General features: G+C 38.0%; 4 protein-coding genes across 10 annotated transcripts; 3 read left to right on the top strand and 1 right to left on the bottom strand.

Annotated features, from left to right (window-relative positions):
• The first annotated feature begins 29,723 nt into the window (after positions 1-29,723).
• Positions 29,724-42,920, top strand: LOC149832758 (E3 ubiquitin ligase BIG BROTHER-related-like). Its single transcript, XM_090014693.1, has 8 exons — positions 29,724-29,852; positions 29,976-30,202; positions 30,525-30,894; positions 31,014-31,054; positions 41,497-41,538; positions 41,617-41,738; positions 41,818-41,926; positions 42,696-42,920. Exons 2-8 carry the CDS (start codon positions 29,990-29,992, stop codon positions 42,750-42,752), a joined length of 954 nt encoding a protein of 317 aa, XP_089870819.1. The 5' UTR covers positions 29,724-29,852; positions 29,976-29,989; the 3' UTR covers positions 42,753-42,920.
• Positions 42,921-49,453: 6,533 nt separating this feature from the next.
• On the top strand, positions 49,454-92,231 carry LOC149832757 (protein XAP5 CIRCADIAN TIMEKEEPER-like). 2 transcript variants are annotated; one of them, XM_090014691.1, is made up of 12 exons: positions 49,454-49,696; positions 50,900-50,965; positions 51,072-51,136; positions 51,502-51,614; positions 62,514-62,592; positions 62,711-62,787; positions 62,876-62,937; positions 63,038-63,169; positions 63,263-63,316; positions 91,435-91,500; positions 91,575-91,649; positions 91,898-92,231. In XM_090014691.1, the coding sequence occupies exons 1-12, from the start codon at positions 49,526-49,528 to the stop codon at positions 91,946-91,948; spliced, it is 1,011 nt and encodes a 336-aa protein (XP_089870817.1). In that variant the 5' UTR covers positions 49,454-49,525; the 3' UTR covers positions 91,949-92,231. The 2 variants fall into 2 exon arrangements, with proteins under 2 accessions (XP_089870817.1, XP_089870818.1); XM_090014692.1 differs by having other exon boundaries at positions 49,456-49,696; positions 62,517-62,592.
• A 6,098-nt stretch (positions 92,232-98,329) lies between these two features.
• On the top strand, positions 98,330-109,603 carry LOC149832756 (translocon-associated protein subunit alpha-like). Of its 2 annotated transcripts, XR_016433366.1 has the most exons (9): positions 98,330-98,475; positions 99,236-99,397; positions 99,489-99,539; positions 99,678-99,766; positions 100,283-100,360; positions 100,499-100,702; positions 104,804-104,875; positions 106,019-106,134; positions 109,500-109,603. XR_016433366.1 is itself a non-coding variant. In XM_090014689.1 (8 exons), the coding sequence occupies exons 1-8, from the start codon at positions 98,400-98,402 to the stop codon at positions 106,064-106,066; spliced, it is 780 nt and encodes a 259-aa protein (XP_089870815.1). In that variant the 5' UTR covers positions 98,330-98,399; the 3' UTR covers positions 106,067-106,480. The 2 variants fall into 2 exon arrangements, 1 of the variants encoding a protein (XP_089870815.1); XM_090014689.1 differs by lacking the exon at positions 109,500-109,603 and having other exon boundaries at positions 106,019-106,480.
• A 538-nt stretch (positions 109,604-110,141) lies between these two features.
• Positions 110,142-143,037, bottom strand: LOC149832755 (protein Dr1 homolog). 5 transcript variants are annotated; one of them, XM_090012576.1, is made up of 8 exons: positions 142,797-143,037; positions 130,456-130,531; positions 129,715-129,847; positions 129,528-129,583; positions 113,633-113,722; positions 112,466-112,560; positions 110,409-110,477; positions 110,142-110,315 (listed from the first exon to the last, which is right to left on the bottom strand). In XM_090012576.1, exons 4-8 carry the CDS (start codon positions 129,580-129,582, stop codon positions 110,157-110,159), a joined length of 468 nt encoding a protein of 155 aa, XP_089868702.1. In that variant the 5' UTR covers position 129,583; positions 129,715-129,847; positions 130,456-130,531; positions 142,797-143,037; the 3' UTR covers positions 110,142-110,156. The 5 variants fall into 5 exon arrangements, with proteins under 5 accessions (XP_089868702.1, XP_089868701.1, XP_089868703.1 ...); XM_090012575.1 differs by lacking the exon at positions 130,456-130,531; XM_090012577.1 differs by lacking the exon at positions 130,456-130,531 and having other exon boundaries at positions 110,142-110,312.
• Between the last annotated feature and the right edge of the window lie 1,142 nt (positions 143,038-144,179).

Raw genomic sequence — 144,179 nt, 5'->3', positions numbered from 1 at the left:
CAAACATGACACTTTTTTTAATATAAATCGTCAAAATAAAATCCAAATGTGCATTCAGTAGCCATTCACATTTGTTTGATGGGATCCTTTTAAGTTTGAATCAGTATTTTATGTCAATTTTATGTTTGGATTTGGATCAGCTCTAATACATTTCCATTTTTTTTACATGTAGAATACTTGTTTTTAATCCTTTTCTGTTGAATCTGATATTACCATATATATGTCGAATTGGAATGCAACCCTATTTAGAACCAAATTATTAATTAATTAAGTTCTTGATAATGTGTTTCTTAAAAAAAAAACTCTTTGTTTCTTGGTGTCAACAAATGGGATGGTACCAACGGGGCTCCGCTTGTTTGGCAGGAGCAGTTAGTGCACGTCACCTTGTGTTGGGAGGTTGCAAGTTCGAACCCAATGGTATATGGTTGTATAACTGGTAGGGATCTGCCTAACCCCAGCTTTCTCTGTCGCTAAAAAAAAACAAATGGGATGGTACAAAGTTTGAAAATTTATTCCTTTTTCCTCTCTAATTGGTCATGGAGATCTATAATGTTTGCTCTTAAACCTTTCTTTTATGCAGTGATGATATTCTTTGTTTTGCTCTTCATCTTCAAATTCTTGTTTAATGATTTAGGATATAACCCGGGATTTTAAGACAAAGAATAATGGATTTTTTTTAATTTGTCTTCTTGACTTAAAATTTGATCTAGTATATGCATTTCATTTTTTTGCAATAAAAAATTTTGGGTAACTAATAGAGCTGCTGAATTAGCTAATTAATGATAATCCCGTCAACAGAATAGTTTTATGATATTTACACAGAGAAACCGCCCAAGGATCAGAGATCCAGCTACGCTGGCTCTGACTGACGTACTTACAATCATTGTGCTGGCAGCGTAGGGAGTCGCCACGCTTCGGACAGAATAGTCTTATGGAAAGTCGATCTATTAATACCTAGTCTTTTGTGAAAATCAAAAGATTTATCCAGTTAAAATCTTCTTCCAATTGAATCAATGGATCATTCAATTAAAAATGATATGATGTGGTATGTATCCAATTAGTTTGCACCCTTAATTAATTCTTACCAGGTAATTATTGGCTTTAGTATCACTAATTAGCGCCTTCTTTTGAATAATGTGTTTCTATTTCTCTATTGCTCTTAATATTACAAGCTAGCGTGTTATTTTTTATTAAAGTGTAATCGTTTTTTGTTGCTTGCCTTGAAAGTAGGGGTGGCAATCGGGTCGGGTCGATGGGTTGGCGGGTCAGCATACCTCAACATGAACCCGACCTATTTATTAAACGGGTCGGCAGTGGCAAACATGAACCTGACCCATTTATTAAACGGGTAACCCAACACGACACGACACGGTTAACCCGCTTAATAAACGGGTCGGGTCGGGTCGGGTCGGGTAAACGGGTTGGCGAGATGGCGGGTCAGGTAAACGGGTTGGCGGGTCAGGTTTGAGTAAACGGGTAAACGAGTTGGCGGGCGGGTCGGGGTCGGGGTCAGGTAAACAGGTTGGCGGGTCGGGTTCAGGTAAATGGGTTGACCCGCCCGCCTAACCCCTTTATTAAATGGGTCAGTCGGTTGGCATACTCCTAACACGAACCCGACCCGTTTAATAAACGAGTTAGGCGAGTCTACCCGTTTATGACAGGAACCCGTTTAAGCCAAACCCAAACCCACCTAAGAAGCAGGTAGGTGGGTCGTGTCATATTTTTCCACCCCTACTTGAAAGGGATACTAGAAGGGAAAGTGATTTCTCATGAGGGTGGTGCGAACCCATTTGTTTTTTTCTGCATTTATTATGTGGGGCCTACCACATTTTTTCATGAAGATGTTACTTTCACTCATCTTAAAAAAGAAGCCTTCTTTTTATAAGAAAGATGAGTTTCACAGGAAAGAGCATGAAACAAATGCCTCTGGTTTACCTGGACCAAACTCTATAGGGTCCGGGTATGGTGATAAATAAGAAGACCCGATTAAGACCAGGGTCCAGACCCGAAGGTCCGATTAATACATAGATCCGGTTATAGTTTGTAAAATTTTATACCAGACCCAGGCCCAACCCGAGTTCCAATTATGACCCACAAATTTTCAATGTAAAAATTACCGGGTCTGGTTCATATTGTCTTATCGGGACCAGGGTATAGTTTCTTTTATAGTGGACCCGATTAGACTCGGGTCCTGACCCAATATCATACTCGAAAATCCAGTCCAAGTCAGGTTCAACCTGAGTCCGAACCAAACCCGACCCGTTGACACCCCCCCTACTCCTAAGCGTACAGGAGAACTGATGGTGACAGATACTTCTTAATTGAATTACAGAGTTACATCCATTTCCCAACACCATTTTTTGCAGCAAAAGTTGTATCATGTGGGTTTTGAACTTGTGAAGTTTCACCAACTTGGTGATATTTATAAGTTGCCTCTATCAAATGAGCAGTAAATACCATGCTTGCTCTGGTTTTGTCGTTTTAAACTTATTAAGCAATATTTTGAAATATTATGGCAAAAAATGCAGTTCTGACATTATGATCATGATAAATTGGGTACAGTCCAACTAACATGTAAGCTTGTCTACAAGAGAAAAAATATCAGCTAATAACCAAATAAAGTGCAAGCACTATATGGTAAAAGGCTGCAATTTAGAGGTTAGAATAACAGTACATTGAATATTGGGGAATTATATATATAATAGATGTTTGGAAGAGAAAGAGAAGAAAAAAAAAACCTGCATATGTCTTATGTGACATCAATCTTTTCACTAGATTATTAGGAATGATGCTTTACACTTGATGATATATATTATCCAACTTATTATGCACATGATTCCCTTGCAACAAATCTCTCACTTTTCCTTTTAGTACTTTTTTTCTCAAAGGTTTATTCCCTCTCCTGCCATGAGCTACTCATAAAGGTTATACGCAAGCTGAGCATGTGCATGGAGTGCTCAGCTCAGCTCCATAGAGCCAGTGCGACCATGTCTCTGATCTTGGGGGTGATTTTTCTATGTAAATATCAGAAAAAAGACGGTTATGGTTGCTGGAGTCAATTCAACTAAGGGAGCATATTCTGCTTATGTGCCAGTATGTAACGCACCCTATCATTGTTAAATAGTGGTGGGCAAGGTGGTGGAGGTCGTCTGATTGCTATGTCACATGGACACGCATAAAAGCACACGGGACACGCCGTTTTTTGTATAGATTTTCATTAGAGTTTTCTATATAAGGGGATATGACATGGGCGTTATCTGAAGTATCCTTGTAACATAGCTCAATAGTACAAATTGTGGCTTCGTACCTGGTTTGGCACCTTTCACCAATCTCGGATGAGGGACGCGCAAATGATTTGAATATAGATTTTTTGGCTAGGACGGACACCCGTCAGCCGTACACATGAAAAAAAAAAGAGAGAGAAAGTTAAATGACTATATTTAAAATTAATTTCAATCTATGCATTCCATGAAATGAAATTATCTATGACAATGCATGGGCATATGCTTTACATAATTAAGAATGTTTATGACAATGCATATGCTTTCAAATGATGCATATAATGTTTATAAAAATACATATGTTTCAAATAAGTGCATGCAATCCATTATAAAACGTTTATGAAAATGCATATGCAAAAGTGATTTTTTTGTATATGCAAACCATGATATAATGTTTATAAAGATGCATATCATATGTATATTCTAATAAAATTAACATCTTTGGCAAATTAGCATATGTATTGGCAGTCAGGATTCACTATTTGTGATCACCTAGGGTGGTTCTTAAAGCTGATAAACTAGCTGAATGAATCGAACAGAGTGGATTCAAGCTTGGCTGGTTCTTGTGGCAAGCCGAGCCGATCGAGCTCCAGCTCATGGTAAGTCTATGTTAAATGAGCCGAGCTCAAGTTGGCTCCTTAAACCTATTGAGCCAAGCTCAAGCTGACTCGTTTACAAAATAAATATATTCTTTCAAAGGTGTAAGCAACAGAATTTGAAATTTAAACTTATGTGTTGCTTTCAAGCAAAGCATCTCAACCTTCTACACTCGATCCATGATATAAAATATATTTATTATTTGTTAAGAAGCCTATACCAGCTGAACCTTGTTGATCATGTTTGACTTGTCAAGCCCATTATCAGGAGTTTGGAAGAGCTCTTTACCAGCTGAACACTAGTACTTATCTTATTTCCCACCCCTAACAAGGGATCACTATATTGTGACAGCTTCAAAGGACTCACAATGCATATGATTATTGAACCTTGTAAAAGAGAACTTGTTCAGCCTCAAGGGGTTTGGTGCAGTGGGGTGGCGCGGCGCCTTCGCCGCTAGATGGGTGGTCAGGGTTTCATTCTCATAGGTAACATCCCCTTGCATATTGCCGCAGCAAGGCAACTCCCTGAGGACAAGGGGTGCACTCCAATTCAAGAAGCTGCCTTAGGCTGGCACGGTTGACCAGCGCGGCCAGGTCTCTTGCTCCGGTGATGGTTTTCTCTCATGGTTGCATTGTGTTAGCAACCATTCTGTTGTCCATGATTATAATAAACTTATGATTATGATTGTATCTTTTTTTTTATATTTTATTTTATTACTTTTTTTAACTTATTCTAATGAACCGGTAAGGATCTGCCTAAACCCAGTTTGCCTATAATAAAAAAAAAAATGTTTGAAACATCATAAACTACGGATTTATGTTGCTCATATTCACGTTGCATGTATGTTAAAATTCCATTGTCCGTAATCAAATGTGGAAACTAGTTCTTAGACTTGAATGCAATTAGCTTCTACTCCATGATCTAATTTATGAACAAATTCAGCTAATTGGTTTATAATCTTTATTGAAGTTGAAGGGCCCACAAAGGTTTCATTCATCTGGTTGCAACTACTTATGAACGTCATCAAGTTGACGGGACATCACAAGTTCAAAACCCAAAGGTGGTGTTGTGTGTACTCCCCAATGGCTAAGAACTAATAAGGGATTTTATCACTTAGAGGCCTGCCAATGCAGGCTTGATTTTTTATTTGGGGGGCTAACCCTAGCAAAAAAAAAGAAGCAAAACTTTATTAATATTTAAAATTATCAAGCATCTATTATATTCCAATTTAAAAACCCTATATGAAATATAATCATCACGGCTTATGAAGCATAACCATGGTGACAAACAATTTTTTTGGCAAAATCTCATTTTTCAAAAACTCGCTAGAAATTGAAAAATTTTCATAAATCTCGCATTTTTTTGGCAAAATCTCAACAATAAAAAATATTTTTTATAAGAAGATATTAATAAAAATACACAGTTTTTTCATGATAAATAGCCATTTAAAATGTAAATATCACATTTAAATTGTGGTATTTATGTTTTTTCATAAATCTCGAGAGATTTTCAAAATCTCGCAAGAAATTGCCCTTTAAAACTTTCAGGCAATTTCTCGCGAGATTTTCATAAATCTTGCGATGTGTCACTATGCGTATAACTAAATATATAAGATATTTTTAACTTCCATAGTCTTCAGTAAATGTCAATAGTGCGATTGTGCAAGGAGTAAATAATGTAAGGTAATCAAGCCTTCTTAGGGCAATTATCATCTTATTGTTGTTTTGTAAAAAAAAATCAAAACTAAAATTATTGTGTGAAGTACTAGTAGTCAAGTAGGCCAAGCCAACCTAGCCCACCTTGGACTGAGTTTGGGTTAGGGTTTTAAATCCAGAACCTTTAGGTAGTAGACTGAAATGCATCTCAATTTGATAATGGTCTGAGCCCAAGTCAGCCCATGGTCTACCGGGCCAACCCAGCAGGCCTTAAGCAGAATTGGCAGTGGCGCCTATGTGCTAGAGTGCTAGTGGTACAAATGGATCAGTTTATGTTAGATATGCGGCCCGGTATATACTGTTTTCAGAATTGGATCCTTTAAGTAAGATCTTAAAGTACATTCGGATTAGACTTAGTTTTTTTTTTACTATATTATTTTGGATTTGGATCAGTATTTTATCTTGGATCTAATTCAGGTTCGGACCAAAACCTGACCCAATTCATCTTTTAAGTGTAAGTAGCATATTTTGGATATGTTTTTGTTGCATCCAATATTACCACATGTAGTTCAGATTCGGATTCAATCTTAAAATAATAGGATCTTTTCCAGATTCGAAATTAAGATTAGAATTCAGAACAGGCATGATACAGTCTGCAACCAATCCATTTGCAGTCCTATTGTTTGCAATGCAATGTCATTTGCATACAAATGTTTGGACCGCCTTGCATGACTCATTCAATTTCACCCCAATAAACCAATGAATCGGGTCATAGGCTGCCATTGAAACCCAGGTCCATTAAGAACGGGGCTGAAACCCGGCGAGTTAATGAATGTGTAGGTTTCTTACAGGCCGGGTCGCTTGTAAAACCCACCGTTCCAAAGATGCCCAACCAAACCGTGAAGCGTTTTGGTCAGCCTAAGCATCATGTGTTTGTATTTGTGCACAAGAAAAGTACTCCCCGGGATTCTAATGCCATTTTCATCATTCATATCAGCCTAAGAAGTTTTCTAAGCTTTCTTTTCCACCAAACATACCATCCTTTTTCTTTTTATGATGAGGAATCTTCGCCGAAAGGAAACCCCGGGTGGGTCTCTACGACCACCTCTAAAAGCTATGGACACACCCGTGCGCATGCCATAAAAAATGTGATCAATTGATAGGAAAATAAACTCCTTGAATTTTTACCAACTCTGTTTGGAAACTGGTAGCTGGATGGGAGTTTAGTGCATTTATTAAAGCTTGGTAGAACCAATGCTGTTAAGATCGGTTCACTAGGTGAATCAGTTTCTTAAAAAAAAAAAAGTTAAGATTTGAATTGAACAACTTTTTACCATCAAATAACATGTGTTATTAAATATATAAAAATATTAAACAATTTTGTTAACCCCCTAAAAAGTAATAAGAAAAATAAATTGACATGACACATGAATCGGCTACTTTTGAATTGGCTAAGTGTGGATTCAACACCAGTTTTGGCAACATTGGGTCAAACTACCTCACGAGGTAGATGCAATGTTGTCAGTATCGGTATCAGCCCTGAATCATTGGGCCACCTATTCAGCTGTATCGGTCGATAATCATACTCAACTGAATCGTTCTGTATCGGCCTAAAAATTAATAAAAAATTATTATGTGTCAATCATAACGTGACATGTGTTAAAACTATTAAATAATATTGTTTTATCTTTTATGTTTATTGGAAAAAAATCATTTTAGTTTCTGGTCAGTGGCGCGCAGGATCAGGTGCAATTACATTGCACAAATGCATTGTGCCGCTGCAGCTGATCACCTGTATCAGGTGCAGTGGCACATTGCATCTATAAAATGTGGATGGCTTGATGACTATTTTTCCTTTTCTCATAGAAGTTTCAATTCCATAAGAAAAGGAAAATGTTGTGACGTTGGAGTATCAACTTTGTTGTATGCATTTGGATTTTCAAGGAGTGTTGAACCAGATGCAAATGCACCCAATATTGAGGCTGAAGGAGATACGGATGATCATGCCAATACAGAAGGAGATAAGGATGACAACGTGCAAATAGAAATCCCCTCAGCAAATGGGTTCTTAAAATTAAGTAATTAGTTTGTCTAACCTATTCTGTTTTGAATCCCTATGATGAAGGGATTGTTGAACCAAATTTCAGATCAAATCGTTTCACAATCCATATCATGATAGAATTCAGAATGGGAATAAACACGATAATCATGATTAGCAGTCGATCAAAACATAAACAAGGAGCAAACATGTCGATTTTCACATTATAACAAAATTCAAACAAATGCAAATGGCCAAACAAATGCATAGAACATAAGAAAAACAGCAGTAACAAGTTAGTATTATGTAACAGGCTAAGGCGTATGAAAGTACTTCCCTTAGAGAAGATTCGCCTTCACATACGGTGCAAATAAGGTCTGGCATCCTTCCCTCATGATACAATAGCCTCGACGATCCGGATCGGTGCAATTTGACGGTAAATCGTCCCTTAAAGACAACCTCTCTAAACTGTTGTTGCAGAAAACTCCCTTCTGAGAAACACAGGAGAGCGAGAGAGAGATAGCAGCAGTGAGAGAGAAAACGAAGTTCACAAGAGTCAGGTGACTTCATGTGTTTGTAATCCCAGCCCTAACCACGTTTTATAACCCACAAACAGTCACAAAACGTGAAAGAGCCCCATTAAAGAATACGAGAGGTCGTGACCTGATAACTGATCGATCCGTTATCCATTTCTCTTAACCCATTATTTAATTCAAATAAAAAAATAGTAATCCGAGACAAAAAGATCATTGAACTTAGAATGGATATGTCTCTAAAGGGCCAATTACCAGAGCTCGAGCCCGACACAGCGAGCGTGCACGTGTGTGATAGCCAGCTCACCCCCTTGTTCTTTGGAACAAGTGTAAGAATCTCCTTGTAGGTAATAAAGCCAACAACTATTTTAAAATCCTTCAATATGGGACTATTCACATCATCAAAGTCCAAAGAATGAAAACCAAAAGAAACCAAAATGCAAGATGGAGTAATCTACAGTAGGATATATCATGCTTTCAGTAATGGTACCTTCCGGTTTGAACCACTACCTTAGTTGACTAACTTTACTCCCATAGGAACAAAGTGAACTAAAGTCTTGAACTTGAACCTTTGGTGTAGAAGTGTCCATTAGCAACAACACGATAAAGGTTCTGGTTGTAATCTTTAGAGGCGGTGCGTTAATGGCCATGCGCCCGAATCCAATTTCATGAGTGACTTCAGGAATAACCCAATTCTTTAAACTGCGGCTACACAGTCACACTCACATAGGTGGGCTTCTCCAGAGATGCACTGCTAACATCTCGCCAAGAAGGCTTTGAATTCATTCAGAGTTTTATCTCTTCTTTAACTTGCAGTTACAGCACCTTTCCAGAGTAATCAAGGGAACAGACATAGATACATAGTATCACATTAAGAAGGTGCTATCCAGTTCACTCTACAATTTGTTATTACTACATTGAACCTACTTTGTGGAATCTCTACTCAGATAGGTTGGGTTGCCACTATAGATGAACTACTGATGGGTTTCAGTCTTATCCCCTCTCTGGATTTCAGGACTAATGACTTATCTAGTCCTTTCGTTAATGGATCAGTTGTATTCTTTTTAGATCCAACATAGTCCACAACAACCACTAACTGAGACATCGGTTCTCTTACAAATTTTATTCTGACTTAGATGTATCTCATCTGCTTTTAATTATATTCTATGCTTTTGATTTTTACAATTATGGTCATATTGTCACAATGCACAGATATTGCAAGAATTAGTTTGTTCATTAAAGAAAGTTCCTCAAGAAGTCCCTTTAACCACTCAATTTTCATTCCTATGATATCTAAAGCACAGAGCTCAACCTCAAAAGTAGATCGTGATAAGAAGGTTTGCTTTACTGATCTCCAGGCGACTACGCCTCCACCCAAGGTAAATACATACCCTGTTATGCCATAACTCCTAGAGTTCATGGCTATCCAGCTTGCATCACTATATCCCTCAAGAACGGCAGGGAATCTCTTGTAATGCAAACTCAAGGAAATGGTTCCTTTCAGGTATCTAAGTACCATGTTCAATGCCTTCCAATGAGTGTGATTTGGACAACTTGTGTATCTACTTAATTTTGTCACGGAGAACGAAATATCTGATCTCGTTCAATTTGTAAGATACATCAAACTTCCAATAATCTGAAAATATCTTAATTGAGATACAGGGACATCAGTTGTATTCTTATAGAGAGAAGTAGAAGGGTCATATAGAGTTGCTATAAATTTTCCTTGGTTATAGCCAAATTTCTCAAGTACTTTATCAACATAATGAGATTGGAAAATAGATATACCATCAGTTGAACGAGTCAGCTTTAAGCCTAAGATCACATTTGCAACACCTATATTCTTCATATCAAATTTACTACTAAGAAACGACTCTGTCGCATTCACAATTCTCATATTGGAACCAAACAATAGAATATCATCTACATACAAGCATAAAATAATACATGCATCACTTTTAACTTTGTAATAAACACATTTATCAGATTCATTGACAACAAAGTCAAATAATAAAATAACATTATCAAACTTCACATGTCATTGTTTAGGGGCTTGTTTTAATCCATATAATGACTTAACAAGTCTACAAACTTTATTTTCATTACCAAGATCTACATAACCCTCAGGTTGATCCATATAGATCTCTTCTTCAAGATCGTCATGTAAAAAGGTAGTCTTCATGTCCATTTGATGGACCGAGAGATCATAAATGGAAGTCAGTGCAATAAACACCCTAATTGTGGTCATTCGGGTAACCGAAGAATAGGTATCAAAATAATATATTCCCTCCTTTTATTTGAACTCATTGGCAACCAGTCTCATATTGTATTTATCAATAGATCCATCTGGTTTCACCTTCTTCTTAAAGATCCATTTGCACCCAATAGTGGAACTACCACAAGGTAGGTCAACCAGTTTCTAAGTGCCATTAGAGACAATGGAGTCAATTTCACTTTTTATAGCTTCTTTTCAATGCCTTGCTTCAGGTGAAGCCATAGCATCTCAAAGAGTATGGGGGATCATCCTCGATAAGGTAAGTGATATAATCACTTCTTAAATCCTTGGTAATCTGAGGTCTCTTGATCCTTCTTGGTTCAATCACTTCCTCATACTCAATTGGTCTAGGGTGGAAACAAAATGGCTCAACCCTCACATCTGTCATCATTTCCACATGTTCGGGAATGGAACCAGAAGTTGAAGGTATATCTAAAGAAAAAAGATCCTGAGGTACACCAACTTTTATAAGAAATACATCCTCAAAGAATGTGGCTTCTTGAAGCTCAACAATAGAGTTTACATTTATGCCAGATATCTCAGACTTAATTACAAAGAACTTGTAGGCATAGTTGTTCTCTACATAACCCAAAAAGACAACATTTATGATTTTAGGACTCAGCTTCTTCCTGTTGTGCTCTGAGACAAGTACCTTTGCAAGGCACCCCCACACTTTAAGGTATTTTAAGCTAGATTTTCTATTTCTTTAGAGTTTAAAAGAGCTATTATCCTTATGCTTTTGAGGAACTTTATTCAGAATATGGCAAGCCATATTCAGAGCATCCTCCCACATATAGGTAGGTAATCCAGAACTCCTAAGTAGAGCATTTATTATATCAATTAGGATTTTATTCTTCCTTTCTGCAATCTCATTAGATTAAGAAAAATATGGAGCGGTAAACTTATAAACTATGCAACAGATTTGCAATATTCATCAAGTTTGTTAGAGGTATATTCTCCCCCTCTATTAAACCTCAATCTTTTATGTTTTCTATCAATTTGTGTTTCTGCTTCATTCTTAAAAATAAGAAACTTATCAAAATCTTCATATTTTGATTTTAGCAGATACACATAACAGTATTTAGTGTCATCATCTATTAAAGTGATAAAGTACCTTTTATGATTTTTTGTTAACATTTCATTAAACTTATAGATATTTGTGTACACCAGATCCAATATTTCAGAATCTCTAACAATCGTATGTAATGGTTTCTTACATTGTTTTGCTTGCACACAAATTTCACATTTTTTAGTTTTATCTATGGAATGCTCAGGAATCATCTTCAAGTTCATCATGCATTTTACAGAATTAAAATTCATATGACTCAATCTATTATGCCACAAATCAGGTGATTCTATATTATAAACAATATTAGACAATGAATCAAAAGAAACATTATTCTCTAATTTATTACTGCAAACATGTTAAACTCGAAGTTTAAACAAATCATCATCTAAATACCCCTTGCCAATAAAGGTTTCAAAATGTAAAATAACAACTTTATTATATTTAAAATTAAATTCATAACATTCTCTAACTAGACATGAACCACTTAAAATGCTTCTTCTAACTACAGGCACATGGTGCACTCTGTCTAGAGATAGAACTCGTCCTTAAGGAAACTTCACAACCAATCATTCAATTCTTAACACCTTTGCAGCCGTTGAGTTGCTCATAGTCACGGATCTGCCTACAGCGGCCTGGTATGAGACAAAGACAGACTTATCAGCACAAAACATGCACATTAGCCCCAGTGTCAATCAGCCACTCAGTCGGCTCATAAACATGATAGATCTGCGAGTTAACAGAAACATACCCACTACTAGTCCCAACGACCTCAGTCACCATATTGACTTGAGGCATTCCATCTGTGGACCCATGAGCCTTGGCCTTCTTAGAAGGACATTCCTTAGCCTAGTGCCCAACCTATCCATAGTTCCAGCACGGTTTGTTTTTTGCTTTCTTCTGGATTTTGGCCTTAGGTTTAAATCGGTTTTTCATTATAGATTTCGATTTTTGTCCTTTGCCTTTAAAAGATCTGGTCATTATGTTCACTTTAGGTTGTTTAGTTGGCATCACAACTTGTTTTTTACTCCTATACTCTTTCTTGATGGCTATGGCTACCATAAGATCATCCAGGGAGATCTTTTATCTACGATGCTTGAGAGACATACCAAAATCTACCCAAGACTTAGAAAATTTTTCACAAATGTCATAACTTGAAACTTCTTTGAAAGTTTTATATCAGCCTCAGCCAAACTGTAAAGCAACAACAGAAACTCGTGTGCTTGTTCAGTGACCGACTTGCCCTCTTCCATCTGATATTTCAGAAACTTGGCAACTGAGTACTTCTCAAGACCTTGGTCTTTAGTATTGTACTGTTTGTCAAGTTGATCCCATAAGGCTTTAGCAGTGGTAGACGAAGAACAGTATACATCGAAAAAAGTGTTGAACAGAGCCAACAAAATGCAACCACAATGTATACCATCCTTCTCTTTCAACTTTACAGCCGCATTAATCGCAGCAGAATCAGGGTCAGCCTAAAACCGAAGGGCATTCGAGTTATAGAATAGATAACAGACTTATAGTCGTGAACCAAATTTTCATGCGTTGTTGCCAATGCTTGAAATTCTGACTGGTAAATTTTGTAGGCATACCGGACATGTCCACTTTTGGTACAAAACTAGATGAAGTCGACATGCTTAAAATCTTCTCTAAGACTGTTGAACCAAATTTCAGATCAAATCGTTTCACAATCAACATCATGATAGAATTCAGAATGGGTATAAATACGATAATCATGATTAACAGTCGATCGAAACATAAACAGGGAGCAAACATGTCGATTTCCACATTATATCAAAATCCAGACAAATGCAAATGACCAAATAGATGCATAGAACATAATAAAAACAACAGTAACATGTTAGTATTATGTAACAGTCTAAGGTGTATGAAAGTACTCCCCTTAGAGAAGATTTGCTTCCACAATAGGTGTAAATAGGGTCTGGTGTCCTTCCCCCAGGATACAATAGCCTCGACGATCCGAATTGGTGCACTTTGATGGTAGATCGTCCCTCGAAGACAACCTCTCTAAACCACTGTTGCAGAAAACCCCTTTCTGGGAAACGCAGGAGAGCGAGAGAGAGATATAGCAGCAGGGAGAGAGAAAACGAAGTTCACAAGAGTCAGGCAACTTTGTGTGTTTGTAACCCCAGCCCTAACCATGTTTTATAACCCACGAACGGTTACAAAATGTGAAAGGGCCCCGTTACAGAATACGAGGGGTCGTGATCTGATAACGGATCGATCCGTTATTTATTTCTCTTAACCCATTATTTAATTCAAATAAAAAATAGTAATTCGGGACAAAAAGATCATTGGACTTAGAATGGATATGGCCCTAAAGGGCCAATTACCCGAGCCCGAGCCCAGTTCGACTCGGCTTGACATGGCAGGACGCGGTGGGCACGCGGACGTGCATGTGTGTGTGGTAGCCATTCTACTCCCTTGTTCTTTGGAACAAGTATAAGAATCTCTTTGTAGGTAATAAAGCCCACAACTATTTCAAAATCCTTCAATATGGGACTATTCCACATCATCAAAGTTCAAACACACTCCATAAAGAAGTGGTTCTCATTGTTTTTCTTTATATGAATTCCCTCTTCTCCTCTTTCTACACCCAACAGGGATTTTGTATCCCTATATGTAAATTACATATAGTGTATTTTGTACCATGTAAAAGATAATGAGATCCTAATGAAATCAAGTGATTTTATGTGATTTTATGCTCAACACGGTATCAGAGCACTGAGCATTTTCACGAGTCACGTGTTCTCTATTCAATCTCGCCTGACTCATCCTTCTCTGTTGACGTTCAAGCTAAATTCAGATGCACACCATGGCCAGTCAACATGTTGATTCACTTCAAAACACTACTGGAAATAGAAAGTAGAGCAACTACCCTTTCTTCCTTCACCACTCGGATAATCCAGGTCAGATTTTAGTTTCAAGTCTTTTGACTGGTGATAATTACCCATCATAGAGTCGTGTTGTCACGGTTGCATTGTCAGCAAAGAATAAAATTGGTTTCATCGACGGGTTTGTGATCAAATCAGACACATCGTCTCTCAAATTTGTTGCATGGACCAGATGCAACAACATGGTTTTCTCCTAGTTACTAAACTCTTTATCAAAGGAGCTATCCGAGAGTATTATATTTGGTGAGACTGTTATTGATGTTTGAACGATTTAAAAGAGTGTTATTTCCAATCCAATGGGTCACAGATCTTTTAGATCAAACATGTTATTGTGATGTTACATCAAGAAATTTTTTTAATAGATGTCTACTACACAAAAATGAAGGTTCTTTGTGATGAACTCAACATCCACATAGTTTTTCCAAACTGCACGTGTGGAGAATCGAAAGCTCTTATGGAATTGTAACAACAAGAAAGATTGATACAATTTCTAATGAGATTGAATGAATCTTATGTCGTTGCAAGAAGTCAATTTTTTTATCGTGGATCTTCTTACCACTGTTAGCAAAACTTACAATTTATTACTTCAAGAGCAACGTCAAAAAGAACTTCAAGTCTCTCCGAACCTTGAGGTAAACGTGGTTGTAGCAGTTGATGGTCATGATCGGTCCACAAAAGAAATCAACATGGTGGCAGTGGCTAATGGATGACTATCTCGTTTCGTGTGAGGTGGTCAAGGAAAAGAAAAAAAATAGAGAGCGACCAAAATGTAAGCATTATGAAAAACTTGGCCACACGAAGGACAAATGCTATGAATTGCACGGTTATCCTCCTAAAGTCAATGCCTCACAAAGAGAAGGAAGTTCGACCAGCAATACGGTGTCTCAATTGACTATGGAGCAATATACACACCTCATCTCTCTTGTTTTGTTAAGTAAAACGTCTTCAAAGGCAAATATGTCTTGTAAATCTCTCTTAAGTTTTGTACTCTTCTTCTCAAATTTGGATTCTTGACACAAACTCAACCGACCACATGTGTTGTGATCCATCCATGTTTTCTTGTTTTGACTCTCATAAAATTCTAAAACCCATCAAACTTTCAAATGGATCATATAACCCGGTCACTAATATCAAAAAAAAATCATGTGACCTCAAAAATCAAACTTGATAGTGTTATTTGTGTACAATCATTCAAATTTTGATATTCCTTCGTAAACTCATTCAATCATTGAATTATGTGGTAACTTTCTTTCCTTCTTATTGTCATATTTAAGACTCTTACTCAATGGAGACTATTGGAGTAGGTAAAGTGCATGGAGCGCTATATTATCTTGATTTCGATGAAAATAAGGTGGCAACATTTTTCACCAATAGATCTAATGATAGATTTGATTTTTGGCATTGGCTTTTAGGTCATATTTCTTTTGAATGTTTAAAAATTTTATCTTGAAGGAATGATTCTATTTCTTTAATCAATGTTTATGTGAGATTTGCCCTTTAGCCAAGCACACCAAATTATTGTTTTCATCTAGTGATACCCGATCCAGTTATCCTTTTGAACTTGTTCATTTTGACATTTAGGGTGGATATTTTATACCATCTCATATAGGAGATCAATATTTTCTCAAGGTGGTTGACGAGTATAGTAGAGAAACATAGGTTTTCCTAATGAGATTCAAATCTCAAACTAAGAAAATGTTGAAATACTTTATTGTGATGGTGAAAAATTATTTCAATATGCAAGTGAAAAAGATAAGATCGGAAAATGGATTGGAATTTTTTCATTTGATGTTCAAATATTCTTGCAAAAGAATAGCATTTTCATCAACATAATTGTGTTTCCACATCCCAACAAAATGGAGTTGTAGAACGCAAGTACAAAAAATTACCTGAAATAGCAAGAACCTTGTTTTTTCAAGCAAAATTGCCTCACGATTTTTGGAGAGAATGCATCCTTACTTCTGCATATCTCATAAATCGGATTTCAACCACCCATTTGAAAAATAATTTAACACCTCATGAAGTATTGCACAAGGTCAAGCCAAAATATTCTTATTTGAAGGTTTTCGGTTGTCTATATTTTGCACACAATATACATCACAAGCACAAATTTGACCCTTGTGCTTGTAAATGTATTTTTGTTAGTTATCCATTAGGTAAAAAATGATACAAAGTTTATGACCTCAAAAACAAAGAAATCTTTGTTAGTAGAGATGTTTTTCATGAAAAAAAAATCTCTATAAATCTGAAATCCAATCTCACAAAGAAAATTTTGTTTTGCCAATGTCCTTACTGAATGATTCTTTTTAAATCTATCATAATCGAGAGGGGGGAGACTGATTGTGATCATACTCATGATATTGAAGTTTCATAGACCATATTTGATTCTCATGAATCAAATCTGGTTCACAAAAATGATGTGGTTTGTCCAAAACTCAATGATCATGAAGCATCACCCGAAAATGTTCAAATTCAAGTTCAATCTAGACGATCCAATAGGAATAGATCTCATCTAATATATTTGAACAGCTTTCAATGTGATATGGTAGCACTTCATGCCCACTCAATGACTTTATCAACGACATCATTTTCTTTCATTTTCACAATTTCCTCCGGAACAAAAAGCATTCCTTGTTTTTATTACCTCCTATCAAAAGCGAAGACTCTATATGACAACCTTGAAAATGAAAAGTGGTGAGTTACTATATCAGCTGAGATCCAAGCTCTTCAACAAAATGAAACTTAGAGTCTTGTTGACCTCCCTCCTGAGAAGAAACTCATTGGATCCAAATGGGTATTAAAAATCAAGTTCAAATCATATGGAACAATTGAATGATATAAGGCTTGTCTCATTGCAAAAGGGTATACTCAACAAGAGGGCCTTGATTACTATGATACCTTTGTCTCGGTTGCCAAACTTGTCACTATGTGATGCTTATTGTATGTGGCAACAACGTCAAATTGGCCATTACATCAACATACATTTCTTTACGGTGACCTGAATAAAGAAATTTACATGAAGTTTTTGCCCAGTTTTGCATGCAAGGTGGAGACTCGTGTGTGTCGCCTACATAAATCCATTTATGGATTAAAACAGAAATCACAACAATGGTTTGCAAAATTCTCAACTGCCCTGAAGAAAGCTAATTTTAAGCAGTCCTTAGCCGATTATTCCCTTTTCTCTCACATCTCAGGTGATAAACAGACGTTCGTTTTAGTTTATGTTGATGATGCCATGATACACAGTGTGAAGGTATTTCTGAATCAATGTTTTCATATTAAAGACCTTGAAAAGTTGAAATACTTCCTTGGAATAGAGGTGGCTTAGTCTAAAAAAGGAATTTTCTTGAATCAGAAAAAATATACTCTTGAATTATTACAAGATGTTGGACTTCTAGGATCCAAGCCTAACAAAACACCTATGGAGCCGAACCATAATCTGGATCATAGTAGTATACATATGTGGTTCACATCCTCAGTCAATTCATGCAAGAACCAAGACATTTACACTGGGAGGCTGCCATGAAACTCGTGAGATATTTAAAGAACACCCCCAAGCCAAGGGATTTTATTTGAGTCCTAGAACAACTTGAACTTATCGTGTAATGTGGATTTTGACTGGGCAAGCTCTCCGTTCACTAGAAGATCAACCACATGATAATGTACATTCCTTGGTGAGTCTTCTGTTTCTTGAAAATCCAAAAAATAAAGTACAATGCCACGCTCTTTCGCTGAAACAGAATACTGTGCATTAGCATCTGATAACTTGGCTGAAATATTTATTAGAAAATCTTAGATTTTCACAAAAGGAACCAACACAAATGTTTTGTGACAATCAATCAGCTCTACAAATTGCAACCTATCCTGTTTTTCAGGATAGAACAAAACATATAGAGTTGGATTGCCATTTTGTAAGAAAAAAGTTGCAGCAGGGAATCATTAGAACCAGTTTTATCCACAGTAAAAATCAAAGTGCAGACATTTTCACGAAGGCAGTGGGACGTGATCAATTCATCTGATTGATTGGCAACATGGGTATAATCAATTCTCTAAATCCATCTTGGGGGGGGGGGGGGGGGGGGAGGAAGTGTTGAACCAAATCTAAATGCACCTAATATTGAGGCTGGAAAGAGATAAGGATGATCACGCCAATGCAGAAGAAGATGACAACAAAATGCGTGCAAATGGAAATCCCCCTCAGCAAATAAGTTTCTAAAATTAAGTAATTAGTTTGATGGTTCTTAAATTGTTCTAACCTTCTCTGTTTTGAATCCCTATGATGAAGGGATTTCGTATCTCCATATGTAAACTACATATAATGTATTTTGTACAGTGTAAAAGGGGAATGAGATCTGAATGAAATCAAGTGATTTTATGCTCAACGAGGAATGTAATTATGCCTTACAAAGTTTAGTGAATTTATGAGTCCTGGACTGTGTTCGAGTTTGGAAGGATAAACCACCATATTGGAATATGGTTTGATTTAGAAAGGTAGGTTGTCATTGATTCATGTATTGGTCGGGTCTGCCTAACCCATGCTTTCCAGTAAAAAAAAAAAAAAAACTTATCTTGTAGTTGGTAGGAGCTGTCAGTGCACGTCTCCTTGGGGGTGGGATGTTGCAGGCAGAGGCGGAGCTGGGGGGGGGGGGGGCGCCACCCAGTCCTGCCTCCCGAAACAGTTAAATTTTTTTTTTTTAAAAGCCCAGTCCTAGCCCGGCCCTGATTCCCTATGAAATAGATTTTTATCCATTTTTTTAGCCCAGCCCTGACTGCAGCAAATAGTTTGATTTGTCAATATGAAATAGATTTTTATTAATAATTGCAGCCATTTTTTATTTTATCTCAAAAAAAAATTTCGGGGACGCTGCCCCCGAACCCCCTACTATCACACCAAATTTTTTTTTTCTACACCCCTGTTTGCCCCCCCCCCCCTTCACATGAATCCTAGCTACTCCACTGATTGCAGGTTCAAAACCCAGTGGTATGTTGAATAACTGGTGGGGTCTGCCTAGCCTTAGCTTGTCTTTCAAAAAACAAAAAAACTTTCCTTGTATAGATATATTACTATGCCATTTTAGTCACTTTATTTGACTAAAAAAATAAAGGCCAACTGAATGCTTTCAGGCCAAGTGTCTTTGTAACATATAATTTATAAAGAGGGGAGATTAAATGTAATTACTGAAAATGTGATCCTGTCTTTTGTAAATAGCTGTTAAGATAGGTGGCTGTCTGTAAATTGCTTTCATAAAATTTAAAAAATATAAGTCTGCCGTACCTTCCACTCACCAAAAGGTTAGCCTGAGTGCCAAATGAAATATGATCTCCTTGTCTTTAACAGCAATAGGAATTGTTTAGAGAATTTTCAAAACCATAAATTTTTTAATTACTGTGTGGCGATTAGTGGTGCAAATGGATCGGATTTCGCTCGAACCTCTTATTTAAATCTCTATATTGTTCTCGGATTTGGATGTTAAAATAAGATGTGAATTTTATATTCAGATCAGATTTGGAGTTGCATGAATTGACCCTTTCTTATTTAAATTTGAATTCAGATTGGTATTTTCTGTTGGATCTAAATTTAAATCAGGAGGATCTGGTTGTATCCTTAGCTATCGCTTTATAGAAGCTGTGTGACACGCAGAAAGATGGTAGTATTGGGATCAGCTCCACCATCTAAGATGGGTCCAGATCTGATGTTGCTACATTAAACCTAATTAGAATTTGGATCCATTTTGGACTTCTGTCCAATATTCAGATTTAGATTAGGGCCTACTTTGATCCAGCTCATTATGCCCAACTGTACCCGTAGAACACGTTTGCAACACTATGAATATTGAAAATTTTCAGCTTTCTACACTGGCAAATCACAAAGACAACAACACTTTCTCAAGTTTACGACAAACACTTTCTCGAGTTTAGTGAAACATGAGAATGTATAAGTTGTAATTGTGGCCAATGCGGGGCTCCGCATGGTTGGTAGGAGCTGTCAGTGCATGTCTCCTTGTAGGGGACGTTGCAGGTTCAAAACCCAATGTGGTATGTTGAATAATAACTGGTGGGAGTCAGCCTAGTCCCAGCTAATCTTTCAAAAAAAAAAAGTTTAAACGCTTTGGTCATGTTTGGAAGTGAGAAAGATGTAAGAAAAGTGATGCAAAAATGGAAAATTCGTATGGATTTTTTTGACCCTTTTAAAACAAGAAAGATTTTTTCGTTGAGAGAGTTTTTCTAAAAAGTATACTTTTTTATAGAAAACATTCTTCCACGGGGGTAGGAGTAATGTTTTCTACCAAAAGAAAATTTATTTTTACACTCTTCACCACACACCACCATCACTAATACTATCACCTTTCTCCTTCTCTCCTTCATTTTTTAACATTTTTTCACTATGTTTTTCTCATGCTAGAAAAAAAACTTTTTTTTTTTGAAAACTTCTCGTATCAAAAACTCTCATAAGCAAAACTTTCTTTTTCTATGAAAGTTTTTCGCTCTTCCAAAAGTGCCCTGTCTTTTGAATGAAAGTTGGTCACAAGACCGTGTGATTAATAATCACAAGAACGTGCCCTGTCTTTTGAATTCTATGAAAGTTGCTCATCCTACCTGTGATTAAAGCAAAATGCCCTAGGGGCAATTTTGTCAGCATCACTGGTATCTTGAAAATAATACAAGTTTTGCAAATATGCTGTTTTTTTTAAGGCAAGCTGGGGTTAGGCAGACACCACCAGTTATATAGTGTACCAAACAAGCGCACCCCATATTAACCTGACTTTTATAAGTTTTTTTTTTATTTTGTTCTATCTTATTCGTATATTTTATACTTGTCTACGTTTTCTTGAATTTTTTTTTTTTTAAACTCATAAATGGCGTTTGAATGCACGAATAAAGGTTCATACCAAAAGTGAAACAAATAACTCCTGGGATTATTTCTTCCTCCATTCAAACACCCTCTTGGATTTTCATTTAATGAGAAAACCCCAATATCAAGACCCTTTTTTTTATGACAAGTAACCCCCGCCACCACCCTGGTGGTATCCGATGTGGTAAGTGGGGTGTTGTGCCAAGCTGAAGGCCAAGGTTCGAATCCCTCTGCCATGCAACATTGGGCTTAAGAGATATCTGGTAGGGGTCTGTAACCCCAGCTTGCCTTTCAAGAAAACCTAGCTGAGGTGAGAAATTACCCAGGGTGGGCCCCACGACCTAACATGACCCACCTTCACACCTGTGTGCACTAGTGGAGAGCATGCCTCGTTTACCGGAACCAACCCTTGGTACGGTCTCGGTATGGTGATAAATAAGAATACCTGATTAAGACCCGGGTTCAGACTCGAAGGTCTGATTAATACATGGACCGGGGTATAGTTTGTGAAATTTTATACCAGGCTTGAACCCGACCCGAGTTCCGATTAAGACCCACAATTTTTCATTGTAAAAATGATAAAAAAATATGGTTTTACTGTGTATGGTTTGAGTCTGGTTCATGTAGTTCTTATCGGGTCTGGGTATGATTTTTCTTACAGCAGAGCTGATTAGACACAAGTTCAGACCCGATATCATACCTGAAAATCTGGTCAAAGTCCGGTTCCATTGGTCTGAACCAAACCCGGCCCGTTGACACCCCTACAACCACCCCTCGGCAGTGGTCAATACCAAGACTGACATTAGGGGTGGCAAAATCTGACCCGACCCGCCAACCCGCTTCTTAGCCGGGTTAGTGTTTGGCTTAAACGGGTTCGTGTCGTAAACGGGTCGACCCACCTAACCTGTTTATTAAACGGGTCATGTTCGTGTTAGGGGTATGCCAACCCGCCAACCCGTTTAATAAACGGGTTAGGCGGATGGGTCAACCCGTTTACACGAACCCGTCAACCCGCAACCCGTTTATATATATATATATATATATATATATATATATATATATATATATATATATATATATATATATATATATATATATATATATATATATATATATATAAGCTTATCTAACCCTAACTCTATATATATTAACTTATCTACCCGTCAACTGGCAATCGTGTCTATGTTATCGGGTTGACCCGTTTAATAAACGGGTCACCCAACCCGTTTATTAAACGAGTTAACCGTGTTGTGTCGGGCTACCCGTTTAATAAATGGGTCACGTTCGTGTTTGCCACATCCAACCCGTTTAATAAACAGGTCGTGTTCATGTTGAGGTATTCTGATCCGCCGCCGACCCGACCCGACCCGACCCAACCCTATTGTCACCCTTAACTGACATTGATGAAACGAGGGCAACTTGATAGTCTAACCAAGTAAAACATAAAAGAATGAAGTCCTTCAGAATTTCCAATAATGAGAAAAGACACGTACGTGGCTTTCATATCCAGGTTGGGAATGTCTTACATGGATCACGGTGCCAGATCCAATAAGTTTTTCCAGGCACAGAACCAGGTTGTCGTACTGTATACTTTGCTCACATCAATCCAAGCCGGAAGACCATAACCCGATTTAGCCAACCACACTGCACTAAACTCAGTTGGATCCAGATAAGCAAGCATCTTAATGGATCTAAAAATTACTAAAAGGAAGATAACCCGAATTGAAAAGCAATCCACTCCAAGCTCCAAAGTCCAAACCCAACTGCCTAAGTCCCATGGTTGCAAGCATTGGATACTTTCAAAAATGTGGCCTAAGAACAAATTAAATGTTCAAAATGGAAATAGAATCATGTTTTTATTTGAATTTTGTATTTTTTTTTTTATGTTCCTTTTTTTAATAGTCATTTTTATTATGTTCCTTTTGTATTGGTGAAACCTCAAATCTATTTATTTTCGCAACTGTCAACAGGTCGGACTGACCTGATTTTGACCCGAATCAGATCCAACAGAAACCGGGTTTGTGCTTAATGAAACAGGTCCAGTTTATCTATTCCGGTCGGGCCTAGTAAATTGAACCAGGTATGGTTTCTTAAATTTCATGCCAGACCCAGTCTTACCAAAGTCTTGGTTGGGTTTCCACTAATTTCAATTAAAAAAATGTATAGATAAAAAGTCACCGGTTCTCGTTTATATTATCTATATCTGGACTGGGTTCTGATTCTGCCCACGTTAGATCCAGTTGGACCAGTATATGGACCCGCTACCAGCACCTCTAACAGTCACCAACAGGGTTGAGTTAGGTGCCACACCCGTGAGAATCGAACCTTGATGTCCTCTCTAACAGCCTAGGCTCCCAACCTTGGGGCCACCAGTAGGGATGGCAGGCGACCGGGGGAAATGGGGCTCTGCCCCACCTTGTCCGGTTTGGACCGAGGATGGAGGTGGAGATGGACTTACCCTTTCTCCCGTCCTGTCTCCAACCCAATCCCTGTCTTGCCCCATCTCATTCCGTCTTCAATCCTTCTTTAGGAATAACAATGGACCGAAGGCCCCAATTAGACTAGAGATGGAGAATATAAAACGGGGATGGAGGTTCAAATCCAAACTCATACGGGAATGAAGATCAGGACAGATTTTGAAATGAGGCAGGAGTGGAGACCTTGTCCTCTGCCCGGATCCAGTGCCATCTCTAGCCACCTGGGTCTCAATCACTACACAAAATTTTGAAATCCTTAATTATTTGTATTAAATGCCAAATGATCCCTAATCTTACTTCCTAATCTCTCACTTTAATCAAGAGAGAGAGAGAGAGTATTTCCATGTTTTCACCTTTTTGTTTCTAATATATATACCTCTTTGACACTCTCGAGTGTCCCAAAAGGCCTTACAGCTTAAGAACCCCATGTATTGGGCCTCTCTCTCCCTTTTTATGTAATTTGCTTATAAGATGTTATAAAATAAGTTTTATTCATTCTTGCCTCCTTGCTCACTTTGTGTTTGTGCATGCGCATACTCTTGCTTTCGCTCATACGCATGTGTTGTGAGTTATTTATGCGCTTAAAAGGCCGGCTTTTGGTGTTTGTAATTACTTGAAGCTATGTCGCGGGAGTCTTTGCTTCTAAGCCTGTGATAAGCTGGTACCAGAGCATTGTCGACATTGGGATTGACAATGGTGTTGAAAAGAAATATCATGACTCCTTCAGATGGTTCCTCCTGAAGAAGACTTCATGATCGATGATCGTGTGTCAGTCATCTCGCATGATGTTGCCGAGCTGACTAAGATAGTGACCAATATGGAGAAGTTGGTCAATGAGACTTGTGTTGCTTTTACGAATCTCAACAGGGAGATCAAGACGATGGTAGAAGGGGCAGAAAAATTTATAGAAAGTCTTGCCTCTAGATTTAGAGATTCGGTGGATGACTTTGTCACCAAGTTAGATGATCTGCTTGGTCGGTTCAACATCATGGCTGTTGAATTAGATATTGTATGACGAAAGAATGATCAGTTGGAGCGACAATTGAGGATTGTCCCAGCTGAGAAAATTGTGGTGCATGTAGATAGGCCGTATTTCAGGCTACCTGAGCCCATAAAGTATAAGCGCACTCAAAACTCGATGGATCTTGAAAACTTTATTTACGAAATTGATCAGTTTCTTGAAGTTGCTAGAATAGAGGAATACACAGATAGATTATGCACCGCAATAATGTACTTTACAGATGAAGCGACTCATTGGTGGAGACGTCACTTAAGTGATGTTCGACATGGGTTGGTCGCCATAGTCTCTTGGGAGGACCTCAAGAGAGAATTATGCAACTACTTTTTGCCTAAAAAACAAGAAAAAAATGACCCACAAAAGGTTGTTGGCATTGAAGCAGATAGGGTCAGTTCATGACTATGTCAAGGCATTCTCTTTGATAATATTGGACGTCGAAAAAATGGATGATGAAGATCAGTTGTTCTATTTCAGTAACAGGTTGCAATAATGGGCAGCCACATAACTCATTCAGCATGATCCTCCAACGCTTGTTGAAACACTTGTTGTTGCGGAGAAGCTTGCCGAGCTTGATAAGAATAATGTGGCATTTCAAGGCAAACAGTATGAAAATGATCGTAACAATCGAAGGAATGATCATACGCAGAATGCTGGCCGTGAAAATCAGCAGAATCAGGGCCTACAGGATGGACAAAATAATAACCATCGGAACAAGAATAACTTACAAAGTGGAAATTATCATCACTGTGATTGTAGTATTTGCCACGATGATCACTGGGCCGATACATATCCCAATAGGAATGGAGATAACCACGCACATCGAGTTACGAATGTCATTCAGAGTGAGAAATTTCATCAACCTGCAAAAGCGCCAACTGTTGGGGCAATGCAGATGATGAATGCAGTGAATGTGACAGCTATTGTAGAACTGATTGTATACAAAGAACTGAGGTACTTGAAACTCCTATTCAATATAAGACTCACCAAGGCATTGGTAGACATAGGTGTCACGTATAATTTTATCTTACGTAAAGAGGCAGAATGGTTGGGATTGTAGTGGGAAAAGGACAGTCACATGAAAGTGGTTTACTCTGAAGTAAGGGTCATCTACAGTGTTATTCGTGATGTGCCAATGCAGATCCATAATTGGTCAAGAAGGATCACGTTATCAATCACACATATGGATGATTTTAAAGTCATCCTCGGGATGAAATTTTTGAGAAGCAATAAAGCAGTGTTGATGCCTCACCTTAATGTTGTCAGCTTTGAAAGTGAGAATCAATTATGCATGGTTACTGCAATACCAGTAAAGCCTTGTGAGTGCTTGGTGTATGCGCTTTAATTGAAGAGAGGCATGCAAAGTGGTGATGAGACTTTTCTTGTCATAATTCGTGCCACAGATGAAGCAAGAGAAGTCGTTGATGTCCCAAGGGCCTTTGTGCCTGTATTAAAGAAGTTGGTGATGTTATGTCTGCCAAACTGCTAAAGAAACTACCTCTGAGGCATGAGTTAAACCACCAGATTGAGTTAGTACCGGGTGTACGGCCACCCGCAATGGCTCCCTATCGTATGGCAATTTTTAAGCTGCAAGAATTACGCAAGTAATTGGATGACATGCTCAAAGCAGAAATTATCAAACCATCCAAAGCTCTCTTTAGAGCACCCATTTTGTTTCAGGCAAAGCACGATGGGTCGAAGCATTTGTGCATCGACTATAGGGCACTGAATAAATTGACTCTGAAGAATAAGTATATGCTTCCTTTGATCACAGACTTATTTAATCAGCTCGAAAAGGCAAAGGTTTTTTCTAAGTTGGACCTGAGATCAAGCTATTGGCAAGGCAGAGTTGTTAAAGGGGATGAACCAAAAACCACCTGTGTAACACGATATGGGGCATTCAAATTTCTTGTTATGCCATTCGATTTGACGAACACGACCACTACCTTCTCAACCCCGATGAACAAAATTTTCTACCTACACCTTGGTAAGTTTGTTGTTGTGTACTTTGACGATATAGTGGTGTACAACGATTCTATCGAGCAACATGTTCGATACCTTCGGATTGTGTTTCAAACTCTAAAGTACCATGAGTTGTATGTCAAGTAGGAGAAGTGTTTATTTGATCAAAAAAAAGTTCACTTCCTTGACCGTATTGCGGGAGAAGGCATAATGAAAATGGACCACAAGAAAATTAAGGTTATTTAAGCTTGGGAGCCGCCTACTAAAGTTCTTGAATTATATTTTTTCTTGAGACTTGCCAATTACTATCGACGATTCATCAAAGGATATTTGCAGATCGCTGCGATGCTCACAAATCTGCTAAAGAAAGACAGGCCACGGCTATGGTCTGATGCAAGCAAAAATGCTTTTGATGAGTTAAAGTGTGCCCTAACAGAAGAACCAGCGCTAAGGTTGTCTGACTGTCAGCAGCCGTTTGAAGTCTAGAGTGATATATTTGACTTCACAATCGTAGGGGTGTTGCTCCAAGAAGAACATCTCATTGCATTTAAGAGTCGAAAGTTAAACAATGTTGAGCATCGATACACTATGCATAAGCGTGAGATATTCACAGATCGCTGCGACGCTCACAAATCTGCTAAAGAAAGACATGCCGTGGCTATGGTCTGATGCATGCAAAAATGCTTTTGATGAGTTAAAGTGTGCCCTGACAGAAGAACCAGCACTAAGGTTGTCCGACTGTCAGCAAACATTTAAAGTGCAGAATGATGTATTTGACTTCGCAATCGTTGGGGTGTTGCTCCAAGAAGGACATCTCATTGCATTTAAGAGTCAAAAGTTAAACAATGTTGAGTGTTGATACATTGTGCATAAGCATGAGATATTGACGGTCGTGCATTGTCTTCGCACATTGAGACACTATCTTTTGTGGTCGTAATTCATTGTGCGCATTGACAATATTACGATAAGCAACTTTCAGACTCAGAAGAAGTTGAGTCCAAGACAAGCTCGTTGACAAGATTTTTTGGTGGAATTTGATATGGTCCTTTAGTACAAGCCTAGCAGGATAAATGTTGGTACCAATGCCTTGAGTTGGAAGGCAGAGCTTGCAACTTTGATCGCTTTAGACGACAATGTTAGCCAACTAATGAGTGATTTTCTTGAGCAGGTTCGAGAAGCTTTAAAGAGTGATCCAACGACCCAACAATTGATCATATTGGTAAAGGAAGGAAGAACACATAGATTTTAGTTGGAGGACGATTTTCTTCGTTCAATGGGCAATCATCTATATATCTCACGACAGGATACTCTACGAAAGCTCTTGATGCATGAGTGTCATGATACCACTTAGGCGAGTTACACAGGATAACAAAGAACATTGGCGTTGTTAGAATGCGCATTCTATTAGCCACAAATGTGTGACGATGTAGATGCTTATGTGCAAACTTGCTTGATCTGCCAGCAAGACAAGCCCATTAACCAAAGACCTGGTGGACCACTAGAGTCTCTACCAGTGCCAAGCCGTTTGTGGGAGTGCATAACCATGAACTTTATCGTGAGCTTACAGTTCTATTTATGTGGTTGTGGACAAGTTTTCAAAGTATGCTATCTTCGTGCCTGCTCTGCTAAGTTGTTCGTCCAGAATGTAATCAAATATTGGAGAATCTCTGAGAGCATCGTTAGTGATCATGATGCTCGCTTCACTAACAAATTTTGGTTAGAAGTATTTCGCTTGATTAGGACAAACTTACATTTCAACACAAGTTTTCACTCCCAAACTGATGGGCAAATAGAGAGAATCAATGACATGCTGGAGGAATATCTGTGATACTTTGTCAGTGCCAAACAAAGAAATTGGGTTCATTTACTTGATGATGCTCAATTATGCTACAACCTACAAAAGAGTGAGTCATCCAGTCATAGTTAATTCGAAGTTGCAATTGAACAACAACCGCATACTTCACACTCACTTGCCATGCGAACATATGGCAAAGCGCCTTAGCACCAGTTCGTTCGGAACTAGCAGGATCAGACAGAGTTAGCAAAGGCGTATTTGAACAAAGCAATCAAGCGCATGAAGAAGTTGGCAAATAAAAAACGTTGGCCAACAGAATTTCGTGTAGGAGACAAGGTATTGGCGAAGCACTTTTCTTATTACACAACTATCTTTCGGGGCCATTATGGAGATCTCATTCACAAGTATGACAACCCCTTCACCATCACCAAGCGTGTTAAAAACTTGGCATATCAGCTAGACTAAGTATCAAACTTTCAAGTGCATATGATCTTTCACGTATGCAACCCGAAGCCGTTTCACGAATATGAAGAAGACCCTCAACGCAGCATGTCTCAACATGCTCTCATTTCGCAGTGCAAACCATCAATGGTCAATATTCTATGCAGAGAATCAGAAGTCATCCTCAATCACTTTAACAATTATCTTGATAAAATAAAAAAGTACTTACTGCGATAGAAAGGTCTACCAAAATATGAAACCACCTTGAACAAAGCTACCCAAATATTTCAGAATTGTCAACTTGTGAAGGACTATCATGAATAATTGACATCGAGAACGATGTCAACTTAGGCGAAAGAACGTTCACCTTTTTATTTATGATGTATTTACTTGTTCAGTACTCTTAGACTGTCCCGAAAAGCTTTACTCCTCGGGAATATTGTGGATCGGGTCTTTTGTTTCTTATTTAATTTGCTTACAAATTGTTATAAAAAAAGTTTCGTGCATTCTTGGGCAGTTGCTTAATTTGTGCTTGCACATGCGTATTATGCGGTGAGTTGCTTGTGTTCTTAAAAGGCAGGATTTCAGTCATACTTAGCTTCTAAGCCCGTGACAGAGAGAGAAACAGCGCTCTCCCCTTCTTCCACAAAGCAGCGCTGCGTATACGTGTGTGGTTTCCCTGTGCAACTTATCTGTGATTAAAGCTTAAATCCTGTTTCTAATCCTTCAATAGTATCGTGAATAGGAAGGCATACAAGCCAAAGCGATCCTTTTCTCCTCTCCTCTGTGTTTATTCCTCTTTTTCTCTCTCTCTCGAAGTTAACATCATCGTCTTCTCTTTTCTCTGCTTCTTTCCTTCACCCACCAACTCGTTCATTCTTGACCGTCGATCCTGATATCGCCGCTCGCATCCGTCGTCGGTTCTCATCTCCTCTTCTCTTCTTCCACCGTGAGTTCTTTCGTTCCTCTTCTCTTTTTTTTCTTTTCTCTTTTCCTCCTTCGTTTCCTTTTTTTTTTGGTGAGAAAAAATTCTGATTTTTTGTCGGGATTCCGGGGCGTTGGGGATTATAAGGTTTTTGGCGGTGGATGGAGAATTCAAAGGCGAACAATGCGGCCGGTAAGGAGAACAAGGAAAACCCCGCCGTGGAGTCGCAGAACGGCATTGTCGACGCTGCTGATGGATCGGATTCGGTGGTGCCGGCATTGGCAGCGGCGCCGCCGCAGCCCGCCAGGAGGCCCTTCACCAGCCTCAGCCAGGTGGACTCCGACCTCGCCCTTGCTCGGACACTGCAGGAACAGGTTTCGATTGCAAGAAAAGATGTAGTTTTTTTTTTATTTCTTTTGGTTTCTTTATGTTTTCTGTGGCTAATTGGTTTGTCTTTTTTGGACTCTTTTTGTGAATTGCGCAAAGATTGAATTGTTTTGATTGCAAGAAAACTCCAGTTTTCTCTGTTTTTGTTTTTTGGGTTTCTTCTTGTTTTGTATTAAAAATTTTTGGGAGACTTTTTGTGAATTGTTCGAAAAGATTGAATTTTGATTCTAGGGTTTTGTTGCGATCTTTTTCGTTTCTGCCCCCCCCCCCCCCCCCCCGCGTTTTGGTATTCTGCTATGTGGGGAGTAGGAACGGGCGTATATGATGTTGAGGATGGCCGGAGATCCTGGCGAATATGCGAGTTCATTGAGCGAAAGCTATGGTTACGAGGATGAAGTGGATCATCTGCACGACAATGAAGATGTGGAAAGCCATGAAGGGGAAGAAGAAGGGCGTGAGAATGTGAATGGTGAGAATGGGGGTGTTGGTGATGAAGCAGATGAAGAAGAAGACGAAGAAGAAGATGATGATGATGACGATGATCTGTTTGATGTGCACACACGCGAGGAGATTGATCCAGCTGCATTTGAAAGCGATGAGGCTTATGCAAGAGCACTCCAAGAAGCTGAGGAGCGAGAATTGGCGGTTCAGATGATGGCTTTCGTGGGGATCAACGAGTGTGAGTGATCGCCCCCTCGGTTCCATTTGTTAAGCTTTCTGTTTCTTATGGAAATGAATATTCTTTATGATGGGTGTTAAGTAAAATCTGATAAAAATTGAATTTTGTTGCCTTTGCAGGGGAGTCGGACGAGGGTGATGACAATGGCAGCAATTCTCAGGTATCCTTTAGAAAGTCTTAATCTCTCATCCTTCATGTGTTTGCCTGTTTAGAGGACAAATATGTGATTAAGAGTAAAGGAATAATATTATTAAAATTATTAGCCGTGCTCTAGTCATATCCAGGTTAGTTATTTTTCTTATAACCTACATGTAGAATTCCATTCATTTCTTTCTGGTGTGTTCTTAGGATCTTGCATTTTGGCCTCCGTTGGCTTGTGTTTGCTTATCTATAAACCCATTTTTTATGTGATTGTTCCTGTTGTTCATTTACAAGTAACCCCTTATGGAGTAATATGTCTGTGGAAAGTCTAAAACTGGAATCTGATGCAAACTTCTTGCTTCAGACAATAAGCTTCTTGAGGAGTTCCTTTTTATTGTTGATCTTAGACAAATCTTTACCACGTAGCAGATCTTCACAGTTCAGTTGGCTGGTATTTCACTAGCAGCAACTTAGAGGCTGCGATGCAGATTTTGCTTGTTGATGTCACCTAATATACCAATTTTTCGATGGTTTGACTTGGTAAATATAAATGCAGAAAACCAAGGCGAAACAGCAGTTCTCAGGTTGGAGGATAGAAGAGAAGAGAATGATGAGATCAACATTCTTGTTTTCTGTATCAATTGGAAATCATCCACATGAGAAGCCCCTCTTAACCTTGGATCCTATTTCTGATTTCAGTTGACAGTTTCTAAGGATACATGCATATAAATGTATAAACATGAATTAAGACTATACAAAGAAATGGTACAACACTTTCAATAATATCATTATTTGGCTTATATGTGTTCACTTTCTGATAGTCCAGTTAAGAAACAGCTTTGTTATTGAAGGAGTGCTCATGTTGAAACTATTACATCTATCTAGTTTGAAGGTGTGCCCTTGATGTGCTTCTCCTTGAGTTTTGTGTATATTTTTTCTCATGAGCTGATTAATTGTGTTTCTTATCAGATATGTTGCTTGTCATTCTTTGCGTGTTAGGTGTTTGAAATTATCCATTCACAATGTCAATGTTTTCTGCAATTTGACTTAGTGTGGATACTTGAATAGTGATTCCTTAGAGAACTTGGGGTTTTGGGTCACTCATCTCAATTGAGCTTGAAGCAAATTGGTTGTCCAACTTTCATCTCATGGTTACAAATTGAGAAATCACTTATTTTCTTCATTTACATTTTTTCCTTTTCCCTCTGTGTTCCACTTTTTTGTCTCAACTTATTGTTTCTTACTAATTTCTGCAATCATGTACCCATCGCTTTCTTTGATCATTCTTCATAGATTCCGAGCATCATTATGTTCTCATCTGTCTTAATCTTACTTCATGTTGCTTCTATTTACCTGGACTTGTTTAAGTAGCTGGTAATTTTTGTTAAAACCTATAGCATGTGTTTTTTATTTATCAAACACCATAATAGTTCTGTCCCTGATTGATGATTCCTTTAGGAATTACATCCAAACTAAAGGAAGATACGAAGCTGTTTAACTCTTTTATATTGGCTGAATTTCTAGGATGATTTTTTATTTCTTCTTTTCTTATCTTTTCTTTAAAAGAATGAAATAGAGACATTACATGCAATCCCAGATTGAAGATTTTCTTGCATAATTTGTTATATTTTGGCAGTGTTTTGATGTTTTTTTTTTCTATGTAATTATTTATGTTATTTAAATAATTTTACAAGCATCTGGGTGTTCTTTTCTTTTTTTATGTTGTTGAAAGAAATGAAACAAAATACGGGGTCTTTTATATATTTATATTTTATGTTTTTATTTCTCTTGTCATGCTCCTCCCTCTGCTCTTCTCACGTTCTTCTTTTCCCAGTGGCCATTAAACCCACCATCAATCATGATTTGACTATCGATTAGTCGCTCCTCCTCCTCCCACCTACTCATTAAACCCAACCAGCATTAGGCTGTCCATGACCTAATTTGGTCTCTTTCTTCTCTCTTTTCCTTTTCCCACCCAGCACTAGGTCAACTATGACCTGATTGGACCATGTCCTCATCCTCTAGTTTTCTTCTCCAATCCACTGCTAATTCCAACCAACATCTGGTCAACCAGGACCTGATTCAACTTTTCTTCCTCCTCTCCCATGCCTATGTTTTTCCTAAACCTGAAAAGCCCTTAGCAGCAGCAAAAGAGAGGGCTGATCCCATGCCTTCTCTCTCTTTTTTACCCATCTGTTGTTGCTACATCTCTCCTTTGTTTTTTTCAAACTCACTCATGTTTAAAAGATATTTTAGCCAAATCTTCCAAACATTTTTTTATTTGATATTTTTATTTAACAATACTGTTTATGTTTATTGTTTATAGACAGTAAACATGAATGCATCCAAACAGGGAATCTATTTGAAGTTAGCCTCCTTAACTATTCACCTTCTTCAATTGGCATTGCCTACAATCCTTAAATCAACCTGTCAAGAATTGGTACTCTGCTTCCTTGTAAGTGCAGAGCTTGTTTGATCAATCCTGCACTTTCAGCAAATTTTTACCCAGTATTACTACCATTTTTTTGCATCTTGCAATATCAATCATGTTCGCATGTTATTTCCCTTTTTTTTGGTTCATAAGTATGTTAAATCATCTCAAAAGCATGTCGCAAGGGCGTCCTTAGGCTTCATGTATTGATCACCACATTGCGTGGTCTACATGGTACTCAATATGTAGCATAATATGGTCTGCATATGCTTATGTTGCCCATTCCAAGATGCACACTAGTTCCAACTTGCTCTCCTCTCTGGAAAAAGCAACTGGTGTGCTGATCTTGCTGAATCTTCGATCAAAGTGTAACAGTATTATGGAATAAAAGCTATTTTGAAATCTTGCCCTTAAGGAACCCTATGATCCATTGAGGATTGAAGAAGGCACACTTCCCTGCTTTTTTGCCAGTTGTTCACCCTAGTCAAAATATTATTGTCCCTTGCATGGTTATCTAGTAGGGGTGACTTGTGAATGGCACCAAGCTGAAGGGATGTCAGAGTTCAATACCCACGGGTGTGTATCCCTTGCTGCGAAAACAAAGAAGATGTACTCTTTGGTGGGCAAGGGAACCTGGGTTTTTTATAACAATGAACTCGTGAGGGAGGTGTTTTTTCCAGTTATCTAAAAAAAAGTGTTGTTATTGTTGTTAATTCCGAGAGCTTTCTAAGCTATTTAATAAGCTCTTAGCTAGGTTATCTTTATGCTTTGGAACTTGATCATGTATGTCCTTCTTGAAGCCCATCTCTCCTTGATTTTGAACATTTACACTAGAAAATTCTTTAGAAATTATGAAAATACTGAATTATTTGACCATCAGATACCATATGATGTGTTTTGTGAACCAAAGTAGGACTTTGATTGCTGTTAGTCCAATCTATGGTCACAAAGCATAAATGTCTAATACCTTGTAGCACGGTCCTCTTCCTCATCCCTTGGTATTCCAATCAAATGCATACTAAAATTGCCAACTGGATTACTCAAGATAATGCTATTGTAGAGTTCCAAGGTATTATAATCTATTTTGGCATTGTATTTAATATGAGGCTACTTCACCTATCCAAAAAGATTCTGGTAGCTGATCAGCATTTTGTTTGATTTTATCACTAACATTCTTTTTCCAATTTCAAATATATCATTTGCTCTTTCTTTGGTCATTCAATGCTAGTCACTTATGTGACACTTTTGACCATAGTGAAACATGACTTAAGCTGCTGAGTTAATAAACCCTACCTCCATCAATGTTGTAAGTAGCTAATGATACATATCGTTACTATGAGAAATAATCATACACTCGATACGAGTGTGCATCATATCTATATCATATATATCATTACAATACAACTCTGTATTGTACCATATCGTACAATACTCCATTGGCACACTTTAAAAATGGTTGAATCATAATTTTTTCTTTTTGGGTTTTAAAGACCTCTTGAGGGTCGACTCCCTCATTTGTATAAAGGCCATTTGAGGGTTATCCACACAGCCTAGGAGTAGTGAGAGCGATTTGTGGGTCAATTTGTGTGCAAGAAAGAAAACTTTTGCGGTTTGCTAAAGTAATAGTGCATTTCTACCATTTTGTCACTCAAGAAAGTGGATTAAGGTAAAAAAAACTTATTCTTTGCTTCTTATTGAGCTTTTTTTTACAGAAGATGGCATCAAATGATCCCACATGACAGTGAGACACTCAAGTAATGAGTGAAACCCGATTGAAAATCTAATGCAACTATTGTCATAATATATTTTTTGGGTGGTATCTTTCGGTTGAAGCATCGTTTAGTCGAGACACTTCTCAACGTTTTCCCCTATATGTGAAGGAATTTGTCAGATGTCGTAAAATGACAATACCAGCAATTACTCACTGGTCTAAGGAAAAAACAAGAAAAAAGATGAGTGACGCAGCCTAAGCAGGACAAAGATAAGCTCCCTACTTCTGATCCTACAACCCTTAGTAGAAGTAGGAAGTTCTGCAGCAGAAGGGAAAGATGTGGTTGGTGCTAGTAGTAACAGTGTCGCAGGCACAAAAAGAAGAGAAGGAGTTCTTCGAGAGAAGGTAGAGCTAAAGGCTCTATTAGGAGCTTTTTCTCTCTTAGGATTGCTCCTGGGGTGAAACCCAACATTCGTACTGCTACAACTTAACATTTAATTGAGCAAACAAATGTCGCAGTTGGGAGATGGTTCTATAAAGCCTGCATTCCTTTCAATACAAGATTTTTTTTTCATTTTCAGGAATTGGCAAATGTCATAACTAATATCAGACCTAGATATAAAATGTCTTCATATCATGCTTTGAGAGGAAAAATTTTAGATATTAATGTGAATGAAGTGAAGGCATATTATGATGAAATGAGGCGGTCATATAGAGAAATTGGGTGTAGCATCATGGCAGATGGGTGAAGAGACAAAAAGTTAAAGACCTTAATAAATTTTCTTGTCTATTGCCCCAAAGGAACTATGTTTTTGAAGTTGATTGTTTTGTCTGACACACCTAAAATAACAAATGTAGTGCTCAGGTATTTGATCAGGTCATGGAAGATGTTCAACCTCAAAATATTGTTCAATTCATTACAAATAATGCAATAAATTATAGAGCAATAGGTAAAGAATTGACAAAAAATTATGGGTCATTCTTTTGAACCCCGTGTGCTTTCCATTGCATAAACCTCATGCTTGAGGACATCAACAACATGGATGAGATAAAACATACACTTGAATGTTGCTTAGAAGTTACTAAATTTATTTATAATCATCCATGAATTTTGAACCTAAAGAGAAAGTACATTAGTGGTGGTGAGTTGATTCATAGTGCAATTACTAGAGTTGCTACGAATTTTTTAACAGTGCAAAGTCTAGTAAAGAATAGTACTGCACTAAAAAATGTTTTCGTATGCATATCCCCATGCATAAAAACAAAACCAGGAAAATTTATAGATATTATATTTAGAAGTGAATTCTGAGATTCATGTGTTAAATTGTTGAGAATAACTATACCTTTGGTGAATGTACTTCGATTGGTTGACAGTAAAGACAAGCCAATTATGGGTTATCTCTATGAGGCTATGGACAAGGCAAAAGAAGTCATTAGAGATAATTTAAATGGAAAGAAAAATTTGTAATGCCTATATGAAATATCATTTATCATAGGTGGACTGGGCAACTTCATCAACCTCTTCATGCTGCAACATACTATTTAAAACATGTATTTACATACTCCCCTACGTTTAAAATGGATAGCAAAGTTAACAAGGGACTTTTCGATTGCATGGAAAGGTTGAAGTCTGATTGAGTGATTGTTGTTCAAGATCAAATTCATAAAAAAATTAAAATTTATGATAATGCATTATATGATATGGGAAGACGAAACTGTGCCACGATTCGTTTAGGTAATTTATTTTGTCTATTTTAGTTTTAATTTCATATTGTTATTTAATTATGATATTTTGTATGATTGTATTTGTTATTGTCTTATTGATTTTTTATTTTTGATTTTTTTTCAGACATGTGTTGGTCCAGGTTTTGAAGTGATGTTTCATATTTGAGAGCTTTTGTCATTCGTATTCTTAGCCAAACGTGTAGTGTAAGTGGATGTGAAAGAAACTAGAGCATCTTTTAAGCAAATCCATACAAAAAGAAATAGATTACAAAAGGCTCAATGACCTTGCCTACATTCGCTACAACTTACGGCTAAGACAGAGGTATATAAAGTTATAAAGTTTATTTATCATTTTCTTTTTTTATCATACAATGCTCAACAAATTTTAATTTTTTCATGTCATCTTTTTAGGCAAATAAAAAAGTTATCATCAAGAAAGCACAAAGAGCAATTTGATCACATTAGGTTGAAAAATTTTTATGTATTGGATGCATGAATTCAAGAAGAAGCAGACATTTTGAATGAAGATGACATTCAATGGATCAATGTGGAATATAATGAAGAAGCCACGTATATTGGAGATGATGTGAATGTTGAAGAAAGAGGAGAAAAAGAAGAAGAAGATGATGATGATGATGATGATGATGATGATGATGATGATGATGATTGATGTTATATTTTTAAAACCCTTGGTTATTTCATAACACTTAAGTATTCATGAACTTGGTTATTTGTTTTTGTTTATGTAATTTGAAAGTATGAGTCTTCCTACATGTTCTTAATTGCAAGATATTTTAATATTTTGCATTGTTCTTGTAAGATAGTTGATGTTTGATGATGTCTTATGTAGTTCATAGAGACATAAATGTTTCACGTGTGATTTCATGATTGTATTTTGTGCAATTCATCATTTTTTGTATGTTATGATTTTTTTAGATTTTTTGTTATTTTTTCTGATTTTCATGTTTTTTTTTAGAATTTTTAAAAAAAATTTATTAAAAAATTATTAAGATACGATACTGATGCAACTTTTCGTGAAAGTATTTTAAAAGATATTTTTCGATAAAATTCGCTTGTGCAAACCGTGCATCAAATATCAAATTTTCGGTTCACACTAGTGGTGAAGTTCGAGTCGAACACATGGAACGTGTTTAAAAAGACTTTTGTACCCCACGCAAAACAATTTTTATTGTCTTAAATAAAAAATAAAATAAAATAAAATGTGCTACCCTACGCTGAGGGCTAAAAAAAAATAAAAGGGCCTTATTACAACCCAACTTAAAGTAAATGGCCCTCTGGCCCTAAAAAAAATAAAAATAAAGAAAACTAAAATCGGCAAGGGTCTTCTTTTCTTGTGATCTAGCCTCTTTTGTTTGTTTGGATGCTACAGTTGAAGGTCCCTTTCTCAAGGGGCTCTCTGGAGGGCTCTTCGCACAAGAAAACACAAAACAAAATCAGGGAACTACTTTTAAAAAGTAATGTTAGTTATATGAAAATAAAAAATAAAAATCAAAACTAACTAAATCTAACAAACTAATTAATTTGTTTTAACAACTAATTAAAATGTAACAACTTAACAAATTCGAACTAATTGCAATACAAACTAAAACAAATTCTAACTAACTAAATAACAACCAAATCAAATCAGTCTAGACTAACTAGCTATTAAATACTAATTTGACAACTAACTAATAAAAACGTTAAGGCAAATTAACTAACCACTACCGTGAGACAACCAAATAAAATAGAATGTGATCTAAACTAATTAATTTAAAACTAATCTTAACAATGAACTAATGCTGAATTAAATTAACTAATGAATAATCAAAATGTGAAATAAAACAACTAATTAATCATAAAACAAAAATGCTCTAACTATGAACAACCACTAACTCGATGCAACCTAACTAGTTAACATAAAATAAAATAAAACACGCTAACTAGATAACACAGAGAACATTGGAGCTATTATCGGCATGGGCGTCCAGAGACATTGCACGTTATGATAGATTCTGATTTTCAAGAAGTAAAAAAAATGTGCAGTCTGTGAAGATCAAAATCGCGGTGAATCATGTCGGACATGATCAGTGTGATCTGATCAAGTGATCGTTGTATCATGCGATTCACGTATTTGTGTGTAATTGTACAAAGGATGTTGCACACGATCAGACTATTGCACGTTATGAACTACTAATTTTTTCAAAAAATAAATTGAATGTGCTTTGCTTGAATCTGATTAAAACACAAAGAGCATGTTCACGCTAAGAATATGTGTGGTCTGATCAGATGTTCGATCTGCCAGTCACGCACATCAGTGTGAATATGCAGATGACAGTTTTCAAAAAAAAAATTATTTGACGCAAATCAAGATCAGCGTGAACTAGAAGTTGACGTTGTTCTTTTATCCGTATGCAAACCAAACCGGCCTGAAAATATAAATCTACCCTGTGTTTTCTAAACTAAAAAAAAGAGCGAAAAACAAAATAATTATAATCACGAAAATAAAATAGCAAGAAAAGCTACTCTTATGAATCACATATTCCTAATCTAATATGCAGAAAACGAAGATATGAAATCAGACTATCCTAGAAGAAACAATGATGCTGAAAATAAAATACGATGCATGCACTAAATCTAAACTAAATAAAGAGATGGGAGAGAAGAAGCAAACCTCACAGCAGCTTCCGATGGAGGGGTTGAGAAGAAGTGGTTGTTCTCGTAGGTGAACGCACGCTCTGACGACGGGGTAAGAAGCACTGATGATAGCAAAGATCAGAAGAACGATGATACCAAGATCGAAGAAGGGAAGAGACGGAGAAGAATCAGTGATCGAATGAAAAGAGAGAAAGATGAAACGAAGAAGAGAGGGAGATAAGAGGCTGTCGTTTTTCCCAATGGGAGGAAACTAGTCTCTTTCTGCAAAATACTATTTATAAAACACAATTAGGTTAAAAACTATATTTTCTAAAACTCGGTTTAAGTTTTCAAAAATTCTAAAAACTACCTTTTCAAAAACATGTTTTCCAAAGAAAGATTCCTAAAAGAAATAAAATACTAAACAAATCGTCCAGGTGAACTCTATTTGTGCGATTTTTCTTCTTTTTGAAATTAAAACTAACACCCTGAAAAATGTTGATAAGAATGGGTTTTTAATCCATTTTTACGATGGATGATGCATAAAAACGTGAATCTAATATGCATAAATTATGCCGGATCAGATACGATACAATGCATATCTTATTTTGAGCCCGAGTGACATGGGTAAGGAGATACTTACAACCTTGACCTGGATTGGAATTATATCTGATAATGCTGAAGATGACTTTCTAAAGGGTCATAGGTGTTCGTCTTTGACAAACCTTGCATTACCAAAAGTTTTGAAGCAACTGTAAACCATTGTCAGTAGTGGTTAAGATGTTGTGTGCTTATTTCAGCTCAAGAATGAAAGAGAAAAACAATTCATTTGGGATGTTTAGTTATTCTCTCCATCTCTGTTGGTGGGTTCCAACAACAGTTAAATTGGGATTCAACACTAGAATTTAGAAGTCACTAAGGTAATTGCTCTGGTCTGGCCACTCCAGCTCACACGTAATCTCAATTCGGTATCACAAATATTGACTTGGTTCCTCGATATATGCAATAATTTGCCTCTAGTGAGAACTTTTCTGCCCCTTATCACAATATTGACTCTGCTCAGTAGCTATACCGATACACCCTCATGATAAACATAGTCAGTATGCCTTGGTGTGCAAATGCTATTAGTGATTAATAACGTAGAAATAATACACCTTCACATTCCTTTGAAAAAAAACACCTTTTCTCACTGGCCAATGAAGATGCTGAATAAGAAGTAGATGTCTCACTCTTGACCTGGTACCAAGTGAAAGTGTGTTAGTTGCTGCATAAGAGGCATTTAACTTATTCAGCATTCACTTTTTCCTGTTCTTTTTGTGGTATTTTCTGGAGAATGGTAATCTCACTCACGATGGTTGCAACAGTCTCAGATGTTCCTACCAGTTCCCCTTGTGCTTTCTACTCCCTGTGCATATGCCAGGAATATCTCATTTGAATTTTTTTTTTTTAACAATCTTCTGTTTCAAGATCTTCATTTATCTCCACTAGGTAGCATTTAACTTATTCAGTGTTCTCTTTTTCCTGTTCTTTTTGTGGTATTTTCTGATGAATGGCAATCCCACCCACGATGGTTACAACAGAGGTACAGACATTCCTACCAGTTTCCCTTGTGCTTTCAAGGGACAGACGTTCCTACCAGTTTCCCTTGTGCTTTCTGCTCCCTGTGCATATGCCAGGCATGTCTTATTTGAAGTTATTTTCTTTCACTATTTTCTGTTTCAAGATCTTCTTTGCTCCTCTCCACTAGGCACTTTTGGATGCGAACAACTGAGGGCTGCAATAGGCCTTATTTTGTGTCTTGTAATATGTTTAAATGGTTGATAAGCTCATGTGTGATTGAGATCAAGAGAGGAACATACTCCGCCTGACTAGGGCATTTTGGATGGTTTCCTGCGAGAGAGCTATTCCATCTTGAAGTTGACATACAAAAAATTTATCGTGTGCATACTCTTTTCTGCAGGATATGTGGCAGGAGGTTGACCCAGATGAACTATCATACGAGGTATGCAAATTATTCGCTCTTGTAGATCTGATTTGGTGCATTTTCATGGCATTTATGGAGATCTTGTTTGATCAAAAGGAATTGCTTGCACTGGGTGAAGTGGTTGGAACTGAAAGCAGAGGACTGTCTGTAGATATGATTGCTTCATTGCCTTCCTCTAATTATAAAGCAACCGACTCACAAAATGGCACCTCTGAACAGTAAGCGCTACTTGCATTCATGGAATTTTTATAGATCAAATGATTGTTGTGATGACCAAATTTCTGCTGTGGCTAACAGATGTGTGATATGCCGTTTGGATTATGTGGAAGGCGATCGAGTCATCAGTCTTTCATGCAAGCATACATACCATTCTGAGTGTATAAATAATTGGCTTCAAATAAACAAGGTATGCAGTTCAGTGATGAATGATGATTATAAGACCTGTTTGCAGGGTTAGGTCTCCCTCTTGTCCCTTTTGCACTCCCATACTTTTTTTTCCTTCCTGATATTTTTCAAATATATTTTTTTCTTTGACGTAAACAAAACACCCCATTTGGATTTTTCTCTGGAATTTTGTTTATTGTTTCATTTAAATTAAGTTGTAATGATCTTTATATACTGCATTAGGATGGATTCCCATGCTGTTGGGCCCAAGAGCATCTCTCATTAAGCCCTTATGGCTGTCTATGTTTTAGAGTTTTCATGCTTAGGTTTTCTGTCTTTTTGTAATGGCATCTATTGGCCAACTGTGAAGCGCTTGGCCATTTTTTTTCGACAGAGAAAGCTGGGGTTAGGCAGACCCCTACCAGTTATACAACCATATACCATCGGGATTCGAACTTGCAACGTCCCAACACTCAGTGACGTGCACTAACTGCTCCTGACAGACAAGCGGAGACCCCGTTGGTATATGCTTGGCCCCTTTCTCTTAAGGTGCATTTGAATTTATGGGATTGAAATCCAAATTCCATTAAAGTCCTTTTTTCCTTGCTATGGATAAAAGAATTTTGGTAGAACGGGATTCCAGTTCCACAAATCCAAACACACCCTTAGATTGCTATTTGCAGTACTCAACTGCACTATTCGACTGGCTACTTTTAGGTGTATTGAAGCCTTAATTTGCCAAATTAGTTGAAATGCAGAGGCTCAAGTGTTTTGTTTGCACGTTTGTACAGGTCTGTCCAGTTTGCAGCACCGAGGTTTCGACTTCAACAACCCATCAGGAGCAGTGATTTAAATTCTTTCTACTTGGACATGGAGTTAGCCAAAGTTTCTTTCTGGCTTTGCTCTTTGAAAAAATAGTTCTTTGCTTATAAATATTTGACACTACAGTGGGATAAATGGTTAAAATCTCCCTCCCTCACTCCCTCTCTCTCTCTCCAGGAAGTAAATATTAATTAATACACAAGGATGGCTATGTTTGTAATTTGCATTCCACAGAAGAACCCAAATGACTTGGTTCAAACAGATTGGTCAAACCGAGGGGTTTTGAAGATTTGAATTTAGAAAATATGTCTGGTGCTTGATGCTACCTGCGATTTTGGGTGAGGTTCAGGGATGGAATGGCTTGGCGGGGATATTTGGGAGGGAAAATGGTCACATAAGGGGGGATGGGAGATGGGGGAAAATACCATACTTGTTTAGAAGTGCTGAAAGGCACGAGTTTTGGGATTAATCCAAATGTTTGCTGGAGCTCTATCACGTGATTTCGAGAATAGGGGCTTCTATGATTTTTTTCCCACTCATCTAAATCGTTTTCTGATGTTTGTGGGGCCCCTCATCCAAAATGGCCTTTGGGGTGTGGTTGAATGTTCAGAATGTGATGTAATTGGAATCTAATTTCATTGCAAGTATTAATCCATTTTTATCAAAGTTTTCATAAAAAAGAGGAGGGAAGAATTTTTTATGAAATTGGATTTCAATTCCACCTGATTCGATGCATCCAAATAGGCTCTAGGTTGCGAAATTGGATTTGAGTGGTATTAGGCTCTAATCCCTAATAAATTCTTTCATAACAACTTGGGGAAAAGAGAAATTTGATAGAATTGGATTCCATTTCTATTCATTTTCACTGATCCAATGTCCAAACGCACCTTTGTGGTGCTTTATAAAATGACTATTGTATGGTTAATTTGACCTGATTTTTTAAAAACCTTTTAATTTTTCATGATGTTCAAAATTGCAAATATTAGGACCTTTTAACCCTTCGCAACTGCGAATTAAGATCTTATTGCAATAAAATTGTACCGCCCATCGGTTAGTCCAACTCACTTAAATTCACAATGGCAAGTTTTTTTTTATGTGGTCCGCATGATCTCACATAAATTTTTTTGCAATTTTTTTGTGAAACTGAAACCACAAAAATTCTAAATATCCTATGCATTCACATATACGTCAATATTTTGCATAACTATATTTGTGAGACTTCACTTAAATTGAAGCCACTAAAATTGCATTGTTGTATATAATTCACGATTTTGCATACATATATTTGTGACAATCCTAAAGGTTCACGATTTTTTTTTTTCAAATGAATTGAGTATTTGTGATTTTAATTGTTTTCGGGGTTATGCAAAACAATAAGATTTTTTTGAAACAATCAAAATTTTGCTAATCATTAGGTTTTTTGCAAATATATTTATGCGAATTTGTAAATTATATGCAAAAAATATGATATATGCAATTTTAGTGGTTTCCGTTTAAGTGAGAATATGTTTAAGCAAATTTTAGTGGTTTTAGTTTTTTAAGTAGAGTTTCACATATAACAACCCAAATAAGAAATAAACATTCAAATGATTTGAAAACATATAAACAATGACTTTATATATAAATCATCCAACAATATTTTTAGTTTAAATATTCAAATCATTTAAACATTCAACAATGCTTTTAATATAAACATTCAAATTATTTAATGGCATTCAAATAACTTTATATAAAAGTTTATTCATGAAAACATTCAATCAATGACATTATATTCAAATCAATGACATTCAAATGTCTTTATATAAAAAATTCTTTCATAGAAACATTCAAATAACATTATATACAAATCAAGGAGTTACAATGTTGAATTTTGAATACATACAAAAAAATAAAAATAAAATGTTGATCTACAGTTGAGGATGTTGTGATTGCCGCGATCGTAGCTCCTCGATGATTTTATTTCTATTCTCTTTAAGGCCAACTTGAGTACATATCATATCTTCTTGAGTACGTATCATATTCTTCAGTATGTGAATTTCTTCAAGCGCAACAACCAACTCTCTCACCGATCCACTTAAGATCTTTTTGTGCCTCTCACTAACTCTCTCCTCTCCTTTAAAGGCCCTATTTTCTGTTGAAGAACATACAACTTGCTGGGCTGCTACAAAATCGTGATTAGTGTTACGTGCCTTGGACAACAAGTCAATGTCTTCATCACCCTCGCATCAGTCTTGAAGCTTGAAGAGGAATATTGTGAGGTAATCATTCATCGGATCCTTTATGGCATGCAATATAAATTTGCTAACTACGCGAGGGTGACTGGTTAGTTGCTAAACAAACTCAAACTGCTTAACAACTCGGCTAACCATTTGGCGTTTAACTTCATTCATGTTGTACAACCAAATATCCTTCTTCACGATGTCCTTCACCCCCACAACCATATCGACATTCCCCTCCTTCTCAAACGCGCCTTCATAGGGGCACCAACTTAGTTATATTTTTTTTATAGTTAGGCCTATAAACATGCATTTATTAAAAATACATATGAAATATCAAGATCAATACTTATGTTTTTCCTAGTCAACCTGTGAAGCGATACAACACATTTGACACGTGACATGCGAAGACCTACCAATCTTCGATCATGGCCCTCTTCGTTGCATGATCGACTCTATATTGCGATACATAAAAATTTATGGGCAACATCACGCATTTGAGGTCTTTCAATAGATATATGCTCATATATTCAAACATGCATAGCAATAATTAACAAGGATTAATATACAATATGTATCAGAATACAATATATAAGTATATGAATAACTCTAAATCAAAAGTTTAGGTATAACGAAGGAATAAATACCTCCAACAACACCAATATCTCGGCAAAGTTTTTCCTTCTGCTCCTTGTGCTACTCAAATTTGTATACAAGTGTGTAAGTGTGGTTGCAACCTATGCATATTGATCAATGTGATCCAGGTTTTTCAACAGTTCGATGTACGATACATGAACCAACTTTTTACCAGTGTCGCTGAATAAGCATAAGCTAAAACTCTGTATCAAGAATGCTCTCACCATCTTGTTCACCCTACTACCACCATTGCTTCAAGCATACAATAGTTTCACATTCATTTTCCTCGCTTTATTGGGGTCATAGTAAAAAATCTTGATCTTATCGCCCTCGAAGAAATCATCATTTGCTTGCAAATAAATATCACACAATTGCTTGAAATCTTTCTATCATTGTCCACTAACTGGCTCTCCATGGCATTTCAGTCTGGTTTGTGTTACATCCTCCAGCGTGATAGTCATCTCAAGATCTCTAAATTGAAATATATTGGTTGGTGGATTCCAAAATTGTACAACAACCTTTAAGATGAGGTTATTGATGTTCTATGATGTGATCTCCAAGAATTTATGAAAATGCATTTGTTCCAACAACTTCTTTGCTTCTTCCGTTGGTGTTGAAGACCATTGATATGTTTGGTTTTAATAGAACCAGTGCATGCAGGATGTTGGCTTTTCTATCAATTGACTGAGAATCCTACAATCCAAATTAATTTTATTAAAATGAGTCAATTTTAATGAAAAATAGCAACATTAAACTAATTAGTGATTGAATGTATATATATGTATAATAATAATTTCAATTGCATTCGTGAATAATAGCAATATATGTCTCAATTTAATCAATAAAATCAATCAATTTCAATGAATTTCTGCATGTTTCACAAATATTTGACAAACTAATCAAAGTCGATTTCACTAAATAGTATCAACATTGGACTTCTGAACGGTGTTCATATTCAATCCAACAACATAACCATTACTTACATCTACTTCTTGAGAAGGGTCCACATTAACCTCAGACCCTTTGTCAGGTACCTTCTCCATCCTCTCATCGCTGCCACTACAATTGGCCGCATCTCTAGTTTCATTTATTCTGGCATTGAGGTTAGCAACGACCCAAGTGCCAGCTAATGGGTCACTCTCTGCCTCCTTAAATGCTTCCGAAATGAGAGACAATATTTTGCCTACAAACTGCTGAACTTTTGTTGCACAATCTACCTTAGATAAGGGCACTTTGACATTTATAGTTGTTAATTGTATGACAATTCAATTTTTTCTTCCAGCTAGATGTTTAAGCACTTGTATATGATTATCGAAGGTACATTTTTTGTGAAAAACATTAGACACCCACATTTTTTGCTTTGGATATAGCTCCCCCTCTATCCACTTTTGCACACTAAGTTGTGCTTTCAAATTACTAGGATGACCCAGTTCATAGTTCTTCGTTGGTTTTTGTTGTACTACAACAATAGAAGACATTGTAGGTGTTGACCCCTTTATTATCTTCTTCTTATTGACCATATTACATTAAGAAACAAATTTAAATTTTCTACAACAATGAGACATAATATTGAAAAAACATTACAAAAAATAAACAAACTTTTTGTGTTTTAAAAAGCATTAAAAAAAGAGAGAACATTGTGCTTACCGAAAATCTTGAGAAAACATTTCATTTAAAAAAAATAAAACAAAAGAAAACACTGTTTGATCCAACCATTAAACAAAAGAAAACAATGTTTGATTCAACCATTAAACAAAAAAAAATATTGTGCTTAACGAAAAAACGTCATCGATGGTTGAACTGTGATGATATGCCTCCTATGAATAGTTGCCGAAAATAGTTGACGGAAGGAAATCAGGACGGAGACCATTGGTTGAAGACAAAAGACAAAAAAAAAATCTAAGATTATGCAAAAATAATTAGGTTGGGGACCACATTGGGTTTATATATGAATCAAGAAAATATTCATAAAAAAAATCACATATTTGTTATAATTGCATAAATATTTAAGTACGATATTTGTGATGTAAGGCTATTCCCAAATTAGTTTATGCGAGATCATGCAATATATGTGAATAAGTAAGATATTTGTGAATTTAATGGTAAGTAGAGTTTCGTAGATAAATTTACATGATTTCTGGAAGTATATATGAAAAAGTAAAATATTTGCAAATTTTGTGGTAAATGGAGTTTCACACATAAATTTATGTGATTTTGTGAAAGATATGTGAAAGCGTAAGATATTTGCGATTTTGATAGTTTCAATTTCACAAAAAAATCACAAATAAATTTATGTGAGTTCGTGAGGACCGCATAAAAAATGTGTGATTCTTGATTTAAGTGAGAGTTGGACCTAGCTGACGAGCTGTCTAATTTTATTGTAATATGGTCTTAATTCATAGTTGCAAAGGATAAAAAGGTCCTAACGATGTCAGATATTTGTGATTTTAGACATCAGATGAATATAAAAAATTATAAGATTTTAAAAAATCTGATCAAATTATTGATACAGTCATTTTCTGTTTAAAATCCAGGTTCATGTGGGGGCATAACAAGGGTTACTGCATATTGCAATTTCCAACCAATCTTTTCATGTTTGCTCCTAAGAATGCGAGAGGGGCTTTAAACTTATTGAGCTGAGAGCAAACTCACTTGTTCACAAGGAAAAAGATATTATTTAAAATCTGGAAGCAATGTGATTATGAACTCTGAATTTATTTGCAAGCCAAACACACAACCACTTGTTCTGTATTGCATTTTGATGTCAAATATATCTAAAATATATTTAGTAGTACTTAATGAGCTTATACGAGCTTAGCCATGCTGAACAATTGTTATTTGTGTTCACCTAGTTATGAGTTCCTTACTAGTTGAGCCATGAGCTGCTTGTCTCATTCCCAACACTAAGTTATGCTAATAATTGGCAGTATAAGATCTGTTGGGTTACCAACCCGGGCTCGGCTTGTTTGGTAGGAGCAGCTAGTGCATGCCACTTTGTGTTTGACTTGAATTAGGGATATCTGTGGACCGGGGTGGGGGGCAGGGGACAAGGTCTCCACCCCCAGACTGTTTTAAAATTTCACCTTCCATCCCCGCCTCCATCCTTATATCAGTTTTGATTTTAACCTCCATCCCCGTTTCATGTCCTCCATCCCCGATCCAAACGGGGCGAGACGGAGTGTGACCCCGTTTCTCCTTGGTCCACTATCATCTTTAAAGAGTATTTTAGCATTTTACTAACATAAACAGGGGATGGGGTAGGGTAGGGTGGGGGAAAGCATAAGTCCATCCCTGCACGGGTTTTGATTTTAACCTTTTCCATCCTCGGTCCAAATGGGGGCTAGGCTGGGCTGGCCCCATTTTTTCCTGGCCCACTGCCATCCCTAACTTGAGTATAGTTGAAAAATGTGGTATGTTTGAAATAGTAGTTAAAAAAATTGTTTTGCTTCATAAAATATTAGAAAATATCGGAAAATATCAAGATATATGGCGTTAAAAATGTAAATAACAATTGTAAAACAAAAAGTGTTAATAGTGTTTGATGATGCGACACGCTATTGTCATATTCTTTAAATTGGCGATACCTTGAAAACATAAAAACTTTTTTTGTGTGATATTTTTCAAAATATTGACATTATTTGTTGCAGAAATCTACAATTTGAAAACATAATAAATAAATAAAACTAAGTAGTGAAAATAAAAGTTGCAATAATATCAGGTGAAATTTCGATAACTTCTCGATATATTAAGTAAGGCGATATTTTGAATGTCTCCTTTTATGTGTAGTATTTGTTTTGGTGACAGAGAAATATGAATACTAGCGAACCGCCGCACACCTATATATAAAGGGAGAGAGGCCCGTCCTCCCCGCGAGGAAGAGCTGCTTTCTTCGAGAGAGAGAGAAGAGGAGAAGAGGGAACAAGGGAGGAGGAGGAGAAAGGAGAGCGATGGCGGGGATGGGCGACGGGTACGTGGGTACGGCGCAGGACTCGGTGAGGATAAGGAGATTGGAGAAGCAGAGGGAGGCCGAGAGGCGGAAGATCCAGGAGCTCAAGAACAAGTCCGCCTCCGCCGGCGGCCAGAGCGGCCTCCTCCAGTTCGGCTCCGGAACGTCGGAGGTGAGTGCGATCGTCGCACCGTCATCTTCTCCGTCTCTCTGTTTGTTTGGATGTGAATTGGTTGATTCTTCTGTACAATTAGGGTTTTGTTTTTGTTTTTCGAACGAAGAGTTGTCTCTGGACGTCTTGATGGAGGGAAATTTTCTTACTTCTCCTTATTATCTCGGGCGAATTTGAAGTAGGGATTTGATAGGGGAGTTTGGTGTTTTTGCTCGTAATCTTGGGTTAATTTGAGGGTGTTGACGGCTTTGGTTTTCGATGGCGGAAATTTCACGTATCTTTGTTGAGGCTGAATTTGAGCTAGAGATTTTTTAGATGGATCTTTTGCGTTTGTTTTGGGGAAATTGCACCCTTTTTGCTAACTGTTTCTGGTGAACTTGAGCTAGGGTTTTCAGTTTGCTTTCACTTTCGATGGAGGAAGTTTCGCCCTTTTTACCTCTCATCTTGGGTGAATTTGTGGTTTTTGGATCGGTTTTACTGTCTAATGTCCTTTTTTTCTTTCCTCTATCCTCTATATGTATTTCTTAAATATGTTGGTGCACTTTTTCGTGGTTTAAATTACGTTCTACATGATGTCCTCGTAGTTTATTTGTTCATTCCCATTTTAAAGCATACTTTAGAACGAAAAACTAGGGTTTAAAAAATGGAGCGTTTTTTGTGAAACAAATTGCATTCCGTCCAATTGGAAATTCACGATCTGCATATCCTGGTTTGGGCGATTAACTAGGTTGGATGTGAAGCCTTGCTTATCATCTCTATTGGGCTAACCTTGCTGTAGCGCTTCATTATTCCTCGCATCTCTAAATACCTTGGTTATGATCTCTATTGGGTTTAGTGTTGCTTTAAAGGTTTCCCTGAGATTATATTGAAGTTTGCAAACCACGGGACAGCCACTAGAGGCATAATGTGTGTGCATTTTTATGGTTTCCAAACTCTGAATGGGGGTTCGCATTTAGTAATGGCAAAAACGAAATTTCAGCCAAACAACGAGTTTAGTTGCCGGGACAGATATAACCCTTGCCTCACCTGTCTGATAGTACCCAACATAACTGCCAAAGCTTCGTCTTCTTCCCATCAGCCTACCAGTAACTATTGCATTCGTTCTCTTGTTGCTTGCAGATTTTGTAGTACATATTTAAAATGGGCGGTTAACAATGCTGTTATGTTAATGTGACTGAAATACATCTTCTTTGTGATTTGCAGATACTTGAGACTGCTTTCAAAAAGGAAACTGTTGGGCTTGTTACCAGGGAGCAGTATGTTGAGAAGGTAGTTTGAAAATCTTTTCCAGAATATATTATTGTTTAATATTGAAGCCTTGCCTTGCATTACTGCACTTTGATATGTTGATGATGGTTATGTTCATTTTTTCCAGAGGGTTAACATTCAAAACAAATTTGAGGAAGAAGAGAAGGAAAAACTTCAGAAGCTGCAACAAGAGTAAGAACAACCTTATTTCAATATGCTTGTGCGTGCCTCAATAGTCAAAGGCATTAGGAAACGCCTAGGTATTGGCCTCTACCGGCACAGATATCAATATAATAATTTAAAAAATAAAGAAATATAAATGTGATAAATCTGAAATGTTTTATAAAAAAGTTACTGAAGGAGTATGCTTTGTAACAATTATATGAAAAGTATACTTTTAATTGCACTTCATGTAAGTTCTACTAGGTTTTGCCTGTGTCACTCAGGAGTCAGGAACAATTTTGACTACTAAGTTTCACTATTAGAAATAATTGCAAAGCAGCTGAAACCTTTTCTTTGAGGGTTTTAACTCTTTACATGCTCATGAAAATTTCAAGGGAGGAGGAGCTTCAAATGCAAAAGAGGAAAAAAAGGAGGGTAAAGGGGAACTCACGCCTCTCATTTGCTGATGAAATTGACAATGGAAGTGAAGAAGAGGATGAAGAAGCTAGTAAGTTTCCTCTTGTTTTAAACTTGAAATGATACTTGATTACTTACACATAATTAATATTTACATGACCATGCAAGAATCATGCTGTGCACAACATGGTTAGAAATTATGGACCTTTGGCTAGTGGATTATGAGAAAAGCCATTCTGCTAATGCATAAAGAAATATTGTGAAAAATTGGGAATTTAATCCTTGTCTAGTTAAGGTGTTTCCAGCTGAGCCTACTCTTGCAACATTGTCTTATTTTGACATAAGACTGTATGCATCAAGTATGCCTGTGTTTTGATTTTAAATTTGTGCAATTTATTTTGTAAAATACTTCAGGTAAATCGTGTTAAAAGTGTGAACTTCAAGGCTTGATGTGTATGTTTTAAAGTGAAGCACTTGCTTTAGGACTTAAAGCATTAACTTTAGGGGCTTTAAGACATGCACCGCAGACCAAGGCACATGCATCGCCTTGAGGCTGTGCGTATGAGACCCACACTTCAGAGTTCAACGATTGCCATGCAATTGTGGTAAGGTATAAATGAGTCTTACCAACAAGGTGGAGATTCATAGAGGATCCTCTTTCTCATGGGATTTTCGGAGTCTTAGATAAGCACTCCATTGTGTTAGTTTTGCAACCAAGGCAATGAGGCGGGTATACCGGCAATTGTGACTGAGGATAATTCTTGTTTCATTAGACATATCTACCGTAGCCCCTTCATAGTGAAAGGTTGTTTTTTCTCTCATGAATATGGGCTTTCCTTGCTTGATGTCAATGGCTTGTTGCTTATCAAAGGTGGTCAGAAACTAGTTTTCCAACAAGTATCCTTTCGTTGGTGGGTGCATCGTGATACCCCCACACATGCCTTTGTTTGTCTTAGATGTTGACTTCTGTAAGCTCAAGGGGCATTTGATATGCCCTCTCTGACAAATATCACAAGATTTAAAAAAAATATCACAATAATATCACGAGAATTGCCTGAAAGTTTAAAACTTGCAATTTCTCGTAAGATTTTCAAACCGTGACAAATATTGCTATTTACGTTTATAGCAGATATATATCGTGAAAACCCCCGAGATTTTTATTTTTAAATGTGTTTTATTTACATTTTCTTATAAATTTTATTTTTTTATTTATTTTTTATTGTCGAGATTTTGCCGAAAAAACACAATTTATGAAAAAATTCAAAATCTCACAAGTTTTTGACTGTCGTTATTTTTTTCCGTTTTTAACTTTTGTCACTATGGATATGCCAACCTCGCGCGCCCACGGGGTGCCCAACGCATGGGCCCCATGTGCATTTGCGCGCCCACTTAGGACGTGGGATGCGCAAACACATTCTTGGTGCGTCCGGTGGATGCCAAAATGGCGTCTGCTGTTGTTCCATGCCCTGACAGAACAACAGAGGATGTACATTGTCAGATGCATGAACAACATGGGACACTGTGTACTATCCTGTCCATGAGCGTCCACAATTCAAACACCCCCTCTAGGGACATCCAATTTTTATTAACAATGGTGATGGTGATACATTGGAACTTGGTTCCATTGATTTTGTAGGAGAGTCTAGGGAGAATTTATCTTAAGTCCCTCTAACATGTGACTTCAATTCTTTTCGCTATTAACCAAGTTTGACAGGCTAGGAAGCGGAAGCGAAAGTGAGAAGCAGTACGAGAAGCGATGCATTTTAAAACGTATAGGAAGCAGGAAACAAGGAATAAGAAAAACAATATAATAATTGAATGAAAATCGAAATGGAATTCAAATAAAAACTAAAATAAAAGTGACCAATCTTAAATTTCATGATTTTTTACTGTAAGAATTAAATTTTTAACAAAATCTAAAAATGATGACTGCCAATTTAAAGAAAACACATGGAAGTGTGTGTGAAGCGTAAGAGAAAACACATAGAAAACATGAAAAGTAGAATGAGAGAACATATACGAATAATAAATGAAGCGTGCGGAAAGCGTGGGAGAATCGAGATTCTCATCAAGTTTCGAAAGCGAGCAATATCGCGCTTTCCACCTATCTAAGAAGCTTCCAATAACTTTGCTATTAACACATTCACCATTATAAATTGGACCATGCTGAAATTCCTTATGATTGAGATAAAAAACTTTACTAAGGAAAACCTTAGTTGTCAAAAGCACTAGTTGGAGCCTAGGCGGTGTTAAAATATGTAATCTCATATAATATCTCATATGTAATCTCATAGACATGTAATGTTTTATCTCCTTTCTAGTTAGGAATTTTCGTTTAATTAATTCTAGTTAAAATACAACTAGAATTAGCCAAACCAGTCCATCATTGGACTGATTTGGCCTTTACCTTTTTGACTAGTCAAAAAGGTAAATCCAAAAAGAGTTGTTGGACTCCCCAACAGCTCTATTAGAGCCGTTGGAGAGTCCAACAGCTCTCTTAAGGCTTCTCTCTACCTCTCTATAAATATGGGGCTATTCCCCTTGTAAATACTTACTCTTGTTTTGGGTTTTTATCTCAAATCAATAAAATTGTTTATTTTTCATTTTTATACCCGTTTCGGGTTGTGTGTATTCTTAAGTTCTCTTTGTGAACCTTTGTGGTTCTTATGATGTATTTGTGAGAACTTGTTGAGAGACATTTGTTGTAGCATATTTTTCACTTTCTTACATGGTATCAGAGCAAGGTCGGTGGACGTGTATTGGGAAGCGTGCCATGCAACTACTCTTCAAGAAAGTGAAGTCTCTTTGAAGGAGTGCTCGTGTGTAGCCTTGAAGGGCGTGGAAGGCTACTTATTTTCGATCTTTGTGGTTAAAATATTCCTCTTCCCACTTGCTTTTCTTCTTCCCCTCTCATTCCCAAGCTTGTAAAATGGATGACAATGATAATGTCACCATTGAGTCCATAAAACTCAACGATTCAAACTATGTAACATGGGCTTCAATCATGAAGCATCTTATTTGGGGAAAGGGTCTATGGGGCTTAGTTGATGGAACCGATAAGGAACCTAAACTAACACTCACTAAAGAAGAAGGTGGAAGAGAAGTACCTCTTTCGGAGGTGGAAAAAACTAAGGCCATCTCCACATATGAAAAGGAATGGAAAGAATGGAGAATGGGTCACGCCAAGATCATGTCTTGGCTAATTTCTAGTGTAGACATAAAGAAGTGTTCAAGTCTCGCAAAATTTGAACATGCTAATGATGCGTGGGAATATCTTAAGAGAATGTATTCTCTTAAAGATATTGCTCATATATGTAACTTACAAGAAAAGGTTCGGAATATGGTTCAAGGAGAGAGAAGTATTAGAGAATACTACAATAGCTTATCCGAACTATGGGAAGAGTTGGCTCTTCTTGAACCAAAGTGGCATTGTCCACAAGACATTGAGCTTCGCCAAAATCAAGTAAATGCGGAGCATTTTTTTCAATTTATAAATGGGTTGAGACCCGAATTTGAATCAACCAAGTCCGCTCTTCTACATCGGGGAAATGTTTCCTCTATTGAAGATACCATTGAAGAGCTAAGTATGGAAGAAAATAGACTCAAGAAACGAGTCGACAAAAGCGATGATGATACAGTTTTAGCTGTATCTAGACCAGGTAATCACATTCGCACATACAAACCTCCACATATTGGGAGAATAAACAATGAAAGGCAAGGAGGCGATTTTGAAAGGAGAAAAGTTATTTGTTATTACTGTCATGAACCCGGACATGTTAAAACTTACTGTCCAAAGTTGAAAAAGTCTTATGAGAAGAAGGTAGTTGTTGTTGAATCAAAAGAATCAAATGAGACATCCATTGGAAACATGTCCCTGTCTCAGCTGGTGGAGGCTCTACAACCTCTTCTTAAAGGAACTTCTCCCTCAGCTGGAGCTGCGATCTCTTCTGTTGGCACCTCCGATCCAGGTAAACCCCTATGGCTTCTTGACTCTGGTGCTTCTTTTCACATGACACCAAATTTAAAATTACTGTCGCATTGTTATGACTCAAGTGGATCGAGTGTTTTTACTGCGGATGGAACATCCCTTGAGATAAAAGGAATAGGAAATTTCGAAAATAACTCTCAAAACTCAAAAGGATTTTGTGTTCCAAAGATTAGATATATCCCCAAAGTTAATCTAAATCTCTTATCTGTTTCTCAATTAACTGATCATGGGTGTAATGTTTCCTTCTCTTCTCATGATTGTCAAGTACAGGATCACCAGTCAGGGAAGCTGATTGGGGAAGGCCATAGAGAAGGAGGCTTATATTACATGGATTTTTTGGAATTACCCAAGAAAACATTATGCTGCAATGTTCAAAAAGTAGGCTTGGATCTTTTATACCAAAGATTTGGTCACCCTTGTATATCCAAGCTTCAGTACTTTCCAAACATGGAAAAAATTTGTAATTTTGAAACTTTCACTTGTGAAAAATGTATTCTTGGAAAAATGAAACAACTAGCATTTCAAGAAAGAACTTTTGTCTCCACTCGACCACTTGAATTAATTCACTCTGATGTTTGGGGTCCTGCACCAGTTACGTCAAAAGGTGGGTTTTTATACTATGTAATTTTCGTGGATGACTTTACACGATATACCTGGATTTACTTTCTCAAACACAAATTTGAAGTGTTCTCTTTTTTTCAAATATTTCATAATATGGTCAAAAATCAATTTAAGAATGATATTTCAATATTTCGCACTGATTCAGGGGGAGAATTTGTATCAACTGAATTTAAAGAATATTTGAACTCACATGGAATTTCACACCAAAAATCTTGTCCCTATACCCCTCAACAAAATGGGTTAGCTGAGAGAAAACACAGACACATTATAGAAACAACTAGAACACTACTTATCACACATCAAGTTCCTAAAGTTTTTTGGGCCGAAGCTATTTTAACTGCTGTGTATCTTATTAATAGGATGCCCTCATCCTCAATAAAGAATATTTCTCCTACTGAAAAACTTTATAAACAAAAACCTGATTATTCTAGACTGAGGGTGTTTGGGTGCAAGTGCTTTGTTTTTACAGATAAGAATGATAAATTCTCTCCCCGTGCTATACCCTGTACTTTTTTAGGATATGCAAATAATAAAAAAGGATACAGATGTTTTGACCCTAAAAACAACAAGTTATACGTTTCAAGGAATGTATCCTTTCTAGAAAATGAAAGTTTTTTTTAAAACAAAAATTCTACTGAAATAGATGAGTATTCCTTCTTGTTGGATCTAGTTCCAAAGGATAGTGAAAGAGAAATTGATCTAGATGATCAGATGGATGTGATTGATTCTGATCCTCATAGAAATAGTCAAGATTGTATTCAATATTCTAGACGAGGAAATTTAGAAAGACAATGTGCCCTGGATAAATACACAAGGGAACATGAATCTGCCTCTTCATCTAGAAAATCCACTAGGATCTCGAGGGTTCCTGCAAAGTTTGTGTCATATCAGTCTTTTTCACCAAAACATCAAGCCTTTATTGCTCTAATTCATTCCTATGAAGAACCTCCCAGTTATGATATAGCAAAGGATCAACCAGAATGGGTCAAGGCTATGAAAGTCGAATTAGAAGCCTTAGAAAAAGCAAATACTTGGACCATTCAAGACCATCCTCCAAACAACAAGAAACCTATTGGTTGTCGCTGGGTGTACCAGGTGAAAACCAAGAGCGATGGCACTCTTGAAAGATTCAAGGCCCGGTTGGTGGCAAAAGGCTATTCTCAAGAATATGGAATAGACTATGAAGAGACCTTTGCCCCAGTAGCTAGAATGACCACTGTTAGAATCCTAATAGCTCTTGCATCAATAAAGGGATGGCATATCTTTCAAATGGATGTTAAAAATGCTTTTCTAAATGGAACTTTAGCTGAAGAAGTATACATGGACCCACCACCATGAATGAATATACCTAAAGGGAAAACACTTCGCCTAAACAAGGCTTTATATGGTCTCAAGCAAGCTCCAAAAGCTTGGTATAATAAGTTTAGTAAGGTTATGCTTGATTTTGGTTTTCGATTTTGTCTTACTGACACAGCTTTGTTTGTTAAGAATTCTGATGCAGGTATTATCATCCTTCTACTCTATGTTGACGACATGATTATCACTGGAAGTGATAAACAGGGAGTTTATGATATTAAAAAATTTCTCAAAACACATTTTGAAATGAGTGATTTGGGTTTTTTGAAATATTTTCTTGGTATAGAAGTTGCCTACTCACCTAGAGGTTACTTGCTAACTCAATCTAAGTTTGTATTAGATATTGTTGCCAGGTCAGGTATTTCAGATGAAAGATATGTTGATACTCCTGAGATTGTGAATGTCAAAATGAAGATTGATGATGGAGAGCCACTCGAGAATCCGACTCCATATAGGCAACTTGTTGGGGCTCTATCGTATCTATCTATCACAAGACCTGACATTACACATGCGGTCCATACAGCCAGTCAATTTCAACATGCTCCAACTTCTGTTCATATGGGAGCAGTTTTGCGTATTATTAGATATATCAAAAATTCTATTTCTCGAGGATTATTTTTATCCGCTTCCTCTAACTTAGAATTGCTTGCTTATACTGATGCAGATTGGGGTGGTGATCCAAATGACCGCCACTCAACTACAGGTTTTTGTGTCTTTTTAGGAGAATCCTTGGTGTCTTGGCGATGTAAGAAGCAACAAAAGGTCTCTCATCAACTGAAGCTGAATATAGGGCAATGGCTACAACTACTATGGAATTAGTCTGGCTTCGACGTCTACTTTCCGATATGGGAGTTGAAAGTCCAAAAGCATCAAATCTGTGTTGTGACAACAAGAGCTCTATCTATATTGCAAGCAATCAGACATTTCATGAACGCACCAAGCATATAGAAATGGATTGTCATTATGTTCGAGAGGAATTTTTGCGTGGCACCATCAATCTTCCCTATGTTGCTTCAGAATATCAGCTGGCCGATTTCTTCACCAAGCCTCTCGCTGCTCCTAGGTTTCACTTTCTCTTAGGCAAACTTTCGGTTATCCAACCGTAAGTTTGAGGGGGAGTGTTAAAATATGTAATCTCATATAATATCTCATATGTAATCTCATAGACACATAATGTTTTATCTCCTTTCTAGTTAGGATTTTTCGTTTAATTAATTCTAGTTAAAATACAACTAGAATTAGCCAAACCAGTCCATCATTGGACTGATTTGGCCTTTACCTTTTTGACTAGTCAAAAAGGTATCTTTTTTACCAAGTCAAAAAGGTAAATCCAAAAAGAGTTGTTGGACTCCCCAACAGCTCTATTAGAGCCGTTGGAGAGTCCAACAGCTCTCTTAAGGCTTCTCTCTACCTCTCTATAAATATGGGGCTATTCCCCTTGTAAATACTTACTCTTGTTTTGGGTTTTTATCTCAAATCAATAAAATTGTTTATTTTTCATTTTTATACCCGTTTCGGGTTGTGTGTATTCTTAAGTTCTCTTTGTAAACCTTTGTGGTTCTTATGATGTATTTGTGAGAACTTGTTGAGAGACATTTGTTGTAGCGTATTTTTCACTTTCTTACAGGCGGGACCCCAAAAAATAAAACATCAAGAAAAGCAGAAATATTACAATAAATAGTTAAATTTAGTAATAAACATATGATTACAATTATGAATAAAGTATTTAGTTCATTGTAACATATTGCAAAATTCATAAAATTGCATAACATTGAACATAAAACATTATATATATATATATATATATATATATATATATATATAGAGAGAGAGAGAGAGAGAGAGAGAGAGAGAGAGAGAGAGAGAGAGAGAGAGCATTTGCTACCCTTGTCGGTAAGGAACCCCTAGTTACCACTCATAGGGAGAAGTTGTTCTTACCAAATTTGACCACATGGATGAACATGGTCAAAATAGTAGGAATTGACCCTTGGATCATAGTTTTTTAGCTTAAAATATGTTTTTTTGAGGTTTGAAAATTTGGTGCATCATAGGCTGTTGATTATTTAAGCCTCGTAAAGTATGACATTTGAATAAGAAAAACATGATTCAAAGTCCAGTTTCTACTAAATATATAAATCACAACTCAAGGGTCACTGGGTCAGATGTGCAAAAAAAAAAGGAAAATTAAATATTAGATTTTTCACTAGGTGGTTCCTTACTCACGAGGGTAGCAAACAAATTTTTTTTCAATAGGGGTTTCCTTATCCACGAGTGTAGCAAACATTGCCCATATATATATATATATATATAAAATGTAAAAAACACAGAGAAAAAAGAAGAAAATAAGAAGGTGAAAAAGAAAAGGAAAAGGAGATAAGAAAAAAAGAAAGCATTTGGAGTGAGAGGTAGAATAAAAAGAAAGAAAGAAAAACAACAACTATGTCCCTAAAGCCTAGGCGGGAAAATATGGTCCTACTGCCTAGAGTCATAAGCCTAGGCAGTGGCCTGAGCTTAGCCCACCTAGGTGGTGCCTAGGCTCTGCTTTTGACAACTAAGGGGAAAATGTAAAAATGTAAAAATGAGAATTATAGGGGCTATCCTTTTGATTTGCGTCGTAGCTTCCACTTACTAGGACAACTTATGATATCTTCAAATAAATTTGCATCTATTGGAATATAATTATTCCTAAAACTAAGTCACAATACTTATGTCATTTTTAATACTTATCTATTAGCTGCAACTTTTCGCATTTAAATATGCTTGCCTCTATTGGATTTGAGATCATATACACATAACCCATGCATCAATAGACTTTAGGTGGAACTAGAACTTGGATAGGAGGCTTACCTTTAAGAACTTTAGATGGCATCTGCTTAATCACATAGGCGGTAATAAGCTTAATATCAGACAAAAAACTTTTGTATCTATATTCAAAGAAAAATGCAACCGGCTTCCATTAGATGATATGTTTTCCCTTTGCAACTTCATTATTTTTGGAGGTGTTGGAACTTGCAGTTTGATGCTTATCCATGGACTTGAAGATAATTACACAATTGATGAGAAAAATATGCTTTACATGGTATGGCATACTTATTTTCGTAGATGCATTAATTTAAATATGAATCTGCTTGCTATAAAAGGAAATGTCAAGCTTCATTTTTTAATTATGTCAATAACAAAGTAGTCAATATAGAGTAAACATCAATTGAGAAAACATAATTCTTGCACAACACTACATAACATGCTTGGGCCCCATCATAGGTTTGAACTATTTCAGGAGCACTATTTTTAGTGGGTCTCCAAAGAAACATGTTTTTGTGATTTCTGACATTGGCAGGCAAGTGTCCTAACCTAAGCAATTACCTTAGAAGGTTTTGAAAGTTATAGTTAATAAGCAGGCAAGTGTCCTAACCTAAGCAATTAGCTTAGAAGGTTTTGAAAGTTGTAGTTAATAAGAGAAGGCAGGTTCTATACACACTCCTATATTGATGACCAATGAGAATGCTGAGAACTGAATCTTTAAATTATTCTCCAAAATTATAGTGTTTCAAGTCCAAAACAAGGCAGATATGAATTTGTGTGATTTTGGCTACCAAAATGAACTTAAAAGAAAACGTTTGGTTTTCCCCACCATAAATGATTCCAAATCACGAGATTCAAAATCAAATCACAAGGGGCCCCTTGTGATACTTTTTCTCACGCAAACGAGAAAATGATTGTCATCTGCCACTGCAAATGAATCACGCTCCATTCTCTCACGTTTGTTATAATGTGAGAGAATGGAGCTCATGAGAATCATTTCGTCATTTGGATGAGAGTGATTCTCATGGGATTTACAGAAATGTCCCCTTAGTCTTCCAACACAACAAAAATAACCTGAACCTAACACTGATCAAAAGTTATGAACCAAACAAGTTAAGCTGTCTTAATGACAGTCCATAAAGGCTAACAACACAGGTTGTCATTAGTGTTTTTTTTCTTTTTTTCTTTTTGAATTACAACAACTTAGGTTACTGCTAAGAAGGGCTTGCTGAGTGTGGGGTCAAATGAGATAGCTGGGTCGTGATATCACAACCAACAGATTCTGGATTCAAATCCCATGGGGTTATCCCCCAACTTGCCTATGAACCAAAAAAAAAAGCACAAAGAAAGAGAACATTATCCCAACCAACCTTCTAAAGACAACCCTTGTAATCCAAGTGCTTTCTTAAACTTAATTCTATCTTTGATTGACCAGAAAGATTCAAGACTACATCAAATCTACTAATGAAAGTGGATTATCTAAAATTCTGACCAATTAGGAGCCACATCCTGCTTGGCATCTGCATCTAGATCCCTAAATCCAAAGATCCACTTAGAAACTCTATAAATAAAGATAAACCTCTCTGATATCAGTCATCTAGACTGTTTGTGAGAGTTCTGAATTCTTGAAAGTTGAGCCCAGATTATAGAGCATTCAACCTGGAACTATACCACTCCAACTTGTCATAACTTAGTATATATCCTGACTGTAGGCTTGACCCTATTTTCTGAACCATTTGGAGTCACCACCCTCTCCAGACTCTGTGGAATGATTAGCACACTTGCTGTCACCCTAAAAGGGCTGCTCGTGGCCGTCATGATACTCCATGTGCAGGGAACAGTTGAAGATCTTTGCATGCATGGAAAAACTATGTTAGGAATAGGAGGTACCAATGACGAAGATGCGTGGCAAGTTGGAAACATCCGTCCATTACCATATATACTTTCCTTTTCATTCAATAGAAAACTAGTCATTCTGGGAGGCTGATATGATTTCGGAATCAAGCTAGTTAAAGTTTCAAGCAAGTTCCCATGAATAATGACATTGACCGAAACTACAAGTTCTCCAACTTTCTCTCTGGCGTCATGAAATATATGTGTTCACATAGCATGCATAGTCATTTTTAAAGCTAAAGTTGTGACTTTTTCCAGTCAAATTACTGAGATTAATAACCTGACATGATTATTTGTTCCTTTGACTAATATTATTTTTTTCTAGTGCAGAAGGTAAAGAATGTAAAAGACTTGGCCATGGAAAACTTGGCAAAGATCCTACAGTGGAGACAAGTTTCTTGCCTGACAGGTATTGGTGTTGATTTTTTGTTTAAGATAAGGAAAAGAGGGAATTTTCTTTCTTTTTTCCATTTCTCTTCTTTTGGGAATTAATTTATGAGCTTAGGGGGCTGAGGATAATACTTCAGTGAGAGGGAAGCTGAGGAACAAGCCGAACGGGAATGGCTGCGGAAGCAATGGCTTCGTGAGCAGGAACATATCCGAAGTAATTCTTCATCCAAAATTGCTGTTTTGATTTCTAAAACAAATTGATGCTAATGCTTGTTCTTATTTATGTCCTGGTGGCTTTTTAGGTGAACCTCTTGGAATCACCTACAGCTATTGGGATGGAGCTGGTCATAGGAGAGTGCTACAGGCTAGTTGGAACCCCTTACTCCTTAGAGTTGTAGATATGCATGCATTATTCAAAATATGGCTAGATTTTTTGTGACATTCTAAAATTTTTGATCTTCCAGGTTCGGAAAGGTGACACCATTGGAGAATTTCTTCGGGCTGTTCAGCAGCAACTTGCACCTGAATTCAGGGAGATTAGGACAACGTCTGTTGAGAATCTTCTTTATGTAAAAGAGGATTTAATTATCCCTCATGTGAGTCCCCATCACCTCGTATGGAGTTATATGATTTCAGATTTGGTCACAGTATTTACATTTCTTTTTCTGTTGTGAATTCTGGAAGCTCAGCAACACAGTTTTTATGAGCTAATCATCAACAAAGCAAGAGGCAAGAGTGGACCGGTAATATCTCACCTTTTTCTGGGATACAGTATGAAAATTCAGGAATATCTATAAACAGATTATAATGATGTTAGAATAAATTTATTTCAAATAATACACTTACAGTTCATTACGTGATTGAAAGTGTTCTTACCCTTGGATAGTTTTATGTGTTCTCATCAGTGTTATTAAAACGCGCCTCAAGGCGCAAAAAGCGTGCCTCACCTCAAGGCGAGAGCTTTGTGCCTTGATGCACAGGCTATGTCACATGGGTGCGGGTGCGGGTGCGGGGATGCGGGACTTCCAAAAAACCCGGGTGAGGGGTGCGGCAGGGGCAAAAATGTAATTATATATATATATATATATAATTTTGAAGTTTTAACAGTTCAACATTTAACAGTAAGCATTGTCATAATATGATTCATCATGCATGCAATATATCAACCTAAATATCAAATTATCAATCAAATAAGTAAAACAATTACATAAATCGACCTAAATATCAATCAAATAAGTAAAGTATAAAAGAACTAAATTACATACCAAAGTATATCCTGATGAAGTAATAGATGTTAATAATTTTCTTCATCATCATCAAATGCATCATTAGAAGGAATACTGGGATCAACTAAATCCATGTTTGTTATGTTGAAATCATGTTCTCCCTCGAAGTTACACTCTTCTGGGTTTATATCCCAAAATTTGGTTGTTCTTTGTCTGCATTATAAATCCAATTTGAAAATGATAAATACAATACAAGTATATTTAAATGAAAACTAAGAAATAATCAAATAACTAAGAGAGCAAATTAGTATCTGTATTTATTATTTGCTTCGCGAAAGTAATCGAAGATTTGAATAAACATATACTAAATCCTCTGGTGAGTTTGTCTTCATGTTGTGGATTTGAGAATATGTGCTCCAATTTCTTTCACAACAAGATGAACTAGCAAGTTGCGATAGCAATCTTAATGCAAGACGTTGGAGAAGAGGTGTTTTTGATCCAAATGTTGACCACCATGTGATAAGATCTATATTATCTTCTTCTCTCGCGAATAATGTCGGTCCATATAATCTCGAAGATGAAAATTTTTTAAACTCTTGTATGACTTGATGTAGAAGATATGCTTCTGGAAAAAGTATTGTCATACACATATTTCTATGTCTTGATAACTCTGGGTCTAAATTTGGAGGAACACGACCAATACCACCAGCCCATCACTTATTTGCATAATATTTTGGATTAAGAGAATGTGCCATGCAATGCAAAGGAGTGTTGCTCTTATTCCATCTTCTGACTAAAATTGAATGAATATGATTAAAAAAATCTGAATCATCCAATGTAGGATTTTTTTCTTCATGCATGAAAACTATAGCTTGTATTTTTTCAATCATATTATCCCACATTTCATAAACTCTGTGAAGCATGAGCTCATCCTTATCAACTTCTCTTAACATTTCCCAAATAAGTTGCGTAAATTGAAGAAATTATACCACTCTGTCCCAAAACTCATCATCAAGAATGAATTTCTTAATTTCTTGAGCCTTGATATCATCATCAGCACGATAGAATGTCCAATTTTCATCAGTCACCATGTTAATCAAATCTTTCTTCACTCTTTTAATTCTCTTCATCATCACAATGATGGACGCAAAACGTGTTTCAGCGACCTTCAACAATTTCAAATCAGAATGCCTATTAAATATAGCATTAGCACGATGGTGGTTAACAACAAAATTTCTAATGCTTTTGACATTTCTTTCTAAATCTTCAATCCATGAACATAAAGCATATGCTTGTGAATTTTCTTCTTCTTTGGGGTTGCAGATGCTCTTTAAGGCTAGATTTAAGCTGTGTGCTACATAGAGAGTCCAAAAAATATGAGGGTATTCACTCTCCAAACTCAACGCTGCACTTTTACAAACTAGAGCGTTGTCTGTAATGATTTGTACCACTTTCTGATCACCCACTTCTTTTATCACTTCTATAAACAATCCCTTCAAATACTCTGCATTTTTATATTCCCCAGATGCATCATCTGCTTTCAAGAATATTGGGCCACTAAGCGAACACGCAATGAAATTGATTAAATGACGCCTTTGAATATCTGTCCATCCATCAGACACAATAGAAACTCCATTTTGCTCTCATGAATATTTTTTAATCTCTAGCAACCTCTCCACATTTGCCCTCTCTTCTGCAAGAAGTGTGCTTCATATTTTTTCTGAACTTGGAGGCACGTAACCACTCAAATTACAATTTGCCAAGGATGTTACTAAATCCTTCCAATAAGGATTTCTAGCCGCATTAAATGGGAGTGAACCAGAATAAAAATACCGCCCAACTTTTCTATCCAATTCTTCTCTTCCATATGTATTGAACGCTGCTTGTATCGTTCCTCTACCTCCTACATTGACTTTTTTTTTTCAGCATCTTCTTGGTGGCTTGCAAATGGCACACTGACTGCAGAAGAATCGGCCATTGCCTTTCTCTTCTCATATTCTTCTTGTATTTTCTTGTATTGTCTTCGCATTGCCTCATCAACTTTTCTGCAAGCTGAAATGCCATGTCCTGGTATCTTCAACAAATGAGCCTTCACTCTTGTGTAAGACCCAACAAAATCTCTTTCGCAGAGCTTGCATCGAAATCTCTTGTTTCCACCACCTCCTTTTTTCAGTTTTTGCAAGTTTATCTACATGTATTCATAGTGGCCCCACATCATCAATCACACTGCAACTATCAACAAAACTAGCAGCAGAACTCACATGTTGGGATGAGGATGACGCAAGTCATTTCTCTTTATTCATCATTTTTATCCTGAAAACACAAAAAAAAATACATTAAAATTTTCAAATCAATTCGAAAACACAGGGAGAAGGGGGGCTCAGCCCCTCCCCTGCCAACCCAACACGAGAGGGAGGGGGCTCAGCCCCTCCCCTACTGAAAACATAGGGAGCAGGGGGGGGGGTCAGCCCCTACCCTGCCGACCCAAAAAGAGAGCCAGAGAGGGGAGGGGCTCGGCCCCTCCCCTGTCGACCCAAAAAAAGAGCCAGAGGGGGAGGGGCTCGATCCCTCCCCTGTCGACCCAAACAAAGAGCCAGATGGGGGAGGGGCTCAGCCCCTCCCCTGTCGACCCAAAAAAAAAGCCAGATGGGGGAGGGGCTCGGCCCCTCCCCTGTCGACCCAAAAAAAGAGCCAGATGGGGGAGGGGCTCGACCCCTCCCCTGTCGACCCAAAAAAAGCGCCAGATGGGGGTGGGGCTCGGCCTCTCCCCTGTCGGCCCAAAAAAAAGCCAGATGGGGGAGGGGCTCGAGCCTTTAATTGCTATAAAAAATAGTATGGCGATGTTTCCCGCACATCTGACAAGTGAGGCCATTTGGTCTGGGACCTGAGGGAGTAGGTAGGACACCTGGGCCGCACCCATATTGTTTGCCTCTACCTTTACCTGATCTTGGTGGTCTTTGTAATGAGATATGTGAAAATACAAAGAGTACTATAAGCACTTGCAATGTCCTACAATGGACAAACAAAAGAGACAATAGCCAAGTCCACAAAAGGACAACACATACACAAGCCTTGAAATAGGCAAAAATATAAAAGTCTCTTTATTGAGAGAGAGAGAGCTCTCAAACATGATTAAAATACAAAGGGGTTTACCTCTATTTATACAAAAGAAAAGAGAGGAAGAGAGGCCACATGGCCTCAAAAGGAGAAACCACAAAAGGGGGCTCCCATGGAGTCGTTGGGAGCCCAACGACTCTATGGTGGGGCCCCTTAGGTGGCTTAAAGAAATAAAAAAATAAAAAAATTACAAAAAATAAAAAAGGAAGAAAAACAAGTACCCCTATCGGGTACTGTTTGAAATGACTATAATACCCCTGTCGGGTATTATGGTGTATTTGAAGAAACACACACACACACACACACACATATATATATATATATATATATATATATTTTAACACCCCCCTCAAACTTTACAGGAAGATGACAGAAAGTTTGCCAAGAAGAAACATGAAGCGAGGAGCGGGAAGAGCTTTAGTAAAGAAGTTCGCCAACTGATATTTTGAAGTGACATATGTAAGAGTAATTGTTCATCGTAAAAAATCATCCTAAACATAATGACAGTCTATCTCTATATGTTTGGTGCGCTCATGGAAGGTGTGATTGCTTGCAATATATATGACACTCTTGTTGTCATAATATAACTTTGAAGCTCCAGCAATATCAACCCCCATGTCTTTGAGAAGATTGTGGAACCAAACTAGTTTCATTGTTGTAGTTGCCATAACCCGGTATTCAACTTCAGTAGAAGATAACAAGATTTTCTGTTGCTTTTTGCATCTCTAGGCAATTAAGGAATCTCCTAAAAATACACAAAACCGGTAGTTGAGATTCTATCATTAGGGTTACCTTCCCAATCTGCATCAGCATAAGCAAGAAGGTTTAATGAAGAAAATGATTATAGAAATAACCCTTTATTTATAGTATTTTTGATGTATCAGATGACCCGAAGTACGACGCTCATATGCACAATTGTATGAGCATGTTAAAATTGGCTTGCAGAGTGAACCACTTGAGCGATGTTTGCAGAGTGAACCACTTGAGCGATGTTTGGTCTGGTGATGGTTAGGTAAGTGAGAGATCCTATGAGTTGTCTGTAGGGTGTGAGATCTTCCAGAAGAACCCTATCCTCCAACCTTAATTTGACATTAATAACCTCTGGAGTCTCTACCTTTTTATCATTTGAAATGTCAGACTTGGTACAGATATCTGTAGCAAGCTTCATCTATGACAAAATATATCCTCTAGGAGAATATGCAACTTCAATACCAAGAAAATATCTAAGGAAGCCTAAATCTGACATGTCAAAATTAATTTTCAACATGGTTTTAACATCAACAATATTATTTTGATCATTCCCAGTGATAATCATGTCATCAACATAAAGCAATAAGATAACAATGCTAGTACTAATAGGAATGAAATCCTAATTTAACTATGATATCACTAAAACGATTATACCAATCCTTGGGAGCTTGTTTAAGACCATATAGAGCTTTTAAGAGTTTAAGAGTTTGACCTTGTCCAATATTAATTTTAGGTGATGGATCCATATATACTTCATTTAAATTCTCATTTAGAAAAACATTTTTCACATCGAGTTGATATATAGGCCATTTTTTGGTTGATGCGACAACTATTAGAGTTATGACACTAGTCATTCGGGCTACATGCGCGAATGTTTCCTCATAGTCGATTCTATATTTTTGCGAATATCCCTTTGCTACTAACCTGACTTTATATCTTTCTAAGGATCCATCGCTTTTAGTTTTAACTTTAAAGGCCCAGCGACATCCAATAGGTTTCTTATGCGGAGGGAGTTTGATTATTTCTCAAGTATTAGCCTTTTTTAGCGCATCTAATTCTATTTTCATTGTTTCAACCCAATGTGGTAGAGTTTTATCTTGATTATAGTGAGCGGGTTTATAATATGAATGTAAGGTTATCAAACATGCTTGATAATTGGGTGCTAAAGACTCATAGGATACAAACCTATTAGGGGTATTGATTTTCTAGAAGAGTGCTTAATGGGGGGCTTTTTTGAAGATTTAAAAATTTGAGAGTATTTTTTTAAGGCACTAATAGGCCTTTCTTGATCACTCCGGGTGTGAACATTAACATTTTTATTACTAGCACCATCACTTGATGGTGACACATCAAGATTGGACACATCACAAGTGTCTTCTATGCTTTCAAGATGATTCATAGAGTCATCATTTATGTCATCAATAAGATCATGGAAAAACACATAATCACTTTCATTTGATTTTTCCATTTTTTCAAAACCATTCTCATCTTCTAAGAAAGTTACGTCTTTTGAAACATATAGCTTGTCATTTTCGAAATCAAAACCCCTATAGCCTTTTTTATTTTCTCCATAACATAGAAAAACACATTTAATTGTCTTTGGAGACAACTTATCTCTCTTATGCAAGAGAACGAAGCATTTACAACAAAAAATACAAAGACGATTGAAATTCGAAGAGAATTTAAAAAAAAATTCGTAGGGAGAGGCATTCTTTAATTTTGATGAAGACATTCTATTGATTAGGTATGTTGAGGTTACGACGACTTCAGCCCAATTTTGTTTTTTGAAATATTTCTAGAGACAAGCAATGTTCTAGCGGTTTCTATGATATGCCTATGCTTTCTTTCCGATAATCCATTTTGTTGTGGAGTTCTAGGACATGATTTTTTATGACAAATTCTATTTTGAGTTAAATAATTTTGGAATTCATTAGATAAATATTCACCGCCGAAATCGGTTCTCAAAGTAGATATATTATTTTGAAACTAATTTTGAATTTTTATATGAAATTATTTAAAGAAGGAAAACACTTCTAAGAAAATAGATCTAAACATATCGAGTAAAGTCATCGATGAAAGTGACATAGTATGAGTAACCCCCTTTAGACATGACCGAAGATGGCCCCCAAACATCCGAGTGCACCAATTCAAAGGGTCTTGAAGAGAGAAAAGTTCTAGTTGGAAAATGAATAAACTTTATTTTTTAAAAAATACAATCTTTGCAATTAATGTCTTTTTCCTTACAAAATTTGTTTCTCAATGGAAAAAGATACATTTTTGAATAGCTTGGATGACCAAACCTTTTATGCCAAGTTTCAATATTTTTTCTTGGACATAAGAACAAAAATAGTTTGTAGGAAGGTTTAGATGATTCACATAGTAGATGTCTCCTTTCTTATTAGCCTTGCCCAATTCGCTCCCTGGACCGGAGATCCTGCACAAAGCAACCATTAGATGAGAAAAATATTTCACATCTATGGTCGACCATTTGGGAGACCGAAAAAAGGTTTAAATTTAGTTTGGGGACAACTCTTAACTTTTGGAACAAAAAGATTTTGAAATTTTTTTAACTTTAGAGTTTCAATACTAGAGATTTTCAAAAAAGTTCCATTGGCCGTAGAAACACAAGAGCCTTTTGAATTGGTGCAAACATCAACTAAGGCATTTTCATGAGGGTTCATATGAAAAGATGCTCCAGAGTTTAAGATCCAAGAATACGTATCGGGTGATGATGTAGACACAATGATCGCACCCGATGTGGAGGAAGTAGCTTTAAAAATTTGTTGAAGAGCCATGTATATTTGACCAAGGGTCTCTTTGAGATCACCATTCTTGCCTTCATTTTCTTTGGTTGTAGATTCTTCAAGAGAGGTCACCTTAGGTTTGAAAGTTTCATTGAGCTTTGGGCAAGCAGATTTAATGTGACCCGACTCATAGCAATGATGACAAGCAATCATTTTTCTTCCTTCATTGTAGTTTCTTTGTTTACCGAAGTGAGGAGGTTTATATGTTTTATATTGTTGCCGGGTTTGGATACGGTAGGCACTTCATCAACATTCTTACTCATGCCAAGCCTTATTTCTTCTTGAGTGATTTCGGCAATGACATCCTCTATTGGAGAAAAGATAGATCTATGGAGAAGTGATGACCTCACTTGCTCAAATTCGAAACGTAACCCAAATAAGAATTGGAACAATCGATCTTGTTCCATTTGCTTTTGTCGTAATTCAACATCTTCCATAGCAACCCATTTTGGCTCTAAAAGAGCCAACTTATCACATAGTGGATTTAAAATACTATAGTAATCTTAATCACCTTGTTTGGTGGTTCTAATTTTTTCTTGCAAGAAATATGCTCTTGCAAGATCCTTTTGGGTATATATACCCTTCATAAGAAACCATGCCTCATTAGCCCGGTGAAATTTAGCTATATTACTACATGCTTTGAGTTCGACATTGTTCATGAACTAAGCAAGGATTTTTGAGTGATTGCTTTCTCAATCTTCAACTTCTTTTTGATGATTTTCAATGGCTTTGAGGCAATCATCTCCTTCAAGAGCTTTTTCTTGGCTACCTTCGATCTTTGTAAGCTCCAATCTAGGTTTCGGAATGGAACCCATAACATACCCCCAAAGTTTCTTACCTTTGAGGTTGTTCTCTATTAGCCGAAGCCCACATCATGTAGTTCTTTCCATTGAGTTTGAATGATGGGTCGATTTTTGCTTCCATAATGCCACCAAAAAGTGAGAAACGAGAGACAAACAAAAAATAGATGAGAAATATACTTACCATGCTTTTTCCTCTAAGAATCGAGTGGCTCTAATACCATGTAATGAGATATGCGGAAATACAAAGAGTGCTATAAGCACTTGCAATGTCCTACAATGGACAAACAAAAGAGACAATAGCCAAGTCCACAAAGGGACAACACATACACAAGCCTTGAGATAGGCAAAAATATAAAAGTCTCTTTATTGAAAGATGGAGAGATCTCAAGCATGATTAAAATACAAAGGGGTTCACCCCTATTTATACAAAAGAAAAGAGAGGAAGAGAGGCCACATGGTCTCAAAAGGAGAGCCACAAAAGGGGGCTCCCATGGAGTTGTTGGGAGCCCCCAACGGTCACAAATTGTGACCGTTGGGGGCCCCAACAACTGTATGGTGGGGCCCCTTAGGTGGCTTAAAGAAATTAAAAATTAAAAAATAGAATAATTACAGAAAATAAAAAAGGAAGAAAAACAAGTACCCGAAATGACCATAATACCCCTATCAGGTATTATGGTGTATTTGAAGACACACACACACACACACATATATATATATATATATATATATATATATTTTCATGTTGAGAAGATGTCGATTCCTTGTTGACATTGGCTGATATTGTGAAACATCGCTTCATGTTTCAGAAGTTTGTTGCGGAGCTGATCAAAGTCTGGTAGGGAACTTATGCCCATATACATGGTAACAAACATGTCATATCCAGGCCATAATCTCCTAATGGTCTTCATGCAAATATCTTCATCAGATATGGGCGATCCAACAACAGCTAATTGATCTTTGATAGATTTGATTTGAGTAAGATATTCAATGACATGAGAATCCCCACGTTTTAGTTCTGCAAAATTTCCTTTCAAATGATAGATCTTTGGGGTAGAAATCTGCTCGAACCAATGATGAAATGTGAGCCACAACTCGCATGCTGAAACTCGTGTTGAAACCTGCAATAAGACTTCCTTTGATAAAGTTGTTGTAATAAAGGCGACAAACAGATTGATTGTTCTTTTTCCAAGCAGAATATACTGGATTCTTTGTAGTTGACTGCCCTTTTGCATCTGAGGTTTCAACATATTCATCAGGCATAGGAAGAGTCCCATCAAGATGCCCCAGCAAATCAAGACTGCTAATGAACGATATATGCTTTTTTCAGGTTATAAAGTTCGAGGAGTTCAGCTTGTAATGTGGAATTGATGTTGGAATTTTGGGAAGACATTGTAACACAAGGAGATTGAACGAAAAAATAACAAAAGAAAGAATCTGATCAAAAGTAAATCAGCAAATGAATAACGAAAGAAAGAATCTGATCAAAAGTAAATCAGCAAATGAATCAAATCAGAAAACAACGAAAAGAGAAAGTAGGAATGATGTCAGCAATGGCGGCTGCCTTTTCTTTTTGAATCACGGTCCTTTTTTTTATACCTTTCAAGAATATGGACTTTGGTATGATTAGAGTGAGATCATATCTGATACGGACTCAGACCTGATTAAAGTGTGATCGGATCTGGTTATGATTCAGATCTGATCAGGGTAAAGTAGGAAAACACCGATGAAGCATAAATCAGACCTGATATGAATCAGATCTTTTTAGAAACGATCAAATTCGACTTATGATTTCGATCTGATCAAGAAAACATGTTTAGGACTTTAACGGAAACGACACGATCAGATCTGGAATGGATTGGTACAGATCTGATTGGATGAATAAAGAAGAGAAGAAGAAAAGGATTTAGGAGAGGAAAATGATTTAACTTATCTGAAAGAAGTAGATGATGTTCATCAGCAGTTTCTGATTTGATGAGGGCTTATACTCGAACCTGCAGAGAGATTTGCAATAGAATGACAACCAAGAGAATGAGTGGACGTCCCACAGGTTTAGGGTTCTCCTCTTGTTATATTAAGTTATTTTGATGTACAAAAATACCCTTGCTCAAATACAACATATACAGGTATACTCTGTTATAATGTAAAAGACTAAAATACCCCTACTTGTGAACATGTCTATTCTTAACAATAGTCACATATATTGGCGACATTTTCAAAATATTGTGATATTATCATTGTAAATTCAGCAAACTATAATATAGGTAAAATATTGCCAGTTTGATAATATCTCGCTATTGTCACGATATTCTCATGATATTATCAATTAGTTTTGCTGTTTACATTTAAATATGTTTTTCTTCTTTCTTTTACATTTTTTACTTATTTATTTTATTATTTATGTATTTTTTGTCTAAACATGATTTTTTCTTACTTATTTTTGTTATTTTTATATTTTTTAAGCCCCAAGATTTTTCTGAGATTTATCACCAAACCTATAATATCGCAAGAAATAGCCTTGCCAAGATATAACTGATACCGATATTTGTGACTATGGGAACAACCTCTAGATTAGATTCCTTGTTCGACTTATTCCTGCGTATGTTAAAAGTACTTGAAAGAGCCATGCTACTGAATAGTTAGCTGGAGCGTATAAATAATTCAAGGTAGGAGTACATTTATCTGGTAATTTAAGGTAGGAGTACATTTATCTGGTTGATGATTCGGAAGTTGAGCAGACAAAATCGATCAAAATCTCTCTCTCTCTCTCTGGAGAACCTGGACTATTGGATGCCTAGTTCCAACAACTTGGTAGCCCATCTAATGTTCAATCTCTTCTAAAAGGAGAGTGAACTTTCCCTAAGGTTTCCTTTTTTTGAACTACCAACTCCTACCTACTTGCACAGACAGCTCTACTGCCTGTTTTGTCATAGGTTGTGTGAAAAGTTAACAATTGAAAGAAAAATAATACTGTTCACATTGATGTTGAAGGGTATTTAATTCCATTGATAAAATAAAATGATCCACAATGAGAATGTTATGGAGACTGAGCTAACTTTAATGAGGTATACTCTCAAGGTGGATAAGTGGTTTAAGTGGTAATGAAGGGAATGTAAAAGGATACAGGGAAGAGTGGCCTCATATGCCTGTCGGAAACAAAGGGAGAAGTGGGTGGGGTGATGGTCTCTCCTGCACGTCCTTGACCTAATCACTGTTGAGAAGTCCTTGGACCTAAAACATTAGATCAAAAGTATGAAATTGACTGTAAAAATTGATTTTTGAGTATCTTGTAATCCAATGGATATAAAAATCAGTGAAGGGATTCAATGGACATAAGCGTCGAGTGAATAAGCACCAAGTGTAAGGAATTCACTGCAAGAAATGTTGTCTAGCATGTGTTGGCGTGCGTGTGTTGATCAGTCATGCACTCCCTTGGTACAATCTTCCTGGTTCTGACATTCAAGGTTTTTACAGTAAATGTTGTTTATGTTGGAAAATCCCATATTTGATTAATGGAATGACCCATAGGGGGTTACTAGAGTTACAAATATTACTATTATTGTCGCCATTGTTGTCATTGCTATTATTCTTTTATTGTTATTATTTTATTATCATGATTCTGAATCCTTGAGGCCCAGTGTTGTTAGAATGCAAAGTTAGACAAGTTTATGGTACCGAATAGATTGTTCTATTTGTTGCAGACCTGCATTAGTTCACATGCTTGTACTGCAAGCAGGTTCATTTTGAACTTTTTATGCATAATCTGGTATTATTATGGAAGAATTAACTTTGGTTCTGTAAACATATATTCAACAATGAATATGACTGATATACATCAGTAATAATAATCCTAGTTTGAAATCAATGCGATGGGGTCAAATAATGATTTTTGTCACATTATTAGGTATATCAGGTCCAGGACAAATCAATTCATTTTGGTAATGATGCTAGGATCTTGAGAAAGGGTTACCTGTCTTACAACTAATCTTATTTGTCACATGCCTATACTTAAAAGGGAAGGCCTGTTAGGTCTTAGCTGGGCTGTCTGAGAATAGTCATGCAGTACTTGTTTATCACCACTTATAGTAAACATCTGTGAGCTGAATCTTAGGGTTGGGTGGGATCTGGGATGTTATTGGATTTTTCTTTTTTGATAAGAATTATCATTTCATTGGATTATTGAAGTGTTGTAGCTTGCAGAAATTAGTGGTAAAGGAATTGGCTCAGGTCTTCAGCAATGGTGGTTGATTGTGATGTTGCAAGGAAATGTCATGGAAGATTTCTAGGCAAAACACATTCTGTTATGGACCTGTTGACTGCTAAATAAGTCATTTATCATGTCCACCTATGTTTGTAATTAAAGGATCAAACATGCACACAAGTCTTGGTACGACTAGTTGGTTCTCAGTTGAAGGCCTGAAAGATTTACCTATCTAAAGTTCTGGAGGGCTGGCTTGATTGCTCCATCATCACATTATAAACTGCCTATGCCAAAGTTCTGGATGGCGGGCTTGATTGCTCCATCATCACATTATAAACTGTCTGTGCCTGCATGCACACACACACAAAATCTTGGAACCACTTGTTGGTTCTTGGTTCAAAGATCTGAAGGGTTTCCTGTAATGAAATATGCGGAAAAGTAAAGAGTGCTCTAAGCACTTACAACATCCACTAATGAACAAACAACAAGGGCTAATACCCAAACCCAAAGGAGACAACACAACATAAAAATATAAATGCCTCTTATTGAAAGAAAGAGAACTCCCAAGAGTAAAGAATACAAGAGGGGTTCACCCCTATTTATACACAAAAGGAGGGGAGGAGTGGCCATATGGCCTTAAAAGAAGAGCCACCTAGGGGCTCCCATGGAGTCGTTGGGAGCCCCCAACGGTCACAAATGTGACCGTTGGGGCCCCATCGACTCCATGGTGGGGCTCCTATTAGGTGGACAAAAAACCAAAAAAATAAAAGATAAAAAATAAAAAAGAAATATACAAAAAGAAAGAAAAGGAACAAGTACCCCTATCGGGTACTTGTGAAATGACTAAAATACCCCTATCGGGTATTTTAGATTATACAAATATATATGTATATAAATATATACATATATATGAATTACATATATTTTAACACCCTCCCTCAAGCTTTACGGGGATATAACCGAAAGCTTGTTAAGGAGAAACAAAAACCGAGGAGCTGCAAGAGCCTTAGTGAAGAAGTCCGCCAACTGGTACTCTGATGTGACGTAAGGTAGTGCTATGGTTCCTCTTAGGTATTCATCACGAACGTAATGGCAGTCCATCTCAATATGCTTAGTACGCTCATGGAAGGTGTGATTGCTTGCAATATAGATTGCGCTTTTGTTGTCGCAACACAGCTTCGAAGGAGTAGAGATGACAATGCCCATATCACTGAGGAGGCTTCTTAGCCACACAAGTTCCATGGTTGTAGTTGCCATAGCACGATATTCTGCTTCCGTCGAGGACAAGGATACTTTGTGTTGCTTCTTGCATCTCCAAGAAATCATAGAGTCACCTAAGAAAACACAAAATCCGGTAGTTGAGACTTGGTCATTGGGATTTCCTCCCCAATCTGCATCAGTATAAGCAATTAAATCAAGGGACGAGGCAGAGGAAAGAAAAAACTCCCTTAGTTATGGTATTTTTGATATATCTGACGATCCTTAAGACTGCACTCATGTGCACAGTTGTAGGTGCATGTTGAAACTGACTGACAGAGTGAACGGCATGAGCAATGTCTGGCCGTGTGATGGATAAGTAGGTTAGAGACCCAACAAGTTGCCGGTAGGGAGTAGGATCCTCGAGAGGTGTTCCATCTTCCAACCTTAATTTTGCATTGATGACTTCTGGGGTTTCGGTCTTCTTATCGTCGGAAATACCAGATTTGGAACAGATGTCAGCAGCAAGTTTCATCTGAGAGAGAATGTACCCTCGAGGAGAGTATGCCACTTCAATTCCTAAAAAATATCTTAAGAATCCAAGGTTAGACATATCAAAATTTTCTTTCAAAACCTTTTTAATATCATTAATGCCTTTCTCATCACTTCCTGTGATGATCATATCATCAACATAAAGTAGTAAAATAACTACTGAAGACCCTGCACTTTTCACAAACAAAGCAGTGTCAGTATAACATGAACGAAAATTCAAACTTGTCATTACATTACTAAATCTATCATGCCAAGCCTTTGGGGCTTGTTTTAAACCATATAATGCCTTTTTAAGTTTAAGAATTTTATTTTTACCAATACATACTCCTGGAGGGGGATCCATGTAAACTTCTTCATTCAATTCGCCATTTAGAAATGCATTCTTAACATCGAGTTGATAGATAGGCCATTTTTTCACTGACGCAATAGCAATAAGAGTCCTAACACTAGTCATTCTAGCAACAGGTGCGAAGGTTTCTTCATAATCTATACCATATTCCTGAGCATATCCTTTAGCTACTAACCGTGCTTTATAACGTTCTAATGAACCATCACTCTTGGTTTTAATTTTGAAGACCCATCTACATCCTATTGATTTCTTTCCAGTGGGTAACGAAGTTATTTCCCAAGTTTTTGCTTTTTCAAGGGCACTAAGCTCTAAGTTCATGGCTTCAACCCATTGGGGAATATTTTTGGCCTCATTATAGTGTGAAGGTTCATGAAATGAATGCAACGCAATTAGACATGCTCTATATCTAGGAGTTAGGGACTCATAGGAAACAAACCTATTAGGAGGGTTGGAGATCCGACTGGATCTCCTTAAAGATGTTTCTTCAATGTTGGATCCTTGAGAGTATTTTTCTAAGGCACTTATTTGAGTTTGTTGACCACGCCTAACATATGTTTGGATTGGTCTATTATTCTCATTTATAACATTATCAAGAGGAATTTCCTCTAGGTCATTCAAAGACTCATTAGAGATTTCCTCTTCTTGAAGAGTCTCATCTTCTTGAGATAGAAGATCAAATAAAAAAGTATATTCACTTTCGTCAATATCTTTAGTTTTCACAAAACCATTTTCATTTTCCAAAAATGTTACATCTTTGGATACATAGAGTTTGTTAAGTCAAAACATCTAAAACCCTTTTGATTTTCTCCATAACCCAAGAAAACGCATTCAATAGCTTTAGGAGATAATTTGTTCCGTTTATGAGTAAGGACAAAACATTTGCATCCAAAAACTCTTAATCTATTGAAGTCTGGTGTTCTTTCAAATAGTTTTTCCTATGGAGATGTATTCTGTAAGGATGAGGATATCATTCTATTTATTAAGTAAGTTGAGGTTAAGGCCGCTTCGGCCCAAAAATTCTTTGGAATTTCTTTGGAAATAAGGAGCGGCCTAGTGGTTTCCATGATATGTCTATGCTTTCTTTCGGCCAAGCCGTTTTGTTTGGGAGTCCTAGGACACGATCTTTGATGACAAATTCCATTTACTTCTAAATATTTTTGAAATTCATTTGATAAATATTCTCCACCCGAATCGGATCTAAGAGTAGAGATATTACTTGAAAATTGATTTTTAACTATCATATGAAATTTTTTGAAAAACTCAAAGACTTCGGATTTTAAATTGAGAAAGTAGATCCATACATACCTAGTGTAGTCATCGATGAAAGTGACATAATAGAAATATCCTCCCTTAGACATGACGGGGGAAGGACCCCAAACATCCGAATAGACTAACTCAAAAGGTCTTTTGGACACAAAAGTTCGGTTTGGAAAAGGAGTAGATTTCATTTTGCCAAAAATACAATTCTTGCAAACAAAATGTTTCTCATTACAAAATTTCTTTCCAAATGGAAAGGAGTACATTTTTGAGAAACTTGGATGTCCAAGTCTTTGATGCCAAATATCAATATTTTTATCTTGGACATGGTTACAAAAAGAGTTAATGGGGAGTTTCAAGTTGCTCATGTAATAGAGATCTCCCCTTCTATGGCCTTGCCCAATCAGCTTCCCGGACCGGAGATCCTGTATAGAGCAATCCTTAGTTGAGAAGGAGATTTTACATCCATGATCGCATATTTGAGCAACAGAGAGGAGATTTAAATTAAGTTGAGGTACAACTCTCACATTTGGCACAAAGAAGTCTTTTGAAAAGTTTAAGATTCCAAAACTTTTTACTTGTAAGGATGTACCATCGGCAGTTGAAACATAGGAGTTTTTATAATTATTACATAAATCGGAAAGCTCATTTTCATGGGGGGTCATATGAAAGGAAGCTCCAGAGTCAAGGATCCAAGACGACATACCTGGAGGAGAGGAGGAAGCTACGGCGGCACCCGAAGTTGATGGAATCTTGAGTAGAGTTTGTAGTGCCTCCGATAGTTGAGCAAGAGAAAAAGAGTCTGTTCCTTTGATTGCTTCCTCTTTCTTTTGAGTAGCTTCTTCAACGGAAGCAAATTTATTTTTTGGTGCTTCATTCAACATAGGGCAATTAGGTCTTATATGACCCGGTTCTTGACAATGATGGCAAATGGCTTTTCTATAGTTGCCATTATAGTTATTTTGCCTTCCAAAATGTGGAGGTTTATATGTTTTCATATGGTTGCCGGGTTTAGATACGGCCAAGACATCATTTCCTCCTTTAATCATGCCAAGACGGGTTTCTTCTTGGCATATTTCGGCAATGACATCTTCCAAAGGAAGAGGCTTAGATCTATGTAGGAGGGAGGATCTAACTTGTTCATACTCGGGCCTAAGCCCATGTAAAAATTGGAAAAAGTGTTCTTTTTCCATTTGTTCTCTCCTTAATTCCACATCTATACTAGAAACCCATTTTGGTTCTAGCAAGGATAACTCATCCCATAGAGGGCCAAGAGTGCTAAAGTAGTCCCTAACACTCATTTCTCCTTGTTTGATAGTCCGGATTTTTTCTTGAATGAAGAATTGACGAGCAAGGTCTTTTTGGGTAAACATACCTTTCATGAAGAACCATGCTTCATTTGCCATCCGAAATTTGGCAATGTTGGCGCAAATCTTAAGCTCCACATTGTTCATGAACCAAGCAAGAATCTTGGCATGCTTACTTTCCCAATCTTCTATTTTAGATTGGTGATCTTCAATGGCCTTCATGCGGGCATCTCCTTCAAGAGCTTTTTCTTGATCGCCTTCCATCTTAGTTAGTTGGAGTTGTGGTTCCGGAATGGTGCCCATAACGTATCCCCAAAGTTTTTTCCCTTTGAGGTTGTTTTCCATGGCGGCGGCCCACCTCATGTAGTTGGATCCATTGAGCTTGAAGGAGAGATCAATCTTTTGTTCTCCTTCCATAATAATCACACTTAAAAGGATAAAGGAAGAGAGAAACAACAAGAAACAAATATAGCTACACAACTAGCTATATTAAGAAGAAGAGCATACACAAGGCTCTGATACCACGTAATGAAATATGCGGAAAAGTAAAGAGTGCTCTAAGCACTTACAACATCCACTAATGAACAAACAACAAGGGCTAATACCCAAACCCAAAGGAGACAACACAACATAAAAATATAAATGCCTCTTATTGAAAGAGAGAGAACTCCCAAGAGTAAAGAATACAAGAGGGGTTCACCCCTATTTATACACAAAAGAAGGAGGGGAGGAGTGGCCATATGGCCTTAAAAGAAGAGCCACCTAGGGGCTCCCATGGAGTCGTTGGGAGCCCCCAACGGTCACAAATGTGACCGTTGGGGGGCCCCATCGACTCCATGGTGGGGCCCCTATTAGGTGGACAAAAAACCAAAAAAATAAAAGATAAAAAATAAAAAAGAAATATACAAAAAGAAAGAAAAGGAACAAGTACCCCTATCGGGTACTTGTGAAATGACTAAAATACCCCTATCGGGTATTTTAGATTATACAAATATATATGTATATAAATATATACATATATATGAATTACATATATTTTAACATTTCCCTGTCTAAAGTTCTGAGGACGCTTGATCATAATTTCATTAATTACAAGTCTGTTCAAGTCTTTGATTCAAGCTATATATAATGCTATAATGACAAGAATTAGGCTTCGTTAGGGCTTCTTAGTGTCTGTAGAGACAAGTTTCCTATGTGCTAATGTTTAGTAGCCATATGAAAGTCCATGATTGAAGTATCAAGGCTGAACTGCATGCAGATGGAAAGGAAATAGCGTGTATGAGGTTACCTAGAATCCATGTTCCTTATGGATCTTTTTCATTGAAGGATGAATATAGGAGGGGGGAGAGGTGGGGAGCGCAGTGTGAGAGTGTCTCAGTTTAGAAATCAGAGATTGGTACATAGGTTAACTCAAAGCTCTACTTGTTAAGTCTTTGCCTTCTTAATTGCAGTTGGCCGTCTTTACCCTAAGACTTGGATGTTCTCTAAATCTGGAGAGAACCTCATTATGCATGCGGAATTACAAAGATAAGGTGCAAAGGCACCAAACAAGTCCAATAGTGGACAATTACAAAGGCACAATAGACACAAAAGTGCATAAACAAGAAGTCCACCATGACAATACAAAAAAGCCTACAAAGGGCAACACCAACAAGTAAAAGAATATGAATATTATTAATGAGGTGCCTGGAAAGCAATGGGAGAAATAGGAGGAACACACCCCTATTTATATATATTACAAGAAAGAGGAGGCCTTTGGGAGCTGCCCTCGAAGAGTCGTTGGGGAGCACCCAACGATCATATTTATAACCATTGGGCCCCCAATGACTGAGTGGGGCCCCAAATGGCAAAGAAAAGAAAATAAACTAGAAAAAAATAAGAAAAACTAGAATATAATTGTTTTTAGAAAACAACTATAATTATATGTGAAAAGACAAAAATGCCTCTATTAGGCAGACTAATACAAAACAAATTATATATATTAACACCCCCCTCAAACTTACGAGAAAATAATCGAAAGTTTTTTAAAGAGAAAAACAAATCGAGGAGCAGAAAGAGCTTTTGTGAAGAAATCCGCTAACTGGTATTTTGATGTGACATACAACAACACAATAGTTCATCTTAGATATCCATCACGTACATAGTGACAATCCATTTCGATATGTTTAGTTCGCTCATGGAAGGTGTGATTGCTTGCGATGTAAATTGCACTTTTATTGTCACCGCACATCTTCAAAATTGAGATGGTTATTCCCATATCACTGAGAAGACTTCAAAGCTATACAAGCTCCAAGGTTGTAGCCATTGCACGATATTTAGTTTAGTTGAGGATGATGATACTTTATGCTGCTTCTTGCGTCTCCATGAAATCATATAGTCACCTAAAAAATATACAAAAAACGGTAGTTGAGACTGTCATTGGGATTTTCACCCCAATCAGTATTAGTATAGGCATGTATATCAAATAAAAATGAGGCTAGAAAACCCCCTTGGTTATAATATTCTTGATGGTTATAGTATTCTTGATGTATTTGACAATTCTCAAGACAACACTCATATGCACAGTGGTAGAAGCATGCTGAAATTGCCTAACAGTGTGAACTGCATGAGCTATATCTGGCCGAGTGATCTATAAGTAGGTGAGTGACCCGATTAGTTGGTGTTAAGGAGTAGGATTTTCAAGCGGAGTCCCAGCTTTGAGCCTTAATTTAATATTAATCACTTGTGGGGTTTCTATCTTCTCATCATCAGTAAATCAGTTTCATTTGAGAAAGAATGTACTCTCTGGGAGACTTCACAACTTCAATACCTAAGAAGTATCTTAAGAAACCTAAATCAAGACATCAATTTTTTTTTCAAAATATTTTTAGTATCACTAATTCTTTGTTTGTCACTTCCATTGATAATCATATTATCTATATAAAGTAGAAGAATAACAACCATAAAACCTGTACTTTTAACAAAAATAACAATGTCAGTATAGCATGAACGAAAACCCATATGAGTCATTACATTACTAAAAAGAGGCCAAGTTTTATGAGCTTGTTTTAGACCATATTTTCCATGTTTTAGCTTTTTTCAAGAGCTTTAAGTTCTATATTCATAGCTTTAACCCATTGTGGAAGATTTTTTGCTTCATTATAGTGTGATGGTTCATGATAGAAATGTAAAGCTATTAGGCATGTCCTATATTTTGGTGTTAATGTTTCATACGATACAAACCTACTTGGTGGGTTGGAGATACGATTGGATCTTCTAAGGTAGGTTTCTTCTAACGATGAATTTTTTCTAAAGCATTTAAAGGATTCCTTTGTTCACACCGGGTATAAATTCGAATTGGTTTATCAACAATATCATTATTTACCATAGATGATTCCTCATTCTCATTAATTGAATGTACATTATCATCACCATTTTTATTATCATTTAAGGTATTATCCTCGATGTCATTCAAAGAATCATCACAAGAAGTCAACCCTTCTTGTGGCAAGAGATCAAATAGAAAAGTATAATCGACTTCATTATTTTTTTTGGTTCTCTCAAAACCATTTTCATTTTTCAAAAAGGTTACATCTTTAGAAGCATATAGTTTGTTACTCTTAGGGTCAAAACATCTATATCCTTTTTTCTTTTCTCTATAACCTATGTCACACGGACTCGTCTAAGGAGGTGCCGCACCCGAGTCGACACGCCCCGACACGGGTGCGGACTCGGGTGCGGCTTCGGACTCGGCCCGGACTCAGTCAACGCCGAGTCGGACTCGGTCAACGAGTCCAGGCCGAGTCCGTCCACATTTTGGACTCGGTCAACTTTGACCGAGTCCAAAAATGTCGCTAAAAAACCAATTTTTTATATTTTTTATTTAAAAATATATATATAAAAAAAGCACAGTGCAGTCACAGACTGTGACTGTGCACAGTCACAGACTGTGCACAGTCTGTGCAGTGTGCACAGTCACAGACTGTGCACAGTGTGTGACTATGTGACTGTGCACAGTCTGTGACTGTGCACAGTGCACAGTGTTGTGCCTGTGACTGTGCACAGACACACAGACTGTGCTGTCAGCTGTGGCATTTTAAAAATAAAATAAAATTATATATATATATATATATATATATATATATATATATATATATATATATATATATATATATATATATATATATATATATTTGCCGAGTCCCCGTGTCCAAAAATTTTAAAATTGTGCTGCACCCGTGTCGCACCCGCACCCGCACCCATGTGACATAGTCTATAACTCATAAATGCATATTCAATGGCTTTTGGAGATAATTTATCTTTTATGCAAAAGTACAAAACACTTAAAACAAAAAATTCGCAACCGCTTGAAATCAAGTGTTCTTTCAAATATTTTTTCATACAGAGATGTGTTTTGCAAGGATGTAACCCCCCAAAAATCCAGGACTTATAACTTTTAGAATAGTTTAGAAAGCTTTGAAATCATACGATTATCAGAGTTTAAACAGTACTTCAGCGGAAAATGATATTTTTAAAACAAGTCAATGGACCTTGAGCGCATTACAACGTAAACTTTCCTTTACCGAATTTCACACAACTATTGAAATCAAATGGTTTTAAAATGCAATTTCGATGATTGAGAATTTGTTCATGAGATTTTTACAACTCATTATGTTTGTTGAAACCAAAAAGAAATTTACTAAAACAGTTTTAGTAACTCAAGGTTTAATTAAAAGAGAATTTTTGAAATACCCTTTATACCAACTTTATCAACACGTTCTCAGGAGCAAAACGTTAGGGAAAAAGCTCTATCTTGATCTCATCACGCCATCGTGTCATCGCAGACTGTATCACCTATACATCTCCTGTTCATAAAATGGGTCAGTTTCATGAAAAACTGGTAGGTGCACATACAAGATGATATAGAACATAATTAAGCAGAATAATTTAATATGGCCAATAGACAGACAATTAAATAACACTTTAATTTCAACAGAGTCATGGAGCAAAGTATCATGAGCACAATGCAAAAATTATTACAAGTATTTCACTGGCACAAGTAGGCTAACTATTACAAACGAAGAACTGCACAAACAATTTCACTAGCAAAATACCATGCTATATCAACCACACGCACAATTCCATAAGTATTGAAACCAGTTGCATGCTACAACCTTCATACGTACATACTCAACAAATTGCGCGATCAGATTTAAATTATATTTCGATATTAACTGACCAAGTGGGTACGCACAAGACACGACTCTAGAAACTGCCTAGACTGATCCGAGGGTTTATTATGCTATATATTTTATGATAACCCGGATAACTGACTGAGTCCACACCTAAGGGGACGGTCAGTGACCAAGAGAGAAAATCCCCAAAGCAGCATAAACAATGGATGCATCCTGAACATGGAGGGCTACCACATAAGATAATTATGGTAGTCCTCTTCCCCTAACCTCGATGACTGGGGAAGCCGAGTCTTTTGCTCGTAACTGTCATTAATGGCCTGTCAATCGAAGATTTTGTACATTACCGTCCTCTCTCCTGATGGGAGTCAGCGGTTCGAATGAGTACATCAGGGGTAGTTAACTGAAGACCCATTCTACATACTCTGGTCTTTTGACCCAACTCGAGCATCTTGCCGGTGAAGGCGGAATCATCACTTATTTAGGTGATTTCAGCATTTTATTATTTGTACTCTTTGAGGTTACCATAACCTACTCATCCAATCATCGCAACGTAAGAAGACATACTTGTCAAAAAGTACAGACGTACTTGTCAAAAGTACGACTACGATGAAAGGGATATGGTTTCACCAAAGAAACCCCAACAGATATTATCTGCAAAAGAAGTAACACAACACAATTTGGCAAGACAAGTCTTGAATTCATTTCAACAATATTTTGCATATTTCATGATACAAGGTCGTCTCGGATCTCTCGTCCGATCAACAAAGTACTTAACATGTCATGCATGTCTAAAAGTACGCCACACCAAAAAGGGGGGTGCGTAGGCTTCTCAAAAGGAACACCCAACACACAACTTTATAACGATCCAAAGAATATAGGAGTGCTCATTTGACACGATTCATCCTTAAAAGCCATAATGCCACACTAAGTCATTCACATAAGGCACATCATTATCTATCTTGCATCTAAAATTTAGTATCGACATGATTCGCACGACACACGACACTAGGTTTAATAAATTATTAACGGGTCCTTTAACAGAACCCCACTCACTCGTAGGCTCATGACCTTGATCGGGGTTATTCGAATTGGGTCGCAACTCGAATCGGGGTTATAAAATATTCCTCCCAAGTGTGTGGACTTGAGGGCCCAAATGTGACTTCACAATTCGGCAAGACTTAAACTTAACTTTGCAAAAGCTGTACATTTTGAAGAGCACTGGGTTCGTAGAAGGAAACCCTCCTTAAAAGAACTATAGCGCACAAGCGCAACTTCCATTATCTTGAAAACAAACAAAACAAGATGTGCACGAGACTGGATTTATGTATGCACATACTTAAAATGAATAGGAGCCTGTGCACATTATACCAGGATGGCAAAACTCAAAGCAACTCTCGATTTGTGAAGCCGCACATCGAACGAAAAGCACATAAGTAATGCACGAAGTAGTAAACCGTACCTCAGACAAGTAAACCGTACCTCAAACAACTACAAATTGTAGCCAATACTCAAAGTACGAGATTACACCATAGCCAAATATTCAAGCCCGCAAGTAAGGTCATAGGTAATACACGAGGTACAAAAACGTACATCGCCCAAAGGAACGTATAGTCAAGTATATATGCATGCAATTTAGGGCATAAGTATTGCAAAAAGTACGAAACCACACCTCAACCACATAAGCAAATACGCAAATTAATACTCGAAGAGTGAAATCGTACCTCGACTCATAAATATGCAGACAAGAAAATACGCAACGCAGAAGCAATATAAATCTAAGTACATCTAGCATGGACATCTTAATTATTTCAACTTAAATAGGTTCATCTATTGCCCCTAGTGCGACTTTACCTTACCTCGGAAAGTTGCGAGGTTGCGATAGTCTCTGAGCGTAGGCAAGCACGAGCTCGAGCCACGGAGGGCGAGCAGGATCCACCGTTCAACCTGTGATGCTTAGAACGTTAGCAATATGCTCTAATACAAATGAGAACCGGGTCCGGTAAGACCTGTTGTGGTACCGACCCCCAAATACGAGGTTAGGCAAGGAGCTCGGCTCCTTGCAGAAGAGGGATATAGGCAACAAGGTAGAGAGCTCGAGGTTCCCTGCTTGCTGGGACAGTAAAGGGTAGAGGAACAAGGGGAGTAGAGCCCCATGTCAACAAAGCAAATGGCAGAGGGGCGAAGCCTCTTGCCGGCAAAACAAGAGAGAGACAGGGGGAGCGGAGCCCCCTGTCAACAAGGCAAACAGCAGGGGCCTCATGCTGACAAGACAAGATAGACAGGGGGGAACGGAGCCCCTCTGTCGACAAAACAAACGGCAAGGGGGGGTTGAGCCCCCTGCCGGCAAGACAAGAGGGACAGGGGGAATAGAGCCCCCTGTCGACACCACGAACGGCAAACGGCAGGGGGATCTGCCCCCTGTCGGCAAGGAAAGAGGGACAGGGGGAATGGAGCCCTCTGTCGACACAATGAACGGCAAGGGCTCCGCCCCCCTGCCGGCAAGGAAAGAGGGACAGGGAGAACATAGCCCCCTGTCGACATAATGAACGGCAGGGGCTCCGCCCCCCTGCCGGCAAAGAAAGATGGACAGGAGGAACGAAGCCCCCTGTCGACACAATGAATGGCAGGGGCTCCCCTGCCAGTGAAGGAAAGAGGGACAGGGGGAACGAAGCCCCCTATTGACATAATGAACGGCAGGGGCTCCGCCCCCCTGTCGGCAAAGAAAGATGGACAGGGGGAACAGAGCCCCCTGTCGACACAATGAACGACAGGGGCTCCTCCCTCTGCTGGCAAGGAAAGAGGGACAGGGGAAACAGAGCCCCCTGTCGTCATAATGAACGGCAGGGGCTCCGCCCTCCTGCCGACAAAGAAAGATGGATAGGGGGAACAAAGCCCCCTGTCGACACAATGAACGGCAGGGGCTCTACCCCTTGCTGGCAAAGAAAGATGGACAGGGGGAACAGAGCCCCCTGTCGACACAATAAATATATATATAGGAAAACCTAATTTCGGCATACCTAACAAGAAAGTACGCGAGCTAAAAAAAACTCAAACATATCACGTGAAAAACAAAGCACAAGTATGTAGGAAAACCCAAAGTAAGTTCCGATACAGACCCTAATTCTCTAACTATCACAAAATCAAACAGAAAAATCCGAGATCTTCTTCAGCGTACCTAGAAAGAATTTGCCGATCAAGGTCCCTTCTCAAATGGAACACTGATCCATAGGTGTTCCTGATGAGCATCCGCTTCATTTCTGCCTGCTTCCTCGTAGTCTGAGAAACAAATGCCACCGAAAGAATCAGAAATCCGGAAAGAAACCGAAACCCTAATTTTGAAAAAAAACCCTAATTTCTTCCTTTACTGATTGAGGGGAAGAGAAAAGTTACTGATTCGACCGCCTGGACGAGGTGGGAGACGGAGAGATCGTTCTTGACGCCCGGTAGCCCGGGGCGAAGAGTGTCGTGGAATCTTGCAACGTCGTGAGCGATTGATCCCGAAGAACCCTCCATTCTCTCTCTCTCTCTCAGGAAAAGGAGAAGCCTCATTTGGTCATTTAGTTATTAAAAAAAATTACAAGCACCCTCTCAACTTTTGCGGTATTGCCATATTTACATACACACTTCACTTTTGATATTTCACGAATACCCGCTTGGGTTTGCGAAATAGTTCTCTAATATGATGACGGACAGTGGTGGGCAACGACCCCTTGTTTACTAACGGGCTGGGTTTTAGCCCGTTTTTTAACGGGTTCGGGTTTGAAGAAAAGCTCATGATTCAATCCATTGGCTCAAGAGGCTAATCTAATGCGAGCTTGATCTAGTTTGAACCAACTCTAACCTATTTATAGGTTATTTTTAATAAAATTAATACAAAATTTAAAATAACACAAAACATTTAAAAGCCTTTTTGTATCATGATATTTTCAAAAAAGAGACTTGAAATGGATTCAGACGTGGGGTTTTATGCTACGAATGCAAAATCCACATTCACCGTGTATGGTATTATGCTTAGAAATTCCTACAAAGGACAAAGCACCACACGTTGATGTATTTCGACATAATGCTATATGATGCTACACCATTTTAAAAAGGTAATTAACAAATAACAAGTTTAATGTAATTAATTAGGTACATAGTAATAATTAACAAATAGCAAGTTTTCATACAACTAATTGGGTAAATAGTAATAGTTATCCAAGTTATTATGAAATAGTTAATTTTTAAAAATTTAATATTATTAAAAAATTACTAAATAACTCAAGCCCATTGGTAATATATATATATATGTATATATATATATATATATATATATATATATATATATATATATATATATATATATATATATATATATATATATATATTTCTGCCGCACCCCCGCACCCAAGGTTTTTGAAAGTGTCACACCCGCACCCATGTGACATAGTTTATAGGTTTTTACACGATTGTCGGGCTTGGAATTTATTTTCTCTTTTTATTATGCCAAAATGAGCCTTCTCTTGGCATATTTCGGCAACGACATCCTTCAAAGGAAGTTGCTTACATCTATGAAGAAAAAAAGATCTAACTTGTTCATATTCGGGCCTAGGCTCATATAAGAATTGAAAAAAATGTTCTTTTTCTATTTGCTCTCTTCTTAATTCAACATCTTCACTAGCAAAGATAATTCGTCCCATAAGGGACTAAGAGTGTTAAAGTAATCATGGACACTCATATCCTCTTGTTTGATAGTACATATTTTTTCTTAAAGAAAGAATTGTCTTACAAGATCTTTTTGTGTGTACTTCATAAAAAATCATGTTTCATTTGCCTTGTGGAATTTAGCGATGTTGGTACATATTTTGAGCTCAACATTGTTCATAAATCATCAAAAAATTTGTCATGTTTACTTTCCCAATTTTTTTATCTTCAATTGATGGTCTTCAATAGCTTTTATACGAGCATTTCATTCTAAAGCTTTTTTCGCCCTCTTTCCATCTTAGTGAGTGAGTTGAGGTTCCGCAATAGTGCTCATCACATATCTCCAAAGCTTTTGAAGTTATTTTTCACGGTGGATGCCCACATCATGTAATTGATACCATTAAACTTGAAAGAGAGATCAATCTTTTGTTCATTTTTCATTGTGGCTTAGAGAGAAAGGAGTGTAGAAGAACACGAAAGAGCTCCTCCACTTGAGTTGCCGCAAGCATGTTGATCCCTGAGTCACGATCTTTCAATGGTTACTCTTCAAAAGACCAAGAATACAACCTTGCTCTGATACCATGTAACGAAGTATGCAGAATTACAAAGATAAGGTGCAAAAGCACCAAACAAGTCCAATAGTAGACAACAATAGGCACAAAAGTGCATAAACAAGAAGTCCACGATTGGACAATACAAAAGAGCCTACAAAATGCAATACCAACAAGGAAAAGAATAAAAATATTATTAATGAGGTGCTTGAAAAGCAATGATAGAAATAAGGGGAACACACCCTTATTTATATACATTACAAGAAAGAGGCCTTTGGGAGCTCTCCTCATAGCCGTTGGGGTCCCAACGACTATATGAGTGGGTACCCAAATGACAATGAAAAGAAAAAAAATAATCTAGAAGAAAAATAAGAGAAACTAGAATATAGTTGTTTATAAAACAACTATAATTACATGTGAAAAGACAAAAATGCCCATATCGGGCAAACTAATACAAAACAGATTTTATATATATATATATATATTAACAGTTAGACATGTCATTAGGTTTGAGAATGGGAATTGTGAACATGAAGGGGTGTGGATCAATTGATCTTGGAGGATTTTAAACTTTTAATATCATTTCAAAAATATTGCCTTTGATAAACTTTGTTCCTCTTGTGCCTCAAGCCCATGACTTCACACTTCGGCAGATGGAGCTGGTGTTCATGCAATGCATATCATGTTGAGAATTTATTTTCTGCTTCTGAATGATTTGCTTGTTCAATATCATGATGCATCTCTCTCTCTCTCTCTCTCTCTCACACACACACACACACACACACACACACACACGAGTGCACTCATTCTATCACATAGTGGTCTTCTATAGCACGAGCACATCCATTCTACTACATAATGATCTATAAATTGTTAACCCGTGCCTTCTACAGCTTTTCCACTTTGATGTTCATGAAGATGTTAGAACAATCGCTGATGCTACCATAGAGAAGGATGAGGTTTGTCCTCTATCCTACAATTGCTGCACTTCCTCTTTGTGCTCTCAGGTTCTCATTTTAAGTGCATTCAACAGTCTCATGCAGGGAAAGTGGTGGAGAGGCACTGGTATGAGAAGAACAAACATATTTTTCCTGCTTCAAGATGGGAGGTATATCCACAATTGCGTAATTTGCTTTTTCATTGAATTTAAAATGCAAGAGGGAGCAGAAGATATGTATAATTGTGAGACTTTCAGGAAAAAGGCCAAAAGAAACAGAAAAAAATCATGAAACGACTAGTTTACAAATTTGATTAACTTGCATATTTAGAATTGTTTCTGTCTATGGGGAGCTTGTGAGAATAGTTTGTCATGGTTCTGATATTGTATGTTTGTCTATGCTATTTTTATGGTTGCAGATATATGATCCAACGAAGAAATGGGAACGTTATACCATCCACGGGGATTGACAGTGGTGTTTACCTCCATAGTTTCTGTTCTAGCTTGCATGATGATGATCTTTCCTGTAGCTTGCGTGATCTCTTCTCTTTGCACTTTAGAATACCTAAACGGAACTAGTAACTATTAGCAGTGTGGATTCTCCTGCCTTGTAATAGAAAACGTGTCATTTACATTTTTTCTTTTAAATTATTGAGACTTCAGATTTTGGGTGAAATCTTTGGTACCATCGAGGGCAGTTCGTAGTTGCAGCTATTATTTAGACAATCACACCTTTTAGATGCGTTTGTCATGGTATTGTTAGAAAGAAACATGTTCTGTCTAATCGTTTTTTATGTGATTTTTATTTTTGTTGAAAATTTGTGGTCCATTTTAAGCCATTATTTTTTACACTTTCCTCGGAAAACTTGGCCGCTCATCAAAACCTCTTGTTCTAAATGCATGCTTTTCTTAGGGGGAGCTTGTTACACCCCCACCCAAGGGAAGCCACCTTCCCTTAAAAAGGGATTTCCAGGAAGGAAAGTGCTTTCCCATGAGAGAGGGGGTGTGGGGGGTTTGTCGAGCCTCATTTTGATGGTACCCGTAGAACCCACACTTTAGTGTGTACACCTGATCCGCCATCCTTCTTCTGTTGGGCCCCACAGCTGGCAGGCTGTGTCTCACTCATGGATGATGGGCGGTCAGCTGCAGCGACACACTCAACATGTGCAATGTGATTGCACCTTATCCGCCGTCCTCCCCCATGTTGGTTCAATAAATAAGTAGGAGGGACCTTTTTTCATTTATTGTGTGCCCTACCACATATTTTTCATGAAGACATTTGTTTCACTGCACAAGAAAGAGCATGAAACAAACGCCTCTTAAGAAAGCAGTACCTGCTATCCGGTCAGTCGTCTCTCCCACATATTCACGCAAAATTATATTTTTGGAAAGAATATTCAATGCAAACGTTAGAAATGAGATCTATTAAAGCGAAGGGTACTTCAGCCGGTACCGACGCTTAGGGCCATTTAAAATAATTGTTCTCACCTTTCGCTGTTTGGTAGGTCTAAGGTGTTTCTGCAGTTTTGTAAGCGGACGTATATATATGATATGTTGGGAGACCTGATTAGCATTGTGGAAAATAATTAAAATGTATCATTTTTGTAGAGAGTAAACATTGCAATTCACGAACTTGGTCAAGTTTTGGGTAACACCAAAGTTTTCTAATACCCTAAAAGAAAACACCAAAGGTATCTAAGAGTTAGCCTGAGTGGGGGTTCAGCAACCTGGAGCTAATTTTTGGAGATTGGGTTCGTGCTGAGCGAGTGTGGGTGGCATTTGAGCGTGCCACGACACTCTGGTTGGGTACAATATTGCTGGAATCTGTTTCGGATCTGAATCTATTTTGAAAATGATTAACCATATCAAATTGGAACTGGTCAATTTTTTACTATCAGATGGGATGTGCGTTCAATCCCTTTCATTTTCGATAATTATTAGTGGATAAGCTAGTAAGCAATTTTTTTAGTGATTGTAATACAAGGTAAGGTGATCCAATGTCATTATATTATTTTTGCTAGTGATGGAGGGACTATCCAGACGTTGGTTTGAAGCTGAAAGGGAGGGAATTATCTGTCCAGTGGATGTCTGTGGAAGTAAATGGCATCATTCCTGTCCCAAGGGGGGTTGGCTTAGTGATGTGGGGGCCTTGGCTGCTAGACAGGCCGTCAAGGTTTGATTCCCATGGGCGTCACCCCTCTGCTCCAGCCTGACACCTGGCATAATCACTGGAGGCGGGGATCTTAGCCCTGGAGTTTTACACCACCGGCATGGTGACTGTAGGTAAGACAGGCTGAGCCATTGCAACCAAGTCTTCGTGTCAGGTGCCGTTTCTTTGGGTTATAATTTTTTTTTTTTTTTTGGCATCTTTCCTTCTTTGTGGATGTCGCATTATTCTTTCTTCTTGATCATTGTGATTATATTACCAACTTCATTAGAATCATGCAGGATTTCTAAATTTCATCCAGCCTCACGATCAATAAGGTTAAGACTGTGATGAACCTGTTTCATTTGTCCTCTCATAGGGTCCAGGAAATTCAAAGATTGACCGGGTGGTCTCTTGCTCATCTCCCTACGATTTCCGTTGTTCAAAGGCTCCTTGCGTAAATCAATGTGTGAGCCCATCGTTGTAAAATCATATCCATGGCTGGTCGTGTGACATTTATTAGATCTGTTTTAATCTCTTTTCATCTTTATTGGATGCAAGCATTTTCGTATTCCAGTTTTTGTTATAAAGCAGATGGAATCTATTACGAGAGAATTCCTCTAGTTTGATTCAAATCAAAAGAGGAATTGTCATTTGTCAGATTGGCAACAAGTATGCAAGACATTGAAGTAAGTAAGTTTGGGGATTAAAGCCTATGATTAAGATAGCATGGATAGTGGCAACTAAACCTAATAACCCTTGGGTGAAATTGGTAACTAAATATTTGAGAAAGGAATCTCTATGGTGCAGGGCCTTCATGTATTGCATTTATGGAAAGGTGTGAGAGCAGGTGTTGCTGAGTTGTTAGCGGGAGTTAAGTGGCAAATAGGTTCGGGTGACCAGATCGGGTTCTGGTTTGATCCTCGGTGCTCAAGCAGTCCTTTAATTAGCCACCTTCTGCAAAATACCCATTAGGTAATGTGTGATGCTTTGCGTTACATCACTCTCAGACAAATGCTACATGCAGTCTATGCAGATATTCATCCACAATGTCAGGTTCGTGACTTAATTCTTGGAGTCTTAGAGTATATATCCTCTACTTTTGTGCAGCAGTGTTGGAGCTCGCTAATGGAGGATAAGTTACTATGGTATCATTCAAGGGGTTTCTCCTTCAACGAGGCGTGGGAAATGGTTCGTGAGACTCGGTACGGTACTCTCATCGAATGTTCAGTATGATATGGTGTACGAGTTTCTTTCCTAGGGCAGCTCTAACCCTTCGTTTCGTGATTCAAATGAAAATCCTCAAGATAAGCATAAGCAGCTTGGAATTTCTATGTTGAATAGATGTGTTCTTTGTATGAATTACGAGGAGTCACTGGATCACATCTTCATGTAATTGGGTAAAACCTATTTGAGCCTGCGTGGTAACGCTCCTTGGGAGAAAATGGAAACCCAGGGCACGTTTGGAAGTGAGAAAGATGTAGTAAAAGTGATAGAAAATCCCTATGGCTTTTGGGACCCTTTCAAAGACTTTTTGGCTGAAAGAGTTTTTCCTAAAAAGTACACTTTTTTGATAGGAAAAGTTCCTCCATGGGGTGGAGAAATATTTTCAGAAAATTTTTGTAGGCCCTCTCTGTATCTCACCACCACCACCATCACCATCACCCAGTACCTACCGAAAAACCGCATTTCTCACGATTTTTTACCATCCATCACCACTATCACTACCACCTACCATCACCCACTTCTCAGAAAATCACACTGGAAAAGCTCCACCACCACTAGCATCAATCTCACCACCACCACCACCACCTACCATTACCCACCTCCTGAAAAACCACCTTCACCACCATCTATCACCATCCATCTACCTAAAAGTGGTGCCGAAGAAGCTCCACCACCACCACCACGATGATTTTTCACCACCACCACCACCCACCTTCTAAAAAAACATGCCGAAGAAGTTCCACCATCACCCACCTCTCAAAAAACCACGCCAGAGAAGCTCCATCACTAACCCCTCCTCCTCTCTCATTTTTTTAAGTTTTTTATTTTATTTTTCTTATGCTACACAAACAAGTAAAAAAATTCATTTTACTCATAGGCAAAAGTTTATTTTTCTATAAGAGTTTTTCTTGCTTTCAAACATGAACCGAATGTTCTGAGTTGAAGATGCTCTATTGTTGTGGTACTCAATTAAATTTATTGTTCGAGTTGAAGATGCTCTATTGTTGTGATACTCAATTAAATTTATGTCCAAGAAGAAGTTGCTTAACACTTTGCCTTTCAGATAAAGGTATGGAAAGTCTGGCGGGTAAGAAACTCCCTTTTTCTTTTGCGAGAATGATATTATTCAATCAAACATGAGTATTACAGGTTGTAAGGGTGCATGTTTTAGCGATTCTTTGTAGAGATGACGCTTGGAGATGTTAGAGTCTTGGACTCCACCAGAACCAGGATGGCTAAAGGTTAAGATTTACACGACTTACAATCGGAAATGGCACATATGATTTACAATTAGAAATTATATAGGCCATTTCATGAAGGCAAGATGCTTTTCAATGGAGGATTTTGAATGGTCAAGATAGTGCAGATGCTCCAAAGAACTCCATTACCAACAAAGGTGGTTATCGAGACTTGTTGAGCAAGATTCAAGCTGCGATGGAAGGAAGAGGACGTCCCATGTTGTGTACCTGATAGTTTTTGTATAATTTTCAGCGTGTTCATGCAAATAGAGTATATAAAGAGGGAAATATATAGAAACCTACAAATACAAAACTTACTAAATGAAACATGTTATTGAATTTTCATGTATATTTTAATGTTTTTTCAAAATTCTGACCGTACAGATGTGGTCTATATGTTTGTTTTTATAGGAACTTCTTGGAACATTTGAGTCTGATGCATAAATATGTTTTTATAAGGTTACAAAAATCAACATCCTACAATTTTTATAAATTTTTGAGGCTTCAAATACCATTTTTTCATCCAAAATGTATGATCAAGTGTCTATTTCTAGTAAATCAATAGTGTTGAACACATCTATGGGTCAAAATTTCAAAAAAAAAACACTGAAAATTCACTGTCACTTATCATTTAGTAGGTTTTGTATTTTGTAGGTTTTCATTTCTCATATAAAGATGTTCAATTTTTTGTTAGGACTTTAGCAAAGTTTGCTAAAGGGGGATCTAAAGGGGGATACATACCCCCCCTAATTGACACCTTATTGTGGAGTGATTTCTTTTTTGGCACATTTGGAAGTGAAAAAAGATGTAAGAAAAGTGATACAAAATGGAAAACTCATTTTTTGAAACTGCCACTAAAAACTACATTTTTTGAAATTATTTTGACTGATTGAGCTCGTTTGATGCCAGAGGCGTTTGACCATATATATATATATATATATATATATATATATATATATATATATATATATATATATATATATATATATATATATTTGTTACAATCATTTGCATGTACAAGGGATTTAACCATTTTTTTTAATATTTTACTTAAATCTGACCCCATTGATGTGATCTACTTACTCCATTTATCCTAGGCTAATATTTAAATCATCAGATTCCAACAAGGGAGCAGGTTTTCCTGGGTGATTGAAAGATCCGCATCTGTAAATGTATCAAATTTTTGTTATTCAAAAACATATTTTTTCATTGAAAAGAAAATGATCTAGGTGTCACTTCTCACTATATCAAGCACACTGAATCTGATCGAGTCAAAGCAACTTTCATCATCAAAACCCAGCTAGATTGCATATACAAACGATTGTAGCAAATATCTATCATTCATGTAGTTTGCACCTGCAATCTAATTGAGATCTCACAATGCAAGTCATTTGGTTGAATATGTGCTTAGCATGTTCACTTTGCTAAGGGATTGACTTTTTTGGATCATGCTTTTATGACAAAAATGAATGTTTTTTATTTTTTGAAAGACAAGCTCGGGTTAGGCTACCCCTATCAGTTATACAATTATACCATTGGGTTTTGAACCTGTAACATCCCAACACAAGGTGACGTGCACTAGCTGCTCCTACCAGACAAGCAGAGACTGATTCCATAAAATCTTGGGCTGGTCAGGTCAGGTCAGCCCGAATAGGTTATCCTGCATTCACATAATGGATCAATCTTGGATCCCATTTATCCTTTGGTATTTTTTAAATTTTCGCTGAAAAAACCTATACATTTATTAAAAAAATTGGAAAATGATGTGAATGTAAAATGCCTTGCAACCTGGCCTGGTCTTGTCCGAATTAAGGGTGGGCCGTAGGTTTTGTATTAGACCAAACCAGGCTCACTGTGTCTGGCTTGACCAGGCCCAGCCAGTCAACAGTCCGGTCAAGCTCGTCCAATGAACAGGTAGGGCCGGCCCTGCGAGCCCGTTGGTCAACCCCATTCCTACCAACAAAGAGGAAAGGAAATTTCTTGGAAAACGTGATCGTTGATCTACTCTCCTTATCTAGAAAACTTGAATAAGCTGGGAAATCGAATCGGTTACCACTAACACCAAAATCCAAACTGATCCTACTTTATTTCCAAAAATCAAAGCAATGCTCAGTCTCTAATCAAAGGGTACTATCGTCTTTACGGCAACTCTAAACCCTCCAAACTCAAGTCAAAAATTTCCCCTAAATTTTTTTAAAAAAATTGTGTACTTGAATGTGTGTGTGTGTGTGTGTGTGTGTGTTCTCCCACGCGCGTTACGGTGCATTAAAGGGTGAGGGTTTGGACAGAGCGGCGAGCGTCCCGAATCCGATGGCCTCCGATCGTCGTCGTCTCTGGGGTTTCCTCCTCGCGATCTTCCTCCTCTCTTCCGCTCTCCTCCTTCAAGGTAATCCTCCACCCCCCTCTCTCTCTCTCTCTCTCCATCGGGGAATTCTCCCGTTTTTTCCTTGATTTTTTGCTGGTTTCTTTCTTCCTTTGTGATTTCTCGTGGTTCGGATCGTGTTTTTTTCGGTCGAGCTTGAAAATCAGTAACGGAGGGGAAACTTTCGTGAGAAAATCTCGTTTTCGAACGGAGATGGCTGTGATTTTTCGGCGTATTTGATCGAATTGTGATCTTTCCCATCCGGAAGACCGCGATTTGTTCGGATCTGATTGTTGTTGTTATGGAGCTTCGTGCTCGATTTCGCGCTCAAATCTAAGGAAATAGCGGAGAGAAACCCTAAGGGTCTCGGTTCTGCTGTATATGGATCGAGTTTCGATATCTTTCCGTAGGAAACGCGTACTTTTAGGTTTGATCTGTGATTGTGGCAGTGGTTTTTTGTTACGGTGGCGATGCTTCTGGAGAATCTTGGTTTGGGTCAAACCAGGGTGTCAATTAGTAGATCCGAGAGATTATCCACAAATGCTAGTTTTCTCTCTGCATTTGTTGGTTTTTGTTACTGAAATTTCTCGTGAGTGTGATGATGTTCTCTTTGTTCCATTCGTCTCTGTGTGCATCTTTATGACGTGGTTTGGAAAGCGTTTCTGTCGCATGTTCTGGTTGGATCTTTTATATGAAAGTCGGAGTTGTCTTTTTGAACTTCATGTATGGAAGACTGCTTGTAATTCAGACAAGTTGTGGCGTTTACAAGAGCTCTTTTTCTTAGTTGCGAGGTGTCAAGAAGATACTGAAACGGACGGTAACGAAGTTGTGGAAGGAGGTGATCTTGGGATTGTTGGTGATGATATCCAGGACTTTTCTGAAGCTGTTTATGGTTCTGCTCCTGGAGTGGATACCATGTGCCTCTTCCCAAAGAATCCTGGGCGACGTGAGTCCTTTATTCTGATCTTTGAATTGTTGTTTTAAAAAATTTAAAGCTGAAATTCTCTAGCTTGCTAACATGATAATGCAAAATGCAGTCGTTCAAGCAGGGGAAGAGACTGAACTACTGGTTGGCTTGAATAATGGGGGTAATTGTGTTTATCATTCTTCATCCCACTTCTCCTCCATATTTTTTTTGTTGATTATCATTCGCCTTTTGTTTTTTTTTTCTGTTGTTTCTCTCGTTTCTGGTCAAACTGATGTCTGTTCTGTTGCAAAAATTACAGGTGAGGCACCTTTGAAGGTTCACGCAATAAGGGCTAGCCTTCATCTGCCCTTTGATCATAAACTATTTGTGCAAAACCTAACACTTCAGGTAAAAGTCAACATGGTAGAGATTTGTAAAATATTTTGGTAAAATACCTTGGATATATCATTCTGTAAAATTATAATATTGTTCAATTTTTCACATATTGAGTGTTTATGGCTGGCTATCCATCCACAGATGTGCATGTGCAAATGCTGCACACACATGCAGGTCATCATGGTCAAATGACCAAGGCAAGGTGATTGGCTGGAGTGGAAACATTTGCCAGCCACTTAAGTATTAGCTACTTTTCATAAACTTCTTGGGACAAACTCTTTGATATTGCATGGTTATTGAAGTAGTTTTTATCTTTTTTGGTTAATTGGGTCCGCAGTGCTTGCAAAATGACAGAAGCATTTTAGTGAGTTTAGCAGTATTATGCTTTACTTCTGAATCAAGGGAATGCATATCAATATTCCATCATGTGCCTGTTCCCGTTTTATTCCACTTTTTTTTTTTTGTTTTCTGTTTAGCCTTTTATTTTCAGAGAATTCTCTATGTATCTATGTTTTCCTATCATTTCAGGATTTTTTCAATGCAACAGTTCCACTGTCTGCTCAGGCTACATTTCCTTACATATTTGCTGTACACAAATACTTACAGGTATTCTACTTGCTGAAGAATTTTTTTAATAAATTTTTGAATTCAGATGACCAAAAAAAAAGAAAAAAAAATCTTTTTCTGCTACTGACCAATTCTAGTTGTGCATCGTGCGGAACCTGCCATCTTTTTGTCTTACAGCCTGGGGCATTTGATCTTGTGGGCACTGTTGTGTATGAGGTAGATGAGCAGCAATACAACAGTGTATTCTACAACGGTACCATTGAAGTTGTTGAGGCTGGTGGTTTTCTTAGTATTGAGTCTGTTTTCCTTGTTACACTTGGAATTGCCCTCACTGGACTATTGGGGCTGTGGATATATGGACAAATACAGAACTTGTCCAAGGTAATAAATGCATAATGTGCTTCCATGTTTACCCCTCCCATTCCCCCTTTGGTTTGCACATACTGATTAGATAACACATATGAACTGTTATAGTTTGCCTGACAGATCTGCTATTTCATGTGGTGGTCTTTGTATGATATTTTCATTTTTTTTTGTGTGGCTTTGATACATGCCTGCAGTAGCATATGTTACAGAAGAAAAAATGTTGTGCAGTTATTGATATTTCCTTATATGGTTTTACTCGATGTAGTTTCAGAGGAAGAACAGAGAACAAGGGGATACATGAGCAGTTGCATTACTGCACCTTCCCTTCTAAACAGCTATAGCACATGAATGATTAAGCAACATTAGCAGAGAGATAACCCAATGTATTTGATGGATCTGTTGAAACGATTCCAACTCTTTCAAAGAGTCAACGAATTCAATTCCTACAAAGTCATTATGTTATACATTTTCTATCTTAGTCAAGTTTAATAAATTATAACCTTGAACCTATGGATAGGAGATGGTATGCATCATCATTAAAATAGCCTTAAATGGTGTGTCCTCCAAAACATGTGTTTAAGCCACGGATGCATGTAACATGTATCAGTCGGGCCCAAAATAAGATACATATCGTACAAAATTGTAATTTTTGAAAACAAAATTTTAAAATTCTAAAAAAATCTTAAAAAAATCATGACACATGAAACAATGATGAATTGCACAAAATACAACCAGAAAATCACATATGAAGCATTTATGTCCCTATGAGCTGCATAAGACATCATCAAACATCAACTATATCACAAGAACAATGCAAAATATTAAATATCTTGCAACTAAGAACGTGCCAAAAGACTCATACTTTCATATTACATAAACAAAAATATTATGGCAATAGTTGCACTTGATTTTCAATCGATTTTCACTCATTACTTGAGTCCCTCATTCCATGTTGGATCATCTGATATTATCTTTGTTGGATGAGTGTGGAGCCTGATTTCTACCTTGATATAAATCTTTAATTTTACTCATAGTAAAGATTTTTCACCTTATCCTACTTCCCTGAGTGAAAAAATGGTGGAAATAAACTTTTCTTTAGCAAAACGCAAAATCCCTCTCCTTTGTGTACGGATCGACCCCCAAATCACTCTCACGAGTCCTATGGTGCGTGGATACCTCTCTAATGGCTTCTACACAAATGAAGGAGTCTGCCCTCAAACGGTCTTCAAAACCCAAAACTGAAAAATTACGATTTGGCCATTTTTTAAGAGTGTTGACCCGTATCGTACGATACAGCTGCGATATGCACTTGTATCATGATACAAGTGCATATCTTATCAATATTCTAAATAGTTACAATATGTATCGTACGATACAATATGATACAGACAACCTTGGTTCAAGCATCATAGTAAGTACACATTACAATTGGCATGCTATATTCCCATGGCATGTAGCTACCCTATTACACTCATAACTGGGTTGGAAAATCCCAAACAAGCAGCAGTACAAACTCTTGCATGATTTAAAATCCACTCAAATCTAATGATTGCAGCTGAGACAGCAAGATGTAAGTAGTCTGTAGGAGCACAGTTGGCTGTTCATGCAATATCAGCCCTGACTATTATAAAATATTTAAGTGACAATCGTTATGGTGCCACTAGTGAGATTGTGGTGTCATTCTATAGATGGCACAGGCAACTGGCTGCATAGCAGTGACTACCAAGTCTAAACTAGTTTTGATTAAGAAAGGTTTCAAAACCTTAAAAGACTAATAGTGATGGATGTAAGAGACCATTTCTTTGGCTGGTCAATTAGCCGTGTGAAGCTAAGAGTGCACTCATTCCTTGCTGGAAATGTAAGCAGATTGAAATTCATATTGACTTGTATGTATACTAGTTAGCCTTTCTAAATTGTCACTCTGAGTTGGGTTAGATACCCTCAATCAGAGTCGAATCCAAATAATATAGCCCTTTATCAAATATAGCCTTTACATGTAAATGGATCAAATTTGACTAACCTATATGGCTTCATATTGAAAAATCACCTTTTGTTTACGACAATATTGCCTTTGTTTGGATATGGAATATATCCAATATCCATTTTGTTTCATGGTCATCCGTTTGCAATTCTATGATTTTGTCATCTATTTGCTCTATGCCATCTTCATCTGTACTTTGGTTTGATGATCATATAAGTTATAATTACTTAGAGATGAGTGTTCTCTATATCTTTGTATTAATTGGAATATCCAGTTGGCTTGTGGTAACTGCTGTTTGGCTGGCTTAGTGGATAAAAAATCTGAACGTTCTCTCGCCTCTGTAATTGGTCAATAATTCAATGATGAGAGTACTGTCTCATATGAACAGGTCCAATAGTGCCTGGTTATGTTATCAGTCAGTTTAAACAGTATTTTCAAATTTATCTTGTGAAAGAACATAGCTAGCTCACATGGGCCAAAATTTTTCTTATCTGCAGTGGTTTCCTTGTGCTTAAAATCTGTAGGCCATGATGCCATTGGACAAGCTTTGCCAGTGGCCCAGTGGAGTGGCCCCTGATCATCAGTCTTTTTAGGATTGAGATGGAATTTAAGTTTTTGAGAGCACATCTCATTGCTGGAATCAACCAGTTGCACCTAGTGCATGTTCTATGTTCATATTGGCTTTTCTTTTTAAAGGATATTTACTTCTCATTGGTGGTCTTTGTTGCTTCTCCTGTTTTCTAATGTTTTTTCTGGCTGTGAGGCATTGTGCAATAGCTTGGTTGGTGATGGCATATTACCTGACACGTGAATATTCTTAATTAGTTGGTAGGAACATGATGTTCCCTGCCAAATTTTGATGCGTGCTTGTATGAATGAGTTTTCTATTACCTTTGCCCATTTCCCATACTGCTGCTTCTTTAATTCATTGGTTGATCTCTGTCGTGGCAACTAGTGACACATGTTTGAATGCCATTGCCCCGTTTTTCAACTACCATTGTGATGGGTGTTGATGTGTATTGGGACCATTTCATTTGCCATATCAGCTTCAGTCTCACTGAAGCTGTTGTATCCTGGCTTGAATGGACCTCTATTATGATGAATATAATCATAGTAGAGGTAGATTTAGAAAAGACTTGCCATTTCACGTTTATTCTCTTCATTAAAACATCAATTTGGAACCATCCTTGCTTTAACACCTAATAGCTGACATTAACTCTCTCTCTCTCTCTCTCCATTCTAATGTGCATGAATGACTACTATTCATTTATATCCCACAATGCTTGTCATCCTTCAAAATCCTACTAAATTTGGTACCTCAAACTTTAGATAAGCCCATGTACCTTTTTGTTAGAAGTATTTGCTCATTTTTTCACATCATTAAAATGTTGCTATACACAATCTGATTATTAATGCTTCCTGATTGTTAAGTGACAAATGTAGGCTATGGTTAGAAAATTTCTGTATTTGTTGCATCTCACAGAAAAACTCCAAAAGCCACTGGTCTCTTTGATCTTGTTGGTATATAGGTCTATATATCTACTTGTTCCATTTATTTATAAACTCCAGAGCTTCTTTTATCTGTGTTGCAGTGGAACTTGCTTATATTGTATCTTGTTTGCACAATGCTACATATAATCATGGTTTTGAAGTAGGTTTCTAGGAGAGTTGGGTAATATGTATTAAAGGTTAGCAACTTTGAATTCAACAATGTTTGAGAAATCTGTGTTCTGGTAACTTCAGAAGGGCCAGTTTTTATCATCCATTACTACCATTACTTATATATCTGTATGCTCAAGATTCAAACCAAAGTGGCACCATATTAGAAAATTGTCTGATTATGTTGTGTTCATTAAGATGCTTATGTTCAGAGGCTATGGACCTTATCCTTTTAAGTATTTACAGTGTAAACGGAGGGTTATATTTATCTCTTCTTTGAGGAAAATTGAATGCTATACAAATATCAAATATGAAATTAAGGTTTTTAGCATTCCATATATGCCGTCTTGATCGTTGCACAAATTTACTTAGGTGCACTGACTTCCATTTTGCATTTTACCCAAGCGCATGCATGTTTGGGAAGTTTTCTGTTTTTTTGGTCAATGATGTTTATACTTTTTTGCTTGTCAATATAGAAAACCAAGAGGGTAACAAAGGTGGAGGTAGGAACTGGGACTACAGATGGTACAATGGACGAATGGTTGAAGGTACTCTCTCTCTCTCTCTCTCTCTCTCTCTCTCTCTCTCTCTCTCTCTCGTGAATGCATACTTTATCATCCATGTGCATTAATTCCAAAAGTTTGTAGCCTACGTGAATCAACTAGAATAATTTGTCTACCATCTTAGTTGGCTAACATTGAGGTGACCTCTTTGAATTGAATATCATTTAGCGAATCTGTGCAAGTCTGTTAAGGTTATAAGAAGCATGCTTATCCATATGCAAGTGAAAATTTTGGCTATTTAACCTCTGTATCAAATGCAACTATGCTATTGATTAAGACACCTAGCAGTTTTTCCTCTTGTGGATGAAATGTGTTTTTTGAGTTGAACACCCTCAAAGGGTAAGGTATTATGGTTCTGATACAAGTGACTCGTGTTCGTGATTTAGTTGACCACCAAATCTATGCAATGTGTTGGTTTTAGTGCAAGCATCAAACGAGTTGGCTAGTTGCTTATATGATAAGCCACCAACAGTAAAGAAAGATATGTTTTTGAGAGAAATCATGATGTTTGTAATAGAAGATATTGACTTGGGTGCCATCGTCCCCTCTACTCTCTCAAGTTGTGTATTTTGCTGGTTTTAAAATGAGCATTGATTAGGTCTGCTATTTGTGTGATAAGTCACCAGCATTAAAGAGAAATAATGATGTTTGTAATAACTTAAGGCCTTCACCTGGCTCCCATACAAGCTAGTCACCTTTTTTACTGTCTCAAGGGTTTGCCACATGTAAACCCTACTGAAAATGACCACTTTTATTGTTTTGATGCAAAATATCCACCTTCCTGCATGGCAATTTGCAATTGAACTGATGGTATTCCAGGTTAAAAGAAGTTGCACATTTCTTTCGTCATAGAAAGTTGAAGTCACGTTTTTATTTCTCACAAGTTCGAAACTAATGGGTGGCATCCCTTGCCGCAAAGTCGAAGCTGGGTGTACTCCCCGGTGGGGTAGGGGCGACCTCAAGGGTTTTACCAACCAGAGGCCAGCCAATGTGCGGTCGCTGATGGGTTTTTTTTTTCCCCTTGGACTATCCAAAAAAAAGTCACATTTTATTTCTTAGCAGCATTGCCACCTGACGCACAAAATCTTGTGGGGCATTAAAAGTTACCTCTTTTCTTTGTTTTCTCAGGGAACCTCCTTTGATCAGTCTCTGTCCAAGTCTAAGAAAAAGAAGTAAGAAGGCCGTTGGAGCATGAATGTGCAGGCCTCTAGTGTATCATGGTTGGATAGTTTCATTAACAGAAGGTATGAAAGCTGGCTATATATATTTCATGCGAGAAGCCTGTGCTTTTTGCAGCTCTGCTTGCTGTTGGTGATTCTGAGTTGACTTGTACTGCTGATAGACTCATATGAGGCCTCCTTTGGAATAGGTTACTTCAGGATATCTTATTGAAGACAATTTTGGTTAAGCTTTTTTAGATAGATTTTGCGTTTCATTGTCAGGGGAAAGTTAGAGCTCTCATTCTTTTAGCATATCAAAATCCTTTACTCAGTATATCTCCTTGAGATAAACACAATCTTGTTCAGGTATCCAAAATATGCCTTTCGGTTTGAGTTCACTTGAGAAAATTAATGCAGAACAGTTTTTCCCTTTCGACTTCTGCTTGGTTTTCATGTTTTATCTTTTCTGTGGAAAAAGTTGAAGATATTTTTGGTATGTTCAATCCTGCTCCTTGAAAGATAAAAGTCCAAAATAATTTTCATGTTCATCGTATATCGTCTATTAGTACTAGATAGTTTTCTGGAATATCAGTGCCTGTGATTTTGTTATTTGGGAAGCAGGTAGTCAGGGGATTTGGGCTTAAAAACCCTTTGGGAGTTGGTCAACTCGTTTTCATCCTTCACTTTGATCCATGTGATTTGGATGTTGCAAAAGGAATTTTTTTTTACTGAGGTCAAACTTCATATCAATAACGATTTACTTTTAATTTTTGTGTGGCTTTGTGAAAACAGTGGAATTGAGATTTTATTTTATTTTTCTTATAAGAGCCTTGTTTGGATTCGTGGAATTGTAGGGAATTTAATTTCAAGAATTGAATTCTTGGAATAAAATTCTCAGGATTCCAGTTACAATGTTTGGATTGCTTCGTTGATTTGGAATTGGAATTGGAATTTAATTCTTTTTTGTGTTCACTGCTGGGAAGCAGAATTTAATTCCGGTTTCAGCTTTGTATTGAAAGTTTGGAACCTCATTCCAACACAATTGCAACCTGGTCTGCCCTAGATAAGCGCTAAACTCTTTCTCTCTACATGATCTGAGTGTACTCAGCAAGATTCAACCTGTTTTCAATAAAGGGTAACTTTAACTAATTGCTCAAGAAGCATAATTACTTTGAAGGTATAAGATGGCGTACATCAGCCATCATATGCAAAAATCGAAATACAGCCAAACCTAGAAAGATATATGAAAATTATGCTACAGTATGAATTGTTCCATAATGAGATATGGAGTACGCTCATTTATGCATTCGTTTTTTTAGAAAAAAAATCAATTATGAATTCAGCTTCTTCGGGTCACAACACTAAATTTTCAATAAACTATTGAACAAAGTGATTAATCAGATACACCAAAAATTAGTCGTTTGACAATTGCAGGGTAGTCCCTCTCTCCATATTGCCATCTCGTTCAGAGAGGCATTCAGTACTTCACAGCTTGATGCAGCGTCTTGATAGACATCAAAATGAGTTCCTTTTTAGACTCCAGTCCTTTCGTGCCCAGGCTCCTGGTTTACATAACAACTCAACAAGCTGTTCGCATAGAACTTCTGATTGCCAGATGAAATCAGGGAAGGCACCAAATGTGAGAGTCTACCGACATTTTCAAAGGCAACATCCTGCCCAGTAAAAAAAAAACTGATGTAGTTCAGACTTCAGAGAAACATATTAAGAGGACAGAGACCTTTCTGCTAACAGAAATGAGCACAAACTTTGGGATGCTGCTAAATCGGTATATATACACAAATTGTTAAAATAAGTTTGTGTTTTCTCATTGACCAATAGCAAACGACGGGTCAATGAACAAGGAAGAGGGAGAAGAAGAGGAACATGTGATAAACAAGCTGAGCGGTTTTTTGGCCTCTGGCCACCACTATTCCTGTTCTCTCTCAGTTGGGTTTCCTTGTCCATAGGAAGATATAGGAGTGGGGAGGCCATGAAAGGTGGTTTTCTTTGTTTTTCCAAGAAAAAATAATGCAATTCTCAAGAATTGTATTCCCTAATTTAACAGAAGAATCACCTTCCCAAGAATTTGAGGGAAAAGGATTCCTATTCCTTCTACACAAAGTGAAATCGGGTTCCAATTCCATGAATCCAAACACACCAAGGAAACTTTCCCATTTAGTGCCCACGATGGCTCTGCTTTCCTAGTTAAGGACTTAAGGCCGATCGTTGGTTACTTGACATGGGATGAATGCTGTCTGGAACCCATGAGAGGCATCCCTTGCTGCAAGGTCAAAGCTGGGTGTATTTCTCCAGTGGATAGGAGGGACCAAAAGTAGTCCGTGACGAGATTCCCTTGACATACCCGGAAAACTCTCTCTCTCTCTCTCTCTCTGGCTACTACCAATTTGCCATCCCAACAAGCTGGGGGTTTCATGTCGATTATATTATTTGCCAATTATATATCGCTCATTTTGTTGTCATGGAAGGTAGAATACCACGGTTCATTGCTGCATGCTTCCTGGCTCATCCAATGGAAATGGAGAAATGAATCTGAACAAAAGCACCACGTAAGGCAGGGTGATCGTGGGGCTCCACACGGGGTTTTCCTCACTTGGCAAGGCTTCCTTGTCATTAAAAAAAAAACAAAAAATAATAATTAATAAATAAATCTGAACAAAAGCAGAACCATTGGTCTGCTTTAACGGTGTGCATTCTCTTGTGCAGTATTTTGATTTCTTGCCACTGAGCCTAGCCATTTGATTTCACCCTTCCCTCGGCCATATAAGACCGATGAGGCTGTGACATCACTGGCAACAGGCAGTGCCGCCGCTGGCTCCTGGCAAGAGAAAAAGGCAGCCATTTCCTTAGTACTGCTGTCAAGGCATCGACTTCGCTGTTAGACAAAAAACAGGACCATATATAACTATTCCGTTGACAGCCATGATTCTTAATTAATTTAATTTTTTAACGGCGATTATTTATTTATGAGGATGCATAATAACTGGTGCAAAGTGACGTGTCATTCTATTTTAGTTTTATTGGATGGGCTAAATCTCTTATATAGATTTTCTTGTCTTTTTGTAAGGCCGAGAGCAAGCTCTATGTCACCATCTTCCTCATTGGAGTAGCATTTTAGCTTAAATCATCCGTACTCTTCATAATCTGAATTTTTCCTCACACAAGTCAATGCCAAAACCCTGAAGTTACTCTGTTTGGAAGCCAAAATGGGAGGTGTAAGTTGGCAGCCCCTACACCACATTTCAACACCATTCACAAAACGATGATTTTGGCAACTCCATCCTCAACACCACATTCTAGCAAAACCATATTTTGGCAACACATGGAAAGGGTGTTTTCATCTCATTGCAAGGCTCCCAAACAGAGCCTTAATGTCTTGACGCCATGAAATTTTTACACTATTTCTTGTTTTCCTTTTTGAACTTGTGCAGCTCCAAGTGACCTCCATCCTTCTTACAGTAACTTGACAAGCTCTTCAAGAATGCAAGTTTATGCGCCTGAGAGAAGAATCACAGGGAAATTGATGCTAATCTCGTCATAAATAAGTATGAGCTACATCATTTAGTTGAAAAATGGGTTCAAAGGTTTAATGCTTTAATGGGAACCCTGATAGTGTGTTGACTATCACAAATACATGTCTAACACGTTATTCTCTGAAAACATGTTGGCTATCTCAATCCAAATCAGTGGAGCTTTCAGTTTGCACGCAAGCATAATTATATGCGTGTAATTTATAGACGACATTGTAAACACAAATTCCTTTCCGTTTTATTTTGGTGAACATGTAAAAATAAAGTCGCACTTGGAAAAAGAGCAATCATAAAATTTTGTGGCTAACTTTTATGCTATGTAATTCAATTATGCATGCATGAAGCTCACGCTTCATTATACCTTGAGCCTTTTTTTTCACAACGACCATAGCAGTAACAGAGGAAGGATAAATAAGCAACACACAAGACATAAACATGAGATACATTTTGCCTTGCACATGAGAATGCCATTACATACAAATTATGCTGCTGATTAACAAACAGCAGTGCAGCTACAAGTAAATAGTAACAAAACATTTTATGAAGTGAAGCAGAAAATCAGTTATCCTGATTTGCATCAGACTCGGACTGCTTGGGAATGTTTGTTCCATTCATCCTCGCGCGAGCCTCAGCAAACATCCTCTGCTGCTCTGCCAGGGCTTCCTCCTCAGTCATCTCAGCTCCGCTGCTCCATTTTCCAGCTCTAGGGGAATCCTGCTGAGTTGGAATATCAGAAATGGATGCCAAGGCTATAAGAATCGACCAGAGAAAAAGAGAACAGCACATAAAGTGACGGCAAAAAATATGCACCAGTGTCTCAAGCTTGTAATGTTCATATGCAGCATAAACCTCTTCAATATACTCTCCAAAGCCAAGGACCTGGCGTAGTTTTTAATCAAACCAGACTGTTAAAGAACATTCTAAGAGAATACAATGCTATACACCATGTACATCATGCAGTTTGTTTCTATAATTTCTAATAGTCAAGCTGTGTGCATTCATGAATACTTGAAGAAAGATGGTTAGCCATTGAAATCATCCCCTATCCTTCCTGACAGGTTTTATTAGTAACAATCAGATTCAGCAAATTGGAATATCAGAGGACATGACATCAGCAGTATTAAAATAAATAAAATAAAAAAATCATGGAACTTCAAGTAATAAATGCCTACACTCATAGAATCCAAGGATTTTTTATATAAGCAGCATTAAGATATGGATGCAAGGAACTAACAATTTTCCAACACAAATTTGACAGATTTGCTACATTTTAATGTTGCAAGAGAAAGCACGAAATGAGGTTTTGTAATTGGGTAAAGTTCACTGAGCTTTCATTTTAATATGTACATGACATAACGCAATAGTCGTGCTCTATTTAAACTGAGTTTTTCTAAAGTTCAATTCCCATTTTATGAGAAGCACAGTCCAAGAACGTAAAAATTGTGAATTTTAAACATGGAAATTGCATTTCTGCTAACAGGCAATATAATTCCAAAAACAATAAGTTGCAGAAAGAAACCTTAATTGCCCTAACTTAATTATGCATACTATACATACATGTTCATTGAACATATCTTTCTTTCTTTTTTGGATAAAAGCGGCTGCGGGGAGGCACCCTCATTAATTAAGAACTATTTGCTACTTGCAAGTAACTATGAGCCCTGACTCTTTCTTTGAACTGAAGATGTTCATATTAGTTCTCATCTATGTATACAACACAAATATAATAGATCACAGATATAACAGTCAGAAAAATATTAAAACAAAAAAAAACCTTTCTAGATAGTATGAGTTTTACAGTAACGTTGCGTTAGTAGATGAAGGATTTAGTTCTTAGGTGCAATATCATATGGTGTGACAATTTTGACTCTTTTTTCCTTCTAAATTTCCTAATTCAATCTTTAAAACGGTTTCATCAAATTCCTGCTTCCTACTTGCTTCAACTGAACTAAAAAACTTTGATTGTAACTTCACTTCCTCGTCTTCTCAATTTTGCTTTCTCTCAAAACCTTGAGTAGAACATAACCCAAAAGTCAATCTCCATCTTCTTGTGCCGCCACTTGTTTATTAATATTAAGGGATGCTCCAGGCTTCTCCGAGTTTCCCTGAACATCCACTTTTAGCAGCATATTTTTCTCCCTCGTGTTTCCTTCATATTGCAGGGACACATACTGGCAACATCAAAAAATATACAGAGCTGCCCAAAATGACAAATGACCCAACACTAGAGCCTACTTTCAAGGATTAATTTCTGCTTCAACCATTTGAAGGCAGAAGATTGTCAGAGGGATCATGTTCTTCTCGAAGGGCACCAAATCCACTAGTCTCCATCATTAAGTCAAGACTAGCATTCTGAGCATACATGAATCCTTTTTAATTCAAGTGTACCTGCCTAAGCAAACTAAGGTCACTAGGACTTCCCAATCCATGGCCCTCAATCAATGAATTCAGCTAGAAGCAAATAGTGCATCCAGACTGAAAAGTATAGGTCTGGCATAGTGTCTGGCATCCTTTACTTTTGGTGTCCATCCTCTATAAACAGAAATAAAATGTAGCATAGTGTCTGGCATCAGAAATGACAGAAACAAATAAATCATACAAATTCTAGATAGAACAGGATTGCAACCTAAAATTTTTAGGTCCTGATCCATGAATAGGAGAGAGAGAGAGAGAGAGAGAGAGAGAGAGAGAGAGAGAGAGAGAGAGAGAGAGAGACTCCCATTTCCATTACCAACATGTACAGTTTTTAAAGAATTGTAACACAAAAAATCAGATTTCTACGTATCACACATGTATCCTGGTAGCATAGCCTTGAGATGTTTAAGAAATTTGAACAAAGAAAAGTAATAGAATTTGTCTGGCCAGACCTCTAATGCTTTAAGAACATGTTCAGGTGCAATTGTTCTTTTTTCCTCTTTACAACAAACTTCATTGGACTCAGAGGAAATGAGGTTGATGAATTCTGCAAAATAAGAGAAAATCTCTTAGCTCTCCAGTAGTAACTAGTTCAGAAACTGACCACAGAGACATAATTTAATAATTCCTAGCAAGCATAAAAACATTCTGACTTAAATAAAAAAAAGTACTGTATCTGTACTGTTTCAACTCAATATCAACTACCAAGCAACGAAAAGCCAACTGAGATTTAATCATTGATTTAACTAGAGCAACAAGTTGCACAAATATACAAATCTTCGAACCATGATTACCAACTCAAGAAATTTTCAGCTAATTATCCAGAATTACCTTTTCTCTATCCAGCTTTGAGTAAAACGGGTAAGTTTGAAAGTACAAATACGGAAAAAAGAAAAAGTGGAAAGTCATTGATGACTTGGGAAAAGAAATGCATGGTGAGAACAAAGAGGCTTCTAACAAAAATATCAGGCAGATATTAAACAGGCCAACTGTTCTCGAAGTTTGTAAATGAGTTATGTCACAGCTCCTTCAGCTGTCTTTAATTTGGATGAAACTAAAGACCAACAAGTTGGTGTCTAGTCACAAGGATATAAATAGTATGACTGGAACATGCCTAGTATGATATCAACTGGTAAGGGTCTACCTAATATACCTATTCACTGCAATTTAAACCATTATATCTTAACAACCAAGTGGATTCTAGCAAATACTTATCCAAACAAATCAAGATTGTAAACACGTCATCAACAGCCTTGTATCAGTTTCTAGCTTTTTTGCATGAACCAAAACAAGCAGCAGAATTATCTGTTCACGTTTAAACCAATATGACTGCAAAAAACAAAATATCCTTTACCATGACATGGTTCATGGCAGGTTCAGCAACTAATACTTTATAGCAGCAACACTTTTCACACAATGATAAGATATGCTGCAACATCAAGGTCCTTGAGGTTGACAAAAACAGAATGAGAAGACAAACAAAATGTTCAAACAGAGTTATAACCACAGAAAACAAGGACCTTCTTTCAGCAAACTCAGACATTGTTTTAAGAAATGTTATAAGAACAATATTCAAGTTGAAAAACAGCACATTGTTCTCTAGTAATCGCTAATCTTACCTACACAACACTCAACAAGAAGATCCTGTGCATCTCTAGCAACACGAACATCTGGTGGCAACATCTCCTTTATGATCTTAAACATGGTTGCTGAAAATAAGACAAATCCCAACATCAATGTTAACTGCTTGAATTTTTCATCACTTTTTTATGCCATAACTAAGAAGAAAGAGAATAACCCTGCAAAACAGGAAATTATGGATTATAAAACAAAATACTCCAGAATCAATCTAAAAATGAATACTCAAAGCAAATTAAAACTGTCACTTTGTGATTATAGCAAAGGCCATTAACTTGGCTGCACCTGAGGTGCACTATAGTAAAGAACAGGTAAAATTGACAAATAATATTTGCCATATTGACAATGAGGTGCACTATGGTAAAGCACAGGTAAAATTGATAAATAATATTCACCATGTTGACATTAAAGAAACGCTTCTAGGACAAATGACCATCAATTGAGCAACCTCTTAAACGAAACAAATGGAGCATCATAATTTGGAACTGTTTTAGCAAAGAATACTCACACCGACATGATCACCATTGTTCTGAGAAACATATGGACATCTATGTCACAGGGATTCGGCTAGCAGGGTGCCGCACCTGCATCGACGCGACGCGGGTGCGTACAACCCGACCCTGGGTGCGGTCAATTTGGTCCAATTTTCGGACTTAAAAAAAATTGCCAAGAAATTTTTTTTTTGTCCTATATGTCACAGGGATTCTCCAACTAGGTGCCGCACCCCTGTCGCACCTGCACCCAATGCGGTCAACCTGACCCTGGGTGCAGTCAATGCATCCAGGGTCATTTATGTCCAACTTTTGGATTATATATATATATATATATATATATAATTTTTTATATTTTTGCTGCACCCCCACCCATGTGACAGATGGACATTTTAAGTAGAAAGAGGAAGCAGAAATTTGTAGTGAATTTTGCATTGTTTTTGTGGAGTATAAAAAAAGAAATTCCAGGATACAATTTATAGGCTTTTACTGTGAATGTTACTAGTGGTGTACAGAATGATTTTAATTCTAGGTTTTTTTCTCTTTTTTTAATATACATATTATCATTACTAGCCAAAACTGCCCCTCCTAAAGGAGGGCCCAAATTAGAGAATGAAAGTGCTCAGCTTTTCCAAATTTTAAAATAAATTTTATTACCTTAGCTTGTGATGTATTTACAAAGTCAATCTTTTTTATTTTCTTAAAAAAGTTGTAAATTACAGCATAAAAAGGATCAAAGTCTATTTTTCCTAAAAGTAGGATAAAAGTAAATGGATGATATCTGTTTGCATCTCTAATGCGCATCATGTTGCTAACCCAATACCCATCATACATTTAAAAAAAATCTTATAAAACAAATCTAATTTGCACCGGCCAACCCTTGCATTAATATTAATAAGTGTTAGATGATGATGATGATAATTACTACTAGTATTGTTTTCATAACCAAGCTTACTCAAAACCAAGATCCTCAGTTAACTCTCTTGGTCTGCAGCATGACTTGCTAAGAAAACAACAAGCAATGCCGGAGTCCCCCAATAATTGTGAGGAACCCATGCAGTACTTCGGTCCTATAGACAATCAATTCTTGTATTTAAGTCAATTCCATATTTTTTATTCATGCAGCGTAGTTGACACTCCCAACTAGATGGGAGTGGGATCCCAGGAGCTGTCCATTTTCAACCAACAACACACGTTGCCTAAAATTTGTCTTGTATATGGATTAATGATCTCAACAAATTCAACACATTAGCGTCTATGTCACATGCGTGCGGGTGCGGCACTTTCAAAAACATTGGGTGCGGGGGTGCGGCAGGGGCAAAAATGTAATATATATATATATATATATATATATATAGAGAGAGAGAGAGAGAGAGAGAAGGGGGGTTGGTTCCCCCCGGCTGCGGGGGGTTATAGGGGGGCAGCCCCCCCCCACCCCCAAGATTTTTTTTTAATTCTGCAGCCCATTTCATAGGGAAACAATTTTAAAAAAAATCCAAAAAATGGACCGAAATGACCCTGGGTGCGGTCAACGCACCCAGGGTCGGGTTGACCGCACCTGGTGCCGCACCCGCACCCACGTCGAGTCGCGTCGACGCGGGTGCGGCACCCTGTTAGCCGAATCCCTGTGACATAGATTAGCGTTCTTTTTTCCCCTAAAAGCAACTATTGTATGTCTAGAGCTATGTCACAAGGACTCGGCTAGCAGGGTGCCGCACCCGCGTCGACGCGGGTGCGGCACCGGGTGCGGTCAACCCGACCCTGGGTGCGTTGACCGCACCTAGGGTCATTTTGGTCCATTTTCTTGTTTTTTTTTTTTTTTTTTAAATTTTGCCCTATGAAATGGTCTGCGGAATTTAAAACAAAATTCGGGGGGGGGGGGGGGGCGCTGCCCCCTATAACCCCCCTTATATATATTTACATTTTTGCCCCTGCCGCACCCCCGCACCCGGGTTTTTTGGAAGTGCCGAATCCCCGCACCCATGTGACATAGGTCTAGAGTTATATAATCACATATTTACATCTATATGCACATCCAACAAAAGCAAATGGATTTTGAATAACCATCAGAAAAAGTACACCTAGATGCTTACACATACATACACAATAAGCTAATAGATAATTTCCAACCTATCAGAGGCATAGACATCAATGTGGAATTTCATGAACATGCCTGGTATCAAGGTTTTAAAACCCGTGACTCGGAACTCGACTCGTTCTTTATTGACTCGTGACTCAGCGGGTCAACTCGGTGACTCGGACCGGGTTTTGTTAACTTTTGATTTTAAAAGAAAAACAATATATAATTGGTATGAAACCATGTTTTTGAGTAAACATAGTCTCCAAATGTCTGTAAGAATATAAAAACAACTGCAAAGAGCTATAGAGGTTTGCTTGAATAATTAAATTTGATATCTATACAAGCACTTTGACTAATTCATGACTTGAATTAGAGGATTTGGTCATCATGAGTTCAGTCTGCTAGTACCTAAGGTTCCTAAAATGGCCAATCATATATGCTAGCTTGTTTTAAAAGTTTTAATTCCCTCTTTAACAAATCCATAAATGTAAAATAGGGATATATGTGCATATTGAAAGTTTACAGAATGCACAATATCAACATAAATAAGCAATTTTCTGATGTATAAAACTATGCAGGAAATATATTAATGGCACAACTATAAAAAGACTACTAATATTTGAATATGTGCAATGCTTGTTCACATAACAAATGGATGATGAAACCTAAATGTGACTTCCCATAGGCACAGTTGACCCTCCATATATAGTGAGAATTATTTCTTTAAAATATTTTGCTAGAATAAGTTGATAACACATGGTGAACAGTAGTTCGAACAACATGGCGATTTTATTCTATGGATTTAAATGCTTTTTTATCTTTAAATGATTTTTATTTTCTTTTTTATACAAAATCTGGGGGTAACCCTTGTTAAAATATATGTACTTATATATTTCGAAACTGTAATTTGAAACTCAAAAAACAAATTTCAAACATCCCAAAACTCGCCCGAGTCAGGCCGAGTCAAGCCGAGTCAGGCCGAATCAAGCCCGAGTCAAGCCCGAGTTTTGGCAAACCGAGTTTGCCTTGCCGGGTTGACTCGCTGGAGGGCCGAGCCGAGCCGAGTCAGCCGAGTTGACTCGGCGAGTTTTAAAACACTGTCTGGTATGACGTGAATTTCATAAAACTAGGCGACACACACACACAAGCTTGCACGTAATGTATGTATATGCATGCACATGTGTGTACACCACAGCTACACGTGTTTGTGTTCACCCAAGCAAATTCTTTTTTGTATGTGATGCAGGGCAGGACCCGATTGGGCCCATCGTGGCACCTGATCCACCACAAAGGGTAGAAAACCAGACCCGCGTGTCCGACCCCATGGCAGGTACGGAGCAGCGATGCAGGGACGTACCCCTGCGCACCTACTCCAGGCGTGGTGCGGTTCGAACATCACAGAGCCAGCAGCCGATTGAAGCTGACCCGGGTCGCGATTCGGGTCCAAGGCTGGACCCACGACCCGGGTCCAGCAATAGTCTTTAAAAGACCCTCTCCTAGGGTTTCGAGGGACACAGAAGATTGAAGAATCAATATTCGTTCTTTATTGTTTTTTTTGGCTTATTCTTTTCCTGTCATTTATTTCCTGTTTCATTCAATTCCCTATTGTTCGTTGTTTTCCCCTGATTATTGAAAACTTATTGAAATAAAAGAAGAGCTTCAGCCACACCGATTCTCGGTGGACATCCAATTTCTTTACTCCTCGAAGAGCACTGCATCAAAGTGGTATCAGAGCGGGCATCCACCTTCATCAGCGAGATGACTCTTGAAGCAGGGACCGATCCGGCAGGAGGCGAGGAGCGTGAGGAGGCTGGCAGCGAAGACCCAATGCTGTGTGTGATGGATGTGCTGACGAAAATCTAGGAGAATATGTTGCGAATGAACAGGGACATCACCGGCCTGTCAAAGCGACTGGATGGGTTTGATGAGCGCCTGGTGGCCCTTGAATCACCCAGGGAACAACACGCAGCAGCGGGCACCGATCTGGTGAACGGCGTGACTGCAGTCGTGAGCCCCAATCTTGCGGCATCCTGTCAACCGACCCAGTTTCAGCATGGTCGTGTCACTTCGTTCTCGTCGGCTCTGATGTCCACCACCGATCCGGGTATTTTCCAGCTACACCAGGGTGTGTCGATAAACGATCTTCCTCCTGTGGGGGTATCTCAACCAAGGCAGCCAACTAATGTGGCTGCGGCGCAAGTTGGACCAACCTTGCAGGGGCCCAGCGACCCACTGGGTCCACCTGCAGGTTCGGGTCTGGGGTATCAACACCCTGCGAACACGTCGCAGGCCGGCCTGAGTCAATGGGACCCCAGCATTACGCTGAGCCCACCTATAGGCCCAAACTCGTGGCATATGGCGGCACTACCGGTCGGGTCGGGACGACAGGGCCTCAGCGTCACGCTGGGTCCCTCCTCGGGCCCAGTTCCGTCGGTCCGACCCGGGAAGGAAATCTTAAACCCCCCTACCTAGTGCGTGGAGGCCTAGTGACAGTGTATCCGCGCACTGGAACAGGTGGGCCCCCTTTGAGTGGATCGAACCCAGTAGGGTCCGGTCCAGCCTTCATGTCTACAGGGCACAGGCCCGATTCACTGGGACCGTCCGTTGGGTCTCAGGGAGCGGGTCTGAATCCTGAACCCCTTCACCCGGCCTACCCAGTTGGGTCCGGTTCGCGGGCTGCCTCGAACCAGATCCAACTCGTTAATTTTTATTCCCAAGATGGATCCGCTACCGACCCATGTCCTTATCGGACCCGGACGAAGCTCCAGTTTGGATTTGAGCCGGGTCAAAACCAGACCCATCATCATAAGGATCGTGGGTCGAGTTCAAACCGAGCCTCTTATCCCCACAACTCGATCCATGATCCAACCTATCCAAATCTGGGTCCGACGAATAGTCTAGGATTAGGCCCGACCCATGTCCAATCGGGCGAATCATCTCAGTCCTATCCCAACCTAACTCGATACCCAAACCCCAACCAGCCCATTAGCCCCTTACCGATTCAAAACCCGATACCTCACCCGACTCAACCACACTATCATAACCCAAACTCGTATTACTCTGCTCCTACCCAGCTAGAACCTGAAACCCACCAGACCCACCCACCTTACCCTGGACCTCCAGTCATTCTGGTGCCCCAACGTCGGTCGCAGATGGCTTCCGTCCACGGACAAGCCAGACCGAGGCAGAATCAACAGGGAGCGGCGCGACCTGAGCACCAACCACCCATCAATGGAGTTCGGCAGCACCAGCATCCAGGCAAGCAGTACCGCACCACGGGCGATGAAGCAGTATGGGACGACGACGCTTTCTGGAACGAGTATCCTGCAGGAATGGTGGAGCCTCGACCGCAGAGAGCACCAGAACACTCCTCCACCTACGGAGTGAAGCTGGATCTTCCGGAGTTTGCGAGGCGATTCGACGCGGAGCAGTTCTTCGACTGGTCTTATGTCGTGCAGTTCTTCTTCGACTACCACACTGTCGCTAAACACTGTTGTGTCTCTCTAGCGTCTACTCGACTGAAAGGCCTAGCCCAGACATGGTGGGTGGAGCTGCAGCGATCGAGAGAGCGACAGGTATTAGAGCGCGTACAGTCATGGGAGGAGATGCAAAGATTAATGCAGTCAAAATTCGTGCCTTCAGATCACGCCGAGAGAGCCTACAAGGAGTACCTGACCCTGCGTCAAGGCCCCCGGACCGTGGCAGAGTACACTGCGGAGTTCCATCGTCTTTCCCTACGTGTGTAGATCGAGGAAACCGACCACCAGCAGGTCACGAGGTACATTTCGGGTCTCCGCCCTGCCATTTCTGATGATTTTAGTTGTGTCACAGTTGAGACATTAGATCAGGCCAGCCGTTACGCCATGAATGTCGAGGAAAAGCTGAAAAAGAGGCAAGAATATATGACATCCCGTAGTGAACCCACCAGTTGATCTAAGTCGGGCTTCCAAACTAGGAGAGCAAGCTCCCCTAGTGACTCAAAGCCTAGAGCAGACTCGAGCAAGCCTGACCAGTCAGGACCAGCTTTCCATACCCGGTCCAAAGCCAAACCTAATGAGTCGACCCTACGTTGTTTTAGGTGTCAGGAGTTAGGGCATGTCGCATCTAAGTGTCCCACTGTGAGCAAGAACACCTATCTTGTTGAAGGTATTGTAGAGACAACATCTGAGAGTGAGAGTGAGAGTGAGAGCAAGTCATTAGTTGAGGACGAGGATGAGAGGGAAGTTATAGAGTTCGACGGTAACGTCGAAAGTTTGTTGTTCATCCGTCATGTGTTGACCACACCCCGAGAATCGGCCCCATCGAAATGGTTGAGGAATAACATTTTTAGGACCCGGTGCAACTGTGAGGGTCACACATGTGATGTTATCATTGATACCGGGGCATGCGAGAACATAGTGTCTACCTTGAAACTCGACACTGAGAAGTTGTCCCAACCCTATAAGATGGCTTGGTTCAAGAAAGGAAACGAGGTCCCCATCACTCAGGGATGTCTAGTCCGGTTTTCCATGGAGGAACACTACCACGATGAGGTGTGGTGTGATGTAGCCCCCATGCACGCGTGTCACATCCTTTTGGGACGTCCCTGGCAGTTTGATCGCCAGACAGTTCATGATGGACGCAAGAACACATACTCTTTTATCCTTAATGGCCATAAGATAGTCCTTCTTCCTATCAAGGAGACCGGGTTTCCCACCCTGGATAAGCCTGAGCGAGTCCCCAGGCTAACAGGCCTCTCGTACCGGCTTTTCTTGAACCATTGTCAGGAAGATGGCTATTGTTATGCCCTGGTGGCAAAGCCCTTGATGAGTTCGTCAGTGTCCATTCCCGCGGACGTTGCCCCTCTTATAGAGGAGTTCCGCAACATTATGCCGGATGACCTACCTGATGGATAACCTGCGACAAGGGTAGTCCAGCATGCCATTGACTTTGTGTCGGGGTCGAGTCTACCCAACCTCCCCGCATATCGCATGAACCCCTCCGAGCATACCGAGTTATTAAGACAGGTTCAGGAGTTACTGCAAAAGGGTTTCATTCGCGAGAGTGTTAGCCCTTGTGCAGTAACCGCCTTGCTCACTCCTAAGAAAGATGGGTCCATGCGCATGTGTGTTGATAGTCGCGCGATCAATCGCATCACGGTCAAATACCGTTTTCCCATTCCCGATTGGACGATATGTTTGATATGTTATCTGGTGCCTCCATTTTCTCTAAAATAGATTTAAAAAGCAGGTATCACCAGATTCGTATACGGGAGGGGGATGAGTGGAAAACGACATTCAAGACACGTGATGGGTTGTATGAGTGGTTAGTCATGCTGTTTGGGTTATCTAATGCCCCAAGTACCTTCATGAACATGATGACCCAAGTCTTGCGTCTGTGTATCGGGAAGTTTGTTGTTGTCTACTTTGATGATATTTTGATTTATAGTTCGTCTTTGTCCGATCATTTGAGTCATCTGTGTCAAGTCTTAGAAATCTTGAGGAAAGAAAAATTGTAGGACAATGCGAAAAAGTGTGAGTTTATGACGTCCAGTGTCGTGTTCTTAGGTTTTATTGTGTCATCTGATGGAGTCAAGGCAGATCCCGCAAAAGTCCGTGCGATTGTTGATTGGCCTACCCCAAAGACTATAGGAGAGGTCTGTAGTTTCCACGGGTTGGCCACTTTTTACCGACGTTTTGTGAGAAATTTTAGCACCCTTATGGCCCCCATCACGGAGTGCCTAAAGGGTACTAGCTTTCATTGGAGGCCCGCGGCTGGAAGAGCCTTTACTGTCATCAAAGAAAGAATGACTAGTGCCCCTATCTTAGCCCTCCCTGATTTCAGTGCAGTCTTTGAGGTTGAGTGTGATGCCTCTAAAGTGGGAATTGGTGTCGTATTGAGTCAGAATCGCCGACCTGTTGCTTTCTTTAGTGAGAAGCTGACCCAGGCCAGGTGCCAGTATTCCACTTATGATGTTGAGTTCTATGTCGTTGTACAAGCCCTTCGTTATTGGAGGCATTATCTCATTTATAAGGAGTTTGTCTTATACACGGATCATGAGGCATTGAAGTACTTGAATAGTCAGAAGAAGCTAAGTGCTCGTCATGCCAAGTGGGTCAGCTTCTTGCAAGAGTATATTTTCACGGTTCGTCATCAATCGGGTACTCTGAACAAGGTGGCTGACGCCCTTAGTAGGAAAAACAACCTTCTGATGACTATGTCAGTGCGGGTTATTGGGTTTGAGCAGTGCAAGGAGTTATACCCGACGGATCCTGACTTCCAACAAGTCTGGGAAGGGTGCATCTCTTCAGATCACCCCGTCGACCACCGTTTTAGTATTCATAATGGTTACCTCTTTCGTGGGAACAAGTTATGTGTGCCTGATTTTTCCCTTAGGCTTCAGTTGATCTCCGAGTTACATGAGGGAGGGTTAGCTGAACATTTTGGACATGATAAGACGTTCGCTTTATTAGATGAACGATACTTTTGGCCCAAAATGCGCAAAGACGTGGTCAAGTTCATTCAAGGGTGTCATGTGTGTCAAGTGTCTAAGGGTCATCGTCAGAATAATGGTATGTATACTCTGTTACCCATCCCTGAGCGATCGTGGGAGCACGTATCCATGGACTTTATCGTAGGTCTTTCCAGAACTCCACGTCATTTTGATTCAATTCTAGTCGTTGTTGACCGGTTCTCCAAAATGACTATTTTCGTCCCGTGTAAGCGAACCACTGACGCCTCATTAGTAGCTTCCTATTACTTCAAGGACGTCGCCCGTTTCCACGGCTTACCCCGCACTATTACCTCTGATCGTGACACGCGTTTTATGAGTCACTTTTGGAAATCGTTATGGGCTTTATTGAAAACCAAGCTTCAGTTCAGTAGTGCATATCACCCCCAAACAGATGGTCAAACAGAAGTTGTCAATCGCACCTTAGGAAACCTGTTACGAAGTCTAGTGGGGGAGAATGTCAAAACTTGGGGCCTCGTATTGCCTCAAGCCGAGTTCGCAAAGAACAATTCCATTAACCGTTCTACAGGTAAATCCCCGTTCCAAGTGGTGTATGGTCGGTCACCCACCCATGTCGTTGACCTCGCCCCTGTGTCCGATTTCCCAGCTCCAGACGCATTTGATGTCGTCGAATATATGCGTGACATCCACCGACAGGTCCGCGCCAAACTTGTTGAAAGTTACGAGGCCTACAAAGCTTTCGTAGATCAGAGTCGTCGTGATGTCCAGTTTCAAGTCGGCCAACTCGTCTGGGTTTACTTGCGCCCCGAGCGTTTTCCAGTAGGCACCTATAGCAAATTGAGTCCTAAGAAGTATGGTCTTTTTAAGATCCTTCGACGGTTGGGTTTGAATGCCTACCTCCTTGAGCTGCCCGACGATTGGCATATTTCCCCTATTTTCAACGTGACTAATCTATATGCTTACTGTGGAAACAACAAGTCGTCAGAGCCGACTTCTTCCCAACCAGGGGAGAATGATGCAGGGCAGGACCCGATTGGGCCCATCGTGGCACCCGATCCACCACAAAGGGCAGAAGACCGGACCCGCGTGTCCGACCCCATGGCAGGTACGGAGCCGCGACGCAGGGACGTACCCCTGCGCACCTACTCCAGGCGTGGTGCGGTTCGAACATCACAGAGCCAGCAGCCGATTGAAGCTGACCCGGGTCGCGATTCGGGTCCAAGGCTGGACCCACGACCCGGGTCAAGCAATAGTCTTTAAAAGACCCTCTCCTAGGGTTTCAAGGGACACAGAAGATTGAAGAATCAGTATTCGTTCTTTATTGTTTTTTTTGGCTTATTCTTTTCCTGTCATTTATTTCCTGTTTCATTCAATTCCCTATTGTTCGTTGTTTTCCCCTGATTATTGAGAACTTATTGAAATAAAAGAAGAGCTTCAGCCACACCGATTCTCGGTAGGCATCCAATTTCTTTACTCCTCGAAGAGCACTGCATCAGTATGTGTGCGTATGTGCATATCCAAACTGAAAATTGAATGTGTGCAATTAATGACAAAAATAGAAAAAACACATGCGACTACAAAATAAAGGATCAAGATCATTAAAAGGAATAGATGAAGCTAGGGGTACAATCTATGTCACATGGGTGCGGGTGCGGGAAGGGGGGTCCGGGGGTTCCCCCCGGCGCGGGTCAACGCACCCAGGGTCGGGTTGACCGCACCCGGTGCCGCACCCGCACCCGCGTCGAGTCGCGTCGACGCGGGTGCGGCACCCTGCTAGTCGAGTCCCTGTGACATAGGGTACAATGTTGACGGTCTCCAATAATCAAATCTGAACCATGTGCATTAAGGTTTCACAAAGAAAGGCAACCCCATTAACTTCATTAACAGGAAAAGAAGGAATAATACAGCTTATAGGGGTCGACCTCCCCTCCAGCACTACAGGACAAAAATAGTTGACCTCTAACCACTTACTAGAGTACAAGAATACCCCTCATTAAATAATCTATATGCAAAAGAAAAGGGGTAGCACAAAAGCAACATTACATACGGTACCATCAGCGTATTACACTTCTTAATACTCCCCCTCAAACTTGAGATGATGCTAAGAGAATCATCCCAGGTTTGGAAAGAAAGGGCTGAAAGTATGAAGGAGCCAAACTCTATGTAGTCAAAAGTCCTAGGCGGAGCCTAGTTGATAAACTCCTAAAAAGACTAGTCGAGGATTAGGTGGGAATAGTCGGACTAGTTGGTACCTCAATTAAAATATAAAAAAATACATAAAAATATGTGTAATTCCTTTAGTAATAAAATGTTTACATCACACATGTACAAAATTACACATGTTTTCACAAAATATATTAGTATACATAACCAGAATATATATATATATATATATGTGTGTGTGTGTGTGTGTGTTCAATTATTCATAACATATTTAGTATAATCAACAAAATATGTTTCAGTCTTTCACAAAAGTACAATAACAAATACATATATAAATAACACATTACATAATCCATAATAATAAACATGCTTTCAGGATTTTATAGAAAAATTCATCAGAAACAAGGTAGCACACACATATAAAAACATAATAAATTAAAATTAATTGTGCATATTTTCAACATTTCACAGAAAAAAATCCCAAAAGCAAAGTAGCATATATATATATATATATATAGAATCACTAGAATATGAGAGCTGGAAATGTGAGAACTAATGTGTAAACCACGATTTTTATGGATTTTTTGTTCTTTTCTATTGAATCTAACCGTACATATGTGATATGCATGTTTGGTTTTATAAGAACCCACTCTTGAATTGTCCGATTTTGATGCATAAACGAGATTTTTTTAAGGCTTTAAAATCAATGGCTCATAATCTTCATAAATATTCAAGCATTCAAAAATCACATTTTTTCATTGAAAATACACGATCCAATGGTTATTCCTAGCAAATTCACCATGCCAAGCACATCCACATGGTTGGGTTAGCAACAAAAGTGTTGGAAATGCCCATATTTTCAGTTCTCATATATATATATATAAAAGTAATGATATGGTGCTCCTGGAGAACCTACTCCCTTTTATTAACCAGTGGAGAGATCCAACGGCTGTGATGCACTTTAAATATGCAAGCAGCTTACTTAAATGGAAGCTGCATGCTTTCCAAATTCCCATTAAAAGGGAAACTAATTTAAGATAGGGTTTACTTTCTTAAATGGCTCTCTTTCTCTCACATGCATAAGTGGGGGTTTACTTTCTTAAATAGCTCTCTCTCTCTCTCTCTCTCTCTCTCTCTCACACACACACACACATGCATCCATGTCCAATGACCTTTGGTCTTCCAAAAAAAACTCTCTAGTCAGACCAATCGGTATCCCAATTAAAATATAAAAAAGTGTAAAAAATATACATAAAAATATGTTTAATTCTTTTAGTAATAAAATGTTTACATCACACAAATACAAAATAAAGCGTGCTTTCACAAAATATACTAATATACATAACCAGGATATACATATATATATATACAATTGTACACACACATGTATATATATGTGTTGTGTATTCAATTATTCATAACATATTCAGTATAATCAACAAAATATGTTTCAGCCTTCCATAGAAACACAATAACAAATACAAATTACATAATCCATAATACTAAACATGCTTTCAGGCTTTTATAGAAAAATTCATCAACGTTTCACAGAAATAATCCACTCCCTTTCATTAGCCGTTGGACCTCAAAAGATCCAACGGCTGTGATGCACTTTGAATATGCATGTAGCTTACTTAAATGGTAGCTGCATGCTTTCCAAATTCCCATTAAAAGGGAAACTAATTTAAGATAGGGTTTACTTTCTTAAATGGCTCTCTCTCATGCATACGTGGGGTTCAATTTCTTAAATAGCTCTCTCTCTCACACACACATGCATACGTGAATCTCTCTCTCTCTCTCTCTCTCTCTCTCTCTCTCTCTCTCTCTCTCTCTCTCTCTCACACACACACACACACACACATGACATGGATGATGGCATGTGAACACATGCATCCATGTCCAACGACTTTTGGTCTTCCAAAATAAACTCTTTTCGTAAAGTCACCCTCTTTTGTTAATGCCTACGTGCACCCTACACCAATTTACAAAAGTTCATTAAAAAATATAAAACTTCTATTGCACAACAAATTTGAAAAAATAAAAATGGCTTCACACATTATACTGAAAAGAAATACAATAGATTTAGGCCTTGTTTGACTAGGTAATTCTTGTAATCCCTGATATCTCCCATGATATAAGAACTTTTGTTGCACAAACAAACTAAGAGGTGTCGTGCATGGACAATTGGACATAGATGTATGTGCTCACATGCCATCATCCATGTCATGTGTGTGTGAGAGAGAGATAAAGAGTCATTTAAGGAAGTAAACCCTATCTTAAATGCTCAGTTTCCCTTTTAATGAGAATTTGAAAAGCATACAACTACCATTAAGTAAGCTGCATGCATATTTAAAGTGCAACAAAACCATATTTAAAGTGCATCATAGCCATTGGATCTTTTGAGATCCAGCAGCTATGTCACAGGGACTCGGCTAGCAGGGTGCCGCACCCGCGTCGACGCGACTCGACGCGGGTGCGGGTGCGGCACCGGGTGCGGTCAACCCGACCCTGGGTGCATTGACCGCACCCAGGGTCATTTTGGTCCATTTTTTGTTTTTTTCGTTTTTTTTTTTTTAATTTTTCCCTATGAAATGGGCTGCGGATGGTTCATTTTTTTTGTTTTTTTTTTAAAAAAAAAAAAATTTGCCCTATGAAATGGGCTGTGGGACCCGCGCCGGGGGGAAACCCCCGGGCCCCCCTTATATATATATATATATATATATATATATATATATATATATATATATATATATTTACATTTTTGCCCCTGCCGCACCCCCGCACCCGGGTTTTTTGGAAGTGCCGAATCCCCGCACCCGCACCCATGTGACATAGTCCAGCAGTTAATAAAAGGAAGTAGGTGCTCATGGAGCACCATAGAATTACTATGTATATAATTAAGTAAGCATGTTTTCATCACTTTACAAAACAAATCATTCAAACATATATAATTATATATAGAGAGAAAAATAACAAAATATATGTAATAATAATAAATGACTAAACTGCCCTTATACCTAGGCGGAGGCAGCTTGGTCACCGACTAGGCACCCTAATCAGTGCCGTAGTCGGCAAAATTGGTACCATTTAAGGTACCCACCTAGGAATTGCATAGCCTAGGCGTCTTACTTACACCTAGGCTGACTAGTCGGTGCCTCGACAGTATTTACTGTATTTTTACTTATTTTTTAGAATTTTTATTTAAATTTTTATATATTGCTGAGATATTCCCATGATTTATAAACTTTTGAAAAATCTCTCACAGAGATACCCTCTCCGAGAAATTACCTTTAACAATAAATATATATAGAGAGAGAGACAGAGGCAGAGACAGACTACAAAGAGAGATGTGTATCTTCTGATACCATTTATCTCCCAGATTGACCCAAGACCATTTAGAAAACATTTTTGCATGTGCTTTTTGTTTAATCTAAACCCATAGATGTGATTTTTATGCTTTATTTAGTAGAAAACATGTATTAGTTTAAGCATTTTTTATGTTTACATGTGTTTTTAGCCCAATGAAAAAATCAAAGGTATATATTGCACCAAAAACTTGATTAACTAAAAATCAAGAATTCTTGTTAAATTGATTCAATCCAAAGCATGGTTTTTAGTAAATAAGCAATAATTAACACATCTACAAGTTTGGATTAAGCAAAAAGCTTGCACAAATATGTTTTTTAAAGAGGTCTGGGACTATTACGGGTCTATTTCCTTCAATAAGCCAGCGTGGTGCGACGGTCCTTCCTTACCGTCGCAAGCCTACTTGTCAGCTCGCTTGCCAATCGCGGAAGCTTGTAATTAGAGTGCAAGAGAGCAAGAGAAAATAGAGGGAGAAGAATTGCAATCACAAGAAGCAATCACAACGAGGGTGAACAAAAGAAAGTTCAACGCATTTAATTCATTCACAATTTTGCCCGAGGGCTATTACAGTTCAAGCATACGGGCTACCCCTTTAGGGTATTGATTCACCTAAACCGGGCAGCTTACATCAGACTCAATAAAAGCAAAACAGACTCTAAGCGCAACTTTATAATGTAAGTCGCAAGGGAACAGGGACAGTCTAGGAGATAAATGGTTTGGAAGATACACATTACTCGATAGATAGATAAAATACTCCCACAAACTTGAGCAGTACAGTCAGGGGCTACATGGAAATGTTTCAGTTTCTTAAGGGTGGAAATACATTATGAATTAGACCATCTATGTAGCTTGCAAGCACAACATAAACAATTTTGAAATGAAGACAGGTACACTAAAATGAATTTTTTTACTTTATGGACTCATCTCTCTTTTCAACTGCGTAAATTAGTGGATTTGTCTCTAAGGCCTCCTTATGCATGAATTTGTCGTGGTGTGTGAATCACTACCATGTCATTTAGTGGGACTAGCAACATTACATCACAACCATGATAAATTCCGGAACAAAATCATGAATTTCCAAATCATAGGTTAAAACTTGGATCATATAATTTAAGTTCCACATGTAGAGAGCGATAAACATAAAAAAGAAAGTTAACACATTTCCTTTATGCCAATTACTTGTTGAAAGCACATGTGCACAAACTATGATAAGATAAAAAGGATTATGAACACAATAAGATCAAAAATCAAGAAGCCGGATGATTCAAGCTGGAACACATACATACACTACCATTGCAGATGGTAGTTAGTATTGTAATACTGACCTTTTGGAAGTGAAACGTCCTCCTTGGTCTTCCCCACAATATCCATGGGTTCCATGCTTCACAAGGTTTAACAAATGGCTTGATAAGCAAATCCCCAAGTATTTTAAAAAATTACTTCGAAACAAAATAATTAAGTAAAGAAAAAAAACATTGAAACCAAAAGAATTGATAAGTAAAAAACACATACTTTGATAAGTGCAGCTCTGTGGTAGCAAAGCAAGCAGATGACAAGCTACTACAGCCTCCTTGGAAGGGAAACTTCAGTGTGGGGTTCAACACCAACAGGATTTAAGACTCGCCCTATGGAACAGCCAAAAATCCTGCAAAATGATAAGTTGATCCAAACTCAAGTCAAACAATATAGCAAACTCAACCCTGCAAGATTTCTTGTTTTCGTTGCTAAAGTCAAAATAATCTCAATGTGCTTAGGCGAAATTCAATATAAAACTGAACCCAGGAATCCGGCATCCCACAATGGGTCCACCCAAATCAGAATGGAACAATAACAACCAAAGTCGAGCAAGCAAAAGAAATGAACCCACCTATTTTAGAGGGGGTCTAACCCGTTGACACCCCTAGTTCTGTTGGTGAACCCTTTTCACACATGTTCTAAACTCTATTTTACTCTGTCACAAAGACACGTGGACATGGACATGTGATGCGGATTCAACTCACAAGTTCAAAAAGGAATTTAATAGGACACAAGGACACAGAAAAAATTGAACTTTTCAATCAATGAAAAACTAAATTTTTTATATTTAATGTTAAAATGCATTTTTTAATTGAAATAAAACCTTGAAACAATAGAAAATAATATTACAATATTTTCCGTATACATGTCAGTGTATGTGTAGCTGTGTCTGTTCGTGTCACCAATAAGATCATGATGGTAACATCGGGAGGGGGTAAAACAAAAAGTGGAAGCAACCATAAAAGAAGAGGACTAGAGTGTCGGGATTCCATCAACTTTCCAAGCTCAATCGTGCCCACAGCCGATCTGAGATCTGCAAAGACGAGAATCTGATTCAGAAATAGATCGAAAATCTAAAGATAAAAATGGAAGAATAAGGGCTCCCCGTACCTCTGAGAGAGACAGAGAGAGAGCGGAGAGAGAGACAGAGAGAGAGAATGCGTTAGCTCGATTTTACATAAGGAAACCGACGTGTAGGATCTAAATCCAATGGGAGCATATGGGTTTCAGGCCTCGGGAAACCAGGTTGGTACAGGCTTTACTAGGTCTGCTTGTTAGGACTTATGAGCCCAAGCTAGAGCGTGTGTGGGTTGGGCTGAACCAACCCTGGACCATAAGACCAGACTAGATTGAACCTCATAATTCATGATTGTTGATCTTGAGTGCAATGGAGTATCTAGTATTCACCCAAGTAGGGACATAGGATTACCCTAGGCAACCAAAAGTTTGACCTTTGCAAACCGTCCTAAGCTACCACTAGAAAGAAAAAGAAGGTTTACACTAAAATATAGTTAAAATCTTTGAAAAGGACCTGCACCTTGTGGCACATGGTGGCGGTGATGTATTAGAATATGGGCTGGATATGGATCCATTCAATAAAGGATCCATATCCATTCCCAGGTTTTGTATGTATTTTAATGTAATATGAGTGACTAATACAGGGGCACTTTTGTCCATGTGTTAAGTATTGTAACCCTATTAAGGCTAATGAAGTATTAGTGCAGCCGGTGTGTGAAGATAGAACAGCTGCCGATTCCCAAATACGAGTTCCCTCTTTTCTCTCTCTCCTCTCTCTCTCTCTCCCAGGTTTCTTGATAAACATAGGAGTTCTTAGATGGTATCAGAGCAGCGACGTACCTGGAAGCAAGCCCTTCATCAGGATCGTGAACAGCTGCACTAATCTCTCGTGATCTGGTGCGTGAAGAAGATCTGTCCATCAACGTGAAAAATGACAGGTCACGTGATCCTCATTCTTATTTTCTTTTCCTTTCTGTTGTTTCTGTCACTTCTTTTTCTAATTCTATTTTCTTTTAAGATTCTCTCTGTCGCAGATCTGAAAGTCTTTCAGATCTGCTATTATTTTCTCTCTGTCGCAGATCTGAAAGTTTTTCAGATCTGCTATTATTACATTCTCCTTTTCGCAGATCTAAAAAAGTTCTTTTTTAGATCTGCTACTCTATTCTCTCTATTGCAGTTCTGTCGCAGTTCTGAAATATTTTCAGATATGCTATCGTCTCTTTGTCCTTGCTTTTAGAAATTCTGTCTATCGCAAATCTGAATTCCTTTTTCAGATCTGCTATCAGCCCTTTTTAACCTCATAAAACCGAGTGCTAATCTGAAATTTGTCTGTCCATACCATAATCTGAAATTTGTCAGTCCACCTATTCTCATTTATCTTATATTAATACTCTGTCAGTCTTTCCTTTCAGTTTCAGCTACCCGTGTCTTTCGGTTGTCAAACAGTCTATCGATGGATACTTCAGGTAATTCGGGTCTTTCTTCCAACTTCCTGGGACAGCTTGTCTCGGAAAAGCTGACTACCAACAATTATTTGACTTGAAAACGGCAAATTGCTCCTTTTATTCGAAGTCAAGATCTTTCAGGCCACTTGGATGGCTCCACTCCCATGCCTGCAGAGTTTATCGCCACCGAAGCCAAAGAGGATGAAGGATTGCCGAATATTGTTCGCAATCCTGCATTTGTTACTTGGATGAAGCGCGATCAGGCCCTCGTCGCGTACATTGCTTCCACATTGTCGCAAGAAGTATTGATTTTCATTCTTGATGATTGCACATTTAAAGTTTTGTGGGAGAACTTAGCTCAGACATACTCTCAGATATCAGAGGCTAAAGTGTTGTTTCTTAAACGCGAATTTCAAATGTTAAGAAATGGTGCAATGAGCATTATTGAATTCTTAAATCAAGTCAAAAGCATCACAGATCAGTTAGCCATGGTTGGATATCCAATGTCAGATAAAGAAAAGGTGCAACAGACACTGAATGCTCTGGGTTCAGAATATCATGTTCTTATGACGTCTTTATTGTGCCTACCTACGCTACTCAGTTTTGAAGAATTACGTGCCAAACTCTTTCAGTATGAGATGACTCTGAAAAACATGTTTGATGCTTCAGCAGGACAATCATCTACGCATGAGGTTTTTGCCACAGGGATAATAGCTGATCGTTCACGAGGAGGACGTGGCAGAAGTAGGGGAACTTCAATCCAGGGTGGACGTGGGTTACTACTTACACCAAATTCCAATGTTAGTTTTTCAAAGAATGTTCCCACATGCTACCAGTGTAACAAACGTGGTCACATCAAAGCCAACTGCTGGTTCAATCCACAAAATCGGAATAGAACACAAAATAATAGAAACACTGCTACATCAGGAACTGCAGGTACATTTCGAGTCAGTGATGATGCTAAGGATCTTCTCTTATCTGCGATGGCCAACTTGAATCTAAAACAGAGTGATGATGGAATATGGTATGTTGACTCTGGGGCAGCAGCTCATGTCACTGACAATGCAGGTAAGTTCTCTACTTTGACTCCTTATCTTGGTAAATCTAATATTGTAACTGGAAATGGGACTCACCACCCTATTTCAAACATAGGCAATGTCCTCATTCTTTTTGTCTGAGTCATCTATTCCTTTATTTGATGTTGTTCATGCGCCAAATATAAAGAAAAATATTATCTCTGTTTCTAAGCTTGTTGACTCTACCAATTCATTTGTGGAATTTACTCTTACTTCTGTCTTTGTCAAGGATCTTCAAACGAATGAGATGTTCGCTAAAGGAGAGCGACGTGGAAACATGTATGTCTTCAATGAAGATTCAGCCTCCAGTGTCCTAAAGCCCAAGTCTAATCATGTCTCCAAAAGCGTCTTAAGTATATCTAAATGTAATAAGTCAGATCTCTGGCATTCTCGTCTTGGTCATTGTAGTCAAGTCTTTATCGAAAAGTTAGTGTCCAATGGTTTTCTTTCAGAGTCTGTTTCACCTTCATTGAAGGATAAAATGTGTCCCAGTTGTCAGGTCTGCAAAAGTCATGTACTTCCTTTTCATCAAATAAATAAAAGAGCCTTCATGCCCTTTGAAATAATATGTTCTGATGTTTGGGGCCCAACCCCCAATCCTTCTTCTTCTGGAAGCAAATATTATGTATCTTTTATTGACAGTTTCTCTCGTTTTACCTGGATATTCTTTATGAAACACAAATAAGAGGTTTTTTCCATCTTTCGTCACTTTCATGCCTATGTTAAAACTCAATTCTCCCAAAACATTCAAATTCTCCAATGTGATGGAGGTGGTGAGTATTCCACTAAAGAATTTTTAGATTTTCTCCAAGATAATGGGATACATCGTAGAGTTTCTTGCCCGTACACTCCACAACAAAATGAAATTGCTGAACGTAAACATAGACATATTGTAGAAAGTGCAATGAGTATGATGCATGGTTGTAATTTGCCCATTAGTCTTTGGACAGAAGCTTTTCACACTGCCACTCATGTGATAAATCGTCTTCCTATGCCTATTCTTGAAAATCAGTCTCCCTATTATGTTCTCTTTGGTGCACATCCTGATTATGATGAGTTACGAGTTTTTGGATGCACATGTTATGTACACATTGACAAATCCATGAGAACTAAATTTCAGGACAAAGCCTCCATATGCCAATTTGTTGGTTATGCAGATGAACATAACGGTTACAGGTGCTATGACCATGCCAATAAGAAGATTAGAATTTCCAGAAATGTTGTTTTTGATGAAAATAGTTTTCTGGAAAGTAAAACAAATCACAATCAGGAACATGGTGACACAGTTGGTAATTGGTATGATCCATGGCTTAGTGCTGAACTTATTTCACATACTGCCGAAGATACTATTTTGACCCCTGAAGGCATACATGGTGAGACGGTTTCAGATGATGCATCACAAACAACATGTCTGAGATACAAAGGTAATGTGTATACCAGGAGACCTAGAGAGCAAACAAATGTACCTGCTGAAGAACACGTTGCATTGCCTGATAACAGAGAAGCACTAAGAAGATCAGTCAGGATAAGACATCCTATTGAAAAATGGGTTAGTTATGACAACTTTTCTATGGACTTTCAAATTTTTCTATCCAAGATTGAAAAACATGATGAACCACTTGGTTTTCATCAAGCTGTCCAATCCAACAAATGGATTGAAGCGATGAATGAGGAGATCGAGGCACTTCATGAGTGTCAAACATGGGAGATAGTTGGTCGTCTTCCAGATAAGAATGTTGTTGGTTCCAAATGGGTATATAAAATTAAATATAAACCGAATGGTAGCATTGAACGGTACAAGACACGTCTTGTAGCCAAGGGTTTCACTCAAGAATATGGTCAGGATTACGATGAGATATTCAGCCCAGTGGTGAAAATGGGAACTATTCGCATCATATTTGGCTTGGCAATTGAACATAGTTGGATCCTTAGTCAGCTTGATGTTAAAAATGCATTCCTTCATGAAAATTTAAAGAAAGAGGTCTACATGGAGCAGCCTCAAGGTTATACAGAGGGAGACCCAAAAGAGTATGTATGCAAATTAACCAGAGCCTTGTATGGTTTGAAGCAAGCTTCCAGGTCATGGTTCGAAAGCTTCTCCTTAGAGATTCAGAAGCATGGTTTCTTTTGTTCCCAACTAGATCATTCTCTATTTATATACAGGAATGATACCACCCTGGTTTTCTTACTCATATATGTTGATGATATTGTGATCACTGGTAATGCTCCAGACCACATTCAACGAATTAAAGTTTTATTGAGTATGCAGTTCAAAATGAAAGACCTTGGGAAACTGAGATACTTTCTTGGTGTGGATATGGACAGACAAGATAACAAAATGTCATTAACTCAACACAAATACACTCTTGATCTTCTAGCTAAAGCAGGAATGACAGATTGTAAACCTCTACCTACACCCAGTGTTGTCAACCAAAAGCTCAGTATTTGTGATGGTGAGTTATATCCTGATGCAGTCAAGTATCGCAGTTTAGTGGGTATGTTGCAATATCTTACTTTTACTAGACCAGACATCTCAGTTCATGCATGAACCAAAGACTGGTCACATGGATGCTGTCAAACGCATCCTTCGCTATCTAAAAGGAACGGTAGGCGATGGACTTACATATGTTCAATCTTCATGGAAGTCACCAAAACATAACATACTAGCCTATACAGATGCAGACTGGGCAGGGGATCAAGATGAGAGGAGGTCTTTTCAGGATACTGTGTTTTCATTGAAAGAAATCTTGTCTCATGGAGTAGCAGAAAACAGAAGGTTGTGGCAAGGTCTAGCACAGAGGCAGAGTATAGATCTATGGCAGCCACCACTGCAGAAGTGACCTGGATTAGGCATCTACTTACAGAGATGGGAGAGGATATCTCAAATTTGACACTTATGTGTGATAATAAAAGTGCTATACAATTTGCATTCAATCTCATTCATCACAGTCGAACTAAACATATCGAGATTGATCAACATTTCATCAGACAAAAAATAGCAGACAAAGAGATTAAACCAGAAGACCAAATTGCTGATATGTTTACAAAAGGTCTTACAAGTCAACGTTTCTGGTCTGAAGAACAAGTTGCACATGGTTCACTCCCATGCACAACTTGAGGGAGGGTATTAGAATATGGGCTGGATATGGATCCATTTAATAAAGGATTCATATCCATTCCTAGGTTTTGTATGTATTTTAATGTAATATGAGTGACTAATACAGGGGCACTTTTGTCCATGTGTTAAGTATTGTAACCCTATTAGGGCTAATGAAGTATTAGCGCAGCCGGTGTGTGAAGATAGAACAGCTGCCGATTCCCAAATACGAGTTTCCTCTTTTCTCTCTCTCCTCTCTCTCTCTCCCAGGTTTCTTGATAAACATAGGAGTTCTTAGATGATGGTAGTAGGGTTGGGCAATGAGATGAGCTGATCATGGTTCAGCTTGTAAAGAATGCATCGGAACTCGTAAAATAGCTTGGCACATGAACACGTATTTAACTCGTTTTGATTCATACAAGTTCATTGAGCAGTAATAAATATACTTTTCATATTTTTATCTGTGTAAAATAGATAGTTGAAATGTTTGGCTTTCAAGTAATAGGTTTAGAGTTCAACTAGTTTATTGCTTTTAAAGGTGTATTTTTCCAGTAAATGAGTAAGCTTGAGCTTGGCTCAATAGATTTAAACTAGAGTTCAAATCTTGTTACTTGCATTTTTGAAAGAGTGCATTTTTTTCTTTCGACAAACTAATTTGAACTCGGCTTGTTTAGTTCAAGCTTGGCTCAACTCACCACAAGAATGAGCCAAGCATGGGCACCTCGTGGTCCGTTTATTCAGCTCTTTTACTAACCTTAGATGAGGGAGATTGATTGGAGACAATCTTAACATTTGACCTTTTGCAAGAAGTCACACTTTAAGACTTGAACCCTTGTTTTTCTTGCTAATAGTCTTAGCCTGTTAGGATTCCCTCAAGTAGCTAACTCCTAGGATCGATAAGAAACCATGATTGGTTAGCTACATGATTCATGCTTGAAAGGTCTACATCAAGGTTGCCAGACTAGGAAGCGGAAGCGGGAAACGATAAGGGAAGCAAAAGTGAGAAGTGATGCATTTTAAAGTGTATAGGAAGCGGGAAGCGAGGAATAATATATATATATATATATATATATACAACAACAACAACTACACCTTCATCCCAAAACAATTGGGGTCGGCGATATGAACCAACAAAAAAAATCATTCTGGGTCTTCCACATGAATCCTTCTCCTCCATTCATTTCTATCCAATGCCATGTCCTCGGTGAGGTTCAAAGCATTCATATCCTTTCCTATCACCTCCATCCATGTCTTCCTAGGCCTACCCCGACCTCTTTTAACTAATATATTTTCCCATTTCTCCATCCTTCTAACTGGAGCATCATTAGGCCTTCGTCGAATATGTCCAAACCACCGTAAACGATTCTCTCTCATCATATATATATATATATATATAAATTGAATGAGAATCAAAATGAAACACAAATAAAAACTAAAATAAGTGACTAATATTAAATTTCATGATTTTTTAGTGTAAGAATTAAATTTTAACAAAATCTAAAAAATGATGACTATCAATTTAGAGAAAGCACATGGAAGTGAGTGAGAAGAGTGAGAAAAAACATGAAAAGTTGAGTAAGAGCACATATAAGAAGAATAGATGAAGTGTGTGAAAAGCATAGAAACGTGGGGGAATCGAGGTTCTCATCAAGTTTCGGAAGCGAGATGTATCGTGTTTCCAAATCGAGTTTATGGAAAGAGAACTTCCCACCTATCTAAGAAGCTTCCAATAACTCTGGTCTATATCTAAAATCGCCTTTGTTCTACAAGATTATGGCATAGGTGGGATGTAGTAAAGCTTTATGTTAGATCTTTTAGCCGGTATGAGTACATGACCCATTGTTTATGCTTCAAAGGGATAACATGAAGAACAAGATTGATGCACCGCAAATTTGGCACGGCTTAGGCCTAACAAATGCTAGCTTGAAGCACTAAGTAGTTGAAATAAAGCTTGTCTAGTGGCGATTCCATGGGGCGAAGCTTCAAAATACCACTTGTATTGCGAAGAGGAAGAATATGGATAGTTAGGTATGAACAGGGTTACCAGAAGCACCAGTGGCCTCGTGCTTCTCCGAAACACTCAAAACGTTGCTCTTTCGAAGCCTGTGGGGAAGCACCTATTTCTAAAGAGAAGTGGGCTTCTTGACAATAGGAAGTGTGTTCCCTATTCGAATGGAAGCATGTTTCCTCTTTCGAGGAAACATGACTCCCTTTTGGGGGAGTGATTCCCAAAGTTGGGAATCCTGTTTCCTAGATCAGTAACCATTTTTTGGGCTCAAACATTTTTGCTCTTATCTTAATTGTTTTTTACCAAAAAAAGTTTTTGTTGTTTAAAGGGTAAAATTGTCATTTATGAAAATAAAACACAAAGGAAGGCGGGGAATGGAGAGGCTTTTTCGATGTTGGGGTTTAGGGTTTGTGGCTCTTGCTCTCTAGTTCCGACAACCTAAGGAAATCGGCGACCTGAGGACTCTGACGACCTTCGCGATTTTTAGTGACACCATGGGGTTAAGGACCCTAAGATATACCCTCTCTCTCTCTCTACATGTACGTTATTTAGAAATTTTAGTTTTATTTTGATCTTGTTTTTTATTATTTGGGTTGAATTGGGACTAAAATCTTTGATTTTGATTTTGTCAAGTGAGATGTGGATTATAATCGATCTTTTTGGGTTTTTTGGAGTTTTTTTGTTGTTGTCCTAGCTTAATCAAATTTATTAGTTTTTTATAGCTTATATTTTACTACCAATAATGTGATAATGTTTTTATTATTTTTATGTTTAGTAGTTCTTAAATTCCTGTTGTTTGGGTTATGGAATATGAATTATGATTTTTTCTTGATGTATTAATTATTAAATGCTTGAAACAAGATGCATTTGTTAAATGGTTGCACTTGCATACACGGTTTAGTTTTGAGATTAATAGATCAATTTTAATGTTATCTACTCATGTTTTATTTTGTTCATGATAACATAAATTTTATATTTTGGTAAATTAGAAAAAATATAATTATATTTTCGCTTCTTATTTGATTCTTATTCGCTTCTCATTAGAATCCTAGGTCACTTCTCTCTTTGTTTCTCCTTTGAAACCTTTTTCGCTTTTGATTCGATTGTCTTCTCCCTTTCAAGACGATTTTCGGTTCACTTGTAAGTCGCTTTGAGCTTTTCACTTCCTAAAATTTTAGAAATGCCTTGCTTCCGCATCCTGAATTGTTTCCCGCTCCACTTCCTCGACTTACAACTTTGGGTGTGAAAGGAGAATCAACTGAGTGGAGTTTCGGCAAGAGTAAAAAGAATAAGATAAAGGCAAAGTGCATGTTATATATATATAGATAGATAGATAGAGAGAGAGAGGTGGATTTAGTAGGGATGGGTGAAAGAGTGAATAAGGCATGGGACATGTTTAGAGTGCCTTATGATTCTTGGATTTTCTCAAGATCCTATAGTCGCAAATCACAAGCACATCACTTTTTCAAGTTTAGTAAAACATATGCTGGAATTGCCCTGTGATCCTTAGATTTTCTCAAGATCATGCGATTACAAGACAAGCACACGACTTTCTCAAGTTTACTGAAATATACGAAGGTGCAAGCTGTGATTTTGATTTTCACTTGAGAATGCTCATTCCTTGAAACCTGTGATTCTTGGTCACAAGATTGACCTTGTGACCAACATCATAACGTTTACTTTATCAGTAGTGATTCTTCATCCCACCTGTGACCACAACAAACATACCCATGAGAGTGAAATGGGGTTAGTGAGAGGGAGTCACAAGGATAGAGATGGAGAGGGAACATGGGATGTATGCGGGACTAAGGTGATAAAGGCAGGAAGTCAAAGATGAGTAGCGACAAAAGGGGGTGAGACAAGGGAAAGAGACACACACACAATGTGATTATGTGTGTAAGACTGTATAGGGAGAGTGAGGCTTAAGAGGGGTTTGAGTGGAGTTGAGAAGGAGTGGTGAGAGAGGAAAGAAAAAAGAGAAGAAAAACATCCCTTCTGAGGGAGCCATCCACACCTAATGTTGAAAGGCATGAGTACACGAGAGGGACTAGCTTTCCTTATTTAGTTTTTTAAATTATTTTAGCCCTAAGCAACTCTAGCTTAACTATGATCTAGCTAAATGAAGTCATAAAAATAGGGATGCACCAACTTCGAGGTGCATAGATAGACCTTAGCTTAGCCCCTTTTGTTCATATGGAAAAATGAGCTTAATTAGTTACTAAGCATCCTAATTTAAGTTAAAGATAGATAATGGTGAACATGCCCTTCTAAGTATAGCCATTGATATCTGGATCAGATCCAAATAGATCTAAACTATTATCACTATCGTCACAAATATCAGTTTTTTTAATTTAATGCCAAAATAATGTGACACTTTAAAGAAAAAATAATCCTAAAAATCATGACATATTAAATACATAAATGAAATATCTCGCATATTGTAGACACCCCAATCGTCCAGACAATTGGACTCAATCTAGAGCCAATTGGATTGTCGTGGATTTGCACCCTAGACTCAGTTGGATTATTGCTCGGAAGGTGAAGTATAATCCATATCCAAACTTGCTATTAGAGAATGTTGTTTTGGGACCCACTAACCTTCCAAAACTCTAGATTTGCATGAACCAACTTTCTCAAAACCAAGATCCTGCCCTATCTCAGTTGCTTTTCTTATCCCAATTAGATATTGCAACTCTCACATTCAATGAAACTACCCTACTTTAGGTTTTCATAGCCCCTAAGCATAAACCCTAGGAAATAGGGTAGTGTCATGCAGTCCTCTGACCAATCAAGAGCTGGTTGTTGTGCAGCAGCCAGATCCAAATACTTAGAACCAGAGTCTATGAACCAAGACCAAAAACTCAATAAAAAAACCTATAAATAGAGGCCTACCCTCCTCATTTCAGGCATGTAGAATTGGAATGAGAAATTGTTGATGCACTGAGAGTCAAACTTAGCATAGGTGTCCCCACTCTGCCAAAACAACTACTTACCTAATAGTTCTAGGGCCAGTACTACGGGACCAAAGCCTCCCTAGCTTGTACCTCATGGAGTACTGTCAAATTTTGTGCTCATCAACTAACCTAGGAGGGTTCTCCCACGCCTGTGGTAAATCCATTTTATTTTTTATATTTTCAGTTCTCATATTCTAGTGACTATATATATATATATATACATATATATATATATATATACGGATGTTACTTTGGCGGGTTTGATTGTTTTGATCAAATTTGATGCCATAGACGGATTCAGCATGATCGCTTTATTGATATGATGTTCATAGTATCTAACCTTCGCACTTATGGGCCAATATCCTAAGGGTGCCATGCAATCCTAGTCCTAGTCATCTTGGCATACTATTATTGATGGATATCTTACACCTTTGGTCATTCCATAGTCAACCCTCATGTGTATGGTCTAATTACCTCACCTAATTAAGTGCATGTGACTTCTAACTAACCAAGTCTATATATGTGAGCCTCATATAGAGATTGTTCCTAAACATCATGATAAACCAGGCCAAACTATCATGAAAAACCATGACCAGAATTACGACATCCAAGTCCTTGAATAAAAGTTTTGTGTCCCTCAGTGCATTGTCCACATGTGCTTTTAATCTAAGAGTGCACCCTGTTTACTCAGGAATGAAACAATGATTGAACAAACCAAGTATTAATGTTTTCCTCTCAATTCAACCCATGACAGTGAGTTGAAATATACAGCAAGGCGAAAATGATTACTACTTCAAGCAAGCACCATCGAGAAAAAAGAAAAAACTTGCTCTCCTACACAAACTCCCAATATCCAAACACGAAAAAACAGAGAGAAAAAAGAAAATAGGGTCAATTACTTTCAGTTGATGTACCAGGTGTTTGCTTGTGTTCCAATGGATGATTCAAATGTAATGGCAGATTTGGAACTCTACTAAATCTTCAAGACAGAGCTAATGACTGTACTGTGAGTAAAATCTGAAGATTCTGGAATCTATTTAGCAAAACGTGTCAGGGACATGAAGGAAAGCACTCTTCGTGACAACAGAACAGTCTTGGCTACTACAATGAGTAGCTTGGCTGCACCTAAGCTTTTTTTTTTCACTTTTTGGCATAAACAGAGACTGTCCAATGCAACAAGAAGTGATTGGATTTAGTGATGAAGAGGCGAGTTCAACCCACATGGGGATGTAATTATTTATTGCAATAGTTCTTTGAAAATAAAAACAAGCATATAACCAAACACTTTTCACAATATACACTAATAGACCAAAGCAATAAATTAAGAAAACCTAACCCTACGTTTTCTGAAAAACAAAAGATTCCTTTGATGATAAAATTTGGAATGGCCAGCATTCGTTCCATGGGTGTTCGAGTTTACTGTTCCACACAACGCTCTTCTCTGTATGAAGCTACATCCTGAAAATGGGTAGCTATTCCAAAGCAAATCCCACGTATACTCTGAGGATGATAATGATGGTAGCAGACGAAGAATAAAAAAAAATGACAGAACTACAAGATGAAGAGTATGTGAGAGGCCGAATGGCTAGACTTGAAAGGAATGAAAGCCCTAACAATCTGTTGGCTCATAACAATAAAACCCTTAAAAATCTACAGAAAACGTAACCATCAAATAAGAAAAAAGGAATTGAAGGAAGGTACCCTCTACTAAAAACCGGAAACATGCGTGGAATCGGGAGGTAGGATGGCCCTCGCCGCTCAACGTGGGAACGGGGAGAACGAGAAGGCTTCTGGCGTCCACAGAACACGGGGAGAGCGAGAGGGTTTCCGACGTCGATCGGCTCCACAGCTGCTGAGAGAGAGAGAGAGAGAGAGAGAGTTTTGAGGGCTTCCAGGAGCGGAACCAGAAAACTCATATAGGAGGGGCAGGGTTGGTAAACGAGCCGAACGAACCGAAAGGGTCTGTTCGAGCTCGGCTCGTCTGGCGATTAGATAATCACCAACGAGCTTCAGGCGAACGAACTGCTTCGAGCCACGTGCTACTCGGTTGATTTACCAGTCCTTCGAAGGGCCAGAACATATACAAAATATGGGACCCACGAGTAAGAAGTTCTTTTTTTTCACTCATATGACTCGATATACATGTTTGGTTTAGTAGAAACGGGATCTTTAATCATGTTTTCCTAACGTCTAGGTCAGATTTTTTGAATGTTGAAAATTAAGCGGCTTACAAGGTGTCACTTTTATCCTTGAAAGAAACATACTTTTATGTAAAAGAAAAAAACACAACAGAAGGGTCATTACCTACTATTTTAATCATAATGTTGAAAACACCCCTGGGGTTAGATTTGGTCAATATTACATGTTTATATGAGTTTCAACTAAGTGTTTTGAACAATAAGTGCTAGTTATCATATATATAGCTGCACATTCCAAGCCTTGCATATTGTCAACTTACTAGGCTTCTGAAGGTTTTTTTTTTATATTTTTCTGGAATCCGACTATACAGAAGTCTTCTACTAGATTGATTTTACAGAAACAAACTCTTCCGAAGTAATTTTTTAATATTTTTCTCGAACCTGACTATAAAAATGTCTCTGCATGTTTGATTATATAGAAATAAACTCTTGGAACGTCCAATTCTTTTATAAGGTTTGAAAATCAATAGCTTATAATTTTCATAAATATTTAAGTTGAAAAAAACACTTATTTTCATAAAAAAAAACACAATGCATGTGTCATTTTCAAGTAAATCAATAATGTTAAACGCATCTGCAGGGTCAGATTTGCAAAAAACACCATCAAAATCCTTGTCTAGGGGTGTCAACTGGTTGGGTTTACCCAGACCCGACCTGAACCAAACCCTATAGGGTCCGAGTATGGTGATAAATAATAAGATCTGATTATAACCTGGGTCCAGACCCAAGTATAGTTTGTGAAATTTTATATCAGACTCAGACCCGAGTTCCGATTAAGACCCACAATTTTTCATGTAAAAATGATAAAAATATGGTTTTACCGGGTCTGGTTCATGTAGGTTTTATCGGGTCCAAGTATGGTTTTCTTTATAGTGAACCCAATCAG

This window comes from Nuphar pumila, chromosome 7 (genome assembly GCF_984573655.1).
Source record: "Nuphar pumila chromosome 7, dmNupPumi1.hap1.1, whole genome shotgun sequence".
NCBI lineage: Eukaryota > Viridiplantae > Streptophyta > Magnoliopsida > Nymphaeales > Nymphaeaceae > Nuphar > Nuphar pumila.
Note: the sequence above shows the minus strand (reverse complement) of the source record. Positions and strands in the feature narration are given on the sequence as shown.

Bases quoted from the DNA above. Each gene is read 5' to 3' on its own strand.
- LOC149832755 (XM_090012576.1), bottom strand. From the start codon at position 129,582: ATGGAACCCATGGATATTGTGGGGAAGACCAAGGAGGACGTTTCACTT. The intron at 112,561-113,632 runs GTAAGATTAGCG...CTTATTTTGCAG, and splicing joins TCTTGTTGAGTGTTGTGTAG to AATTCATCAACCTCATTTCC. The intron at 110,316-110,408 runs GTGCATATTTTT...ATTCCAACTCAG, and splicing joins ATTACAAGCTTGAGACACTG to CAGGATTCCCCTAGAGCTGG.
- LOC149832758 (XM_090014693.1), top strand. From the start codon at position 29,990: ATGGAGAATTCAAAGGCGAACAATGCGGCCGGTAAGGAGAACAAGGAA. The intron at 41,539-41,616 runs GTATGCAAATTA...TTTGATCAAAAG, and splicing joins CAGATGAACTATCATACGAG to GAATTGCTTGCACTGGGTGA. The intron at 41,739-41,817 runs GTAAGCGCTACT...TGTGGCTAACAG, and splicing joins CAAAATGGCACCTCTGAACA to ATGTGTGATATGCCGTTTGG.
- LOC149832757 (XM_090014691.1), top strand. From the start codon at position 49,526: ATGGCGGGGATGGGCGACGGGTACGTGGGTACGGCGCAGGACTCGGTG. The intron at 62,593-62,710 runs GTATTGGTGTTG...ATAATACTTCAG, and splicing joins ACAAGTTTCTTGCCTGACAG to TGAGAGGGAAGCTGAGGAAC. The intron at 62,938-63,037 runs GCTAGTTGGAAC...TTGATCTTCCAG, and splicing joins GTCATAGGAGAGTGCTACAG to GTTCGGAAAGGTGACACCAT.
- LOC149832756 (XM_090014689.1), top strand. From the start codon at position 98,400: ATGGCCTCCGATCGTCGTCGTCTCTGGGGTTTCCTCCTCGCGATCTTC. The intron at 98,476-99,235 runs GTAATCCTCCAC...TCTTTTTCTTAG, and splicing joins TTCCGCTCTCCTCCTTCAAG to TTGCGAGGTGTCAAGAAGAT. The intron at 99,540-99,677 runs GTAATTGTGTTT...CAAAAATTACAG, and splicing joins GGTTGGCTTGAATAATGGGG to GTGAGGCACCTTTGAAGGTT.